General features: G+C 37.9%; 2 protein-coding genes, 2 long non-coding RNA genes and 1 pseudogene across 10 annotated transcripts; 4 read left to right on the forward strand and 1 right to left on the reverse strand.

Annotated features, from left to right (window-relative positions):
* Positions 1-2,039: 2,039 nt before the first annotated feature.
* On the forward strand, positions 2,040-56,621 carry LOC105482786 (uncharacterized). Of its 2 annotated transcripts, none has more exons than XR_011616898.1 (7): positions 2,040-9,977; positions 12,377-12,619; positions 13,348-13,540; positions 14,344-14,395; positions 29,081-29,139; positions 35,369-38,025; positions 56,387-56,621. It is a non-coding gene; the product is annotated as an uncharacterized lncRNA (long non-coding RNA). The 2 variants fall into 2 exon arrangements; XR_011616894.1 differs by lacking the exon at positions 56,387-56,621 and having other exon boundaries at positions 35,369-35,451; positions 35,776-37,597.
* Positions 18,179-62,644, reverse strand: LOC105482787 (SH3 domain containing GRB2 like, endophilin B1). 4 transcript variants are annotated; one of them, XM_011743126.2, is made up of 11 exons: positions 62,252-62,644; positions 51,261-51,402; positions 47,507-47,635; positions 44,451-44,584; positions 42,704-42,796; positions 38,380-38,418; positions 36,781-36,804; positions 32,199-32,288; positions 31,711-31,811; positions 23,910-24,138; positions 18,179-23,216 (listed from the first exon to the last, which is right to left on the reverse strand). In XM_011743126.2, the coding sequence occupies exons 1-11, from the start codon at positions 62,321-62,323 to the stop codon at positions 23,109-23,111; spliced, it is 1,161 nt and encodes a 386-aa protein (XP_011741428.1). In that variant the 5' UTR covers positions 62,324-62,644; the 3' UTR covers positions 18,179-23,108. The 4 variants fall into 4 exon arrangements, with proteins under 4 accessions (XP_011741428.1, XP_011741427.1, XP_070941141.1 ...); XM_011743125.2 differs by having other exon boundaries at positions 38,332-38,418; positions 62,252-62,608; XM_071085040.1 differs by lacking the exon at positions 36,781-36,804 and having other exon boundaries at positions 38,332-38,418.
* Positions 62,603-63,742, forward strand: LOC105482788 (uncharacterized). The gene has a single exon (XM_011743129.3). The coding sequence runs from the start codon at positions 62,603-62,605 to the stop codon at positions 62,894-62,896; it is 294 nt and encodes a 97-aa protein (XP_011741431.1). The 3' UTR covers positions 62,897-63,742.
* Positions 63,535-64,954, forward strand: LOC105482789 (mitochondrial import inner membrane translocase subunit TIM50 pseudogene; annotated as a pseudogene).
* Positions 64,955-65,507: 553 nt separating this feature from the next.
* Positions 65,508-76,238, forward strand: LOC105482791 (uncharacterized). Of its 3 annotated transcripts, none has more exons than XR_011617010.1 (5): positions 65,508-66,851; positions 71,416-72,024; positions 72,475-72,544; positions 73,882-74,327; positions 75,343-76,238. It is a non-coding gene; the product is annotated as an uncharacterized lncRNA (long non-coding RNA). The 3 variants fall into 3 exon arrangements; XR_011616985.1 differs by having other exon boundaries at positions 73,882-74,006; positions 74,146-76,238; XR_011616969.1 differs by having other exon boundaries at positions 73,882-76,238.
* The last annotated feature ends 29,760 nt before the right edge of the window (positions 76,239-105,998 follow it).

The raw sequence follows: 105,998 nt of genomic DNA on the forward strand, positions 1-105,998 counted from the left end.
AAACTGGACCCTTTCCTTTCACCATATACAAACTAACTCAAGATGGATTAAAGATTTACATATAAGACCTCAATCTATATTTTATGGATTCTATATTCTAGAATTGTAGAAGGAAACCTAGGAAACACCATTCTGGACATCAGCCTTAGGAAAGAATTTCTGACTAAGGTCTCAAAAATAATTGCAACAAAACAAAAAATTGACAAGTGGGACCTAGTTAAACAAAAGAGCTTCTGAACAACAAAAGAAATTATCAACAGAATAAATAGATAACTTATAGAATGGGAGAAAATATTCATAAACTGTGCAGCCAACAAAGGTCCAATATACAGAATCTATAAGGAATTTAAACAATGTAACAGGTGAAAAACAACCCCATTAAAAAGTGGACAAAAGACATGAATATTTCTGTAAAGAAGACATACAAATATGAAAAAACGGTCAACACCACTAATCATTAGAGAAATGCAAATCAAAACCACGATGAGATTTCATCTCACACCTATTAGAATGGCTATTACTAAAAAGTCAAAAAAATAATAGATACTGGTAAGGCTGTGGAGAAAAAGGAATGCTCATACACTGTTGATGGGAATGTAAATTAGTTCAACCACTGGGGAAAGCAGTTTGGAGATTTCTTGAAGAACTTAAAACAGAACCACCATTCAACCCAGGAATCCCATTATTGAGTATATATCCAAAAGAAAACAAATCATTGTACCAAAAGACACGCACACTCGTATGTTCATCACAGCGCTATTCACAACAGCAGGGAACCAACCTAGATGCCCATCAACAGTGGATTGAATAAAGAAAATGTGATATATATACACCATGGAATACTATCTAGCCATAGAAAAGGATGAGATGATGTCCTCTGCAGCAACATGGATGGAGCTGGAGGCCATTATCCTAAGCAAATTAACACCAGAACAGAAAACCAAATGTCACATGTTCTTATTTATTAGTGGGAGCTAAATATTGAGTACATAAAGCTGGCAATAATAGACACTAGAGTCTAATATGGGGGAGGGAGGGAGCAAAGGCTGAAAAACTAACTGTTGCGTATTATGTTCAGTATCTGGGTGACAGGATCATCTGTATCACAAACCTCAGCATCACATGATATACCCATGTAACACACTTGCACATGTGCCCCCATATCTAAATAAAAGTTGAAACTATTTAAAAAAGAAATAACACTGCAGAGGGCACTGAATCTCCTTAGGCTAAATACAATTTTAATGGAAGGGAGGAGATTCTCTTTAAGGCCATGATCATATATTAGGTAAAAGCAGAGTTTTTGTTTTTTCTTTTTTAAGTCAGTGAGGTCAACAGGGATCTTAATTTACTTCTCATGCTTTGCTTAGACAAGATAATGCACTTAGTACTGCTTGGTTGGTCTTAAATGCTTGGCTGCCTTTCAAAGAGCTTTTGATTTGGGGAAGGGATAGGACAGGGCATTCCCAGGCAGTCTTATCAGTACCAGACAGTACTCAGACTGCAGCCTCCATTGTGGGAGTGTTCTTTCGTGAAACCTTTGAAAGGCTGGATCTGCTTACAGAACCATTCACTGTGGGGTCCCAGAAGTCACCGTGCAGGGATGGTTGAGCATCCCTAAGTGCACACTGGTCATTAAGCAGGAGCCTTTTACTCTTAACCATTTCCAATCCAAGACATAGTTAATAGATCCAGGGAGAGTTACAACATCATGTGGATGGGATGATGAGAGGAGGTTACCTGGAGGAAGTAGGTCTTTTTATCCATTAATTTGCTCATGAACTCAGGCTTTCTCAACAATGGTTCCTCACCTGAACCATAGTACACAGAAATTGATTTGAATGACTATCTTCTCAATTCTTCCAAGAATGGTACATAGCTAGTGCCATTCATGAAGCATAGTAGAAAAGTTAATTCACATAGTGAATAAATGGGACATTAAGGCTTAATTCTTTCATGGACTATAGTTCATTTATTCAGTATATTTACTGAGTGCCTACTTTGTAGCAGGCATTCTTTTTTTTTTTTTTTTTTTTTTTTTTTTTTTTTGAGACGGAGTCTCGCTCCGTCGCCCAGGCTGGAGTGCAGTGGCCGGATCTCAGCTCACTGCAAGCTCCGCCTCCTGGGTTCTCACCATTCTCCTGCCTCAGCCTCCCGAGCAGCTGGGACTACAGGCGCCTGCCACCTCGCCCGGCTAGTTTTTTTTTTTTTGTATTTTTTTAGTAGAGACGGGGTTTCACTGGGTTAGCCAGGATGGTCTCGATCTCCTGACCTCATGATCCGCCCGTCTCGGCCTCCCAAAGTGTTGGGATTACAGGCTTGAGCCACGACGCCCGGCCAGCAGGCATTCTTATAGGTACTGGTTATACGGTTGTGAAAAAATGAAGTCCCTGCCTTCATGGAGCTTATATTTTAGTGAAGAATTCAGATTCAGAATAAACATAATATCTATGTTATATACCTGGATCTTAAAGAAAAGATGGGATTTGCATAGTAGAAGAAAAGGGGAGGTCATTTAACATGGTCTGGGAAGGCCAGGCCATATGGAAATGGATCTTGGATCCTGCTGCTTCCTGCTCCTTCCTGCAATAAGAAGGGCTGAAAGGGCAGGCTCTTACCAGCTCTTACCACTGAAGTGCGTAATTCCTAAGCACATGCCTTTTTGTTTATGGGGTCATGGTCAGATTGCACTTTTTGGGACAAATAATCCTGAAGTTAGGTGTCACCTCAGATGGGACTAGGGATTTGGTGACAAGGCTGGGGATCTTGACCCACAGGAAGAGTGACACCTACCTACATGGTGTGAGTTAGGGCTCCTGAAGGGGTTCTTTGGCCCATCGATTATTTTCCCAAGGCCTTTTATGGTGCTCCAAATGCTACCCTTACTTTTTTGGTTTAAGGTAGAAGTTCCCAAACTTGTCCAGGCACAGTGCCTCACACCTGTAATCCAAGCAGTTTGGAATGCTGAGGTGGGAGGATTCTTTGAGCCTAAGAGTTTGAGATTGGCCTGGGGAACAGAGGTGAGACCCCTTCTCTCCAAAAATAAAAATAAAAAATTAGCCAGGCATGGTGGTGCATGTCTGTAGTGCAAGCTACTTGGGAGGCTGAGGTGGGAGGATCACTTAAGTCTGGGAGGTGGAGGCTGCAGTGAGCTATGATTTTGCCACTGCACTCCAGCCTGGGCAGCAGAGCGAGATCCTATCTCATTTAAAGAAAAAAAAAAAAAAGAAAATAAGTTCCCAAACTTTTTTTATTTTATAGCACATTTAGTGTCTCAATACTTCTTTCATGAAACAAGCCAAAATAAACATCTAACTCTTTTGTTTACTAAGTAAGTCCAAATAACTTAATAGTAGTATTTGTTTAGGGTCTGACAGATGTGTCTGGGCTTCCCTTGAAAAAATTTAAAATGTCCTGCAGTGCCCCTGTGAGTTCACTAAGGAACACTTAGCATATGTTTGTCATTATGAACTTAAGGCATAGAATGTCCCTAAGATATAAAGGTTCTTCACAGGGGTAAGTCATTATCAACCTTGAATGCCAGATGCATCCATAAGGTTTGTTATGGAGTGGTCTTAGCCTAAACAGATGGGACACAGAGTGACTGTGTTGATGGAAGAAAAAAGTTTAAAGGCTAGACTCTAAAGTGCTTGTGGTCATCAGATAAACCTGTGAAGGGAAAAGGCTGCAAACCAGAAGGAGAAAGACAAAGGTACTGGGAGCCCTGTGTGGGGAGCCCTTAGAGCCATATGAAGTGAGAAAAAAGGGTAGACGATGAAGTGAATGCGAGTTAGCTACACCCTGTGTGGTCTGTAGCCCCCAGCATGTACCCATTCAAGTCAGAGCCTCTCCCTGGTGTGAGAGGCCATACCGAAGGACTGGCTCACTCTCTTTAGTTGGACCAGCACACTGATATTCCTGGTGTTCCAAAGGTGCCCCCCATTCTTTGCCCTACCTGTTCCACCTCCTAAGTGAGCTTCCGGGATGGGCAGGACAGACCATCTCGGTATCCCACTCACTTTGTTTCTGTACACAAACATTTTCTAGACTCTACCTTGAGCCAGGTGCTCAGGTGCTAAGGATGAACGAAGCACAGTCTCTGTTGATTTGCTTGGAGTGGAATCTCAACGTATACCTGGATGACCTTGAGACTCCCCTAGTCTCTTTTCCTCTTGGCTGGGGGAGTTTCCGGTTTATCATGCTTTAGGGAAATATGGGTCTTTTGACTAGCTCTGTTCCACACAGTGCCTTCGTACTTTGACGATTCATTTCATTTCCCTGATTCACAGTGCAGGAAGAAACTGAGTGAGAACTATAAAATACCTAAGACTCTAAAATGACAATGATTGCAAGATGCATCCAATATTTATATATCCCCAATGAAGAAAAAAATACTGCCAATTATAGTTGTAAGATCTCGCTGATTTTAAGGTATATCTTGTTTTTAGAAATGTTGAAATGTGAAAGACAGGTGCGTCTTAGAATAGATAAACTATGGTAACATTGAGTAAGCATCTATGATGGTTAGGCATTGGGGTTAGGCACTATTTATGTAATCTCAGTCAACCTCTACCTTCTATATCCCTAATGATCAATATCTGCATAACTAAGACATATTCTATTTTTTGCTACATCACCAATAGACTGACCTCTTAGTTTAGGTTTTTCCTAAAGCAGAGCCCAAGTCAAGGACTTACAGAGGAAGGTAGGTATTTGTGAGGAGATCCCAGCAAGCAGGTGTGAGGAGATAGGGAGAATGCACAAGGAAAAGGAAACAGTCAATCAAGTGTGCATTGTCAAGGTCACTGCTTTAGGCTAAAGGGGCTCAACTCTGCAGGGACCATTGAAGCCTCCAGAATTGTCCACCCATAGGAGGGAAGGTTGGGGCATTTGCCTAATGGCTCCTGTTCTTCTTTGGTTGAGAATTGTCCTTGGGGGCTTTGACTACTCTCTCTTTCTGGCTGAACATGAGTGTGGGCTGAGTGGGCTCCTGTGCTTTTCGAGAAAGTCTTGTGGTGGAAGAACAGAGGCAGGGTCCACTCGAAGTGACGCTATTCATCACAGCTGCAGGTGTGGGTGAGGGGATGAGATGCAGGGCAACAAGGGCATCTGCCGCACTCATGAGAAAACACGGGAGGGCTTAAACTTCTCCTTGTGCCTGGGCTAGTTATTGGGATACATTTCTATCACTTGCAACCTCGAGTTTTGATGGACCCAATCGTTTGATGAGTCAGAGGACTTCGGATCCCCAGTTTTAGTCTTGCCTCTGTGTGGTCTTGGGTAGGAATAATCACTTCCCTGGGCCTCAGCTTTCTCCTCTCCTGAATGAGGGAGGTGGACTTCAGGACTTCACGGGTTCTGAGGGGTCCCTTGGTCAATATTCTATCACTTGACCCCAAGTTTCTATTGGCCGTGACTATACTGATGATGAGTTTCAGCATCAGCTACCTTGCTACCCACCCTTTTCTCTTCTTAAATAGCTTCTTGAAGGCTACACAGACAGTAAGGGGTGAGACTAGGAGTTACATGCAGGTTTGTCTGACTACACCAGATGACCCTGGTTCCACTTAGTAACACAGAACTTAAATCAAATTTTCATCGTTCTCGAATCCATTCATTCATTTAATGAAATTTTACCGAGTGCCTACCCTGTGTCAGCTACCATGCTAGACTCTGGTATATGGCAGCAAAAGACAAAGTTCTTGTTCTTTTGGAATTTATATTCTAGTGGAGAGGGACATATAATAAGCAATTGGACAATTAAGTACTGAGGAGAAGGTATCAGAATAAGAATGAAGAATAAGGCAGGGTAAGGAGATAGAAAGTGGTGGAGTGCTATTTTGTATAAGATGCAGCCTGGTGGCCAGCAAGGTCTTTGCCTATGGCCTTCATTTGTATGGCAGATGTCTGAATGCCAACCTCTGAAGGTTGACAACACTTCCCTAATTCCTCCCACTGCTCCCCTCCATTTCTAGCTGGATCTTTGCGTGGAAGGTTGTATTTTCCAAAGATGGCTATAACAGTATCTTCTACTCCACATGCTCCTCTTAGAATGTGGCTTTGATGCACCTCACCTCAAGAGGTGGGACCTCTGCTCCCTCACTTTAAATATGGGTGGGTTTCTGACATTGAAAGAAGTATTATTTTGTGACTTCTGAGGCTAAGTCATAAAAAGTGATGCAACAAGCAGAGAATTGAACAGATATTTGCACACCTGTATTCATAGCAGTATTATTCACAATAGTCAACAGGTGGAAGCACCCCAAATGTCCATCAACAGATGAATAAAGAAAATATGGCATATACACACAATGGAATAATATTCAGCCTTCAAAAGGATATTCTGTCACGTGCTGCAGCATGGGTGAACCTCAGAGGGACCTTGTGCTGGATGAAGTGGACCAGTCACAGAAAGACAGATGCTGCATAATTCCGCTTCTATGAAGTATCTAAAATAGTCAAATACATACAAACAGAAAGTAGAACAGTGGTTTCCAGGGGCTTGGGAGAGAGGAAAATGGGGAGTTGTTGTTTAATGGGCATAGAGTTTCAGTTTTGCAAGATGTAAAATTTCTGGAGATTGGATGCCTAACAATGTCAATGTACATAACACTAGTGAATCATACACTAAAACATGGTTAAGATGGAAGATTTTGTGTTACTTTTTTTTTTTTTTTTTGAGGTGGAGTCTCACTCTGTCACCCAGCCTAGAGTGCAGAGGCATGATCTCAGCTCACTGCAGCTTCTGCCTCCTGGGTTCAAGCAATTCACCTGCATCAGCCTCCTGTGTAGCTGGGATTACAGGCGTCCACCACCATGCCCGGCTAGTTTTTGTATTTTTAGTAGAGATGGGCTTTCACCATGTTGGTCAGGCTGGCCTTGAACTCCTGACCTCAGGTGATCTGCCCACCTCGGCCTCCTAAAGTGCTGGGATTATAGACATGAGCCACCATGCCCAGATAATGTTACATGATTTTAACCACATTAAAAAGAAAAAGGTGATACAACTTCCACTTTGCTTGCTGTAAAACCTGCACTTGAGTCCTGTGCCACCATGAAAGTGGTCCAACCACCCTGAGGCTGCCATGCTAGGAAGAAGCCCAACTCACCTGTGCAGAGAGACCACAGGAAGCAGCCCTGAGATCACAGGAATAAAGAGATGTATGGCCAGCCTTCAGCTTCTCCAGCTACCACCTGACTACAGTCTCATTAGAAACCCTGAACCAGAACGACCCAGCTAAGTTCTTTCCAAATTCCTGATCCACAGAAACCTTGAGAGACAGTAAAAGTAATTGTTCCTTGATGCTACTAAATTTTGTCATAATTTGTTCCATGGCAATAGCTAACTGGACACCTTGTCTCCGTCTCTCAGGTCAATTCTGACCACAGGGAGAAAGGATTTAAGTAGCTCTAGCCTATCACTGTGCAGTGGCTGATGGTCTGGCCCTGTAGATGCAAAGCTCCTTGAAAGAAGAGCTCTATGTCATCACTGTAGTAGTTGTGGCCTCATCCTCCAGGAGTGCTTTCTATATTTCATTCTACAAATATTTACTAAGTGCCTAATAGTCTTCATTGAGCTCTAGCACAGTCCACAGTCTCTAGAATATATTAAGCATATAAGATATGCTCCTTGATTTCAAGGAATGTAATTTAATGGAAGAAACAAACATATAAGCAAATAATTCTTCCTAATTAATTCTTTTCTTTCATTGAAACACAATTAACACCGGGGCATAATTTAGCCTGGAGGAGAGTCAGACAGGGACCTCTGAGACAGTGACATGTAAGTTGCAACTAGAAGGATGAGAAGGCATTAGTAATATGCTTGATAAATGTGTTTACCTTGGCTTGCTCTAAGCTGCGGGTGTGGTCCAGGTCTGCTCCACAGGTCTCTCATCCTGTTTGAACTAGTGCTACCAGGGCAGACATTTCTCATGGTGCTGGCGGAAGCCCAAGAGGGCAAGCCCAACTGCGCAAACATATCACAGGCCTCTGCCTATCATGCCTACTAACATCCCATAGGACCAAGAAAGGCACGTGGCAGAGCTCATCATCAACGGGGTAGCCGAGGACACTCCTCTCATAGAGATCAGAGTAAGGGGTATGTCTACCCACTTTTTGGGGACAATCCTCTACAGCGGTCACATGTCCTATATCCTCAGCTGTTAAGATCTTTGCCTGGGCTCCTGCTTTTTAATCTATGCTATTGCTTTTGTAGGTTGTGCTGACAACCACCAGGCTGTTCTCCCAGGCACTTCTAGCTGGGTCATGCCCCCTTGCCTGCTCCCTGCAGCCCTCCACGTTGGCCCATGCCAATGCCTTGTTTGAGTCTCCATCCTTGTCTGTCTGCTCCATTTCACAACACTTAACTCTCTGTGCCAGCCGTATCCAGCTACGACAAGAAAATCTGATGAAAATGTAAGGTGCTGGCAAAAATCATTTTATGGAAATTCATTAAAAAATCATCTAAGCTATTACAGTATTGAAGAATTGAATTGGAGCAGGATCATAAAACTCACTTATAGGGATGCCATGAAAATTAGCTAGTCAGTGTTCATGGTTTGAACATAAAACGAAAATTGTTATTGATTTACATATAATGTCTTTGTTGGGTTTTCCAAAAGCCTCCTCAGCTAATATATAACAGAAATGGGGAAACCAAATGTTAAGTTTAGGACCCAACCATCTTGCCTTTAGTTTTGTTTGTTTTTGTTTCGCCAGTGGTGGTAAAGATAGCAACCCTCCTCTCAGAAGAGAGCTGGCTCTGGACCTAGACATCATGAAGAACTGCAGTGTGGATTGCAAAACACCATCGCATTCATAAGTCATGGCTCATTAGATTTTTGGTGAAAAACTTCAAGGGGCATCTGTTTTCTCTCCTCCGTTCTTGCCCTACCCCTCATCACCAGGAGAGACTGTTTTATAGTAAATTATGGCCAGTTCTCCAGGCTGACTATTCAGGGCCTGCTTGACTTGGCAACCACTTTCCTCTTGCCAATGGGCATTCCTTCATTTCACAGCTTCTTAGCCCTAGCTGCTGAGAGTAGAGAAGTGGAAATGAAGAGGTGGGACTCAAGCCAGTTCATTATGCATCTTGTTGGTGGTGCTAGTAAGGGCTTGGTGGGGAAAGGAGACTGGAACTTTCCCCAGGCAAGGGAGGAGGGCTCCCGTGGCTGCCGTTCAACCCTGCATCCTAGTGTAGGGGGGAAACCTCCTTCCCCTCAAGCCTGTCTTAGCAAGGCCAATTGTGAAGGGCTTTTTCATGGGCTTTGGCTGTGTTCAGAGTCAGATGACATTGTGGTGTAATGATAATGGTCCTAATCACAAGAGGATGTTCTCAGTGAGTGGGCACCAGGCACCATACAAAGTGAATTATTTCACTCAATCCCCACAAAGACTCTAGAGTTGGGAACTATTATGGCCCTCCCTTTAAGAGGAAGGGGATGAACTTGCCCAAGGTCATGCCTCAGAGCAGCAGTAGAAACTGTGGAGAAGGAGCAAGCTGTTTGTTCTCCTGTCATCTCCCTGGCCCACCCCATGGACACACCTTCCTGTTCACGGACCTCTTCCTCTTCTAGAGGCACTGAAGCATGTGTGGATGTCTCTGTCATACTCTCCTTCACCTTGGTGGAGGGATTCACCAGAGCTCCTGTCCAGCCCACTCCCTACCTGCTTGTGTGTGTGATTTCCATGTGTGCATTGTGGGAGCTGCCTACACAGCAGAGCCTCTGCCCAGCCTCGGGTCCTCTTGCCAGTTTTCAGGCAACTAAAGGTCCACGGGCGGTTGGTCACACTGACTTTGGATCCAGACTGCCTGGGTTCTAATCCTGCTTCTATCACTTATCAACTCTGTGACCTTGGGAAGTCACTTAACTTCTCTACGCCTCAGTTACTTGAGGCTAACAATTGTGCTTACTGCCTAGAGCTGCTGTCGGGGTCCAGTGAGATCATGCGTGTACAGCGCCATCAATCACATGGTAAGTGCTCAGAAAACACGAGCTATTATTGTGTCCTACTACATGTTGGTTACTGCCCTGGAACTAGAGGATCATAGAAAAGCCTGGGCTTGGAGAAATTTAGGGGTCTTCAACAACTCTGCACTGTTCTGGGTTCGGCTGCACCATCAATTTTCCGGCACATTACAGATTAAGTAGGCTTTGGTATTACCATTTGTATTATATAAAATGTACTCTGTGTTCCAATCAGCTGACTTTCCAAAGAACCTTTGGACAAGTTACTGATAGAGCTGGGTAGACTGGAGACAGAACAGAAGACGTGCTCATTTCCTATACCAGGGATGAGGTTAGAAAGAGTCCCTGCTTACACTGAGAAGGGGCTTCTCAGCCCATTGTCAATACCATAATAGTGGGTGCCACATGGGTTTAAGGAACATGAAGGAAGGGATATCAGTTCCTGGAATAGCACCCACTGGGCAGGAACACCAAACTGTGCTTGAGTTGTTTGCTCAGCTGTATTTCAGAGGCTGTACTCTACCTTGGTTACAGAAAGGGTAAGTCTCTGCTCCTATCCATTTTAAACACTGGCCATTGGCCAAGTTAAGTGGTATAATAGTGCATTGTGGAGTCCTCTGTAGATACCGAGAGCAAGTCTTTTGGAATTAGGGAGGCCTGGGTCAAAGCCCAGGCTCTGCCACTCTACCAGGCTATGTGATTTAAGAGCCTTCACTTCCGCTTTTGTAAAACACAGATAAGAGTCGTACCCAACTCTCAGGTTGTTAAAATGAGATAATGAATGTAAATCACTTTAAGCACAGTGTCTGATATGCAGCAAGTATTTAAGTTACTGCGGCTTTTATTCTTTCACTTTTTGCCTCAGGTTGCAAGGTCTCTGCTGATAGGACTTTTGGGAGAGAGGAACTGGGGAACGGACTGGGGAAGACAGGCAAAGGAATCCCTGCTCAGCCACCCTGCCCATTACTGTAGTCCCTGTGATCAGTGATGTGAAGCTACCGCAAATATAGCGAATGACTGAAAATAGAAGGTTATCTTTCAACTGCAGCCAGGTGGTTTTTTATACAGACACATGGCTGATAAGAGCTTAACAAGTTTCTGGGTTTATTACCAAACTCAGATCATTGTTTTTGCATTTTGCATTGGAATGTATGCACCATTGGTGGATATGTGTTATCCAAATTAGGGAAATATAGATATGACCAGTGATCTCTCCAGTTCTGAAGTAGTGAACAGATAGTTTTGCTGTGTGTTCAGTAAACTCTATAGTATAGCATTGTCACAGTAATAAAGAAGTCACTATTCCAGCAAAATAATCCAAACCCAGAAAGTTAATCCAACTCATTTAATAATATGCACCCTAGTTGTTGCGCTGTATGGCAGTGAAACAAAATTGATAAACTATTTACAAATATGACCATATTTTCCTTAGTTCCTCCATTGAACAGTCATATTATCAGCCATTCTCTTTGCTGGTTGTTCAGTGTGTTCATGGTCAGTATCACTGTTGACACAATTCCCCCATCCAAGCCATGCCTTCTGCTACCTACTGCCCTTCTTCTTTTTCCTCCAGGGCATTCTTTTTCCCCAGGACCCATAGATCCTTTAGTCTCAGCAGCCCACCTAGCTCAGCTATCTGGGTGTTGGGGAGCTCAAGTTTGCAGAAAATGGTCTTAAAATTAGCTAGAGTGGGCATCATGCTGGGAGTCAAAGGGAAAGTGGGAATGGGCCATGAAGGGAGGTCTAGAGTGCTGGCTTCCTGTGCCTGACAGTCTTGGGGTAAAGGAATGATGCATTAGTATCAAGAGAAAAAAGAAAAGGGAGATGTAACTCAGGAAATCTATTTTCTCTAGAGACTGAGGAGCCTTGAAATGAGCTCAGCAGATTTACGCTTAATGTCTCTATCTAAACTTTGGTTTTCTCATCTGCAGAGGAAGGACAATCTCTACCTCATAGCATTGTTGCAAGAATGAAATTAGAGAATGTGTAAATCACCCCACACAGTGACTGGCATGTGGTAAATGCCAATGATTGGCATCTATTTTTTAAAATAATGTGCTCTTGTCCTGCCGAATAGGGTATATAAACTCCTCAGTGGAAACTGAGACACTGGCTAGAAAGAAACAATAAAATTATATCACTTTCTTACCTTGATAAAAGAAAGATACGCAGAACATATTCCCTTACAGCTGAATTTCAAAATAAACTTCCAATCCATGGGCTCTTTTCCCTGTTCCTGGAAAAATTATATCCTGAGCATGCTCATGTGCTTACCAAATTACTCATTAATGAATGCTCTATTTATTGCATAGAGTCAGTTAAATGATATTACGTTTTAGTTAAATTTGATAGCTTGGAGTAATTTTGGGGGGGCCTGTCATTACCCTCTTTCATTGTTTTTGCAGGTGAGTCAGCTTTGAGGTGAGAGACAGGTGGCTTCTCTGCTATATGTAAACAAGTGACTCTCAAACATGTGCATCAGAATCACCTGGAGAGCTTATTGAACCACAGGACGGCAGAGTCCACCCCTGACAGATTCTGGGGCCTGCATTTTGAGCAGCTCTGACTTAAACCAACACTGATTTCTCTGCACTTTCAGCTGTGGCAGTGATGGGACTGGCAGCTCCCTGCTTGGCTTGACAACCTTTGTAGGTTTCTTTAGTTGGTTAAGTAGCAGTTTATAGCTACTTTATGTTAAGAGCAATACTTTTTCTGCCCCAAGGAAAGTTACTAACCTGGGAAGAGTGCAGAAAATAATGGGCCATTGACCATATTTAGGCGGCACACTCCAAAAATAGGTGTCTGTGTTCCACACTGATTAAGAGCTTGGGCTTTGGAGTTGGGAAGGCAAGCAATGAGACTTCTTTGCCATTTCTCTAGCTGTGCGGCTCTCTAAATTTTGTTTTCTTGTCTGTAGAATGGGGAAAATATACTTTCTTGACAGGTTTCAAGAAGGTAAAGCACATAAAGTGCTCAATAAGTGTTAGCAACTTTTTCCAAGGGGATGTGAAAGCCCAATGATGCCTAAGACTGTGAGTGCCACTGTTCATATATACTCATTAGAATCCACTAGAACGTCTGAGCACAAAGTTCGTCCTTTTGAGGTCTAAGTCAGCCCAGGTAGAGAGGGATTTCTAAAAAGTTTCTCACAAAGTGTTATTCAGCCTTTTCTAGAAAGTTCAGACTGAAGAGCTTTATACTCTAAAATATAAAGAAAACAACCCCATCAACGAGCTGCCAGTAGAACTGTGCATGCTGTTCAAGTTAATTCACAGTTAATTAAAACATGAACAACTTTGGCTTGTTTAGAACATGGTACAATGCAAGAGCTGGATGGATCTTAGAGATCATCTGGTTCAATCCTTTTATTTTACAGATACAAAAATCTGTGGGGCTGAGAAATTAAGTGAATAATTTGCCTGAAGGTACACAACCACAAATTTAATTTCTACTGGACTTGCTGGGTAAATGCTCTCAGAAAGAATGGCTTATGGACGATTCTAAAACCACAATCATTTCAGTCTTCTGTGACATGTAATTGATTTACATTCAAACAGCCTGGATAGAAGGTAAATTCATTTAGTTTCCTAGGGTTATTATAAAACAAATTTATCTTGAGGCATTCATCAGGAAGTTACATGAAATGAAGCTGGTCATTTTATTGAGTGTATGATAGAAATTGTTTTATAGTCACACAATGCAATTGGAAGCATATGCTTTGAAAAACTTCGGGTAAATATGATCATGGTGATATTCTATGATGTGGCAATAGTTGTGGCAATAATGGGGCTGGCAGCTCCATTATTGAAGCTTCAATTGTCCCATTTTTCTATGTGTAGAAGCAGACCCTGACTGTTTTCTGAGAAAAATCTTGACCCTTTCTCCAAGTACTGTTTTTTTTTTTTTTTTTTCTTTTTGCAGAGGCACAGTGACTTTCTATATAGATTTCAGTTACTTTTTGGTGAAAAGAATTTAAACTCATTTTCTACATGATTGGTTAAAGTATAAGGATTTGTACTCCATATTCTTGAGATCTTAGCCTCCAGCCTTCAGCTGCCAAACGTCTATGAAAAGCTTTGTTATGAGAAATATATATGAAACTTTGCCCGAAAAGTATGTAGTTCATTCATTACTTTAGAAATTCTAATAGTGACAATAATAATAGTTAGAAATTGTTAAGTATTTACTATATGCCAGTTACTGAGTCTAGCACTTATGTGCTTTATTTCTTTTAATCCTCGCAACTGGTGTTTCACCAACTTTGCATGCATCAAATCACAAGAGGGCTTGTTAAAACACAAATTGCTTTGCCCCATCCTTAGGGTTTCTGATTCAGTAGCTGCCTGAGAGTGCATGTCTAATAAATTTCTAGGTGATGCTGATGCTGCTGGTCTGAGAAGTACTGTTTACTACAAACCCAGGAGGTAAGCATTTTAATCTGTATTTTGCAGATGAAGAAACAGGTTAAGGTTGTATCACTTACTGAACACACAGCTAATAAGATGGTAGAGTTGAGATTTGAAAATTTGCTTCTTTGATTCCAAAGTCTATAGTCAATTTCTGTGCTAGGTGGTTTTGCAATAAAACATTCTGGGCAGAATAGTAATAGTAACATTTTATAGCTTAGGAATAGAGTAGGACTCTATTACTCCTAACACTGGGCTCCAAATATATTAAAGCATATAGATGTCATGAGATGGTACCAATCAATGCCAGAGTGTGGGATAAAGTAACACAGCCCTTAAAAGGGACTTTATCATGAAGGTAGAAATAGGCAGGTGAGCAGCTCCCTGACACCAAGGGGAGCTATGGGACAAAGGGGAGCCTTGGTTCCGGGACTGCAAAGTGTCCAGCAGTGGAATTTATCTTCACCACACAATCTGGTGAGGGCTTTCTCCTGGGAGAATTGGCTGTGTGTGTGTAAATTTAAAGAGCCCTTGCCCTTAAGAGAGCTGTGCTTTCTGGGAAGTCTGCAATTGAGCGTTAATAGGGAAGAAATGGCTCTCATGCCACAGAGCTCTGACTTTCTGTTTGAGGCAGCAGCGAGCCAAGCACTGTGGGCTATAGGTAGCATTGAAGAAGGGGGCGGGTTAGAAGTCAGCAAGAAGCACGTCTGGGTAACATACTTGTCATCGCGTGGTTGCCTAGGCAGTGGGCCCCTGTTGTATCAGTGAGGAAAACTCTTGACATGTAACTGAGGTAAGATTTTGAATCTTGATGAGCAACCTTATTGCCTCCAGTTAAACTATATGAATTAAAACAGCATTCCATACCCACTTCTGTAGAATGCTCTATCAGATGCCAGTGGTGACCTTCCAATTTTACCAACTAAACCTGATTCACTGGCAGTGACTGCAGAAAGTTTTTGAGGCAATTAGGTTAGGAGTATGAGCTGGGATAGAAGGCCCCTCTTTACTAGCAGCTAGAAAGAAGAGGATTGACTTGTGGATGTGTCTCTGGAGATTCTAAAACATACGCAGGGGAGGGGAATCCTCCACTTGCTGATGATCTGACAGGCCAAGCCTCAGCGACATTGTGTTTCCGGGCGTCAATGTGAGTAATTTTGTGCCTATTTATACTCTCAGTTTGATGAAAACTTCAATGCAGCAGCCACATAAGATTTAATCCATGAATCAGTGCCAGCACTCTGGCCTCTTAACTCTGCTTTGGTGTTGGTGTCTCAGTGCTCTCTTGATGAGTGCTTCTTTATGAGTAGCTGTCTCCTGAGCAACCAGCGTGTTTCTATATGCGAACAGTCAATCTGAAGCCGGATCATACATCCTTCTTTGGTTCTCAGAAATCTGGGTCAGAGTTGTCATTCACAAATATCAATTGAGCAAGATCTTCTATTATACATTTTCTCATGTAAATTTTTTGAAAGAAGGGAGAGGGAGAATGTATAGAAATGGGAAAAAGGCAAGGTGGAAAAGAGGCAAGAAAAGGAGAAAGGAAGGCAATTTAGTCCATTTTACAGAAGACATCTATATAGAAAAGCTCAACAATGGAAATACCCCAATCCAACCTTGAGGTGACTGACCCTAAATCTGAAGTATAGATGTGGCCAGCAAAAGTCCAAGCTGTAACAAATTATTGTTTTGCAAAGTACGAGTCAGTGATGAGCACTGTAGAATTAACCAGAGCCAATGAGGTAATAACCATGATGATAGATTGTGGGGATTACTCTCCAAGCAAAGTAGATATGTGCTTTCTGTAATACTGATGTCCGAAAGAGCCAATGTTTCTTAGGGCAAATACACATAATAGCACCAAATCTGAATCATTGATTTTTTTGTAAACACAACGCTGTAAGCAAGCTATGGGCTTGCCAAAACTCAGCTTTAGGTGTGCTAGGAGTCAGGGGACACAAAATCCTGTTCTGGAACTAAGTTGGCAAGTAATTGTGATCCAAGGCAATGCATGTCATAGTTGTGTGTGTGTATGCAATTCTGCCTGCAGAATCCAGAATCTCTTCATAGAGGAATGAGTGTTTGAGTTTATTCTTGACAAATGAGGATCTTCAGGTGAAGCTGAACACAATAAACTATATAGAAAAGGCAAGCAGGTGTCAAAATGCCTGGTTGTCGGGAACTGCCTACTACAGGTCAAGCTTCAGAGAACTTTACTAGAACATGAGACTAAGCAGAAACATGTGTCCCAAACCCTGGTGCATCAGACTCTGAAAAGTTGTTTATAATGGTAGTCCATCTCTTCTCACTTCCAATTAGTTGTTCATCTTGTTTCGTAAGCCTGAAGCCTCCTGTATAGCCTTCCTTACTGACAACCCCTTTAAGTTATCTTACTACTAATTCTTTATTGGTTGAGTAGTTTGAGTTATAATCAACAAACAGATGTTAATTTAAATGTATTATGGTTCATCCAAGTATTAAAATGGGTTGGTCCCTGGGGTTTTGCTATGATTACTGCAGTTCAACCCTGGTCCATCTATCTTTTTGAATACTGCTAAGCAACTTTTATAATTCAGATACTTCTTTAAATAAATTTCTCTCACTATAGATGAATCAATTCTGTGATCTCCAGTCCTGGAGATGCGACTGAGACTTAGCTAATTAACAACACCGTTACTGAGCTGAGTCGCCTGTCCTGTGTCAGGCTCCCACGTAGAGGTACAGCCCCCGGAAGCACTAAGATCAGCTGTGGGCCAAGGGTGGGGGAGTATCAGAAGGGGCAGTTTGGCAAGGCTCACCACTTGAAAAGACTGTGATTACCACTTTCGTATACTGTTGTTAAGCATGGTAATGTTGAAATCTTCCACTATACATCTTGTCTGAGAGTTTTATCGGTTAGATTACTTGAATACCTGACTGGAAAAAATGAGCCGGATTCCCTAAGAATGAGGATTGTGTAGGTATAAGGACATACAAGACAATGCCCATTCACTGTGACAGCTTTCAAGGAAGATTTTCTTTGGCAATGGCAGTGATACTCCAGAGGTTGACAATAGCAACTGCTCTAACATACTTATCTATAAATCCTAGTAAGCTATATTATCATCCACTAGGTGCCAGCCACGAGTGGTTAATCCTTTCAATGCTACAAGGTAGGTTTATATTATCCTCATTCTAGAGATGAGTAAGCAGGCTCAAAGTGGGAGAGGTTTAATGACTCACAAAAGGCCAGGCAAACAAGTGGGAGAGCCACTGTTCTGCCTACCTTCCAAAATCCTACTTTCCCCACTAGGGCTACATTCCCTAAATCCATAAACAGTAAACCTGCATTAAAGATACTTCAAGATTCAAGTCTACTTAAGATTATTATTCTACTGTCTCTGCAAGCATCAGAAAGGTAATAATGCTTCCAGGAGACTGAATAAAAGCAAGAGGCAACTAGTACTACAAACATTTCCAAAGCAACACAAAATATATGATAAAGAGAGAAGAACAGTAAATATCATAATTTAAGAAAAATTTAAGACTGGTCTTTTAATTTTGCAGGATCTTTTAATCTCCCTCTTACCCTTTATTTTTAAACCAAAGACTCCAAGAACATTCTAGTTGGAAGCCCTCCAAAAGAAACCGTATTCTCTCATATACTGCTGATAAAAGTATAAATTGCTTAAAGTTTTCTAGGGGGCAACATGGCAGTAACAAAAGCTTTTAAAAACTGGCATACCCTCTTCACTAGCAATTCCACTTCAAAGTATTTATCTTCAGAAAATATGAACACATATGAGATTTATCAAGACAATGTTCTTTAAAGCACTTTATTAATGAAAGTTGGAAACCTAAAAATTCAACAGTAGTTTAATAAAATGTGGCACATATGATAGAATATCATGCAGCCATTAAGAGATGTAGAAATATACTTGATACAGCAAGACAGTCATGGTATTGTTGAGTGAAAAAAAGTTATAAAACAGTATGTACACTTTGATCCCATTAAAAAAATCTATAAATGCACAGAAAAGTCTGGAAGGCCATATACTTAAATAACAGTGGTTCTCCCTGGATGATGGAATTTTCAGTGATTTTTCTTTCTCACCAAATCTTTCTTCTTTTTGCCAACATGGCTATGACTTGTATTATAAAAAAGCATTAACAATTCTTTAAAAAGTGTCCTTTGAAGTAAGAACGAGAGCAGAACTTAGCAATCTAAGAGGCACAGGGATGTACACGTGGTTTCTGATACTGTTTTAACGGTTTGTTAAGATGTTTTGATGTTAGTCACCAATTAAAAGGCACTGTGTTAAGTGAAAACGTGGACGGTGGTAGTGCTTAGATTAAGCAATCCATTCCTAGAAACCTTCTACAGCAAACAAGTACTGGCATTCTAAGCAATACTTCCCACTGTGTATATCCTTATACCTTCATACCCACTTGTAATATAGCCCAGAAGTTTCCCCTACATGGACAGGACAATGTTGTTGGTAACGGTTACAGAAGGCAGAGCGGATTTTTCAAGTGATGTCAGAGAATAGGCCTAAAGGTGAAATGCATGTTCTCTTAGTTCTATTGCAGTGGTTCTCAAGCTTTAGAGTGCAACAGTATTACTCAAATAGCTTTTACAACAGATTGCTGGGCTCCACTCTCAGAGTTTGATTCAGTAGGTCTCTGAAAAGGCTTAAAAATTTGCATTTTTCTTTCATTCAACAAATATTTATTGAGTTCATACTATGTCCTAGGTCTTGTGCTAAGAGTTGGGAATGTAACTGGCATAAAAAGAATTATAGTTTTTATCTCAGGGAACCTACATTCCAGAGTGATATACACTAAAAAATAAATTATAAAAATAACTATAATTACAATGACTACTGCTAGAACACAATTAAGATTAGAAGACTCAGTTTTTGTCTTAAAATATTTAAAAAGCTGTCACATGGAAGACTAATTCTATGAGCCCTTGAAAACAAAAAAGTACAAATGAAGGTAGAAAGTTCTTGAAAATAATAATTAGCATTTTAAACAAGTCTCCAGGAGATGCCAATAGTGCCGGTCCGGGGTCTCGCACTTTGCGAATCACTGCTCTATTGAGTAGACTTTTTTTCTTTTTAGTTTTTCCTTGAGACAGAGTCTTACTCTATCGCCCAGGTTGGAGTACAGTGGCACAATCTTGGCTCACTGCAGCCTCTGCCTCTGGGGTTCGAATGATTCTCCTGCTTCAGCCTCCCGAGTAGCTGGAATTACAGGTGCATGCCACCACGCCTGGCTAATTTTTGTATTTTTAGTAGAGACAGGGTTTCCCCATGTTGGCCAGGCTGGTCTCGAACTCCTGACCTCAGGTGATCCACTCGCCTCAGCCTCCAAAGTGCTGGGATTACAGGCATGAACCACTGCACCCAGCCCTGAGTAGACTTTCTAATGAGCATAATATGGGAGAAAAGGCATGGGTGGTTGTGGAACTCCCTCTCCAGCATTTGAGACTCACATGAGGTGAAAGCCACTTCATCTTATCCAGAGGTCCTGAGGTAAAGTTGGCTATAGGCTAAGCTATGAAGCTATCTCTCCATTACGGCACCTCATCGAGGCTTAAAGTGCTATATAGTAGGGCAATATTTCAAAATTTCAGGTGTTTGGGAAATTCTGTCAGCATGGAGGTGAGTGGGGCCTCTATCGGTAAACAAGTCTGTGGGTTTTTGCCTTGCCCTCCATTGTCTTCTCTACTCCACAATTTACCACAGAAATGTTTTCCCAACACTAGCTTCCCAGTCTCACTTTGTTCTTTGTTCAGGGGGAGGATACCAAGAGACTACGAAGATGGCTCTACCCCACTGGTGATCCTGGCCTCAGGATTTATTTCCCATGTGACGCAGAGTGAGGAGGCACATTCCCATTTTTGAGACCCGATTTCTTGTAACATGAACTTTTCTGATTAGCACCATAAAAAGTTTTAACACCATGACCTTTTAGGTTAGATTACTTTGAGGAAAAAGGTAGACACAATCCAATCTTTTTTTTCCATTTGTAGAAGAGCCTACAATTATTTTAGTTTTTCATTCATATGTGCATGCTTTACATGTCACTATACTTTTAGATTAAGCTCAGTGGCACAGAACTTAAACAATTCTGAATTGCACCATGAATAGGCTTTCCAAGCTTTTTCTTCCACGCCTAAGAAACTTCACAGGCCTTTACTTGAGTAAAAACTAAACTTGACGTTAAGCCAAAACCAAAATAAAACCCAAACAACCAAACCCCATTAAAATAAAAAGCAATAAACCTAAGAACAAGCACATACATTGTGGTAGTTCTGTGGTAGACAAATGTACCAGAAGCCTTTGAAGCTTAACATTATTGAGGGCTTCTGTACATTACTGGGTAATTAAAATCAACTTTCACTTGATGGAAAGCTGCAAGTTCTGAAAAATGATTTATACTGACTGAGGGAAGGTTAAACTTGGGGTCTGATTTAAAGAGGGTGGAGGATAGGACTGAGAGAGAGTAAACAGAGCCCAGATGTAAAAGAGGTATCTCCGGTACACAGCGATATGCAAGACCTATAGACTTGGTAGGTTAGAGTGCCACAGCGGCTAAGAAGGGGAAACTGGTATTTACAGGATGTGTTTACTATGTGCCAAGACTTTCCCTAAAAAGCACCTGAAATACAAGATAACATTTGCTATTTAATCTTCACAACCACTCTAGGGTGTCATAATTATTGTCCTCATTTTACTGGTAAGGAAAAGGCAGTTACACATCTGAGTTGAAGCTTAAAAAGCACAGTATGTGAGGAAGACTGGATTTGAACCCAGGACCATTTCACTCCATTACCGATATTCTTTCCCCTGTATTACTATATTTCCCATAAACCTAATTTACAGTTGCTGTTTAAGTCAACCTGAAGTTTTGGTATGATCTTTCAAAGCCTAAATCTGGACTTATAGAACATAATAGATGGTACTCTAGGCTGCAGAACTTCCTTTCTCAAGGGAGAGAAAATTTCATTTACTTGGTTTTATAGAAAACTGACCAGCTTGAGCAGCTTTTGAGGGTTTAAGAATATGGCAGTTCAGAGTGAGTCAAAACATCTTGTACAACTATAACACTGCTGCAGAAGAATTTGTCTTATGACACAGAAATAAAAGGGTAACAACTACTTTTAAAGTTGAGACTGTGAGTTAAATTGTCAACATGTTTACCAAGCTCTTATTAGGAGCTCTTAACACAAAATTTTAAAATGGTGTTTAAGTGTTCATTTTTTTTAAAGTACCAAAAAGTATCATTTTAATAGCTTAACATTCCCTCAATAAACGAACTATACTTCTGTACTTCATGCTTAAGTTAGAGTAAATTACTTTAGTTGACAGAATGTGCTATGCTGTCTTGGTTACACATCTCTTTATCTGGACCAGTTCTTCCCCAAACCATCTCCCACTCCCAAAATTGGAGTTATGTGACTCCCAAATACAGTACCCTGTATCTTCCCCATCACAACACTAATCCTATTATAGGACAATTGCTTGTTTAAGTTTCTGTATCCTTTAATGGTCTTTAAGCTCTGTGGGGGCAAGAACTGTGTGCATATTGTTCAGGATAATATCCCCAGTTGACCAGCACAGTATCTGGCCCTCAACAAATGTTTGTTGAATGAATGAATGAGAACAGAAATCTTACCATGGAAAAAATCTGCCAATTTGCTGATTTATAGCAATGGCCCAAACAGCAATTTTCTAGCTTCCAATGTGTCACTAATAATTTCATTAGTATGTGTTTCATAACCAGAGATCCTCATCAAGATAGCCTGTGTTCATTAATAAGTTTTCAATGTTTTAATAGTAAGCTCGGAGTGACCCAAAATTTATTTTGTTCGTATACAATTTATAATGTAGTTGCATCATTCCATATTTTTATACAAATTTGTTGTTCAATAAGAACAAATTCTCTTTACTGTACCACAGTATGTTATTAATGGATCCAATCCCAATTATGCATTAAATTGTGCCAATTGAATAATCTTAAAAACTTTATGTTTAATGAAGTAAATTTGTCCTAGACTTTCTAGAACCTTAACAACAAATTTATCTGAGAAATATGGTATTGCTTTTCAAGAACTAGTTGTTCTTAAATTTAAAAGAAACCATTCTGTAGTGTTTAAAAAACCAAACAACTCTCAAAATAACCCATCAAAACATAGTATTGATTATTTGATTTCTGCTGGAAAACCAGGTAAACATAGTATAATTGCGTTTTTGTCTATGAAAGTATTCAGAAAATTCTACTTTTCACAAAAGAGGTTTATATCCTACAGCTCTTTTTAAGACCGAAAGTTTAAAATAAATTCTAATTTTATTCTTTGGCTATTAATTATACCTAATAAATGAGTCACTGATATCAATTCACAATAGATTTATTTTACATAAAAGAAAAAGCTTGCTGTTAATGAAAAATCCAGTAGAAAACAGTTCTGCTTTAAGTTGAGGCTCAAAAGTAGAAGCTGCTTATTAGTGAAACCTCAATAAAAAGAGAATTTTGTAAGAAAACATTCTTGGCATGAAAGCTCTAACATGAATTCTGTAATGAAATATTTACCATGCAACTTTATCGGCAGAAAGGCCGGTTTCTGATGGCTGCTATTTTCAGTCTCTTAACACATTAACATGGAAGATACTTAACCTGCTTTATTTAGAGTTAATTGTATATAAATACAATGTCATGATGGGTAACCTTTCCATAGTCCACCTATTTAATTGAGCAGTTCTAAGTAGGTAATTGGCACCTTGCCCTTCTGGTTTCCCCTTTCCCCCATCAGCCAGTCTGAATCCATTCCAACAACACTGAACACAGTGATCACCTGCAAAATAAAATACTTCCAGTCATTAACTACATTAAAAAATAAACATGTAGAAAAACAATCAGATTTGTATTTAATCTGTTTAAATTATTCACCAAAAGGACTTTAAACATTATCATCAATTGTGCTGAAAAACAAAGGATTTACTTGTTACTATTTTTTTTGAGGCAGGGTCTCATTCTGTTGCCCAGGCTGTAGTGCAGTAGCATGATCATGGCTCACTGCAGCCTTGACCTCCCGTGTTCAAACGATCCTCCCACCTTAGCCTCCTGAGTAGCTGGGACTACAGGCGCACACCACCATGCCCAGCTAATTTTTCATATTTTTTATAGAGATGAGGTGTCGCTATGTTGCCCAGGCTGGTCTCGAACTCCTGGCCTCAAGTGATCACCCTGCCTTGGCCTTCCAAAAGTGCTGAGATTACAGGTGTAAGCCACCATGTCTGGCCTAGATAAAGGATTTTATTGGAGGGAGTTTTATACATCTTCAAGTTATTTGGCAGTTAAAAGTTTTAAATATTTCTATGATATTCTATTACATTAAAGAATATTAATTAAAATTTTATGTTAATATAACTATCTGTAATCTATGAAACTGTTTCCAAATAACTAATGAGGAATTTGCATTTTGTTATAATATTAGAAGGTATGTCAATTCCTGATATATTTTCCTTCTCATACCCACAATACTCACCTCATCTGCCAGAAGTGATAATTCAGTACTGTTTGCTGCATCATAATCATAGAGAACCCTGGCCTTTCTGCTGCCACTACACTCCTTAAGGTCACTGAGGTTGGAAGGAGAGGTGATTACTAGGCCACTTGTTGAAGCCATGGCGGAAGAACCAATCGCATTTGGTAAAACTGATGGTACAGGTGCCACAGAAGTCTGATTGTTGTTACTAAGATAATTGGATGGAAAACTGTTGAAAAGAAAACAGTGAATTATCTATTTCCAAGTGACTAAAGTTCCTTAATACCACCACTTGGTGGCGCTGTTTACTTTCTACCAAACTTCACATTGGAAAAGATTTACAGATACTACTACAATGACAGAGTGTATCTATCTTCCTTTTCCCTCTTGGGCCAATTATACTAGAGACAACTCAGGTGGTATTCAAATATAAATCCTTGAAAGTTTGTTTCAAAACTGTCCTTGTAATATTAACTTAAAATTAATGGCTGTATTTTTTTCCCCAGGAAAAATAGATGGTTTATTATGGTTTATTTTGAAAGCACTGCCCAAAAGCTTCCATTAGAATGTTTTCTTAATTTTTTCTTTATGAATTATTAAATAAAAATATTGATGAAAAACTACTTAAATATTAGATACTACAAGTATGAGGCTTTTTCAACTTAATTCTTTGAGAAATATTTGAATAACTAAACCCTTTTTTCATAAACTGGTCCATTCATATTTTCCTATTCAAATAAAATATTTATTGTCATTTATATGTAAGTATTATTTATTTGTATCTACATGTTCAGCATGACTATGAGAAGCAGAAGACATAACGATGAAATGATACTATTCCCTTAAGGACATACAGTGAGAAGGTAGACATTCAAATAATATGACTGCTAATTATCTCAATGAAATCGAAGACTCAATGGTAGAATAGGACACATTTTACAAGTTCATTTCTATTTTTTAGAAAAATTTTTATTAGAAATCAGTGATTTTTGTGATTAATGTGCTCATAAATAATTTGAAGATAATTAGAATTTTCAGTTTATTTTAAGGCTAGTTTCCCCAATAATACTAAATAGAAAACAGTAGAAAATAGCTGGTCTGACATCATTCTAATTCAACCATTTCTAAGCTAAAAAATTATCTACGAAAATTCGTTGTTAAGTTTTAATCAATTCATTAAACTAGAAAAGTCCCCTTTTTCTCTTCATGACCACTATACCATCTGGAAATCATTTCAGGCATCAGTAAAATTCCCTGTATCCTTAACCTCTTCTCTAAACCTTCCCTTCATCCTCCTGTGCTAGTGTTTATCTCCCATACTCCTCTTTTATCACTGAACCTAGAGGTCAATGGAAGAGTCTTATGTTCTTCATCACTGTTATTTAGACTCTTTTCTGTAAACAATTCTGGCCAATCCTTCAACTTCATGTTATTCGACTATACTACATTATCTTTCCCTCCCACAGTATCGTATTTTATCATATTATCATATTTTAACATATTATCTTTCCTTCCCACATTATATTTTCTCCATCTATTGTATCATTCCCATCACTTAAAGAGATACCCAGTATCTCTTGTTGTAATCACCTAAAGATGCCTCATTCCCCTACTTTCATTTCTAGAAGATTTTAGCACCTGGCTCACTTGACATTGTATCTTAATTCTTGGTGACTTTAGTATCCATATGGACAGTTCTTCCAACACTTTAGCCTCTTAGATCCTCGAACTCTTCTATTGACTTTATACCTGATCCTAGTTCAGCCACCCATTCCCACAGTCACATCTAGATCTTACCAATTCCAGTAACCACAACCCTTCCAATAATAATAGTTTCTACTATCCCATTCTTTGACCATCGCCTTTTTCTTTCAAGTGCTCTCACATCAACAAGCCTACCAGGGTCTATGATCCTACCAACACCTTCATGTCCATATTATAATAACCCCTTACATATGCTCTCATTTCTTATGCCTCTCCCTTCATTGTACTCATTTGGTAAAAACCTATTTACCTGCTCGGTATCCATGCATCTACTTTAACAGGAGAAACACAGAAAAGCTTTGTTTTACATTCAATTTATGATTAGGAACCTCAAGTGCGTCCACATGCCACCAGGCAATGATACAACATTTCTCTAGTCCATTCACTTTCACTTTCCATTCCCCTGATGACTATTTCATACCCTCTTGCCCATCCTCAAAATTTCACCAGTTCTCCCCATAACCATTACACTCAGCTGATGAGTTTGCTTCCTTTTTTTCCCCAGACGGAGTCTCGCTCTGTTGCCCAGGCTGGAGTGCAGTGGCACAATCTCGGCTCACTGCAACCTCTGTCTCCCAGGTTCAAGCGATTCTCCTGCCTCAGCCTCCTGAGTAGCTGGGATTACAGGCGCCCACCACCACGCCCAGCTAATTTTTGTATCTTTAGTAGAGACGGGGTTTTACCATGTTGGTCAGGCTGGTCTTGAACCCCTGACCTCATGATCCACCTGCCTTGGTCACCCAAAGTGTTGGGATTACAGGCATGAGCCACAAAAGAACAATCAGGAACTCTTTTTTTTTTGATACAGGAGTTCACTCCTTTTGCCCAGGTGTAGCACGGTGGTGCAATCTCGGCTCACTGCAACCTCTGCCTCCCGGGCTTAAGCAAAGAATTCTCTCGCCTCAGCTTCTTGAGTAGCTGGGACTACAGGCATGCACCTCCACACCGAGTTAATTTTTGTATTTTTTGTAGAGACAGGGTTTTGCCATATTGCCCAGGCTGATCTCAAACTCCTGAGCTCAAGAGATCCGCCCACCTTGACCTCCCAAAGTGCTGGGATTACAGGCATGAGCCACTGTGCCCGGCCAGGAAACTCTTTAATGAGCTGTCTATGCTCCTGATGTCAATTCCTCCACATGTGCACAAAATCTCATTCCTTTTTGCCTATCTAGGATATCACTCTACCAATTCTTCCCTTTCCCCTCCCACATTATCATATTTTCTCCATCTACTGTATCATTCCCATCAGCTTACAAACATGTCCTTATTTCTCCTATCTTAAAAAACAAGCAAAAAATTGCTAGACACCCCTTTCTCCTCTGGCTACTGCCTCATTCCTCTGTTCCTCTTTACACCAAAACTTCTTGAAAGATCTACCTAAACTTACAGTCACAATTCCTCTCCTCCCAGTCTCTTACATTACAAACATTACTTTGTGCCTACTGTTTCACCAAAACCACTCGTCAAGGTTAGCAATGACGTTAATGTTCCTAAATCCAATGGTCAATTCCCAGTCCTCCTCTCACTTGACCTATGCAGTGACCGTTCTCTCCCACTTTCACACATGTTGTTCACTTGACTTCCAGGCCATACTCTTAGTTTCCATTTTACCTCACTGCCTCACTCCTTATCATCCTCCTTGCCTTGTTCCTCAACTCTCCATGCTAGAGTACTTCAGGGCTCAGTCCCTGATCCTCCTCTTTTCTCTATACTTACTTCTTCGAGGGTTTATCTAGTCTCACAGATTTAAATATCTTTGATATGCTGACAACTCTCTAATTTTTCTAATTCACCCCGCCCCCAATCCAAGTCCGACCTGCATATCCTAAAATTGGATACCTCCACTTAAATGTTTAACAGACATCTCAAACTTAACATATTTAAAACTGGGCTTCTAATGTAACTGACATACTTCCCACACCTCCATCCCTGAAATCTTTGCCGCCTCTGGCAATCCCCATTTTAACTAACCACAACTCCCTATTCCTTCAGGTCAAAAACTTGCAGACTGGCGCGGTGGCTCATGCCTATAATCCCAGCACTTTGGGAGGTTGAGGCGGGTGGATTGCCTGAGGCCAGGAGTTCAAGACCAGCCTGGCTAACATGGTGAAACCCCTTTTCTACTAAAAATGCAAAAAATTAGCTGGGTATGGTGGCCACACCTGTAATCATAGCTACTTGGGAGGCTGAGTTAGGGGAATCCCTTGAACCCAGGAGGCAGAGGTTGCAGTGAGCCGATATTGCGCCACTGCACTCCAGCTTGGGCTGGAAGAGTGAAACTCCATCTTAAAAACAAAATGAAACAAAACAAAACCTTGCAATAATTCTTGACATCTTTGTGTTCAATATACATACATACAGTCTGTCAAGCAAATGCTTCTGACTTTAAAATACACCCATAGTCACACCTGTAATCCCAGCACATTGGGAGACTGAGACGGGTGGATCACGAGGTCAGGAGATCGAGACCATCCTGGCTAACACAGTGAAACCCTGTCTCTACCAAAAATACAAAAAATTAGCCGGGTGTGGTGGCGGGTGCCTGTAGTCCCAGGTACTTGGGAGGCTGAGGCAGGAGAATGGTGTGAACCCAGGAGGAGGAGCTTGTAGTGAGCAGAGATTGTGCCATTGCACTCGAGTCTGGGCAACACAGTGAGACTCCGTCTCAAAAAAAAAAGAAAAAAAAAAAAAAACCACCCACAGGACCTGACCACTTCCATCCTATCTACCACAATTACCCCGATCCAAGCCACTGCCAACTTCTGACTGAATTACTCACTACATTATTGCAGTAAGTTTGAAACAGATCTGTCAGCTTCCACCCAACACCTATCCTCAATGTGGCAGCCAGAATGATTCTGTTAAAGCCTAAAATTATGTCACTCCTCAGCTCAAAATTTCCAAAGGCTCCTCATCTCTGAGTAAAGACCAAAGTCAAAGCCCTATATGTTTTGGCTCCACATTTCCTCTATTCGTCTCTAGCCAAGCCCTCCTTGCCGTTCCTTGACCATACCAGCTATGTCACGCTCTCAGGGTTTTTGTATTCGCTGCACCCTCTTCCTGGAGCATCTCTCAGATGCCTGCATGCGTGCTTTCTCACATCTTTCTCTACTCAGACCAAAGTAGCTTCCTGCTATGTTTTTCGGTACACCATTTTCACCTTCTAATATACTATATAATTTATATACATATTGCTTTTCTGCTCCCTTCTGCCTCCATATAGAATGTAGATTCCAGGAAGGCAGGAATTTTGGTTATTTTATTTATATACTATATTCTCCACATCTGGAACAGTGCATTTTAAAAATGAAAAGCAAATGTTTCTCTGATGGATAAAGGGTTTTAATGATAAGAAGAAATAGTTTTAAATATAGCTTTTCCTCTCTAAAATTAACCATCTCTCCTAGTATCCCTTCCTCAGTGAACTCAGTTCTTCAGCAGAGATTAAATACATACATTTCTGAAGGTAAGAAAAAGCTCTACTTATATGAGTATGTATATACACATAGCTTTTTTAGTTCTCTAACCATATTTTACTTTCAAATCTACTAGTATGATTTTAGCCTTTGATTAGCCACTGAAGTCTACCTATGTCAATTTTGCAGAGTTAAGATTTAAAAAATGAACTGAAAGGCCACTTTTGCCTTCTAAGAACTTTTATTGATACATTAAAAAATCATACCAATTACTCATTCTACAAAAATGTCAATTAAGCCACTGGAGCGTGATATGTAAAAGCCTTCCAATTGTTAAAAAAATTGCTAATCGGCCGGGCGCGGTGGCTCAAGCCTGTAATCCCAGCACTTTGGGAGGCCGAGACGGGCGGATCACGAGGTCAGAAGATCGAGACCATCCTGGCTAACCCGGTGAAACCCCGTCTCTACTAAAAAATACAAAAAACTAGCCGGGCAAGGTGGCGGGCGCCTGTAGTCCCAGCTACTTGGGAGGCTGAGGCAGGAGAATGGCGTAAACCCGGGAGGCGGAGCTTGCAGTGAGCTGAGATCGTGCCATTGCACTCCAGCCTGGGCAACAGAGCCAGACTCCGTCTCAAAAAAAAAAAAAAAAAATTGCTAATCTTGTGACTAGTACTTCTGCTTTCTCATCTTTAAAATATGGATAATAATAGTACCTACCTCATTTGGTGGTGAGGATTATAAAGTTAATAATATACATGAGGTGTCTGGTAGAGCACCTATGCACAACTTAGGCTCAGCCAAAGTGATTGCTGTTATTCAGTTACTTCTACTACCTGTTGGTACTGTTACTGCAACTATTAACGATACAATCTGGTTCTGTTCTTCATAAATAGCTTTTGAATGTGTTAGTGTGGAGCTGGATGATTTGTGAAGTTCTATATTTGAATATTTCCATGTATTATCTTAAAAACTTCCCCCAGTGTCATTGGTCATTAGCAATAATATAATTGAGGGTGGAGAGATAAGCTAGACTTTCTCTTCTAGAATAGTAGCACTGGTTTTACTTTGTATTGCTGGAGTTTATCTCAAAGTGCAGTAATAACGTAATAACTGGATTTTGTTTAAATGGCCGAGTCCTAAGCATAGGGTGGCTTTAAGTAGAATGCAAGTATAAGCAACCCCTATGCTGCACTTCCAGAGTTTCAGGATAAAGTGGAAAAAATTACTAAGGCTTCTTGGGCTTAAAACAGTTATAATGATGTGAAGATACAATGGTGTTCTGCCTTGAGATATTACCACTAAAAAAACCTCAAATATACAGATATGTAAATGCTCCTGTATATCGTATTAAAATAACTAATGACTAGGCTGCAATTCATTTTTGAGGTTCAAAATTGGTTTCATGGATGTGCCCAATTTTGTTATAGGCCAAGTTTTGAAGTGTTAATGTGCAGAAACAAACACCAAAGTAACTTTATTTACCTTATCCCCTGAAACGATTTTTTGATATTCTTCCTTCAAATGCTACATATCGCTCCCCTGTTTTAATGGTTCCTCACTATATAAATTCCAAACTCCTTACAACAACTTACTTTAAAGGCCATTCATGGTATGACCTTGCTTAACTCCTCTAGATTCATCTACCATTCCATTCTTGAACACTATGCTCCAGCCTGAATGGACTACTGTCAGTTCCCTGAACTTGCCCTACTCTCTCTCTCGTGGCTTTTTTATATACATATTCTTCCTTGCTTAGAATATTCATCCCTGTCCCTTTTTTCATCTAGATTATTCCTACCAAGATAACTTCACCTGGGAAACTCTGCTAGATGTACCTCAGTCACAGTTAGATGCCTTCATAGTACCAGGCACCTTCTATTTTTCTGCCAACTACATGGCCTGACTACCAATGGCTTGCTTTGTATTTCTACCTAGGCTAAGTATTGCGAGAGCAGAGACCATGTTTGCCCTAAACATTATTTTATTTTCAGTGTCACCTTATAATGTGAGCTCCATAAAGGCAAGCATCTTTGCTTGTTTTGTTTGCTGATATTACCCCAGAATATGTAACAGTGCTTGGCACATGGCAGACAGTCAATAAATATTTGATGAATGAATGACTGAGCTATGTGTTTTACATACTATCATTTTGCTTTTAAAGTATATTATCATATTCAAAATAATCACATCGGTAGATATGAGGTCTTACGAAATATTCTAAAACTTTTCTTTTTTTCAATATAGTAAACAAATGAGTAATGAGTAAGTATAAATTAGTTTATCTTTAAGGGTAACTGTCAATTGAATTATATCTTCCTCAACCAATAGCAAAAAGTATTAGTAGCAGGAAAAAAGTGAACTTTGAAACACTTTTAACCTTACAGCACTGAAAAGGTATTCACTTTTTTTTTTCTCATCCCTGTTAACATGCCTCTGTGCCAGAAGAGCTCAAAATATTCTGTTACCTCAGAAATCTGATAATGACTTTCCTAAAAAAAAAAAGAAACTATTTCTAAGAATGCTAGTAAGAGCTTTTAATTCCTCTAATCTTGGTCCCTACTATTAGTTCATATGCAAAAATTTGAATTTCTCCTCTTTACATGTGAAAAGTAAATTATCACCTTCCCAGTTGTTTCTGGAGGTCTAACATATACTGGTAACACTGTGCGTAGTAAGTCATCTGGGCTTCTACAAAGTCATTCAGACAGCGAAGGTGATGGGCCTGTGAAGGAAAATTATAGTCAGTTCTTATCTCTATAGTCAACTTAAATGGCAAATGCAAGGGGGAGACAGACCACAATATTGTACTGAGGTAGACTCACCAGTATCTAACATTTTACTACAAGGCTTATTATTAAGATTGGCCTTGGTGAACAGTACACTAGCAAACTCTGCTTAGCCAATAAACACCAACTGTATATTTAATGAGGGTGGGAGAACTAGGTGATAAGATATAAACAAAAATTTTAAATATTTCTTCGGATATATTGGAAAGTAACAATTTAAATTTCCTTGATGAATGACTGAGAAGTTCAGTTTTTCCTCCCAAAATTGCCTTAGGACTACCAAAGTCTTGTTCCAGATGAATTTTCAATGAATGAATACTCACATGTGTACTGCTGATTCCCTCTAGCAGAAGTCTGGTAATCTCTGCTTGACGATCAAATTCACTTTGAGTTATTCTTAATTCCTGTTCAGACTTAAATAAGAATATAGTTTTAGAATCTCTTCAGAAGACTCAGTCCATCTTATACACATTTATTTTAGACAGTTAAAAAAAAAAATGCCCCAAACAAACCTCAAGTTATAATCTGGCAATTCCCCAATTCTGCTTTGTATCTAAAATGGTTCCCTGGTTTCTAGACCTTAGCTTTTCTGTATTACTCCACCTGGACAACTGATTCCAGTACTTGACTCAAAAGAATCTGTTACACTAAAGCTTAATAATACACTCTTAAGAGCCTAGAAAAACTACTAAGAGAAAGTCAAGACATTTTCATAAATTTTCTAGTATCAACTTTGCTAAATTTTAATATTTTACAAAATTTTAAGATGACCACTTTTACAAGTATAAAATAATATTGCTGCAAAAAATTCTCAATTATTACTATAGTTTTTACTTTGAAGTTAAAGAGTCTTCAGTCTCAAATGCAAAAGACTTTAGAGTGACGCCATAGGATTTTCACCTTGCGTTTAGTTGCCAAACACTTGTTGCTAGCACCACAGTTTTTAGGTTCATTCAAAGGATTTTTTGTCCTACATTTTAAATGTCTTCCTTTTACATTTTCTTTTCAAACTATGCATAAAAAATGCCTTAAGCAGAATACTATCTATTAAGATACACTAGGGTTTTAAAAAGCTTTTTAAGTTATGATTGAACTTCAATCAGTGGTATGCTGTTAAATTCTTCTCCAAGAAATAAAAAAAAAGCTCTCATATCCAGATTTTCATGACATAAATACTACCACCACAGCTGATTTCCAGCTACTAAGGTGAAGTCACATACTGTGGAGCTGGGAAGAGATGTAAATAATAGTATGCCACTATTGGTTTCAACCATCTGATAAAAGAGGCTTTACTGCTGTGACAAAACAGTTCACTGAAAAATCAACAAGATCTAAAAATAGCAAATAGTGGCAAAAAACATTTTCTCAAATCTTTAGTCAGAGTTGGTTGTTAATAAGTGGGAAAGAGAAATAAAACCTCACAGCTTACTCAGAATAGTTAGCTTATTTCCCACTGGGCATTATCATTGGTAACATCATCATTATAATGATGTTTGACTACCTCTCCAGCACAAATAGCATTTTCCACCTATGCAAATGCTTTATGACATTTCCAAGACATAATAAAAAGTAAAAAAAAAAACAACAACAAGGTATGAACTTTTTTCTTTCAGGCCTCATCTCCCTCTCCTCACCCTTTCTTAGCAATAGTTAACCTAGTAAGCCAGTCTACAAGGAAGCAGCAGCAAAGTAGATAATCAGTTGCTGTAACAGCCCACTGGCAACAACCCCAGCAGGGGGGACTAAGAATTGACCTCTAGCTTGGACTTATGGCAATAAGCTTGAATTAGTAAGTCAAAAGTCGAAATTGAATTTACTTGACTAAAACCAGAACCCATGGTTTTTTGATAGCAGGGACAAAGTAAGCTTCATTTGGAAGCTAGTATGAAGTAGAAAAAAGTCCCAGAAGAAAAAAAGAAGCAATGTTCTTCCTAAGGAGAGCATTAAGGAAAACCAATCACATCAATGTTACACATGCACTATTTACTGTTCTGCTTGAATACAAAAAGGCTTTGAGTGACAGAAGTAAATACGGCAAATCAAAAATAAATGCACTTCATAAGTAAACTAGGCTAGTCCCATATAGGTCTTTGATTGTGAAAGTATGGTTTGATTTAATGGTCTTTAGTAGAAATGGCAGAAAAATCCTACTAGTTGACATTATTTCTAGGTAAGGTGTAAGCAAAAAAACTAGGTAGCAGATTAAGGTGACCAGGAAGATTGAGACTAAAGTGGAAATAATATTTTAATGCTAAGTACACTGAATAAAAAATATCAAATGATCTCATTAAGGATGAGGGATCAGCTTTCTAGGTTTGAGTAAAATTTAATCATGAAGAAAGGCACCATGTTACAAAGCTTAGGAGGTCCTTCTGTACAATCTAGACTTTATTTAGAGAGGGTAGATGATAGGGAAAAATGCATCTCATTTCTGGAATAAGTTTTAGTGCATGTTGGGTGGCTTCAAATAGTCAAATATCCCAAATCATCTATACTTCTGGCATATATAACTGTTCATAATTGATCTGAGAAGCTAAAAAAATTTAAATTAGGTTTAGCATAATCAATTTACTTTGGAAGAAAATTATCCACATTAGAAAGATAGATAAGAAAGGGCTGATATTCTGTCGTCTAAAAAATCTCAAGGGAAGAGACTTTCTACTGCTAAAAATAACTGCTACTAGACTACATGATAGCATAACATGGGTTAGGTAAGCTAGAAGAGTTTTTTTTAAACGTAACTGGAAGATGGGCAAGAATCTGTTGGCCCATGATATCATGATTGGGTTTTCTGTAAGCCATAAATTTTGGTAATGCTTCTGAGGCATTTGCTGTGACTATCTTGATCAGTGTTGCCTACTATTCATATGGCTTAAAATCTTAAAATACTCCAGGAATATAAAGTTTTAACATTTATACATTTTCATTTATTTATTTATTTTTTGAGACAGAGTTTTGCTCTTGTTGCCTAGGCTGGAGTGCAATGGCCGATCTCGGCTCACTGCAAACTCCACCTCCCAAGTTCGAGGGATTCTCCTGCCTCAGCCTTCCAAGTAGCTGGGACACCACGCCTGGCTAATTTTCTATTTTTAGTAGAGGTGGGGTTTCACCTTGCCGGTCAGGCTGGTCTTGAACTCCTGACCTCAGGTGATCTGCCCCCCTCGGCCTTCCAAAGTGCTGGGATTACAGGTATGAGCCGCTGCGCCCGGTCATTTATACATTTTAATTATAAAAATGTCAGCAGTGACATGTGTAGAAGAAAAAAACCCCTCAAATCCATTTTGATAGGTTTCTTTAGTTTTATATATACGTATATAATATGTTTCATGAGTTTCTTCCCATGTATTGTATCAATTTATTTCCTAAACTTGCTGAGACTGCAAAATCAAGTCAGAAATTTTCTGGCATATCTTTACGCCAAAGAGGAAGACATTCTAGGTTTTTTGTTCAACCTATATTCTCTTCTGTGTTGCTCTGCCCCTTTTCATGCTAGAAGTTCAGGAAGAAATCAGAATCCAGTGTGGAACCATAACTAAATTGATGAACAGACTTCACAAAGGGGGATAAGAGCTTAAGGTAAGAATTTCATACTGGAGATCCAAGTCATAGAATCAATAGCTCTACAACCTATGCATAAAACAGACTGTATAATCAATCCTACAAAGCCAGAAAAGAAAAGTTAAAGTTTATAAAGCTATTACTTGTCAGGGGCCACAATCATCACCTGTCCTCAGCCCCCAGTGTTATCCTCATGTAGATGTCAGAGTTTGGTAGGCCCTAACATAAGAAGGAAATGAAAAATGCTTCTGAAGACTTCAAAAAGCATTTGAAACAAGTCTGCATGTACTACAGTTTCTAATTTTATCCCTTAAACTGTTGTTTAATTACTTGCTTTCCCAGCCCACAGACGATTAGAAATGGTAACACAGACAGAAGAACTGCTAGCAGCAGTCACAGACAACTTCTACAAGAAACAAGTCTGATACTGAGGGAAGAGACAACATAGTTGAAAAACAACAAATTCAATTGTTAACAGTATAATAAATGTTAATAATGACCTTAACTAGAGTAAAATCAAATACTTGCTATCCTATATTTAATGCAGCAGTAAAATACATTTTTACAGATTTTTCAACTAATGTGACTGAGAAAAATTAGCTTTGGTGCTGGAGAGAACAAGCTTCAGTTACCTAAAAAATTCACTTGTGGCTGGGTGAGGTGGCTCATGCCTGTAATCCCAGCACTTTGGGAGGCCAAGGTGGGTGGATCACTTGAATTCAGGAGTTCGAGACCAGCCTGGCCAAAATGGTGAAAAAAACTGTCGCTACTAAAAATACAAAAAATTAGCCAGGCATGGTGGCAGGCACCTGTAATCCCAGCTACTTGGGAGGCTGAGACAGGAGAATTGGTTGAACCCAGGAGGCAGAGGTTGCAGTGAGCTGTGATTGTGCCATTGCACTCCAGACTGGGCGACAAGAGCAAAACTCCATCTCAAAAAAAAAAAAAAAAAAAAAAAATTCATTGTGCGAAATATGATACATTCCATTCTCTGAAGATACAGGACATGGTGTTAACTATATTTTACATTTTAAAAATTGTCATAAAAAAATAATTAACAAGCATTTCGCCTGCCTTCTATAGTAAGGAACTGTAAGATGACCACTTAGTACAGGTATCTAAGATTTATCAGTGTGTGTGCAAACCACATCTCTGCAGCATTGTTCAACTGCTTGGTGGAGCTTCTATTAGTTAAAGAGACCTGCACATACCCATCATTTTCAGATTTTATAAGGTATAGTAACATAGACTGTGACTGGACCCATGGTGGTTGCCCAATAAATATTTACTGAATCAATGTCAACTAAATTCTTGTTTCATAGTTCTGTAGTTTAATAATTTACTTACTTTTGTCACCTCCTCTGCCCAAATCTAGCCAGCATTAAAAATTAGAGAAAAATATAGAGCATGAAAGTTGGAATTTATTTTCTACAACTTAGTATAGATAAATATAAATACTTGTTTAAATGGCATACTCTTTTTCAGAATAATATTAATAGATTAAACACAGTAGTAACTAAATCAGTACAGCTTAACATACTGTGTAAGTATGACTTTTATATGTATCATTACTATCAATTCTAAAATCTTACGCTAAATCTATAAATTAACAGTTTTCCCAAATTGAGAACACCTAATTTTTCTTAGCTCCAGTATTCTCATCTGGAAAATTAGAGATTTGGACTAAATGATTTCGAATTTCTCATTTAAGTATAAATTATAAAATTTTAGGAAATGAAGCAAAGCAAGGATTAATGGCTGCTGATACAGCCTTTTTGGAGAGAAACAATAAGCTGGAGATATAATAAATATAAAATTACCAGCTGTAAATATATTTTACTATAAGTAGGTTACATTAATAGTAAAAACAAATGATTAATGAAACAAAGTCCTGTTAATTGTTTTTAATTATGTTTTTACCTGAGACAAAAAGAAAAGCTATGCTTTATATGTTAAATTAGCAATGACTGAAATATTCTCACCCTTTTCATTTACCTATAGATAGGACAATGGAAACACATTAATGCATTCTCTTGCTATCTAAGGTAAGCCCTAATTCAGCCAGGGCTTCAGTAATTACAGTTTTTAAAAAAACAAAAACAAAAATGCATTTTATATATTCTGTACAATAATCTTTCCTATTACTTTCCTGCTTTTAGTTTAATGCTAGTGAATGAAAGCAGCCAATTAATTGCCAATTTATTAGCTGTACTGCAGATCCGTTGATACTTCTAATGAAGTAATATATCTAGAAATAAAACACACTATATCTATACATTTTTATTGGCTAATGTGCACAACTGTTGGCTATGTTCAGATTTTACAACTTTCTATTTTACTAAAATAAAAAACTTCTAATAGTTCAAACATTTTCTCAAACTAAGCTCAACATATACATTGGATACCATAAAACAATCTGCATTCTCTATTCTTTCCCAAGGCTATCACCACTCCACCAAAACTTTTGTAAGTGAGTTAGCACTGAATGGAGAACAAGCCTGGCCGTTACAGGAGTACCTAATCTAATGGGGTCTGTCTTGGCCTGAAATGGCAGAAGAAATTAATTCTATGTTGAGTTTGGGTGAAAATAAGGTAAATCTTGAAGCTACTGAGCAGCAAAGTCAAAGTGTTTACCTTACACCTTTCTTTAAGTATATTTTGTTAATTTTCTTTGCCAAAAGTGAAAATATAAATGCCAGCTTAAATTAGCATCTTTTACTCAGTGCAAAAAGGCACTATATAAAGTTCCAGTATCACTTCAGCTAGTATTTTTTCCTCATATTTTTGTTGTTAAAGATAATGAATACATGGTTTCAATTATTTCAAAATTTTACATGCAGCTAATAGCAAGAGAAGGCACTTTATTCAAGATGTAGAAAACACAGTAGGCCAACAAACCTTCAGCCATTTTACATGCAGGAAGTTGAGCATGTAAGAGAAATTTACCATAATGTTATCTCCTTCAAGGCGAGCTGAGTTTAGTTGCTTAAGTTCATAGTAAGAGACAAAGAACACATTATACCAATGAACACAGTGAAACAAATTACTTCTGCACAATAAATAACACATTAAACAAGTAAAAGAGCCAATCAAATATTTTTTCTACTTAAAAAAACCCCACTACATTTATTGTTCTATGAAACTGCAGATAGTGGTGCCTATTCATTTTTTTCCCCGATATTCAAATTTTCAAAACAAAAAAATATGTTGATGCTTGACTTTATTTATTTATTTATTTATTTATTTTTTTTTTTTTTGAGACGGAGTCTGGCTCTGTTGCCCAGGCTGGAGTGCAGTGGCGCGATCTCGGCTCACTGCAAGCTCCGCCTCCCGGGTTCACACCATTCTCCTGCCTCAGCCTCCCGAGTAGCTGGGACTACAGGCGCCCACAACCGCGCCCGGCTAATTTTTTGTATTTTTAGTAGAGACGGGGTTTCACCGTGGTCTCGATCTCCTGACCTTGTGATCCGCCCGCCTTGGCCTCCCAAAGTGCTGGGATTACAGGCGTGAGCCACCGGCCCGGCCGATGCTTGACTTTAAATGAGAATCATTTAGGGAAAATGTATCATTTTTAAAACTGTCAGTTACCTACAATTTTTATTAAATTTTCACTAAGAAAGTCCTTCTGCCTACCCCAAATTTTCCTATTCAAAGATCATTTCTATTTTATGAATTTATGATGCCTTCAACCACATTCTCTTTCAATCAGCCTCAGCCAGGTCTTGGCATACTCTGAAGTCTTAAAGGCATGTCAATCCTTGTATTTCTAATAAACCTTAAATTCAAACATGTGCTCTTAAAGGCTGTATGATGGTGCTCTAAATTTATTGAGTTTACAGATTAAAGATTTACACTGCTGTGGAAATGCTTAAGTTTGCTGTATGATGTTAAAGAAATATTTTCCATCAAATTTGGATGTCCCAAAATAACAGAGGCCTAAACCACTAAACACCGAAGAGCTTTGAAACCGGCTGATTTTTATCTTTAACATTACTACAACTGTAAAATAATTTTTAAGTTTAGATTAGATAAAATTGGATTAGTAAATGTAGGTGCCTTATAATTGAAATGCATTACAGTTTTGTACCCCTTAGGTGAAATGCCTGGGACCAGAAGTGTTTCAAATTTCTGGTTTTGGATTTGCATTATACTTACTGGCTGAGCAACCCTAATGTGAAAAGCTCCAATAAGCATTTCTCTTGAGCATCATAAAGGCACTCAAAGAATTTCATATTTTAGAGCATTTCAGATTTCAGGTTTTTGGATTAGGGATACTCAACCTGTAATTATTTTTGTTCTTGCTTCTCTGGTATGTTTTATCATATAAACAATCTATTTTTCAAAACTGTGTTTTTGTTCATTGTGAAACATTAAAGTTGGCTTTCTGCTTAATTGGTATATTTCTGAGAAATGCCTTTGATGTTGCTTTACCATTCTTCAATATGCTAACTGATAAAACAGCAATATTAGATACAAGCAGAAATTCTTTACTGATAGGGCTAAATCATCAAAAAGTTTGATCTGTTATACCATATAGTGAACTGAGAGCAGCAGATATTTTACATCATTTATCTATGAACTCCTCAGTAGAGTACCCTGTACAAAATTAGCATCTAGTAAACATAGAACTCAAAAAAAGTCACAAGAAACTAGTAAGTAAATTATTTAAAAAGTGCCAATATGGAGAGATCCCAAACCTTACTGACAGAGTAACTAGTTACAAAATAATTAATCCATGGAAATTTATAAAGATGAGAAATCAAAGTAAGTTAAGGTTAGATTAACCACTTCAGTTGCCAACTAGGAACCAGGAAATGTATCAAAGAAGGAAAAAAAAGCAAACCCAAACTCCTAGTGATTCTTCAAGTAAATGGAAGAGAAATACAAGGGGGAAAAAAAGGATCACCAAATACAGGCATACCTCCAGGCTTTATGTAATAATAAACTAAGAGAACTTTTTCTTCCCAAAGTATTTCAGACTTACTGCTATAAAGTTTGAAGAAAAACGAGTTGGTTATCTAGAGGAAAAATACAATTAAAATCAGGAAATTGAACTTTGTCTAGACTAAAAAAACAGTATTTGGCTAGAGTTAAATTTTGCTTTATGTAATACATAAGTTCTAGAAGAGCTGTGTATAAATAAAATTGTTGAACTGAATAAAATCATTTGTATCATCTTTTACTTTAAACATAAATTCCCATAGGAAAAAAACCTTTATCCTCAAAAATACACAGCAGAGAAAAATTGCCAAGATCTTTTCCAGATATCTCAAAAGGGAAACATCTCTCAAAATTGGTCTACTATTATATTTAGGTTCTATATATTTTAATAGTGGTAAAATAATTTAGAAATATTAAAGGACTTTGTACACTGTTAAATCTATATGTGCTTTCCGGAACTTTTCCAGGTAGAAAAACAGACTGTCATTCCTATAATAGTGCTTATTAAACAAAGTTTTGTACTGAAACTTGGTAACAGTATTTTTATTCCACAATTATCACTGGGCACATGTAGGCATCTTGAATAAAGACATTCTGTCCCAGTTAAAATATTTATTTCCAAACGATCCTTAAGTTTGTTCCTGATTATGAAATTATTATCTTTAAAAACGAGTTTATAATTTACTTTTCAAATTCATTATTAGCAACTAGAAACTAATAAAAGAATTCAATGTCTCCTGCTATCTATAGTGTTCATTTTCAAAGTTCTGATGCTGCAGATAGTCTGTTTAGGGAAGTTTTGCTGTTTGTGGTGCTGATGTAATGATAAACCGTGAAGTGAAAATGCCAGTAAATTTGGAATTAATGTCTTATCAAAGATAGCTCTTCTTTAGCAGTAACTAATACAGTGTCTCCAAAAAAGAAAAAAAAAACATAGAAAAAATAACTTATTCTGCTCATACAAGGTATTGGGGTAGTCTCATAAGACATTACTATCCAATACCAAGTTAATCAGTTTTAAATTTCACTCTAAACCAATTTTCAACGTTTTTATCCCCCAAACAAGAGAACTATAAGACAGTACCAGCACTGTGGTAGTATGCTCATGAAGGCAGTGATTCTTGATGTTGGCAGTGGTAGTGACTTCAAAACAGAAGGCGGGGTAATATACCAAAGCTCAAATTAAGTATTAATTTATTAGCTTCTTCTAAAAAATTCATACGTGGCTTATTTTGTACTATTTTAAAGTTATTACAATTCAAATCTGATGTTTTCAAATTCTGGAATGACAATATAGACAGTATAACTTGGATTAACTAAAAAGCTTATAAATATTTAAAGAAAAATTTAATTATTATATTTAATGTATACCTACTCAATATTCTGAGATTTTCTGGAATATATACTACAATTTATTTATCCAAATGAGTTTCCTCTCACTCAACATCGTTGCCTGAAAGTCCATACTACCACTGTTCGTTTGAATGGTTTTGGAACTATTCTTGGTAAACATTCTTTTAGTTAGTTTGAGCAGTGTGTGGAAAGGGAAGTGAACTAATGTTTAAGTCAAATACAAGTATTCTCAAACTTGAGTCTCATCTTAATTACTATCTTTTTTGCTATTTCCAATTATAATAAATCTATCTCCAAAAATACTTGTCACCACTGAGGATATTTAAAAAAACATGACACAACATTAAGAGCTACCATAATTTTTGTTTCTTAGCAGCAGCTGTACAGCTAAATATCACGTGTGTGTGTATATACATACATATACATACATATATAAACATATACATATATACACACATACACACACATATATACATATACACATATATATATATATTTTTTTATTTTAAAGACAGGGTCTGGCTCTGTTGCCCAGGCTGGAGTGCAGTGGTGCAAACTTGGCTCACTGCAACCTCCACCTCCCATGCTCAAGAGATTCTCTCATCTCAGCCTCCTGAGTAGCTGGGACTACAGGTGGGTGCCACTATGTCCGTTCATTTTTGTACTTTCTGTAGAGAGACGGGGCTGTGTCATGTTGCCCAGGCTGGTCTCAAACTCCTGGGCTCAAGCCATCGGCCTGCCTCAGCCTCCCAAAATGCTGGGATAACAGGCATGAGCCACTGTGCCTGGCCATGAATATCACCTTTTCGATATGACTACTTTGCACTGATTTGGATGTATTAAGTTCTGATAAATTTGTTTAGAGAGCACAAAAACAAGACCCTAAAGTTAATAGTCTGTATCTTTCATGGTATATTAGCAAAATATTTTACAAATCTTAAAGTTATTAATCAAAAATATTTTTCTATTTACTTACTGAATTTCTAGTTTCTGCAGCTTTTGCCTTTTTTAGTCTCGTTTTTGCAGCATCCAAATCCAGTCTCTTATTTTGCAATAGTTTCCTTTCTTTCTATAAATATAGAAAAGAAAAAATAAAGGCTAAAGATGCTAAAATTTTGTAAGAGCATACACATTTAAAGTATTATTCCCTAGTAAACGTATGTATCATTTGATAAAGATCTATGATTACAAACTTGGCTATAAAGTTACCATTCAGGTATCTGGCCTCCCTTCCATCCCCTTGTTACTTGTTTTAAATTTTAAAATAATTGAAACATCATAAATGTCTGGGAAAGATGGCAGGCAATGATGGAAACAAAGGAATATCAGTTTTAATATTTTGTGATCCTATCCCGCCTCGGGAACATTTGGCAATACCTTTTTGGTTGTCAAAACTGGTGGAGGGATGTTACTGGCTTCTGCTAGCCAGAAGCCAGAAATGTTGCCAAACATTCCACAAGTCTATCTCTACAAGGAATCCTGAAGCCCAAAATGTCATTAGTGGCCAGATTGAAAAACTGTTTCAAATTGTTACAGATTATCCAGAAGGTGCCTAGAAAGAAGGAAGCATAGGCCTGGGGCGAGGTTCCTCGATGCCTGGTGTCCTACACCTCAAGGATTGGGCAGGCTGCACTTAATGTGTCATAGCACCAAATGCAACCCAACCACTCCAAAATGGAATTTCAAATTTACAGAATAATGAATAAACATTAGTATAGTATCTTAGAATTATTCAGGAATTTCTAGCTTCTGTATAATATGTAAGTTTATTATAATTCAGTTTGCTTTAATCTTAAGATTCCATACGTCAAATTTCATTGCACTAAGCTAACTTTTATTTTATTTTATTTTATATTTTATTTTACATTTTTTGAGATGGAGTCTTAGTCTGTCCCCCAGGGTGGAGTGCAGAGGCGCGATCTTGGCTCACTGCAACCTCTGCCTCCAGGGTTCAAGCGATTCTCCTGCCTCAGCCTCTCGAGTAGCTGGAATTACAGGCACCTGCCACCACGTCTGGCTAATTTTTTCGTATTTTTAGTAGAGATGGGGTTTCACCATGTTGGCCAGGCTGGTTTCGAACTCCTGACCTCAAGTGATCCACCCACCTAGGCCTCCCAAAGTACTAGGATTACAAGCGTGAGCCATCGCACCCGGCTGCTAATATCTTTTAAATCATACTTTAACTTCGTAGTTCTTCTGTCTCAGGCCAAATACTTATTTATACAGAAACAAATCCATTGTGAACATATAGAAAGTTTCTATAATATTCAATAATATATTGTAATAAGAAATTTGTAAATTAAAGTTTGAAGTATTTATAATAGCAGCTTTGTAAAAATCTTAGAAAATTTTCATTCTCTATCTCTAAGAAAATAAGTTAAAATCCTAAAAAATGAAGAGCTACATGGTATACTATGGTGATATTTTAGACCGTATTTTCATCATCATTCCAGGAACCTCTCTGTAGATTTTAGTGTTGGTAATGAATGAAAAGGGATAAAGGCATCTCAGTAACATTGTAGGACACACAAATGGAGTAAATGTATCAGTAGTCCTTTATTTTGGTTTAATTTTGTGTTCTGGTGAACATGTACCGACCTGGATTATTTAATTTTGTAATCCACTACATCTACACAGTCATGAAGAGGCCAAATTATTCATTAAAAAGTATAAATATACATCTAAATGCTTTTACTAAATAAAGCGGACACTTTTCAACTCACAGCAATTGTTTTGTAATCTCCTTCTATAAAGTTTCTTAAAGGAGTAAGAAAATTTAAGGCTGACGTTTGAATCAGTTCTCTGTCTGCTGTTCCAATTCTTTTTTGGGTTTCTCCACATTTAATAAGGGCATTACCTGCAAAGGAAAAACATTTTTAAAAAATCGCTGTCTGGTAATATCAGAAAATAAAATCATGTAAGATAAATCAGCAATTTGGTTTGTTTAAAAGTTAGCTGTCACTTGTAAGTAAAATCAAATAGAATTAACTGTAATTAAGGTAGTTTTATTTCAAAAGTAAATTTAAGAGTATAAGTGTCTAAATGAAGGAGACAAAGATAAACTTCCTATTGTAGTATAGGTAATTGTACCAATTCTACCAATGGGACTAAAGAAGGCAGATATACCCCAAAATATTTATGGTCACAGCTCAAATAGTGTAGTCGGCCCTCTATATCTATGGGTTCTGCATCCATGGGTTCAACCAACCACAGATCAAAAATATTCAGGGGGGAAAAAAAAAAAAAGGATGGCTGAGGAGCCAGGCACAGTGGTGGCATGTGCTTGTAGTCCCAGCTACTTCGAAGCTGAGGTAGGAGGATCGTTTGAGCCCAGAAGTTTAAGGCCAGCCTGGCCAACACAGCGGGGCCTGTCACTATTTAAAAATAAATATATAAAAAATAAAAAAAAGATGGTTGCCTCTGTACTGAACATGTACAGACTTTTCTCCCTTGTCATTATTCCCTAAAAAAATACAGCATAACAACTATTTATACAGCATTTACATTCAGATGATTTAAAGTACAAGGGAGGATGTGCATAGGTTATATGCAAACACTATGCCATTTTATATAAGACACCGGAGTATCCATGGATTTTGGTATCCTCAGGGTGGGGGGCCTGGATCCAATCCCCCATGGATACCGAGGGGTGACTATGGTTATACTTATAAAAGAATAATGCTTCCAATAGATCAAGTCACAATTTGTCCTCTGTTTCTACATCCTTGTAGTTATCATCTCAAGTGTCTATAAATAATAGTGCATACTGGTATCTTAAGTTAAAAAAAAATCCATGCTTTTGCAATACATATACTCTGATACTTAAATAGGGTAAGTACAGTAGAAAAGTAGAGGTAGAAAGTAGAGTAGAAAGAAAGGAGACCCCAAGATCAGAGTTCCATTCTTAGTTCTACTTTGAATAAGCTTTAGCTCCGAGGTTCTTAATCCCTTCATTTTAGAATAAGCTTGGATCTGACTGATAAGGAAGGTAATACGGATAGTAGTTAAGAGCTCCCTCACTGGATACAAATAGATCTTCACTTGAATTACTATACTAGCTGTGACTGTGGATTAATTATTAACTTCTCCAAACCTGTTTCCTTGTCTTTAAAATGAAAGTAATCTATCTTAAAAGCAGGATATAAATGAAAATTTACTTAATATGTAAATATATATACTATATAATGCTTAGCCCATGCCTGCGATACTCAATTTTTAGTTATTAATTACTAATAAGGTAATAGGTTCACAAAGTCCAATTCTGATAACCAGAGTACATTCACTAGAATTACTAGAGGTGCAAACAGATTAAGCAGATTTAAAAGGGAAGAAAATCTAGAAGCCTTTACTAATGTTCATGCTCTGCTAAAACCTTCTTCAGTCTGGTGAAGGAAGGGGCTGCTGGGTCTCTTTCACATAACTTTACAATCCCAGCATCTAACTGAGCCTGGCACAAGCAGGCAATAAAACATCTGTTTAATGTGTAACGTATTTCTAAAAATTAACAGTTAAAATTCAGAAATAATTTTATTTTGAAGTTCTAAGCATTTTCAGACTTAAAAATTAGATTTTGAAGAACACAATGTAGAAGTTTCAAAGTTGTGTATCTAAAAAAGCCTGTCAATGGATTAGTGGCATTCAACAATATTTAGGTTACTTCTTTCTGATATAAAGATAACTACTAAAGTTTAAAATTCATTTAATCTTAGAATGTATAAACTATTCTGTAAATCAGAACTATGTGTAGAAATTAATTTAATCTACCTACCATTTCATACCCAAAGACCATTATCTTGCAGATGTATAAAGAGAATTATTATTAGACATAAACAACAGGAAAAGAAGCTACCGAAAATCTCATGTTATGAGAAAATCAGATCAGAGTGACAATAAAGATGTGTAACTTTGAGCTTCAGGGCTATACATTTAAAGTCTGTACAGCAACTAATAGAGCTAGTGTAACTAAACCATGCATGGCTATAGAAAAGTTGAAATACATAAGAGAAAAATAGAAATGAAATGTAATCCAAACATCCAGAGATAACAATAGTTAGTATTTTTTGGTTACTGACATTATTGCAAAATTATAGCAAAAGCACTGATTAATTCAAGCATTATGTGCCAAGTACCTTTAACATAAAATAAGCCCTAAGAAAGTTTTTTCAAAAAATGAAGAGACATATGCAAACAATAAGTGCAATATCATAAGTATTACAACATAGGTATTGTAAGATCACTGGGAGAATAAGTGAAGAATTCATTTAACTTTTTAGAACTAAAAAAGATGTGAATTCTCTGAATAACTAAATATATGCTTAAATATATTAAATAATAAATTTAACTGTATACATTTGCCTATATTTCTCACTTCATCGAAAATTTTTAACAAATTTGAAGTTAAAACCAGTTCTACTGCTTTTTTTTTGAGACGGAGTCTCTCTGTGTCGCCCAGGCTGGAGTGCAGAGGCTCGATCTCGGCTCACTGCAAGCTCCGCCTCCCAGGTTCACGCCATTTTCCTGCCTCAGCCTCCTAAGTAGCTGGGTCTACAGGCGTCTGCCACCACGCCCGGCTAATTTTTTGTTATTTTTAGTAGAGACAGGGTTTCACTGTGTTAGCCAGGATGGTCTCAATCTCCAGACCTCGTGATCTGCCTGCCTTGGCAACCCAAAGTGCTGGGATTACAGGCGTGAGCCACGCACCCGGCCTACTAATATGTTAATGACATCTCTATCTAAACATAAAGATATCCTTTAACAGAACTTTTTGCTTTTTACTTACCATAAGCTGTTCCTGGGCCAAACTCAGTCCCTGCATCAATCATATATTGTCCCAGAAGTTCTGGGTTGTTAATACGACTTGGAGCTTTTCTATCCAGTTTCTCATAAACAAATTCTTCTATCCTGGCATCTAGGAGAAAGGTTAAAATTACCAACGATTTCTAAAAGCAAAACTAATTAGAAGATTGTTTTGTTCCCCTATCAGCAGCCATTTATCATCTCCTAAATATAAAGTTAGCATTCATTCCAGCACATATCTTAATAAATATGTATTTTAAATTTTATGTTAGACTATTATATAACTAATAAATTATATTTTAGAAATTTGATAAAATATCTTGGCACAAAAGCATTTTAAAATAAAATAATTATTTGAGTATTCTACAAGATTTTAAGTTCCAGAAAAGGACTGATTCATTCACTTAATATTTATTGAAGGTGTCTTTGCCCTGTTTGTAGCATTTTAACTCTAATTTTTACTCTGAATGTATGTTCATAATTTCAAAATCAGGATTTCTGGCTAGGAAAATACAGATATAAAGTACCTGGAAGAACCAAAGACTTACATCTGACAGTTTTAGCATGAGCATTTGCTCTCTCTTTTTCTTGCCTAGAGTCTAAATATAGACACAGGTACTTAAGGAATAGAACAATCCAGGCGTGGAATAGTCTACAGACAGATCAGCAATATGATGCCTTGGCTTTAGTTTATGTTTAAAGTACACAAGTCTGAGCATGCATTCACTCAAAATATTTCACCATTAAAAATAAGTTTAAAATACAAAAGGTTAAATGCAATAACAGAACATTAGAACACATGGAAAGGGGGAAAAAATAAAAGCTGAATAAACACTTGGTTAGCAAAATGCTTAAGACCAAAGACATTAACATTTACAATGCTGTCCAACCTAGAGGTATTTCAGGAACAAATGAGAAAATGGCTTAAGTTTCCAGAAACTGATTAAGTATAAATCGAAGCTAAGTCAAATAGGTTCCTTCTAAGTACCTCACATAGATTCCTATGCATGTGGAAGTTTCACACAGTGCACTGAAAATTTCAAAAATGAGCTGAACCAGTAACAGAACACTTCAGGAGTTGGTAAAAGGCTTAGTTATAATACCTAAAATAGAGTATGGCAATAATTCTTGCTTTTGTGGTAGCTTCTAGTACAAAATCAGAAGTTTTAAAGCACAAATATCTCTAAATAGTTAAAACCAAAAAGAGCTTTTTAAAACATAACCATTTAGAAGATACTAGTTAAATTTCAGAACTTCATTTTGGCCCGGTGTGGTGGTTCACACCTGTAATTCTAGCACTTTGGGAGGCTGAGGCAGACGGATTGCCTGAGGTCAGGAGTTTGGGACCAGCGTGGCTGACATGGTGAAACGCTGTCTCTACTAAAAAAAAAAAAAAAATTAGCCAGGCATGGTAGCGCATGCCTGTAATCCCGGCTACTCAGGAAGCTGAGGCAGGACAATCACTTGAACCTAGGAGACGCATCTTGCAGTGAGCAGAGACTGTGCCACTGCACTCCAGCCTGGGTGAGTGAGACTCTGTCTCAAAAAAAAAAAAAAAAAAAAAAAAAAAAAAAGTTTTGTGTTTTGACTCTGATTCTTAATTTTGACTGCTTTTCCACCTATCTGGTCAAAAGTTTAAAACGGAATCTTATGTTGACTTCGTTCAGTTAATAAAATATTTGGTATATTAATAAATATTTAATTTCAATAGGTTACAATAAAATCTTAAAACATGCAGGCAATTGTGCTACAATGTAATATATATTTCTGCATAACATATTTTTGAAAAACCCATTTCCAGATCATCATACATTGAAAACAACACAGGAATTACAAGAAAAGGAGAGCTGGGTTTGGCCACTCAAAACCTGTGTAACTTAATAACCAGAGCATTGGCTGGGCATGGTGGCTCACACCTGTAATCCCAGGCTTTGGGAGGCTGAGGTGGGCAGATCACCTGAGGTCGGAAGTTCGAGACCAGCCTGGCCAACATGGAGAAACCTTGTCTCTACTAAAAATACAAAAATTAGCTGGGTATGGTGGTGGACACCTGTAATCCCAGCGACCCTCAGGAGGCAGAGGCAGGAGAATTGTTTGAACCCAGGAGGCAGAGGTTGCAGTGAGCCAAGATCGCACCACTGCGCTCCAGCCTGGGTGACAAAGCAAGACTCTGTCTCAAACAAAACAAAACAAAACAAAAAACCTAGAGCACAAACAAAAAACAAAAACAATTCTTACTACTACTTCCTGGCACAAAACAGGGGCGGGAGGGAATTGTATTTTATTTCCCTGTTTACCAATTGTGAATGAGCTTATTTGCCAATCAGAAAAATATGTTTAGAACAAGAGGAAAAATGTCCATTACTTTTGATAAAAGTGCCAGAGTATAGAATTTAAATGGCCTTAAATGAATAAAAAATATTACATGGTGTCCAAGGACATTAGGACTCACTCAAAGTGCAAAAAGCTTATTTTGTTTGTTTATTTCCAACTTTTATTTTAGATTCAAGGGGTACACATGCAGGTTTGTTACCTGGGTATATTGAATGATGCGGAAGTTTGGGGTACACATGAACCTGTTACCCAGGTACTGAGCACAGAACTTAACAGTTAAGTTTTTCAACCAAAAGGCATATTTAAAAAGTCACTACCATTTAACTAAAATGATAGAGGACTGCTAGTATTTGTATAGTGCTTGGAGTTTAAGTTAGTATCTAAAAGCAAGCATATGTCATATCACAACATGATCCCAAATATTGGGGAAAAAAAGAAGGAAAGCATACATTGTACCTTTGTTCTTCAGTTTTGATATGCAAAGCTCACAGTGAAAAGACTGGATGTTGATAGGTTCTAGTCCAATTTCCACTTCTAATTAGCTATGCTGCCTTGGACAAGATACTAACTCATGAGTTTCATTCACTAAAAAATTATTGTGCACCTTAACTGCAATGTTATTGAGTTGACTAATCTGAAAATGTAGTAGTAGTTTGAATCAAACGAAGTAATTTACGTGAAAATGTAAAACTTAAACATAGGCTGGGCACAGGGGCTTACGCCTGTCATCCCAGCACTTTGGGAGGCAGGTGGATCACGAGGTCAGGAGTTCAAGACTAGCCTGGCCAACATGGTGAAATCCCATTTCTACTAAAGATACAAAAAAAAAAAAAAATTAGCTGGGCGCGGTGGCATATGCCTGTAATCCCAGCTACTTGGGACTCTGAGGCAGGAGAATTGCTTGAACCTGGGAGGTGGAGGTTGCACTGAGCCAAGATCGTGTCATTGCACTCTAACATGGGCGACAGGGCGAGACTCTGTCTCAAAAAAAAAAAAAAAAACAAAAAACCACACACGAAAACTTAAACAGAAAAAATGGTACCTAGTTAAGCATCTATATAACTTTGTCTTAATTATCTAGGGACAATTCTTCCCTAGATGAAAAAGGAAAACATATTTATATACACACCTCCTCATAAATCTTAAAATTCAAAGTCACTGCCTAAAAGTGAGATTTTTTATAAGGATTCTATAAAAGACTGAAAAAATGTCATTTTAAAATTTGTTAGGTACGTAACTGTTTATATCACTTCCTCTTCACAAAAGCACACACAAAAAACCCCACAGACCCTGAAGCTACAATAAAAAAATCCTATGTTTTCAGATGGCCATTAAAACTTTTTTTTTAACATTAAAAAACCCACTAATAGTACTTAAGGTACACAAGAGGTAGAGTTTCTTACTTGGATTTGGCTGCAATAACACTTCAGTTTGTTTCATTATTTTTTCTGTCCATATTTTGGTACATTCAGCTTTGCTAAGGAGGTTCTCTAAGTGAGCATCCAATTCTGTCTTCTCAGCCTGGCCAAGCTTTTCTTCTGTGAACTGTTATTGGTTGTAAAACAAAAATTAAATATACTGCAAATAAATTTTAGGGAACCATATCAATAAGTAAAAAGCAAATTCAAAGCTAAACAATCCTAAACATACAAATAATCATACTCCAGCTTTGTAAGCCACTGCTTATGAATACTTTTTTTGCTCCTATGTAATTTATCCATACCTCTTTTGTGGATGACCTTACCTTACAGTCATCACATACCCTTAGTTCTGCTAAAATGTATGGTATGAATTCTATAGAAAACCTAAGTGTACTTCTTGGTATATAAAGCGTGTAACTATTTCAACTACCTATTCTAGGTAGACTACGATTAATGGTAAGGAGTAAGAGCTTTGAGTCAGTTGGATCTGAATTCAAATCTTAACATCGTTGCTTGCTGTGTGACCTGAGCAATGTATTGAATATTTTTTCTTTAGTACCCTCTATTACAAAAGAGAGACAATACATATTTTATAGTGTTTGGGGGATTAAGTGTGATTGTGTATGCAAATCACTTTGGTGCCTTGTAATTACTAAGTTTTAAAAGAGCTGTTAATGTTTATTGTAGTTTATGTCTTATTAGCTCTTTAATAACACCTAGTTAGATAGTTTCCCAGAACATACCATAAAACCTGTCATTTATAAAGCTGCTGAGGATATGTTCCAGCAATTTATTTATAGACTAACTTTTGGAACATATCCTATTCATACTATGAAGACATCTTTTAACCATAAAATGTGGTTAAACATACTCAACAATCACTTTTTATTATTGAATATACTGGTATTTGAGAAAAGGTAGCATTGCCTATACAATAATAAAGAAGTAAAAGCATTCTGTGTAGATCTAGAGCCTTCTGGATACTTTTAATTAAACATTAGAGGTGATGACTCAAGCTGTTTATCATGCATTATTTTCCCCTAGAATATGTGGCTTTCTCCCATCTTAACACAGGTATATCACTAGCACTAATTCTGTGCTCAGTAATGACTCACTTATGGCTGACAAAAGTGTTCACCTTGCCTTTTTCTCCTTTTGTTTCTTAAAAATCTCTTTTGCTACTCTATTTTCTGAGTTTTATTGTTTCTTTCAGTATCTTTCTTCTTGGTTTAATACTTTCAGGTTATTATCAGCACCTTGAGCTGAAGGGTCCTCTAGAATTCTATTCTTAGACTTCTGGTTACAATCTCCACTGAGGCTCCCTCTTTAGGGGCTAGAAATAACAGCTTAAATAGCTTTTGTAAAGCCTTGGGTCTTATTGAGAATGGTCTATAGCCAGCCCCTGACCCAGTGGGTGGAACCAAATATAACAGTTCCAAAGCTACTGCCTAAGCCCATAAACTTGCAGTGTAGCTGGAGGATTGGGCACTGAGCAAAAGCAAACCCTGATCCCAAGGTCAGCTGGATAAACTATGCAACCTTATTCTTAGGAGAGAACCCTGTAGTCTTTACAGATCCCTGGAGATTCTAAGCAACAGACCTCCTACTAGACTTTTACGTGTTCAAAGTCTACCACCAATGGCTAGATAAAATAACTCCCAGATACAGCGACCAATAGGAAGGGAAGAAAGGGAATACCTTTCACTCAGGTGAACATCACCTATAAAGAATGATCTAAAAAAAATTATTTAGCACCTTAAAAATTGAAACTGCATGCATAAATTTCCCTTTAATAAGCAAGTTTATCCACTTGTTTGTTCATTTTGTTTATTCCTTCAACAAATACTTCAACTTACTAAGCACCTACATATGTTCTAGGCACTCTTGTAAATACATGGGTTTCAGCAGCCAACAAAACAGACAAGGTTTCTGTTCTTAGGAAGCTTACATTTTAACAGCAAAGGCAGACAATAGATAAATAAGGATATAAAGACACGAAGACAGTAAAGAGGACCAACATGGTTGGTTTTATTGTTTCTGAATGACATAAAAAATCCAAGTACAGAAAAAGAATTCATTCTTCAGGGAGAGCAGGAGAATCATGGAAGGCTTTAGTGGGGGAGGGATGGGCAACTTGGGCCTAGACAGGGGAGCAAGAGTTTGAGAAGTGTGAGATGGGGGTAGTTAGAGAAACAGTATCTCTGAGTAGGTAACAAACGACCTGTGACTGAATGATATGAACCACGTTAAGATCCAAGGAAAGAGTGTATAGTCCTGATGATTTATCTTCCAGTTGCACAACTTCTTTAAGCTCATTTGCATCATCCTCACACATATTAAATATTAATTTATCTGTAGAAATCCTTAACTTACAGTTAATAACCAATAATAAATTAATAGAAAAATCAACACATCAATAATTTAAAAGCAGTACTTATGGTCAGGAGCAGGGGCCCCCGCCTGTAATCCCAGCACTTTGGGAGCCTGAGGCGGGCAGATCACTTGAGCTCAGGAGTTCTAGACCAGCCTAGGCAACATGGCAAAACCATGTCTCTACAAAAAAATACAAAAAATTAGCCAGGCATGGTGGTGCACACCTGTAGTCCCAGCTGCACTCCACTGCACTCCATTCTGGGTGACAGAGCAAGATCCTATCTCTAATTAATAAGTTAATAATAAAATAAATAAATATAAAATAAAATAGTCACTGAATTTATCTGATACAAACTGGGGTTCAGGGCAAGTTTTCTCCTGACAGTATTTCAGAAAAATCAGCAATTAGAAAGTTAATTATTTGGAAAATAAAACATTTCAATCTTCAGATGAAAAGGACTGTTTGCTTAATTATTTAATATTTTCTTTGTGACTCTCATGATACTGCCTCCCAGGTGTCTCATTAAATAAATATTCTTTTAGTGAAAAACAGTATGAAAGTATAACAGAGCAAAGATGGGTATTTGCACGAAGTGATTTATTTGTATGAGTCTGAGGAAGAAAGAAAATATGTAAACTGATAAAGATTCTACAAACATATACAATTAGTAGGTTTTTTCTTCTTCTTTTTTTTAACTATCCTAGTTCAGAAGATATATGGAACCCTTACACATGAGTGAGATAGTCTGATTACAGAAAACCTGTTTGGAAAATAGCAGTACTGTGGGAAGGGTCACATGACAATGTTTCTACGTTTCACATTTCAGCACATTATATATAGTCTTATTTTCTAATATCTTTTTTTAATGTTTTATTTTTTCAACAAGACCATTTACATCTTTCTTATACTTCTGTGTCAAGGCGTAGTGTATGTTCAAAAATTCCATTAACTAAGCTGTGCATTCTACATCAAATACTAGAAAGAATCTTAAAATATAGGTAAGAATAATTGTAGAGATTAATAAATTGAGGCTCAGGGTGATTAAACACTTTGTCCAAGGTGTCAGCGTTGGGATTCAGTGTCACATCTGTTTGAGTCATAGTCTTATCATACTATACTACCCTTCCAGTAAATACTTGCTGATTTCCAAAATTAGTATTTTCTATTCTTATTACTATTATCCAATCATATTCTGTGCTTCCTTTCTCCTATGTCTGTTCACATCACTCTGGACAGCTTTCTCCTCCAGATCAGTTCTGCTTCCTACAAGATATTCAATAATTACTCACCAAAATTAAAAGTAAATTAAATCCTATCATGAATGAATAAAGCGGAGGAAGACACAAAATAAGGACATTGCTAATTCTATCACATTTTAAAATTGAAATTATAAATTTAAATCTTATTACTTAAATATATAATTGTAAAATACATGATATTCCCCACAATTTTATCATTGTGGAAGCAAAAGGATTTTTCCATAATTAGAAGTACACTGTATTAAGATAACAAATACAATATTTAATACATTTTCTCTAAAGCATTGTAAATAATGCATCTACTACAGACATTATGAGTTATCTCAACTAAATTAATATTTAAACTACTAATCAAAAATATTTATGGCTTATATATATTTTCTTCTACTGCAAGATGATCAGCATATGATGTGCTTCTTGCCCTCAAGGATTTTATGATCTACTAGAATACTGCCTTGACACAAAACAAAATTACAGTAATGGTACTCTTTTCAGAAGGGCAAAAGACCTATTATTTCTTTTAAAAAAAGATCCTAAGTTACTAAAAAATTGTAAATTAACCCATAAAAATTTTAGTTTGCAACATCTCAAGTTCAAAATCATTACTAATTTTGTAATCTCTTGATAATAGGTATTAATCAGAAACTAGTTGATTTTAAGCATATCTTTTAATGAATAGATGGCAGTATAGTTTAATAATTAAGAACTTTTGTGTAAACAACCTAAAATAAAAGGCAAACTGTAAACAAGTCATCTTCTTAATAAGTTATTAAACTCAATGTTTTCTAAAATATAATTTGATACATAATTTTTTCATATTTCATTTGTAATACAGCAAAGTGACATAAGAACAGAAAGTTTAATCACCTCTCTTTTATATATTTTCTCTAAATATTGCTTTGCAGAAAGAATTGTCTTTGAGTTGGCTACATTATACCAGGCACTGTAATCCTTCTTTTACTACAGGATAGGCACATATACCCACATTATTAAATAAGGAGCCTGGATTCCAAACTCTACTTTTAGGGGAAAAAAAAAAAAACAACACTGCAAGTAAAATAGGTGTGATCAAAGACATCTATTTAACGCAAACTCTAATCACCAGTATTACTAAAGAGTAATATTCTAAAAGAAATTTAAATTTCTTGGAAAATATGTAACTCAGACTCTGAATAATGTATTAGTAAACTGCAAAGTGGATCTTTCTCCATTGGTTCTCAATTTTGGCTGTTCTTTAGAATTACTTGAGACAGCCTTAGAAAACACTGATGTCTGGTCTGATCCAACCCCTAAGATTCTAATTTAATTGGACTGGGGTGCAGCTCATATATTGGCATTTACAAAGATTCCCCAAGTATTTTAAGTGCAGCCAAGACTGAGAACCGCTGTTCTAAACTCATTCATAATTATTTAAATATGTATCACTTGATTTAGTGCATGTTGCATTACTTTACTTTCTTCTTTTGCCCATTTAGGAATGTCAGCTGTTATTACTGCTACTTCACTGTGCTGGAGTTTTGCTTCAAATACATTATCTGTGTCGAGGTTCTTTCAGTAAGTTGGTCTCCAAAGAACATTAAAGAAATTGACTTAGGTGTTTGAACATTTTAAATATAGTAGCAAAGCAACTAGGAGTACATCAATTGGGTGCGGTTAAGACTTTAGGATTAATTTGTAGCTCTGTCATTACTTTAAAAACACTTTCAAGAAAGGCCGGGTGTGGTGGCTCATGCCTGTAATCCCTGCACTTTGGGAGGCCAAGGCAGGTGGATCACCTGAGGTCAGGAGTTCGAGACCAGCCTGGCCAACATGGTGAAACCCCGTCTCTACTAAAAATACAAAATTGAGCTGGGCATGGTGGCATATGCCTGTAATCCCAGCTACTAGGGGGGCTGAGGCAGGAGGATCACTTGAACCTGGTAAGTGGAGGTTGCAGTGAGCCAAGATCATGCCACTGCACTCCAGCCTGGGCAGTAAGGTGAGACTGTCGCAAAAAAAAAAAAAAAAAAAAAAAAAGTATTTATAGATTTTCTAATTACCTTACTCATGTAGTACATAAGTGTGAATTTTAACATCAGGTTAACAAACTATCTTCTATCTACTTAACTAAAATAATGCAAATAGCACCAAAGGATATGAAAACAGTTTTAAGTAACACTAAACATGCAAAGTTTTTATGTAACAAGAAAATGTATGGATTTCGAATGTGACATATTTTATTTATTAGAATTTAAGAAACATGGTGAAGTTGTCACAGTGTGAATTCTATAAAAGAAATAGGATTTCAGAAGCGCTTGACAGAGTTATTTGGCCAAGCTGGAACTCCAGCGATGGTCTGACAGGAGCTAGTTAATGGCAACATCATATTCATCTTTACATCCTTAGCTTAGACACACCATGACACTTGCCGAAATAAATGGGAGATCAAGGCCAAGGTTAAAACTATATTTTAAAAACTATATTCCTTAGAAAATAGGTGGTGTTCATGAAATTCACAGCATGACTTTAATAATCAGTTTAGAGGAAGTGTTAGAAAATTTAAAATGAACTCCCTAAGTAATTTGATTTGAAAAATTCTTTTTAGAAAGTCTATGCCCTTATTTTAATGATGGTGAGCAAAGTTTTGCTTCAGTAAGAATTCTGAATTAAAAACACATCTCTTGTTCCTTTATCCACTTGAAAGATTTATCAAATAAAGAGTTATTCACAAAATGGCTATTTACTACAAAGAATATTTATGACAAATTTGAGATTATTACTATGAAGTCTTTGAGGGCAGGAACAGGGTCTCATTCAGCTTTGTATCTTTCAACACCAAGCACCTAGGAGGTACTCAATTTAAATACAGGTTGAATGGTTTATTATTTTATACTGGTATTAGTTAATTTCAAGGTCAGCAAACACAATGTTAGAAAATTCTAATAAAGATACTGTTATTTAACATGCTTATTGTTGCCCTTCAAAGATTAAACTTCACATATGGATAGTAATTTGCCTGGCTAAAATGACATAAAAGTTAAAATGAACCATGTTAGATGTTGTGAGAGGGGAATAAGAAACAGAGTTGATGCCTTAGCACATACAAACTTATTAATGATGTGAAAGAGTAACAGAATTTTAGAGTTCCAAGAGATCTAACACAATAGTTCATTAGAAGAAAAGTGCCACCTATTCATTCGGAATTGAAAATGATTCAGGATTTCACAGCAAGCTCTTGTGGTCTAAGAAGCCTTATTAGCTGAGATGGATTTAAAGCTATATCTTCAAAAAAGTTTCTGTATTTTACTTTTATTTTTTAATTTTTTTTTTACTCTCTCCATTTTGGAGATGAATAAAGTTGTATCTTAAGGAAAGGAAAGAATAAGCAGACAGGACACTTAAGAGGAGTTTAACTATATGAACAAAAGCCTAAAATAAGTACAAGATATTTTGGAAATTAAAAAATAATTTGGAATGCAGTGTTTATATAAGTGAGAGAAAGAACCAGATTGTAAGGGAGTATTTAATGCTCGACTAAGAAGTTTGGACTAAAAAGATGGATTCTAAGAACAAATGGCATTTAAAACTCTAGTAAAATAACAATTAAGCAAGGGTGAATTACCTGATACTTTTGTATTTTACCATCTTGAGGTACTTAAAAAGAAGCACCCAAATGGGCTAGTTAAGAATAAACATTCCTACTCATTTATACATTCTAGTTTAACATTCTTTTTAAAGTACCAAGGCTTAAAAACAAATTTTAAAAGGAGGGAAGTGGAACGGTGATGGGACTCATCTATGTGCTTTACTAGTTTGATCTGACCTTTTTTTAAAACAAGAAACATGTTTAATTTTTAACTTAGGAATTTTTAAGTAAAATGGAAAACAATGTATGGCATTGGCCAACCAAAGATTGGCATATTCCTTAGGGTACAATTTGATTTGAATGAAAATTATTATTTATAAACATGAACGTTTAATTCTCTACTATTCTTACTGCTTATAAAGAGATACTGGCATAGCTCTTAAGCTATTCTTAGCATGCAACTTGGTACTTTGGCATTATACTGATGTCAATCCAATTTAATATAGAAACTCAGGGATGAAATAAATACTGAGATGAGAAAGCAGTGTTTTGTTGAAAACCACCACATAGCATTCGAAATTTCACACGTTCTGTTTTAGAAGCATCCTTTTTTTTCTTACAAATTTTATCTTTAAAAAAGTATTGTGGAAAATGTCAAACATACAAAAGTGTAACAGTACAATGAAACCTCATGAACCCATAACCAACCTTCCACAACTATCAACATTCTGTTAATGTTGTTTCAGTGACCTCTGTTTTTTTTTTTCTTCTGAAATATTCAAAAGCTAATCTCAACTGGTGTGGTGACTCACGCCTGTAATCCCAGCACTTTGGGAGGCTGAAGGAGGTGGATCACCTGAGGTCAGGAGTTCAAGACCAGCCTGACCAACATGGTGAAAATCCATCTCTATTAAAAATGCAAAATTAGCTTGGCGTGGTGGTGCATGCCTGTAATTCCAGCTACTTGAAAGACGAGATACGAGATTCGCTTGAACTGGGGAGGTAAAGGTTGCAATAAGCCGAGATTGCGCCGTTGCACTCCAGCCTGGGCAACAAGAGCGAAACTCCGTCTCAAAATAAATAAAAAATAAAACACAAAAAAAACCTACAAAAACCAAATCTCGGATATGGTATAAGTTTATCCATAAATATTTCAGTATGTATCTCTAACAGCTGCGGACACATTAAAGGATCCTGTTTCTCCAAAAATTTTTCCCTTAATGAATGGCTCAAGCCAAAACCTTGGAGTCATCCTTGACTCATCTTTCTCTCAGCCAATCCAACAGCCAATACTGGATAATTTGGAACCTTCACTGGATAATTTGGAATCTTCACTGCTACCACTGTAATCTAAGTTACAATCGCCTTTTACCTGTATTATGTCCACAGTTCCTTCACTGGTCTCTTTAATGCCCCTGTAACTTCAGTCTTTGTACTACTTCCTGCTGCCTGAAATACTTTTATTCCAAAAAAATTAGGTCTGTCTCTTCCTTGAGGTCTCCTGAATTTCATCCTATTAGAAAGACTTGCCCTGACCATCCTATCTATACCACAATACTAATGTTAGAAAATACTAATAAAGATGTTAACAACCACCATCCCTGCCGTTATTCTATTCTTCTGGCCATGATTTTTATCACCACCTGATGTATTTACAAGCTTATCTTCTGCTACAATGTAAGCTTCAGGAGGGCAGACACTTTGCTGATTTTATTCACTGCTGTATCACCAGTGCCCATAGTAGCCGCAAGCAGACATGCAGTAGACACTTAAATATTTAAGACTGAAAAGAAAATTATTTGATGGCTAACAGATTAGCAAAAATTTTAAAACTTTTTCCTAAGGAATTTGAAACAAGGAATTAAAATTCTTTGGGAAGTACACATTTTGAGAGCTTTGCTAGATTTAATTTTTTAAATCGAGTCTATCCACAATTTAAATCAGACTAAATTCTAGTAAATGTGTCCTCTTTAAGGGGTGTGAATTATATGTCTGAAACATATTTAACTGTATTTAAAAGAGTAGTATTATATAGTGTCAAATCCTCATAAGCATCTAGAATTACAGGTAATAAGCACTAGGACAAAAAAAAAAACCACAGGCTCTAGTCCTCTATTGCAGTCAATGTTAAAAGTGTACAAGTGTCTCACACATCAGAATTCATTTCAGACCCTCAATCACTCATTTTTCTTGCACCTTGTCTTTGAACTATTAGAAGCTAGTGAATTTAAATCAAAACATTATTTTAACTATAAAGGTTCAATGTCTTTACAATATATCATATTTTAGGGAAGGAAGGGAAGAAAAGGATTAAGGCAGCTAGCTTATTACTCACCATGCAGATTTTAGAACTTAGAAATCAAAAGCTAGAAGGAATTTCCCATCTCTAAAGTGTTACTTGCTTGTTGATATGGAAATGCTCAGATTGTACCAGATGATTTTTAAGGTCTCTCTAGGCCACAACATTCTATTATTCTAGCTATCTTAAATCTGGAATGCTTATCCCGGAAGAAAAAGCAGCTTGGAGTACTAGGTCAGACAGCACCTGGTTATTTACTAGCTGTGTAAGTTTCTTAACCTCAGTAAGGGTGCTTCCTCACATATAAAAAAGGGGTTAATAACATCTATCTGGCAAAGTTATGGAAAAGACTGGAGATATGTCAAATGCATTGCGAAGTGCTTGACAGGTTTTTCATAATACAGGCAGCTATCACCTTGCTCTAGCTCTACTATTCTTTTGCCAGGGATAGTGCAATGTAGGATCAACTGTGCCAACAAAATTGGGGCAAAGGCAAGGAAAGTAGTAAAGCCACAGAACAGATTTACATTTCAGCACCAATTTGGTATGCATATTAGAAAATTATTTTTGTTTTCTTTTTACAAAAGCGAAAGTTGTTGCTACCGTGACTATGCCATTAACTTAAACAACAGATTGTTTACAATTCATGTTGTGAAATTTACATCTGTTCACAGATTTACTGAGTTGGCATAATGTGGGTGATGACTGTGGGAAACGGCCCAAGTTCCTTAGTACTGACACTTCCTTGATTGCAGAATATCGAGAGGTGGTCAACTTCTTCCCTTAAAGTGTATTTGAAACATACTAGTGTGACTATAGCCATAAAAATTTCCCCGCATCTCTCCTTGATCTACAGCCGGTGCTTCCCATTTTGAAAAAGAGTGAGAACCCCCCAACCCTAGGTTTCTCGTGGTCTTGGCAAAGCCTCAACGCCAACTGGTGATCTCCATTTCCCCCGCGGGCTGCCAAGCCCAGGACAGTCCTTTCAGGGAGAAAGAGGGCCGGAGGAAACTGTGTTGGCAGCTCTCTGGGTTGAAGGACAGGAAAAGGAAACTCCCTTCTTGGACTCGGAGGGGAGAGTGAGAGACGAAAGGAAAGGGTGGGGGGTTGTGCAGCAATGGCCAGTGTCTCGATTACCCCAACGGACTCGTAAGCCTCCGCCAGCCCCGGGGTGGAGCACTGGCGTCGTGGGATTAAAGGCGGACAGTGCAGCCTTAGTGTGGTGCTGGGGTGGGAGGAAGCTCCCGGCCGGCCCCACCCCGCCTCGCTTCCCGTGGAGCGGCGGTTGGGCAGGAGCGGGACAGAAAACCGCCGCCGGGCCCGGGGAGGGGACCAGGCCGCGCCCATCTCCTAGGCCTCTGGCTGCAGCAGGCCCGCTGGGTGGTCGGCGAGGCCAGGGGCGCTGCGTCGGGCTGGGGTCCCCTCCCTCAACCTTCCCTGGCGCCGCCACCCCTTTTCCCCCCAGCACGAGGGTACCTGCACGGCGCGACTGAGGAAGGTGCCTGCGTCGGCCGCCAGCTTCTTCACGTTGAAGTCCATGATGTTCATCCTGGGCGGCAGCCCGGCGGAGCCGGCTGACCTAGCGGCGGCGAGGCGGAGGCGCCGCGGCCGGGCTGGGACGCAGGGCTACAGCGGCGAGGGCAGACGTGGTAGGTGGAGGGAGGCGGCGCCAGCCCCGCCGCCGCAGCTGTCGTTTCCGTGAAAGGGGTGGATGAAGGCGGGGCGAGGGAGGAGAACGAGCGCCCGCGGCGGCGGCTCCAAGGATGGGTCAGTCGGTCCGGAGAGCGGCCGCTAACGTCGACGATGGGCCCCGTGGGCTAGCCGGAGATGGACCGGCAACCCGGCAGTGTAGAGCCGGGCCCCAAGGGGGAAGCGAGCGCGGGCCGCGGGGTGGAGCCTTTCTCGAGGTTATCGCGGGAACAGCGACCCCTTGAGGATTGCGGCGGCGCAGCCCCGGGACGCGCTGGGAGCTCCGCCCGGCTCCTGTGGAGGAAGCGGCGAGGGAGAGCCGCAGGGTCTCGGCGCCTCTGCGTGCTTGCACTTAACCTCCGAGAACCCAGAGCGAACGCGACGCACATTTCTCTTTTTGTTTTAAGAGTAAATATAGGAATTACAGCATAGAATTACAATATCTGGAAATTTGAACTGACAGGTCCGTCACAGTATGGCACCGCGCGACACACTTGGTCCCTGAGGCCTGGATGCCGCACAGCGAACGTTTGCGGAATAGGGTTGGATTTACTGTCCTCCACCGAGCCGGTTGCTCATTCATTTAGCATAACTGAATACCTCCTGTGTGCCAGGCACTGAATCGAGTGTCGGAGATACCACGCTGAACAAGACAGTGTCCTGCCCTCAAGCTCCCGGTCGGTTACTTGACAACCTTCCAGGACCTCAACACTACGTGCCTACTGTGTGAAAGCAAAGTGCCAGGTGGAGGACACAAAGATGGCGAGCGACACAGCATAGCCCTTAACAATTAAGCGTGACTAATTTTAATAACAAATGAGAATATGATGTGACATCCGTTCCAAATCCTGTCATTCCAATTAACTTCTTAAGCATGCTTCACGATACAGCCTCTGCTTGAAAGGAATTAAAACAGGTACAAGCATGGAAGGAGACGTTGCTATCATATTTCAAGAATAAGAAAATGCTCTCTCTGTTTTGTGTGGTTGTGCAGCAGGCAATGAAATGAGCTCACATTCAGGCTTCCGTGTTTCACTGAAACCACAGTCACAGATGCAATAGATGTGAAAAGACGAGTGCAGTAAAAGCATTATGAGGACAAGAAGAAAACGTAAATATTTGTGTTGTTTCATTCTTTGTTGTGGTGGCAGAAACAGCCCCCTCTCTAAGGTAACTCCAATATAATGGAATCTCCCAGCTTTGAAATACTCCATGTCTCTAATTTTCCAGAAATATGGAAAAATAAGTTTATAATAAAAAAATCCTATTTCTCATTTATTGTCTATTTTAGGTCTTTATGTGGAAAAGCACTTACCCTCTTCCCAGAGCGCTGTTTTTAAAGTAGGTATATTTGCCGTAACCTATGCTCGTCTCTATAAAAGGATCACACCGCCGTGACCCCCATTGAAGAATTTCCCCTTGGCAAGATGGCTGCCTCAGCAGCGCTGTTCTGGCGCTTGCGGAGCGGGCTCCGACTCGGCTCGCTGGGACTGTGCACGAGGTTGGCGACGCCGCCCCTCCGGGCCCCAGATCAGGCCGCAGAGATCGGGAGACGCGGGGGCACTAAGGCACAAGGGCCACAGCAGCAGCCAGGCTCAGAGGGTCCCAGCTATGCCAAAAAAGTTGCGCTCTGGCTTGCTGGGCTGCTTGGAGCTGGTAGGACCGTGAGCGTCGTCTGTATCTTTGGAAACAACCCAGTGGACGAAAATGGTGCCAAGATTCCTCATGAGTTCCACAATGATCCAATTCTGGTACAGTAGTTGCGCCGGACATACAAATATTTCAAAGATTATAGACAGATGATCATCAAGCCCACCGGCCCTTGCCTTCTCCCAGACCCACTGCAGGAGCCGTACTACCAGCCACCCTACACGCTCGTTTTGGAGCTCACCGGCGTCCTCTTGCATCCTGAGTGGTCGCTGGCCACTGGCTGGAGGTTTAAGAAGCGCCCAGGCATCGAGACCTTGTTCCAGCAGCTCACCCCTTTATATGAAATTGTCATCTTTACGTCAGAGACTGGCATGACTACGTTTCCACTCATTGATAGCGTGGACCCCCACGGCTTCATCTCCTACCGCCTATTCCGGGAAGCCACAAGATACATGAATGGACACCATGTTAAGGACATTTCATGTCTGAATCGGGACCCAGCTCGAGTAGTAGTTGTGAACTGCAAGAAGGAAGCCTTCCGCCTGCAGCCCTATAATGGCGTCGTCCTGCAGCCCTGGGACGGCAACCCTGATGACCGGGTCTTGTTGGACCTGTCTGCCTTCCTCAAGACTATTGCACTGAACTGTGTGGAGGACGTTCGAAACATACTGGAGCACTACGCCCTGGAGGATGATCCGCTGGCAGCTTTCAAACAGCCCGCAAAGCCGGCTAGAGCAGGAGGAGCAGCGGCGCCTGGCCGAGCTCTCCAAGTCCAAGAAGCAGAACCTCTTCCTCGGCTCCCTCACCAGCCGCTTGTGGTCTCGCTCCAAACAGCCCTGAACTCCGGGCCTCCTCAAACTCAGTGCCGGAGTCCAGAGCCCCAGTGCTTCCAGACCAAAACTTGGGCCACCACTGTCCAATAAAGTACATCCCAGACGCCACACCTGCTGTGTCCCGAGAGTCTCCAGATGGGGGCATCAGGATGAGGTCCGGGACTCTCAGGTCACCATCCCACAGTGGCTGATTGGCTGCCAAGCACAGAGTAGGGGCTTTGTTGGATCACAGCGGATTTTTCACCCTGGTCTGGGAATGTAAAAACCCTCGCTGTGTCAAAAATAATAATAATAATAATAATAATAATAATAATAATAATAATAATAAATTTCCCCTTTAATGGTGGACACGGTGGTGTACCTGAATCCTCATCCTCAAGTGTTTCCATCTTCCCAGGCTTGGAAAAACAACAATGTTACTTCTTTCTTTTGCACGCTCTGTAGCTGTAATCCTGTTTCCCCATTCTCCATAAAACACTTACCTTATTTTCATATATCCTTATTCTTAGCCTTTGATACCTTTTTTTTTTTTTTTTTTTTTTTTTTTTGAGACAGTTTTGCTCTGCCACCCAGGCTGGAGTGCAATGGTGTGATCTCAGCTCACTGCAACCTCTGCCTCCTGGGTTCAAAGATTCTCCTGCCTCAGCCTCCCAAGTAGCTGGGATTACAAGCATGCATCACTACGCCCGGCTAGTTTTTTATATCTTTAGTAGAGACAAGAGTTTCACCATGTGGGCCAGGCTGGTCTCGAACTGCTGGCCTCAAGTGATCCGCCTGCCTCAGCCTCCCAAAGTGCTGGGATTACAGGTGTGAGCCTCCGCGCCCAGCTGATTCGCTTTCTTTACAGAGAAAGTATAAATCATCACTCTGTTTGGTAGAAGCCTCTTGAATCAAATTTCCTTATTTCCACCTCCTGTTCTCTCCACACTCTTTCCTCCATCATTGCCAAATGTTTCAAAGGAATAGTTGCCTCAGGTGTTCTGAGTAGAGCCACTGATCCCTTAATCTTGGCTGCACATTGGCATCACCTGGAGAGTTTAAGCAACCACTGATGCCTGGATCCAGTCCTAGAGTGCAGACTGGGCATTGGGATGTTTTAGGAGTTCCTCTTGGTGTTTTTAATGAGTGACCAAGGTTGAGAACTAACTTGTCACCCTCTAGAACTTGCTCCATCACTCTCTACCCTTTGCCTACAGATTGATTCTATTTCTCTTACCAGATATGAGTCCCTTAAGGGCAGTGTCCATTTCCTATTTATTTTTATATATTTTATGGTTTGCACTGGAAACATAGTGAATTCCCAAATGATTTAGTAAGTGAAGAAAGTAATCAAATCAAGATGTTTACAGTGCTAAGCTCTTTTGTGACACCATCACCCCCAACCTCCATTTCCAACTACCTATTTATCCATAGATTCAATATTTCCAGTGGCAAGTCTGTTGTAGTTTGCTTTTCCTGAAAATTCTTTTCTTGGGTTTCCTATATTGATAAATTGAATCATACACACCAAATCACCTAAGCCAGAAATCAGAGTCCCCTTTGATTATTTCCTCTTATTTCCCACCACCAATTGATCTATTCTGGCAATTTCTTCTCTGAAACTGTTTCCTATTTCTCATTTTTATCCTCTTTTTAAAAACAATTTTTTTTAACTTGAAACAATTTACAAACTAAGAAAACTGTTGCAAGAATAGTACAAAAACTTCTGTGTACCCTTTGCCTAGAAACCCCACTCAAACTTTGCCAATTATTCCAATGTCTTTACAGCAAAAACATCCCAGCCAAGAAAGATCATGTGCTGCATCCAGTTGGCATGTTGCTCAGTTCTCCTTCAGTCTGGATCAATTCTTCAGGCTTTTCTTGACACTATTCCTTGCCCAGAGTTAGCCACTATTTTTAAATTGGTATGATTAATATCTATTGTTTTTGTACTTTCACTGAATTTGTATGTTATCTATAAAGGGTACTACTATGTTATATTTTTAAACTGCATAAATGGTATCATATAGATAAATCCTTTTGCATTTAGGGGTCTAACACTTATATTTGTATATTTGATGACTTTTATTCTTTGTGGATTGATTCCTTTTGCTTTGTACATTGATTCCTTTTCATGTTTTTTTTTTTTTTTTTATGGCTCATTTTTAGTGATGTAGAAAAAAAATGTTTCTTCTGTCAGAGACCCGTAAGGTTATCACTGGCTAGTGAGCAATTTTTATATGAATTTCTTTCTTGGCTTGGAAGTTCTAAGATCATTCAGATATTATAAATTTGAACCCAGATCAGTGGGAGTACAAACTATGATTCAAATTCTCAAGGGAGATAGATCTGCCTTGGTTTTTTTTTTTTTTTTTTTTTCTCTTTCAGAGCTTGTGCCATGACAGAAAAGCTTCTTGCTATGCCAGGGAGTGAGTTTTATCTAGTCTACCATTTCATTGAGGGTACAGAATTTCATGGGTTTTAACGTGTGTGTGTGTGTGAGGTTATGAAGTTGGGGGACAGGGTGTGCTCACACTTAACTGATTTCTGATTGCACCAAGGGCCCATGGTCTTATCACAAGTTACCATGTATTTTTAAAAATTATAAAGGCCGGGCGCAGTGGCTCACACCTGTAATCCTAGCACTTTGGGAGGCTGAGGTGGGTGGATAACTTGAGGTCAGGAGTTCGAGACCAGCCTGGCCAACATGGTGAAATCCTGTCTCTAATAAAAATACAAAAATTAGCCGGGTGTGGTGGTGGGTGCCTGTAATCCCAGCTACTTGGGAGGCTGAGGCAGGAGAATCACTTGAACCCAGGAGGCGGAGGTTGCAGTAAGCCGAGATCACGCCATTGCATTCCAGCCTGGGCAACAAGAGCGAAACTCCATCTTAAAAAATAATAATAATTAATGAAAATTGACAAATGAAAATTGTATATACTGTATTGTATACAACCTGATTTGTAATATGTATACATCTTGGAATGGCTAAATTGAGTGACTTAACATATACATTACCTCGCATACTTATTTTTATGGTGAGAACACTTAAAGTCAGTTCTTAGTGATTGTGAAGAATACAACATGTTGTTAACTACAGTCACTATGTTGTACAATAGATCTCTTGAACTTATTCCTCCTATGTAACTGAAATTGTATATCCTTTGACCAACGTCATCCAGCTCCCTCACTCTCTCCCAGCGCTTGCTAACCACCATTCCACTCTTTGCTTCTATTGAGTTCAACTTTTTTAGATTCCACATTTAAGTGAGATCATGCAATATTCATCTTTCTGTGCCTGGCTTATTTCATTTAGCATAATGTCTTTAAGATTCATCTGTGTTGACACAAATGACAGGATTTCCTTCTTTTTAGAGGCCGAATAGTTTTCCATTGTATACATATATCACATTTTAAAAATCCATTTATCCCCACATGGATTTAAACATTCAAGCACCATCCTCATTCAATCCTTTCCCCACTCCAGACGAGGTCATATTGTGTGTTCAAGACCCTGGTGTCTAGTTTATTTTTTTATTTCTGCCACCTGAATATTTCCCTGTCTTTTTTTTTTGTAAGCTCAAGTATGCATTATTATTAATTTATTTATTTATTTTGCTGCTCTTTACCCAGCATTTCTAAGTATTTGTAGTAGAAGAGTTTTCATGTTATCTAGTCTGTATTGGTTAAGGATTGGTTGTGTTCAGCTCAGGTAACAGAAACCTAACTGTAGTGACTTACCCAAATCCTGATTTATTTTCTCACCCTCTAAGAAGTTCAGAGGTAGGCAGTCCTCTGTGTTTTTGTTTTTCTATTCTTATCAGGTAGCTTTCATCCTCATGTCTCAAGATGGCCTGTAATTCTAGGCATTAAATATGTTTTTAAGGCAGAAAAAGGATGAAAAGTAAACGCAAAGGTACATGTCAACTGAGTCTGCTTCTTACTCCTTAAATCAAGAAAACAGGTTTTTCATAAACCCCACGCAGTAAACTTTGGTTTACATCTCATTAGCTAGAATTGGGTCGTTTAGTTCTCCATAAATGCATTAGAGACTGATTAAGGAAATGTGCTCTGTTAAAAAATAAAGTATTTTAATTTTTTATATCTTTAAAAAAATCCATGTCAAAAATGCATATCTATCTATCTATCTATATGTATCGATACATATAAATTCAGTTGAAAGTACACAATCATAATAGAAATTAGTATTTTATTTTTAAATCTTTCTTTATTTTTTAGACAGCACTTATTGTCATCCTGAACAAAATGGGGTTTCTGTTAGCAAGGCAGAAAGAGAATAGTTATAGGGTAAGCAACTGTCAATGTCTGCCATGCTGCTGTAAGGCAAGAATTGAAAGTCTCCCATGCTCACTGAAACTTCCTTTCAGTTTTTAGATTGATGAATGGGGCCACTTATGTAATTTGCAGGGACCAATGCAAAACAGAAGTATGGAGCCCTTTGTTCAAGAGCAAAAGGAAAGTGCTGTTAAAAGTATGAAAATAAAACTTTTTCCTTTATTTTGTGATTCTCTTTTGACTTGTCATATTATTTTTTGTTTGCTGTTTAATGTCATTCTAAACAAAGAAAAGATTATAATTTAAGTTATTAGAATGAATTTTACCATATATCTTCATGTTGTACAATAACAGTTTTATTTTATTTTATTTTATTTTATTTTATTTTGTTTTGTTTTATTTTTTGAGATGGAGTCTCACTCTGTTGCCCAGGCTGGAGTGCAGTGGCACAATCTCGGTTCACTGCAACCTCTGCCTCCCGAGTTCAAGTGATTCTCCTGCCTCAGCCTCCCAAGTAGCTGGGATTACAGGTGCTTGCTACCATGCCCAGCTAATTTTTGTATTTTTGGTAGAGACAGGTTTTCACCATGTTGCCCAGGGTGGTCTCGAACTCTGTGATCTGCCTGCCTCAGCCTCGCAAAGTCCTGTGATTACAGGCATGAGCCACCGTGCCCAGCCCTACAATGCCAGTTTTAAAGCAAATATAAGGACATTTCTGGACATCACTAATTATCAGGGAAATGCAAATCAAAACCACAATGCAATACCACCTTACTCCTGCAAGAATGGCCATAATTAAAAAAAAAAAAGTAGATGTTGGCATGGATGTGGTGAAAAGGGAACACTTTTACACTGCTGGTGGGAATGCAAACTAGTACAACCACTATGGAAAACAGTGTGGAGATTCCTTAAAGAACTAAAAGTAGGTGTACCATTTGATCCAGCAATCCCACTACTGGGTATCTACCCAGAGGAAAAAAGGTCATTATACAAAAAAGATGCTTGCAGATGCATGTTTATAGCAGCACAATTCGCACTTGCAAAAATATGTAACCAGCTCAAATGCCCATCAGTCAATAAGTGGATAAAGAAAATGTGGTATATATACCATGGAATACTACTCAGCCATAAAAAGGAATGAAATAATGGCATTCATAGCAACCTGGATGGAATTAGAGACTGTTATTCTGAGTGAAGTAACTCAGGAATGGAAAACCAAGCATGGTACGTTCTCACTCATAAGTGGGAGCTAATCTATGAGGACATAAAGGCATAAAAATGTTTCAGTGGATTTTGGGGGCTTGGGGGAAAGGGTTGGTGTGGGGGTGGGGCATAAAAGACTACACATTGGATACAGTGTACATTGCTCGGGTAACAGGTGCACCAAAATCTCAGAAATCACCATTATAGAACTTATTCATGTAGCCAAACCCCACCTATTACCCCAAAACCTATTGAAATTAAAAAAAGATAAAAAACAAATGTAACAGCATTTAAGATGTATCATCATTGAAATTGTATTTCATAGTACATGCATGCATATATATTTTGTTCTTACTAAAAGAGTGGAAATGCAGCACGAAACTAACTCAAATTTTAAAATTTTTATTTCTTGATATGTGCATATGCCGCCAATACTCTACCTTCGGCATGCTGATGATGAGTAAGGAAGGACTGAAAGGAGGAGAAACTATGGGTTGCCTTTTCCTTCTGTCATTTGTTCAGCATAAGTGGTTGGCAGTTTTAAAAAACCATTTACCTTGTACTCTCATTGGTCTTCTGGAATTCACGACTCATAGATGTACTGAAAATACTATATATGAATGGGGCCTCAAAGAACAGCAGCAGACATGTGTGTCTGTAAGTGCTGATGTATAAAGATTTCCAAGATACCATATTAATAAAAAAGTGTATGGAACAGTGTATGGGTGATTTAGTGTAAATAAAAAGGAATATGTGTTCTATGTGTATGTAAGTACTTTGTATATGCATAACTTGTTAAAAGTAATTTTAAGACACTACATATAGTAGTTATCTTTGGGGAGAAGATATGAGGTAAGGAGTGGGAAGGATAGGAAGCTTTCACATTTTATTTTGTATCTTTCTGTACTTCTTGGATTTTCAACATGTGGATGTATGTGTATATACACACACGTATAACATTTCTTTCATGTTTTTATTTTTGGATTTCAGAGTAAAACCTTTATTGATTTAATAAACATGATGGATACTCATTAAAATATTCAAACAGCATAGAAAGGGACAAAGAAGAAAGCAGCCAGCAATCCAAGTACCACTATCCAGAAATAGCCAGTGATATCTGTTTATGTGTGTAAATACAATGAAAATTGAGTGAGAGAGAGACATACACAGAGGAAGAAGAAAAAGAGAAAGTTATAAAAGGTATTAAATTCAATTAATTTAAATTTAGCAGAAATAAAAGACAAGTAAAAAATGAATAAACCTCATGTTATGTCTTTCCCACAGAGGTATTAGATCCTACAAGACCCTTCTTGGAGTCATTTTATGTGAGGTTTTCTCCCTTTTTCTTTTTTCTAAACCACCTGTTTTAATCTTGGACATCATCTATTAACTTACCATGTTAAAGATGAGGTAATTAGAACTTATTTTTTTCCTTCATCTTGTCTTTGTCTCTCTACCAACTTACATGGCTTTTATTATTTTTACTTTCAGTTAAGCAGTGAGTCGCCAGTAATGTCCAGTGTTATTGGAGTATGTAGGAAAACAAGCATTCCCAAACACTATTTGAGGAAGTGCACATCGATAAGGATATTTTGAAGGGTAATTTGGCATATTAATTAAAATTAAAATTTGACCCAGCAATTCTGCTTATAGGAATCTATCTAAAGCATATTTGTACAAAGATAAGTATACAAGCCTTTTGTGCAATACTGTTTTTATACCAAAGAGTTGGAAATGTTAATCAGTAAGAAAATGGTTTTACGAAGTATAGTGCATTCACAACGTGAAAGAATTATGGAGACAAATCTGTACTGAAATGGAAAAAATTCTAAATTATATTGTTAAGAGAAAAAAGAAAGTCATACAATATACCTACAGTGTGATTCCATTTTATTATGAAATGATATAAATATATATCCACACTTTCACACTGATACAGAATTGTACATATAGAGAAAGACTGGGGAGAGGAAAAGGACTGGGAAGGTAAAGAGGAAAGTTCATATTTAATCCCGTATACTGAAAATCTGCCTTTGTGTTTTACAACAGGAATGTATACATTGTATAAAAGGCAGAGAAAAGGAGAAAAACAAAACAGTCTCTTCTCCCCCCAATATGTGTAAGGAATCTAATTAATTTTATGTAGTATTTCATGTTTAACGATTGATATAATGGGTAAATCTCTTTCCATTTCGGATGAAAAATAGAGCAAAACAAAACAACCGAGCCTTTGACACAATCTGCCTGCCTTGCCATAGATGTTAGCCAACAAACCAAACTTCTCCTCATCTCAGAATGACACAATTTCTTTCCTATTACACTTAAGATCCTGGAATCATTTAGTTCACCACACTCTTTAGTCCTGAATAAAAGTGCTAGGCTACTGGCAATGCTATTCTCTTTCAAAGAGCTTCTTGCCCATTATGCCCATGTTTTTACTTTGAGGACTGAATATTCATTCCACTTGAAAATAAAGCTTGACTATAATTTTATTTTATGCTTTAGTTACTGATACTACCTTGTGACTTGAGATGAAGACTAAAACGAAAAGTAAAATAACAGGTTGGCCCATGTTGTTAGAATTTAGGTTAATATGACTCATACTAGCAATTAGCTTCTTGTCCTGAAAGATAAATACCTGTTTATTTACTGACGCTTTGAGGTATGGGAGTAAGGAGACAACGTCACCAAATTATGTGGTATAAGTTTAAGCTCTTAAGTTACCAAGGAAAAACTTAAAAGGATCCACTTGCCGGTTACTTACCAATCTGATCGTCTAACAAAAACCTACTATGAGCAACTCCTATGCTAAATTCCATGAAGGACAGCAATGTAAGTTATAATCTTTTTCGTTAAATGATGAGCATATGTGAGATGACATGGAAAGTTGAATCTAAGAAAGACTGGCTTGGGAAGTATTCAAGTGGTCGTGGTAGGGTTAAAGATATCCAGAAGTCTTCTAAGAAGCACAAAACATGATTCCTGTACTCAGAGACATGCAGTCTTATTCACATGCAAAGAGAACCTACACCGGCTATTGCCAAGTATCAAGTGAGGTGAGTGTCATCATAAGTCACAGAATGGATACATTATTTGAGTAGTCAGATAAACTTCACAGCATGAGTTATAAGACATCTAATAACGTCTAGAAAGCAACTGGAAATATGTGATTAAAGCTTGGGAGAGAACACTGGGTTAAAGATAGAGACTTTGGAGTCATTTGCATAGCTGTGATAAATAAGATTTCAAATAGAAGATACATAGAATGAAAAGTGAAGGAAGATTAAAACCTGAGGAAAGTAGCAAGACACTGTAAAAATAAAGACAGTTACAGAACTGACATGTTCACAACTCTTAAGCAAAACAAGAGTTAACTAAGTGGACTGCATTCAAAACGTTTAAGCAACCTTTTCAACTTTTGCTTGGAATATTGCTGATCCTTGTTTTGTTTTTCAGAGTCAAGGAAACTAGTTTAAACTAGTTATGGCCGTTAATAATTGAATAAGGTATACTACTGTAAACAAAATTTGGAGCATGTTCATTTTTCTTCACCTGGTTCCTCTAAAATTTGGAGACTACCTGTAAGTATTCTTAACTTGTGGCAATATAGTTGTTTGCATCGGTGCAATAAGAATCCATTTTTCTTTGTCAGCAGGACACAATTGGATAAACTGGTTATTTTACCAAGGCTTTGGCTGAAACGGTGTGTTTCCCTTTTAGGAATCAAGCTTGATGTGCAGAGTCAATAAGAGCCCCTTGAAGAACTGGCCTCATACCTTGTCTATACAGTCCCTGCACAGGGTTTCTAACCTGTGGTCAATAAAGAATGTCACTTTCTAACAGGTCTGGAAGCTCCGAGTTTATCTTGGGACCTCACGAAGAGAGGGTCACCCAACTCACAGGTATTTGAGGACACAAATCCATGTCTGGGCTCGACTTTAAAGGTCTTATCTAAGATTCCTTGTGGAACAGAGTTTCATCAAAGCCAATCCAAAAGACCTATGTAGAAATAACCATTCTTACTGCACTTCATGCAAATAATCAAGCCAAGTATAAGACTAAAGTTTATTCATAATTAGTTTTTACTAAAAATGAGAACTGGAGAGAAAAATTTTGCTCCAAAGCTTATCATACATTTGTCATTAAATCCTAGTCTCAATTGTTTTTAAGATTTTTGCCTACATTTTAAACTAATCCTTCTTATTCCTGTGAATAAAGTAGTAATCTTCTGTAGCTTGGAAGAAATAAAAAGGGATGGGTAATGTAAAAATCTGAATCAATATACTAGTTTTGGGCAATTATACTGCAAATTCTGCCAGGTAATGAAAGTAAGTAGGGTACCCATAACCTGGAGGTTTCTTTGTTTGGGAAAATAAAACCAAAGCTTCACAGACCGCCAAAGGGAAATTCTATCTCTTGGCAAGTAAAATTGTATGTGGAAATTATCTACTACACCACACTTGTGGGAACTGCTATACTCACTCTATTATTTGCAATAGGGTTATACATGGTAGCACCATCTAACTGAAATATTGAACAGAGTTTCCGTTGCTGTTGTATTTTGCTTAATTATTATCCTTATAGCAGGAATAATAGTTACTGACAAAAAGGAAGCATAAAATTTTTACTATTACTGAATTTGCTAGGACTTTTTATTGGGTTTAGTGATGATTAACACCTCTAGTAAAGTAGAGAAAAATCTACAGTTACTTAAAGATCAAATCAAAATTATTGACAGGCTCAGGGAAAATGCCAGCTTCAGCCCTGGATTACTACAATCCCTCTTTAATAAATTCCCATCTTCTTTATGGAATTGGTTAAGCCCTTTATTAAGCCCTCTCTTGCTTATATGTCTTGTTTTGATATTTGGACCCTGTATACTCAATACTATAACTCGAATTGTTTCTTCTCACCTAGAAGCAATCAAACTCCAAATGGTGCTGCAAACTGAACCCCACATGGACATGCTATTCTTCTGAGGACCCTTAGATCCACCCCAGGAGGAGCCCTAGCTGCTCTTCCCCATTCGATGCCCCTTTTCAGCAAGTAGCCAGAAGAAGTCGTTGCTCCAAACCCCCTAACAGCAATTACTGTGACCTCTCCCTGGTGGGGAGGAATGTTGTAGGAGTTATTAAGAAATTATTTTAGGCAAATAGAGAGGAAAAGGGTTCCTTGGGAAGTTTTCATTTTTTAAAGTATCTCTGGAAATGTTTCTTGTAAAGCCCCTCCTCTTAGAGCAAGGCAGGCAACCTTTGATATGCAAATGCAGGCTATTAGAAATGGTCCACCCAAACATGGTAATTCCTGTGGCCTTCTTGCCCTTGCCCCACTTGTTCCTGGCAACATGGCTGCCCCCATGTATCCCCACTTGTGTAGAACATCATGGTGCCGTACATTTGCATATTAAAAGCCTAGGATGGGAGGACCAGCTTTTTAGTGGGCTATGTGAATGACATGCCTAGTCAAACCAATCTCCTGAGCCCTATGCAAATCAGATACCAGCTCCTCCAGCCTCTGCATATATACCTGACTGGTGTCCATTGTACTTGGGGTTTCCTCTCTTGGCTTTGGAGCCTCCCCACCCTTGGTCTCTGTACAGGGGAGATTCTTTCTTCTGCCTTCTCCCTTCTTCCTGGCCTATTAAACTCTCCACTCCTTAAAACCAAAAAACAAAACAAAACAAAATGAAAAAACTATACTACAAGGCTACAGCAACCAAAACAGCATGGTACTGGTACTAAAACAGAGATATAGACCAATGGAACAGAACAGAGTCCTCAGAAATAATACCACACATCTACAGCCATCTGATCTTCGACAAACCTGACAAAAACAAGAAATGGGGAAAGGATTCCCTATTTAATAAATAGTGCTGGGAAAATTGGCTAGCCATAATTAGAAAGCTGAAACTGGATCCTTTCCTTACTCCTTATATGAAAATTAATTCAAGATGGATTAGAGACTTAAATGTTAGACCTAAAACCATAAAAACCCTAGAAGAAAACCTAGGCAATACCATTCAGGACATAGGCATGGGCAAGGACTTCATGTCTAAAACACAAAAAGCAACAGCAACAAAAGCCAAAATCGACAAATGGGATCTAATTAAACTAAAGAGCTTCTGCACAGCAAAAGAAACTACCACCAGCATGAACAGGCAACCTACAGAATGGGAGAAAATTTTTGCAATGTATTCATCTGACAAAGGGCTAATATCCAGAACCTATAAAGAACTCAATCAAATTTACAAGAAAAAAACAACCCCATCAAAAAGTGGGCAAAGGATATGAATAGACACTTCTCAAAAGAAGACATTCATATAGCCAACAGACACATGAAAAAATGCTCATCATCACTTGCCATCAGAGAAATGCAAATCAAAACCACAATGAGATACCATCTCACACCAGTTAGAATGGCCATCATTAAAAAATCAGGAAACAACAGGTGCTGGAGAGGATGTGGAGAAATAGGTAGGAACACTTTTACACTGTTGGTGGGACTGTAAACTAGTTCAACCATTGTGGAAAACAGTGTGGCGATTCTTCAAGGATCTAGAACTAGAAATACCATTTGACCCAGCCATCCCATTACTGGGGATATACCCAAAGGGTTATAAGTCATGCTGCTATAAAGACACATGCACACGTATGTTTATTATGGCACTATTCACAATAGCAAAGACTTGGAATCAACCCAAATGTCCATCAGTGACAGACTGGATTAAGAAAATGTGGCACATATACACCATTGAATACTATACAGCCATAAAAAAGGATGAGTTCGTGTCCTTTGTAGGGACATGGATGCAGCTGGAAACCATCATTCTCAGCAAACTATCACAAGAACAGAAAACCAAATACCGCATGTTCTCACTCATAGGTGGGAATTGAACAATGGGATCACTTGGACACAGGAAGGGGAACATCACACACTGGGTCCTATTGTGGGGAAGGGGTGGGGGGAAGGATAGCATTAGGAGATATACCTAATGTAAATGATGAGTTAATGGGTGCAGCGCACCAACATGGCACATGTATATATATGTAACAAACCTGCACATTGTGCACATGTACCCTAGAACTTAAAGTATTAAAAAAAAATTCAATTTAAAGAAAAAATTGAACATCTATACATTTAAAATAAAGTCATTAAAATGAAAACTTAATGGACTAACTAACAGCATATTAGATACTGATGAAGGGAGATTAGTAAATGCAAGATAGTTCTGAGGAAATTATATAGAAGACAGTATGGAGAAATAGGGAATGAAAAATAGAGATTAAGAAAAATGAGGATAGAATGAGAACCTTCAATACATTATCTAACAAGATTTTCAGAAAGCAAGATAAGAAAGGAGAATGAGAGAGAGACAAGTTTGATGAGATAACGGTTAATAATTTCCCCAAATTGATGAAAGACTGTCTCACAAAGAATCTGAAGCAGAATAAATAAAAAGAAGTACATCTGAGGCACACTGAAATTGTGAAAGCAGTGAATTGTAGTGCTGTAATGACGAAGATAAAATCTAGAAAGAAATCAGATATAAAAGATAGATTACCTACAAAGAAATAATTAGGTCAGCAATAGAGCAATAATAGATTTCTCAAGAATAATACTAAGAGCCAGAAGTTAAGGAAATAGTATCCTCATAGAGCTAAGGAAAAACTAATAAACTTATAAACCTAGAATTTGATGCCCACTAAACTATCAATTAAGAGTACCAAATTATGGCACTTTTCAGACTGAAAAGATTTACCTCTTATAGACTGACTGACATTGAAAACTAAAATAGTTCAGCCAATATTCTACATTGCTTAAAGATATATTTATATTTATTATATCTGTAGTCATGTATATTATATACTATTGATACAGATATGATACATGTAATTAATAAAAGTATAAAAACAAGTGTGGGAATGATAAACACCTAATTCAACATAATTATTTATGAGAGAAAGAGAAAGGAATTGACACTTCTTTTGTATCTTTTAAGCTAGTATACGTGGGCATTTATTATATTATTTTTAGACTGTTTTGTCTGCTTGAAATATATTTTTAAAAGGAGCGAGTTTTTTAAAAGTAATGATCTATAATATAAAATATTGCACAAGACAATAAGAACAGGAAATTCCACAGATTTGGACACTAAAAGGGCTCTGAGAAATACTCCAAAGAAATTTCTTCCCAGGTAAGGGAGAATGAAAACAGAACCTTTTCAACCTTCTTACATTTGCTCGTATCATTTCTCCTTCTCTCCTGTTACAATAAAACAGATGTCTTTCTGTCCATCAAAGAACAGTCCTTTCCTTCTGTGTTCTGGATCCTATGTCTCCCACCTTCTTAAAACACATATGTTTATCCCTTTTCCCTTTTATATTTTCATATTCTCCCTTTCTACAGAATTTTTACTGGCATTTCAGTCTCTCCTTCTCTTTCTTTTTTTTTTTTTGAGACTGAGTCTCGCTCTGTCGCCCAGGCTGGAGTGCAGTGGTGTGATCTCGGCTCACTGCAAGCTCTGCCTCCTGGGATCACGCTGTTCTCCTGCCTCAGCTTCCTGAGTAGCTGAAACTATAGGCATCCGCCACCATGCCCAGCTAATTTTTTGTGTTTTTAGTAGAGACAGCGCTTCACCATGTTAGCCAGGATGGTCTCAATCTTCTGACCTCGTGATCCACCTGCCTTGGTCTCCCAAAGTGCTGGGATTACAGGCGTGAGCCACCGCGCCTGGCCAGTCTCTCCTATTTTTAAACTTCTCCTCCCCAAAATTGTGACAAACACAAATACTGCTTCTACTTACTATCACAACCCTATTTTAGCCACTTTCTTGTTTATCTCCTTCCCACATCTGTGAAACATCTTGAAAAAATTATCTCCAATTATTGTCTCAATATCTGGACCTCCCATTTACCCTTGAAACATTCCAATGTAGTTTCTGCTCCTATCCTACCACTCCATAGAAATTACTCTCTTTAAGATACCGGTGATTACCATCTTGACCTTTTACCTTCACTTGATATTCTGTACCACTTGCTTCTCAATCATCCTCATAATAAACACAGTATTTGTTGAATGTTTGCCATATTCCAGGTGCTGTGTTAATGCGTTAACTTTGTATGCATTATTTCTTTCTTGAAACCTCTCTTTCTTTGGTTTCCATGACAACACTTCTCTGATTTTCCTTCTACCTTTCAATAGATAGTCTGGTTTCTTTGCTCATCCTCATCTTTCTGGCCTTTAATTGACGAAGTTCCTCAAGATACATTTCATAACTCTTCTCACTCTAAAACAGAAAATTGTCTCTATTTACATGTATCTATTTATACACAGATGACTTCCAGTTTTCATTTCATCTATTAACATTTCTCCATGTACATCTTTAAAAGATAAGAACTCTTTTGTTTGGTTAAACGTAACCACAAAACCGTTATCACACATAAAATTAACAACAGTTCCTTAATGTTAGAAAATATCCAGAGAGCAATTTTCCAATTGTCTAATAAATACCATAAAAACTTTTAGAAAATTTAAAATAAAGATTCTCATCAAGTTACTCTATTGATTTCAATCCTTTAGTGATGTCTCATTAGTCTTAGGATAAAGAACAAAATCTGTAACCTGGCCTGTAGACCCTGTATGGTTTGTCCTGGCTTCTCTAGTCACCTAGAACAATGAATGGAATCTAAAGATTTCACATTGATTATTTTAGGTTGATATCAGGTGGATAATATTAAGTCAAAAGGTACTGAACCTTTCATTGTAAAATTTGCATCTTTTGGAGTTTGTTTTGACCAAAAGGAGGGAGTTGAGAAATACTGATGAGTGAAATGATGCAGGCCTGGCTCAACGAAGGTGGAGAATGGAAGGGTCTTGATAGACATAATCCTAGGACAGTCTATTCCACTATGCTCCTCAGTAAACTTGCAGGTTTTGGGAATAATCCAATACACTTGAAATTGTCTTCTTTGTTATGCCTGGACAACCTTCACAAGGACAGACTGCCTAGACTGACCTCTTTGCTGCCAGCTAATCAGTTTACCTTGAAAAATGTGCAAACAAGACTCAGTCTTTCCAGACTGCAGTTTTTTTCTTCAGAAGTGAAGCATTTGCCCTTGTTCCTTGACAACAGTATAATGAATGTTTCCCTATATGTGAAAAAAATTTGCATATAAATAACCAAATGTCTCAGTTATTCTTTGATAATAAAAGCTTGGGCCAAGCATGGCGGCTCATGCTAGTACTTTGGGAGGCTGAGGCAGGTGGAGGCTGCTTGAATGCAGGAGTTTGAGACCAGCCTGGGCAACATGATGTGTACAAGAAATACAAAACTTAGCCAGGCCCAGGCGGCGGAGGTTGCAGTGAGCTGAGATTGCACCACTGCACTGCAGCCTGGGCAACAGAGCAAGATGTTGTGTTAAAAAATAATAAATAAAATTTTAAAAATAAAAAAGCTTAATCTTATCCTTAAAGATATTATTTCTCCCCTCTTACTCATCTTAATACCTCCATCGACTCAGTTGTTCAAGATCAAAATCTGGGACTATTTTCAATGCTCTCTGGCTCCTCATCCCTACCTCCCTCCCAACATTCAATTCATCACTAAGATCTGAATCTACGGACAGCAACCATGATAGTCTGAGCCAAAACCATCTGTTGTTGGGACTATTGAAATACTCTCCTAAATGGTCCTAATTTTTCTCCCTACATTCATGTTCATCCTCTTACATTTCATTTCTGCATAGGAGCCAGAGTGTTTTAAAAAACGATATACCTCATTATCTCTCCTTGTTTAACCACAATTGGTCCTTCATATCCATGGGCTCTGAAAGCACAGATTCAACCAACCAGGTATAGAAAATATTTGGAACAAAGGAATAATTAAAGACAACAACATAACAATAAAAACAATACAAATGAAAACCAACACAGTATACTAACTATACAGCATTTACATTGTATTAGGTATTATAAGTAATCTAGCAATGATTTAACGTATCATCTCTTTAAAGGATATGTATAGGTATGGCACATGTAAATACTATGCCATTTTATATAAGGGGTTTGAGCATTCAAGGGGGAAAAGTGGCGTCCTAGAACCAATCCGCTGTGGATACTAAGGGATGACTGTACTTCAAATGATTTCTATTATACCTATCATAAAGTGATAAAATCATGAATCCCCAAAATGGCCAACACTTTCACAAGGCCCTGTTTAACCTACTGCCACCTACCTTCCTCACCTCATCTAGTACAGCTGTCTCCCTTATTCACAACTGTAACCACACTGCCCTTATTTAAATTCCTTTAGGTAACAAATCTTTTCCCACCTCAGGACCTTCACCTATGCTATTCCTGCTGCCTTAAATCTCTCTTGCTGCTTATTATTTAGGAGTTGGCTCATCACTTTCTTAGAGAGGCCCTTCCTAAACTCCGTACTAAATTAGTGATTCCCTTGTAAGTCCTTCATGTCTCTAAACACAATTTATATTCATTTATATAATAATTTGTGTAATTTAATCCCTACTAATCTATAAGCTCAAAAAGGTCAGAAATCATATTTGCTTTAAAAAATGTTTTATGTAATACAAGCCTAGCACATAGCAGGCACTAAATACTTACTCTGAACAAATGAATGAGATAAGGTTCATGGAAGTACCTGACACATAGGCACTACTCAAATTTCTTTTCCTTTTTTATTTTAAAGATTACATTAGATATTGATCTTTTACTTAATAGAATATTGTTAGTTTTTTTAAAGTATGTATTTTAAATCTTTTGAATGACTATGATAATTCCACTAGATGTCAGACTAACCTAAAAAATTAATTGTTATAAAATTAAAGTACTGTGTATGATTCCAGTGTTTAGTTGACTGGTTAGATGATTCTCATGTTGTTAATTTGATGAAGAGAGGTAATGTTTTTGTAGATACATTTGAAATTAAGATTATGGATGCTCCATGATTGTATATTGAGTACCAAGGATATAATCCTCTTGTGCTGTAGAAGGTTATAGATATTTTGGGTTTCTTATCAAAGACTTGCACTGTCCCAATAATAAAATACTTATAAAATATAATAAAAAATAATAACTGCTAATATTTATTGAACACCAACTATATATCAGACACTTTGCTAAACACTTTATATGTTTTATCTCATTTAATCTCCATTAGTAAGTTATGACAGTAATTAAAAGTGTCTTCATTAATAAAACAGTCTTGTGAGATAAATAGTATTGTTAACCTCCTTTTGAGAACTAGGGTTTAAAAAACTTAAATAGCTGTTCTTAAAGGCTCTAAAACAGATAGTATAACCTATCAAAATTATTTATAAAAACATTTTAAATAAAAATAACTCCCTATTTTGAAAGAATAAAGATGTTTTAATAACAATAGTCTTGTCAACATTCACACCACTTGGAACTTGGGATTTCATTTATGAGATAAATAAATGATGTTGGCCAGCGGAAGAGATTAGGATGGTAGTGGAAAGAGCATACAATTTGGAATTAGGTCTGGGTTTGCATATCAGCATCACCACTTACTAGCTTCAGTCTGAACTTGGGCAAGGTATTTCACATCTCCGAGCCTCAGGTCCCAGTTGATTGGGGATATAATATAATGTCTACCTTGCTATGCTGAAGTAAAGATTAAATAGAAAAATATACAGAAAATGCTACTACAGTGACTGGCATGTGATAAGTTATAGTTCAATATATCTTGTTTTAAAAAGTTTTTTGTTATAAATGTCTAAATCTAAGAGCAGTAGATGTTAATTTTGTAAATACTATGGGTTACAAACCTCTCATATTTTGGTCATGGTAGATTAATATACAAAATAGCAATGTCAAATTCATACTTGAATGGCTTAAAATTTATCTATGGACAGTTTACAAAAACTAATTGTTTAATTCTCAAAATTAATGAGAACATTTCCATTGAAGAGTTAAGAATTGACATAATGTATCTTGCACTTAATCAACATTTTTAAAGTAGCGTTAGTGCTTTGATACGATAGTAAAGGAGGCTGAGAGAGAAAACAGATTTACTCTTTTCCTTCCATGTTTATTACTTGTTATCATTTATTAATACTAACACTACTTCTGGCCTAGACTCCTTTAATAGAATCCAAAATTATTTCTCCATTTCACTTTCCTTTACACAAGTTTTCAAGATGAATACTTCTAAAAATACAGCTCAAATCATATTACAATTTGCTCAAGCATCTGCCTACTAAGGAAAGTATATATACTACTCTTGTTAGAGTCATGTCATAGACTATTTTCCTCATTTTTACTATACAGTATACCCTGTAAATATTCAGAACTGCATTGAGATATGCAGACACAATAGCTAACGTCCTTAATTCAAGTTTATATTTTGAAAATATTTGTAAATTTATTTAATGGGGCTGGAGTGAAAAATATTTTTCTTTTAATTTTAAGACATTTTAAAAACCCAGAAAAATATTAAGAATAGTGTAACAAAAACTTTCATTCTTCTCATATAGAAATAACAAATTTTAAAATCATAACTTAGTTTTTTTTAAGGGCTAAAACATTATTGTTTAAGCTTAAGATCTAGGTAACTAATCCAACACTCAGTCTCATTCACCTTTCTGCCCTTCACTCAAAGCTTCCCCTAGGAAGAGTTTAGTGTATTTCCTGTCCAGTTTTTAAAATACTTTTACTTATTTATATTTACAGACAAATATAGTATATCTTATGCTGTAATTTATGTACGTGATAGCATATTGTACCTATCATTTTGTAATTTTTTAATACAGTATTATACATTTGAAATTTGTTTAATATAGATTAGATGGAATCCTTTTTTTTTTTTTTTTTTGAGACAGAGTTTCACTCTTGTTGCCCAGGCTAGAGTACAATGGCGCAATCTCGGCTCACTGCAACCTCTGCCTTCTGGGTTCAAGCGATTCTCTCGCCTCAGCCTGCCAAGGAGCTGGGATTACAGGCGTGTGCCACCATGCCTGGCTAATTTTGTATTTTTAATAGAGACAGGGTTTCTCCATGTTGGTCAGGCTGGTCTCGAACCCCTGACCTCAGGTGATCTTCCCAAAAGTGCTGGGATTACAGGCTTGAGCCACCGTGCCCAGGTAGAGTTCATTTCTTTTAGTTGTTTTATAGAAACTCATAACATGAATATACCACATTTTATTTGTCAATTTCCTTATTGCTGGATGCTTAGATTGTTCCAGTCTTCACTCTTAAAAATACGCTATAGTTAATGTCTTTCTTCACATATCCTGGAACACAAATAAATAGGGATATAGTTGTACGTAGCACACATATTTTTAATTTTATCAAATACAACAAAATTATCTCCAGGAGAAAGTCCTCCCATTTTCACAAAAGTTTGATTGATATTACAATTGGGTGGAAATAGTATCTACTTATACTTTTAAAAGAAAACTTACATTTCTAATTATCTTCAAGATTAAGACTCATTTCTTTAGGTAATTGGCTTTTTAATTTCCCTTCTCTCTGAAATTGACTGTCTGCTTTGCCCATTTTTTTGTTGTTGTTGAGTTGCTAATATTTTTCTTTCATTTTTTTTGGTTCCATATGAATTTTAGAATAGTTTTTTTCACTTCTGTGAAAGATGATGTTGGTAATTTGGTAGGAATAGCATTCAATCTGTAGGTTGTTTTGGGAAGTATGGCCATTTTAACAATGTTGATTCTTCCAACCCATGAGCATGAAATTCTTTTCCATTTGTTTGTGTCATTTATGATTTCTTTCAGCAGTGTGTTGTAGTTCCATTTGCAGAGATCTTTCACTTTTATGCTTAGATGTATTCCTAGGTATTTTTTGTGTGTGTGTGTGGCTATTGTAAATGGGATTGCATTCTTGACTTGGCTGTCAGCTTAAATGTTATTGGTATATAGAAATGTTACTGATTTTTGTATGTTGATTTTGTATCCTGAGACTTTGCTGAAGTTGTTTATCAGGTCTAGGAGTCCTTTGGCAGAATCTCTAGAGTTTTCTAGGTATACAATTATATTGTCAGTGAAGAGAGAAAATTTAACTTCCTCTTTTCCTATTTGGATACCTTTTATTTCTTTCTCTTACCTGATTGCTCTAGCTAGGACTTTCAGCATTATGTTGAATAGGAGTGGTGAGAGTGGATAGAATGGATATCCTTGTCTTTTTCCAGTTCTTTTTTTTTTCTTTTTTTGAGATGGAGTTTTGCTCTTTGTTGCCCAGGCTGGAGTGCAGTGGTACAATCTCAGCTCACTGTAACCTGCGTGATCTCCGCTCACTGCAACCTCTGCCTCCAGGTTCAAGAGATTCTCCTGTCTTAGCCCTCTGAGTAGCTGGGATTACAGGCACCTGCCACCATGTCCAGCTAATTTTTGTATTTTTAGTAGAGATGGGGTTTCACCATGTTGGCCTGGCTGGTCTTGAACTCCTGACCTCAGGTAATCTGCCCACCTCAGCCTCCCAAAGTGCTGGGATTACAGGCGTGAGTCACTGCACCAGGCCATCTTTTTCCTTAAGGGGAAAGACTTCCAATTTTTGCCCATGTTTTTGGCTGTGGTTTTGTTGTAGACAGCTCTTACTATTTTGAGGTATGTTTCTTATTATGCTGAGGGTTTTTTATCATGAAGGGATGTCGGATTTTATTGAATGCATTTATTTCATCTATTAAGATGATCATATGGGTTTTGTTTTTAATTCTGTTTATGCGGTGAATCACATTTATTGATTTGCATAAATTAAACCATCCTTGCATTCCAGGAATAAAGCCCACTTGATCACAGTGAATTAACTTTTTGACATGCTGCTGTATTTGGTTTGCTAGAATTTTGTTGAGGATTTTTGCATCTATGCTAATCAGGGTTATTGGCCTGTAGTTTTCTTTTTCTGTTGTGTCTGTGCCAGATTTTGGTATCAGGATGATATCAGTTTCATGGAATGAGTTGAGGAATTTCTCCTCCTTAATTTTTTTGAGTAGTGTCAGTAGGATTGGTACCAGCCCTTCTTTGCATATCTGGTAGAATTTGGCTGTGAATCCACCTGGTCTAGGACTTTTTTTTGTTTGGTAAGGTTTTTTTTTTATTCCTGATTCAATTTCACTACTCCTTATTGGTCTGTTCAGGATTACTGTTTCTTCCTGGTTCAAACTTGGGAGGCAGTGTCTTTCCAGGAATTTATCCATTTCCTCTGGATTTTCAAGTTTATGTGCATCTGATGGATATTAAATCATATCTCAATGTTGTTGCAATTGTCATCTCTCTGATTACTAGCACATTTCTTGGATTTTAATACTTACTTGCCATTAGGCTTCCCTTTAAAGGATTTGCCTACGTATATCCTCTATCCATTTTTCCATTGAGGTTTCCTGCTTTTTCCTTGTTAATTTGCAGGTGTTCCTTATACCTGCTAAATATTAATTCCTTAGTAGGCTTTAAATATAGCAAATATCTTCTCTAGTCTGTCATTAATTTTGCTTATGGTATCCTTTGCAAGCAGAAATTCTTAATTTTGAGTAATTAAACCCATCATTTTGGGGGACTTAGTATTTTGTGCTTTGAGGTCCTTCTTAAGAAGTCTTTCTAGCCCTAAGCTCACTCATATGTTTCCTTCATTTTCCATTATTAGTTTTTAAAAATTGCCTTTTAAGTTGAACATTTTATTCCAAATGGAATTCATGTGTGTATATCACATGACTTATTTTACTCTTCTCTATATGTTGAGCTAGTTTTCCTAATGCTCTCTGGAAATTAGTTTCTTTTCTCTATTGATTTATAGTGCTACCTTTACTAGACATTATTTTTACTTTCTGAATTTTTATTCTATTCCATTATGTTGTTGTTTCTGTATAATTACATGCTGTATTTATTACCATTGCTTTCTAGATTGTATTAGTACTTGGGAAAGAAATTTCTCTATTTTACTAATCTTTTTCAAAGTCAAATTAGATTTTCATGTACCTTTATTTTGTATAATTTGGACGATGTGGTTGCTAAATGTCCTAGAATTTTTATTGAAATCTGAATTCATTACCTATTGCTGCATAACTAATTACCCCATGGTTTAGTAGTTTAAAACAACAACAAATATTTATTGTCTCTCAGCTTCAGTGAATCAGGGATTCAGAAGCACCGTATCTGGGTAGTTCTGAGTTGGGATCTCTCATGAGGTTGGCAGTCAAGATATTTCCTGGGTCTATAGTCTTCTGATGGCTTGATGTTGGGGGTAGAATATTCTTCTCCAAGATGGTTCACTCACATGGATGGCAAGCTGATACTGGCAATTGGCAGCATTAGCTCCTTGCCATATAAACCTCTTGGTAGAGCTTCTTGAATATCCTCACAACATGGAAGCTTATGTCCACTACAGCAAGTGATCTAGGAGACAGCAAGGTGGAGGCTGCAATGTCATTTGTCATTTATGACCTAGCATTGGAAGTTACCCTCCAACATTCCTGAACTATCTTATTGATTGCATGGGTCAGTTCTCCTCAGTGTGGAGAGGACAACATAAGGGAGCTAGTATCATTGAGGATCATCTTGGAACCTGGCTACCTCAGTCCATCCTCCGGCTGCCAATAATTAATGTCCCTCCCACATGCAAAATTTACTCATTCTCCTAACAAGTCTCCCCAAAGTCTCATTCTATAATGGCATTAGCTTGAAGTCCAAAATCTCATCTAAATTAGGCCTGGGGGCAGGTGAAGTTCCTTCTGTATAGTTCCTCAAGTACAGTTTCTCTCGGTCTGAAGACCTATGCACTTAAGAAAAGAGACTACACAATGGCATATGTACCAGGAGGCAAGAATCATTGGAGGCCATCTTGAAGGATGGGCACCACAAAATTCCATTTAACATTTCTTGCAAGACAAATGCCTCAGTTTTGCTTGAGAAAACCTTTATTTCTCTTTCACTTTTGAAGAATAATTTCGCTAGGTACAGAATTCTATGTTGGTGGGTGCTGGGCGTAGTGGCTCATGCCTGTAATCTCAGCACTTTGGGAGGCCACGGTGAGAGGATCACCTGAGGTCAGGAGTTCAAGACCAGCCTGGTCAACAGGGTGAAACCTCGCCTCTACTAAAAATACAAAAATTAGCCAGGTGTGGTGGCGGATGTCTGTAATCCCAGCTACTTGGGAGGCTGAGGCAGGAGAATAGCTCAAACCCGGGAGGCAGAGGTTGCAGTGAGCTGAGACTGAGAGTGAGACTCCATCTCCAAAAAATAAAAAGAATTTATTTTTGGTTCTTTCAGAACTTTAAATGTGCACTCCACTTTCTTCTTGCATGCATGATTGCTGAAGAGAAGCATGATGTAATTCTTAATCATTGTTTATTTATAGGTAAGGTCTTTTTTATTTCTGTTTTATTTCTCCAAGATTTTGAGTTCGTCTTTGTTTTCTGAAGTTTGCTTATGATATTCCTATATGTGGATGTGTTGATATTTATTGTAGTGGGTGGTCTTTGAGTTTTGTGGACCTGTGTTTTATAATTGTTCCACAGTTTTTGAGTATTCTATTTCATCTTTTCATCTTGTTTCTTTCTCTTTCTTACTTTTGGAAGGTTTTTTTTTTTCTTCTATTTTTGGAAGTTTCTATTGACATATCTTCAAGCATACTGATTCTTTTCTCAGCTTCTCAGCTGTGTCCTGTCTGCTGATGAGCCTGTCAAAGACATTTTTCATGTCTGTTACAGTATTTTTTATTTTTAGCATTTCATTTTGATTCTTTCTTAGGATTTCCATGTTTCTGCTTGTATTATCCCTGCCTCTGTTCTTGCATATGTTCCCTTTTCCATTAAAGCTCTTACTTATCATATTAATAGTTTTATTTTACTAATTTTTTTTTGTAGAGATAAAGTCTTGCTATGTTGCCCAGGGCAGTCTCTAATTACTGTTCTCAAACAATCCTCCTGCCTTGACCTCCTAAAGCACTGGGATTACAGGCATGAGCCACTGTACCTGGCCTAATCATACCTATTTAACTTTTTTTTCAGAGAAATCGTGTTGATTACCCCAAATATTACCATTTAAAACTTATTATTATATTTTTTCATTTTTAATTTTTGTGGGTACATAGTAGGTATATATATTTATGGGGTACATGGGATATTGTGACACAGGCTTCAATGTGTAATAATCACATCAGGGTAAATGGGGTATTCATCACCTCAAGCATTTTTCTTTGGTGTTAAAAACAATCCAATTATACTCTGTTAGTTATTTTTAAATGTACAATAAGGTATTGTTGACTATAGTCACCCTGTTGTGATACCAAACACTAGTTCTTATTCATTTTAGCTATATTTTTGTACACACTAACCACCCCCACTCCCCAACCCTGCAAACTACCCTTCCCAGATACTGGTAACCATCATTCTACTCTATATCTCTATGAGTTTAATTGCTTTAAATTTTTTTTTAGCTCCCACAAATAAGTGATAACATGCAAAATATGTCTTTCTGTGCTATTTCACATAACATAATGACCTCCAGTTTCATCTATGTTGTTCCAAATGACAGGATCTCCTTCTTGTTTTGGCTGAGATTGTGTATAGTTACCATATTTTCTTTGTTCATTCATTTGTTAATGGACACTTAGGTTGCTTCCAAATATTGGTTATTGTGAATAATGCTGCAGTAAAAATGGAAGTGCAGATATCTCTTCAATATACTGATTTCCTTTCTTTTGGGTTTATACCTAGCAGTAGGATACTGGATCATATGGTAGTTCTATTTTTAGTTTTTTGAGGAATCTGTAAACTTTTTCCCATAGCGGTTGTACTAATTTACATTCCCACCAACAGTGTATGGAAGTTCTCTTTTCTCCACATCATTGTCAGTATTTGTTATTGCCTATGTTTTGGGTAAAAGCCACTTTAGCTGGGGTAAGATGCTATCTCATTGTAGTTTTGATTTGCATTTCTCTGATGATCAGTGATGTTGAGCACCTTTTCATATACCTGCTTGCCATTTGTATGTCTTCTTTTGAGAAATGTCTATTCAGATCTTTTGCACAGTTTTTAGGTTGGATTATTATATATATTTTCCTGTTGAGTTGTTTGAGCTCCTGATGCATTATGGTTATTAATTTCTTGTCAGATAGATAATTTGCAAACGATTTTTCCTATTCAGTGGGTTGTCCTTCACTTTGTTGATTGTTTCCTTTGCTGTGCAGAAGCTTTTAAACTTGGTTTGATACCATTTGTCCATGTTTGCTTTGGTTGCCTGAGCTTGTGGGGTATTACTCAAGAAATCTTTGCTCAGTCTAACGTCATAGAGAGTTTGCATAATGTTTTCTTTCACTAGTTTCATAGTTTGAGGTATTAGATATAAGCCTTAAATACATTTTGATTTGATTTCATCTATGGTAAGAGATAGGGGTCTAGTTTTATTCTTCTGCATATAGATATCCAGTTTTCCCAGCACCATTTATTGAAGACTGTCCTTTCCTAAAGGTATGTTCGTGACATTTTTGTCAAAAAATAGTTCATTGAAGATGCATGGATTTGCTTGTGGATTCACTGTTCCATTTTGTTGGTCTACATGTCTGTTTTTATGCCAGTACCATGCTATTTTGGGTACTGTAGCTCTGTAGTACATTTGAAGTCAGGTAATGTGATTCTTCCAATTTTGTACTTTTTCCTTAGGATTGCTGTGAGTATTCTGGGTCTTTTCTGGTTACATATAAATGTTAGGATTTTTTTTTTCTATTTCTGTGAAGAGTGTCATTGGTATTTTGATAGTGATTGCACTGAATTTGTAGATTGTTTTTGGTAGTATGGACAGTTCAAGAATACTGATTCTTCCAATTCTTGAACATGGAATGTCTTTCCATTTTTTTATTACCTTCAATTTGTTACATCAATGTTTTATAGTTTTCTTTTCTTTTCTTTTTTTGAGACAGAATCTTTCTCTGTCACCAGGCTGGAGTACAGTGGCATGATCTTGGCTCACTGTCACCTCCACCTCCTGGGTTCAAGCCATTCTCTTGGCTCAGCCTCCTGAATCACTGGGATTACAGGTGCCCACCACCACACCCAGCTAATTTTTCTATTTTTAGTAGAGATAGGGTTTCACCATGTTGGCCAGGATGGTCTCGATCTCCTGACCTTGTGATCTGCCCACCTCGGCCTCCCAAAGTGCTGGGATTACAGGCGTAAGGCACCGCAGCCGGTCTATAGTTTTCATTGTAGAAATCTTTCACTTCTTTGGTTAAGTTTATTCCTAGGTGTTTTATTTTATTTGTAGCTATTGTAAATGGAGTTACTTTCATGATTTATCAGATTGTTTGCTGTTGACAGACAGAAATGCTACTAATTTTTGTATGTTGATTTTATATCCTGCAACTTCACTGAATTTGTTTGTCAGTTCTAATAGTTTTCTTGGTGAAGTCTTTAGGTTTTTCCAAGTTTAAGATCATATCATCTGCAAACAAGGATAATTTGACTTCTTCATTTCCAATTTGCATGCTCTTTATTTCTTTCACTCATCTGCTTCAGCTAGGACTTCTAGTGCTACGTTGAATAACAGTGATGAAAATGGGCATCCTTATCTTGTTTCAGCTCTTGTAGGAAAGGCTTTCACTTTTTCATTGTTTAGTATGATACTAGCTGTATAGTCTGTCATATATGGCTTTTATTGTGTTGAGGTATGTCCTTTATACCTAGTTTTTTAAGATTTTTGTTTTTTAACATGAAGGGATGTTGAATTTTATCAAGTGTTTTTTTCAGTGTCAATTGAAATGATCATATGGTTTTAATCCTTCATTCTGTTGATATGATGTATCCCACTGATTGATTTGCATATGTTGAATCATCTTTGCATCCCTGGGATATATCCCACTTTGTCATGATTAATGATCTTATTAATGTGTTGTTTAATTTGGTTTGCTAGTATTTTATTGAAGATATTTGCATCAATGTTCATCAGGGATATTGGCCTGCAGTGTTTTTTTGGTGTGCCTTTGTCTGGTTTTCGTATCAGGGTGATACTGGCCTCATAGAATGAGTTTAGAAGTATTCCTTCCTCTTCTACTTTTTGGAGTAGTTTGAGTTGGATTGGTATTTCTTTAAATGTTAGGTAGAATTCAGCAGTGAAGCTAACAAACCCTGAGCTTTTCTATCCTGGCAGACTTTATTATGGCTTTAATCTCATTACTTGTTATTCATCTAATCTTGTTTGGGATTTCTTCAGGATCAATCTTAGTAGGTTGTATGTGTTTAAGAGTGTATCCATTTCTTCTGGGTTTTTCAATGTATTGTCATATATACTGGCTCATAGTACTCACTAATTATCCTTTGAATTTATGTGGTTTCAAATGTAATGTCTCCTTTTATATCTCTGATTTTTATTTACTTAGGTCTTCTTTCTTTTTTCCTTAGTCAGGCTAAAGATTTGTCACTTTAGCTTTTCGTAAGATCAACTTTGCTTTGATCTTTTGTATTTTTTATTTCAATTTTATTTATTTCTTCTCTGATATTATTTCTTTTCTTCTACTAATTTTGGGTTTGATTTACTCTTGTTTACCTAATTATTTAATCTACATGATTAGGTTGCTTATTTGCAGTTTTTCTGCTTTTCCAATGTAGGTGCTTATTGCTGTAAACTTTCTTCTTAATACTGCTTTTGCTATATCCCATAGGACTTTGTATGTTATATTTCCATTTTCCTTTGTTTCAACAAATTTTTAAATTTTCTTCTTAATGTCTTTATTGACCCAGTGGACATTCAGGAACATATTATCTAATTTCCATGTATTTGTATAGTTTCCAAAGTCCCTTCTGTTATTGATTTCTAGTTTTTTTCCATTGTGGTCAGAAAAGATATTTGATATGATTTCATTTCTTTTGAATTTTTAAAGACTTGTTTTTGGCCTAACATATGGTCTATTCTTAAGGATTATCCATGTGCTGAGAAGAATGTGTATTTTGCAGCTGTTGGATGAAATGTTTTGTAAATATCTATTAGGTACATTTGGTCTATAGTGCAGATTTAATCCAATGTTTATTTGTTGATTTTCTGTCTGGAAGATCTGTCCAATGCTGAAAGTGAGGTGTTGAAGTCTCCAGCTATTATTGTATTGGGGTCCATTTCTGTCTTTAGCTCTAATAATATTTGCTTTATATATCTGGGTGTTCCAGTGTCAGGTGCATATATATTTATGATTGTTATATCCTCTTGCTGAAATGACCCCTTTGTCATTATATAATGACTTTGTCTTATTTCATAACTTTTGTCTTGAAATTTATTTTATTTAAGTATAGCTGCTCTGCTCTGTTTTTGTTTTCAATTGCATGGAAAATCTTTTCCCATCCCTTTATTTTTCAGTCTATATGTGTCTTTACAGGGGGACTGTGTTTCTTGTAGGCAACAAGTCATTGGTTTTTTTTGGTTGTTGTTTTGTTTTGTTTTCATTCAGTCACTCAGTCATTTGATTGGAGATTTTCAATATTATTATTGATAATATGACTCCTGTCATTTTGGTATTAGTTTTCTGGGTGTCTTTTGGTCCTCTCTTCCTTCTTTCCTTTCTTCTTGTCTTCCTTTCAGTGAAGATCATTTTCTCAGGTGGCATGTTTTAATTTCTTGCTTTTTATTTTTTTGTGTATTTGTTGTATATGTTTTGATTTGAGATTACCATGAGACTTGCAAAGAATATCTTATAAACTCCATTATTTTAAACTGATGGCAACTTAACACTGATTGTATAAACAGAGAAAAAACAAATGCACAAAGAGAAAACTAAAAAATTCTACACTTTAACTTTATTCTCCCACTTTTAAACTTTGTGTTCTTTCTATTTATACTGTATTATACTGTCTATTCTTGAAAAGTAGTTGTAGTTTTTATTTTTGATAGGTTCGTCTTTTAGTCATTCTACTCAACACATGAATAGTTTATACACCACAATTACAGTGTTATAATATTCTGTGTCTATCTATGTACCTACTATTACCAGTGTGTTTTGTACCTTCAAGTGATTTCTTATTGCTCATTACAGTTCTTTTCTTTCAGATTGAAGAACTCCCCTTAACATTTATTGTAGGATAGGCCTGGTGTTGATGAAATCCCTCAGCTTTTGTTTATCTGGGAAAGTATTTCTTTTTCACTGTTGAAGTATATTTTCACTGGATTTATTCTAGGATAAAGGATTTTTTCTTTCAGTACTTTAAATATGTCATGCCACTTCTCCTGGTATGTAAAATGTCAACTGAAAAATCGGTTGCCAGACATATTGGAGCTCCTTTGTATATTATTTGTTTCTTTTCTCTTACTGTTTTTAGGATCCTTTCTTTATCCTTGACCTTCGAGGGTTTGATTATTAAATGTGTTGAGGTAGTCTTCTTTGTCTTGAAATTTATTTTATCTAATATAAGCATAGCTATAGTTTTCACTTGCATGGAGTATCTTTTATCATCCCTTTATTTTTAGTCTATGTGTGTCTTTATAGGAGTATGTTTCTGATTCCTTCTCTGTGTTATCTTGAATTTTGTTGAACTTCCTCAAAACAGCTATTTTGAATTCTCTGTCTGAAAGGTCACAGATCTCTATCTCTCTGGGATTAGTCCCTGGTGCTTCATTTAGTTTATCTGGTGAGGTCATGTTTTCCTGCATGGTCCTGATGTCTGTGGATGGTCTTTGATGTCTGGGCATTAAAGAGTTCAGTATTTATTATAGTCTTTGCAGTCTGGGAGCTTGTTTGTACCTATCTTTCTTGGGAAGGCTTTCCAGGTATTCAAAAGGACCTGGGTGTTGTGATGTAAGTCTTTGGTCACAGAAGCTATATCTGCTTTAAGGGGCATCCCAAGCTCAGTAATGCTGCGGCTCTTGCAGGCTTGTAGAGGTACTGCCTTGGTGGTCTTGGATAAGATCTAGAAGAATTCTCTGGATTACCAGGCAGAGACTCTTGTTCTCTTCCCTTACTCTCCCAAAAACAAATGGAGTCTCTCTCTCTCTCTCTGTGCTGGGGGAGGGGTGATACAAGCAGCCCTGTGGCCACCACCACTGGGACTGTGCCGGGTTAGACTCAAAGCCAGCACAGCACTGAGTATAGCTCAAGGCCCACAGTGGCCACTGCCTGGTTACTGCCTACATTCACTCAAGGCCCAAGGGCTCTACAATCAGAAGGGGGTGCATCCAGCCAGGTCTGTGTCCTTCCCTTCAGGGTGGTGAGTTCCCCCAGCCCCAGGCAGGTCTGGAGATGCCACCCAGGAGTCAGAGTCTGGAGTAGAGAACCTTAGGAATCTACCTGGTGCCCTATTTTACTGCAGCTGAGCTGGCACTGAAGCCATAAGACAAGTCCCTCCCACTCTTTCCTTCCCTTTCCTTAAGCAGAGGGGCCTATTCCTATGGCCACCATTGCCCCTGGCCTGTGGTGAGTACTGCCTGGCTACCACTGATATTTATCAAAGGCCCAAGGCCTCTTTAGTCAACTTGCAGTGAATTCTGCCAGTCCTGAGTCTCTGCTTTCAGGCCAGTGGGTTCCCCTCTGTCCCAGGACAGGTCTAGAAATGTCATCCTGGACCCAAAGTCTGTAACCAGAAACCCCCAAGAGCCCACCTGGTGCTCTGCCCCACTGTGGCCAACCTAGTATGCAAGTTGCAAGAAAAAGTCCCCTTTACTCTTCCGTCTCCTTTCCTCAAGCAGAAGGAGGTTTTTTTTCCCCCATAGCTACCACGTGAAGCCAGTACAGGCTTGAGTCTCACCCAAGGCCTGTAACGAGTACTGCCGGGCCACCACTGCTGAATATTCAGGGCCCAAAGACTCTTTAGTCAACAGGTGATAAATTCTGCCAGGACTGGTTCTTTGTGTTCAAGACAGCAAGTTCCCTTCTGGCCCATGTTACCTGAACATGTTTCCATGACCTAGGGCCTGGAATAGGGGCCTCCTCTGCCTCATTTCTTATCCTACTATGGCTGAATTGGTATCCAAGTTGTAAGACAAAGTCCTCTTTACTCTCTGCTCTTCTCTCCTCAAGCAGAGCGAAGGAGTCTCTCCCAGGGCTGTGAGCTGCACTGCCTGGGGTTGGGGAAGGAGTAACACAAGCCCTCCCTTGGCTGCCCCAGCTGGTGTCTCAGTAGGTCACATATTCCCCAAGTCCATTGGCTTTGAGCCCAGCATGGCACCAGTACTTGCCCAGGAATTCCAGTCTTTTGTTGCCTAGACTGCCTTGCAAATTTGTTTAGAAACCCAGAGCCCTTTAGCCAATGGTGGTGGGCCTTGGTACTCAGGTCCCAACTACTGAGATGGAAGATTTACCAATGACTAAGGCTGGTATAAATACTTCCTCCATGGGCTCTGGCAGAGTTCTGCCCCATGGTGCTTTCCACTGTGACAGGGCAGCACTGAGTTCCAAAGCAAAGTCCTATAATCACTGTGCTCTGCCTCCCTTAAGCACACAGATTCTCTCTCTGTGCCATGAAGCTGCTGCCAGGGAATTGGGGAGGGGAGGGGTAGGCGATTCAAGAATGTCTTTCCTACCTCCTTCAGTGCCCCTTTCCTTAATATGATGTTAAAACCAGGTGCTATTATAGCTCATCTGAGTTTTTTGTTCTTGTAAAGGGCCTTTTTTGTGGATAGTTGTTCAATTTGGTCTTCCTCTGAGAGAGATGATTGCTGGAGGCTTCTATTTGGCTATCTTGCTCTGCCTCCTCCCTAATCATAACTATTTTAAATTCTTCATCTGTTAATTCTAAAATTTCTGACATATCTGAATCTGGTCCTGATTTTTTTTTTCTTCAAGATGCTCTTCAAGTAGAACAGACTGTTTTATGACTTTAACATGCTTTGTAATTTTTTGTTTAAAGCCTAATATAATATATTGGCTAAAAAAATTGTCATAAATAGTCCATTAGTGTGAAGTTTTATGTTATTTGGCTAGAAGTTAGACCATGTTCACTGTTTGCTGTAGCTGTGTCAGAGGCAAAAATTTTCCTTAACGTTTTGTTTTTGACTCCCTCGTCTTTGGGTTTCCCTAGAGACTCTGTCTCAAACTGGGTCTGAGGCTTCTAGTTCTTTCATCTATAATCTCCTGTTCATACACAGTAGCCTAAAAATGTGTTGGCAAGGTGTGAGGGAAGGAGAAGCATTGTGTAGTCATATGATTAGGTCTCAGTCTTTTTTTTTTTTAATTATACTTTAAATTCTAGGGTACATGTGCACAATGTGCAGGTTTATTACATAGGTATATATGTGCCATGTTGGTTTGCTGCACACAGTAACTCGTCATTTACATTAGGTATTTCTCCTAATGCTATCCCTTCCCCTGTCCCCCACCCCATGATAGGCCCCTGTGTGTGATGTTCCCTGCCCTGTGTCCAGGTGTTCTCATTGTTCAGTTCCCACCTACGAGTGAGATCATGTGGTGTTTGGTTTTCTGTCCTTGTGATAGTTTGCTCAGAATGATGGTTTCCAGCTTCATCCATGTCCCTGCAAAGGACATGAACTCATCCTTTTTTATGGCTGCATAGTATTCCATGGTGTATGTGTGCCACATTTTCCTAATCCAGTCTATCATTGATGGACATTTGGGTTGGTTCCAAGTTTTTGCTATTGTGAATAATACCACAACAAACATACATGTGCATGTGTCTTTATAGTGGCATGATTTATAATCCTTTGGGTATATATCCAGTAACGGGATTGCTGGGTCAAATGGTATTTCTAGTTCTGGATCCTTAAGAAATTGCCACACTATCTTCCACAATGGTTGAACTAGTTTACAGTCCCACCAACAGTGTAAAAGTGTTCCTATTTCTCCACATCCTCTCCAGCATCTGTTGTTTCCTGATTTTTTAATGATCACCATTCTAACTAGTGTGAGATGGCATCTCATTGTGGTTTTGATTTGCGTTTCTCTGATGATCAGTGATGATGAGCATTTTTTCATGTGTCTGTTAGCTGCATAAATGTCTTCTTTTGAGAAGTGTCTATTCGTATCCTTTGCCCACTTTTTGATGGGGTTGTTTGTTTTTCTCTTGCAAATTTGTTTAAGTTCTTTGTAGATTCTGGATATTAGCCCTTTGTCAGATGGGTAGATTGCAAAAATTTTCTCCCATTCTGTAGGTTGCCTGTTCGCTCTGAGGGTAGTTTCTTTTGCTGTGCAGAAGCTCTTTAGTTAATTAGATCCCATTTCTCGATTTTGGCTTTTGTTGCCATTGCTTTTGGTGTTTTAGACATGAAGTCCTTGCCCATGCCTATGTCCTGAATGGTATTGCCTAGGTTTTCTTCTAGGGTTTTTATGGTTTTAGGTCTAACATTTAAGTCTTTAATCCATCTTGAATTAATTTTTGTATAAGGTGTAAGGAAGGGATCCAGTTTCAGCTTTCTACATATGGCTAGCCGGTTTTCCCAGTACCATTTGTTAAATAGGGAATCCTTTCCCCATTTCTTGTTTTTGTCAGGCTTGTTAAAGATCAGATGGTTGTAGATGTGTGGTGTTATTTCTGAGGCCTCTGTTCTGTTCCATTGGTCTATATCTCTGTTTTGGTACCAGTATCATGCTGTTTTGGTTACTGTAGCCCTGTAGTATAATTTGAAGTCAGGTAGTGTGATGCCTCCAGCATTGTTCTTTTTGCTTAGGATTGTCTTGGTAATGAGGGCTCTTTTTTGGTTCCACATGAACTTTAAAGTAGTTTTTTTCCAATTCTGTGAAGAAAGTCATTGGTAGCTTGAAGAGGATGGCATTGAATCTATCAATTACCTTGTGCAGTATGGCCATTTTCACGATACTGATTCTTCCTATCCACGAGCATGGAATGTTCTTCTATTCGTTTGTATCCTCTTTTATTTCGTTGAGCAGTGGTTTGTAGTTCTCCTTGGAGAGGTCCTTCACATCCCTTGTAAGTTGGATTCCTAGGTATTTTATTCTCTTTGCAGCAATTGTGAATGGGAGTTCACTCATGATTTGGCTCTCTGTTTGTGTGTTAATGGTGTATAGGAATGCTTGTGATTTTTGCAGATTGATTTTGTATCCTGAGACTGCTGAAGTTGCTTATCAGCTTAAGGAGATTTTGAGCTGAGATGATGGAGTTTTCTAAATATACAATCATGTCATCTGCAAACAGGGACAATTTGACTTCCTCTTTTCCTAATTGAATACCTTTTATTTCTTTCTTTTGCCTGATTGCCCTGGCCAGAACTTCCAATGCTATATTGAATAGCAGTGGTGAGAGAGGTCATCCCTGTCTTGTGCCAGTTTTCAAAGGGAATGCTTCCAGTTTTTGTCCATTCAGTATGATATTGGCTGTGGGTTTGTCATAAATAGCTCTTATTATTTTGAGATACATTCCATCAATACCTAGTTTATTGAGAGTTTTTAGCATGAAGTGCTGTTGAATTTTGTCAAAGGTCTTTGCTGCATCTATTGAGATAATCATGAGGTTGTTGTCGTTGGTTCTGTTTATGTGATGGATTACGTTTTTTGATTTGCGTATGTTGAGCCAGCCTTGCATCCCAGGGATGAAACAGACTTGATAGTGGTATATAAACTTTTTGATGTGTTGCTGGATTCGGTTTGCCAGTATTTTATCGAGGATTTTTGTATCGATTTCATCAGGGATATTGGTCTCAAATTCTCTTTTTTTGTTGTGTCTCTGCCAGGCTTTGGTATCAGGATGATGCTGGCCTCATAAAATGAGTTAGGGAGGATTCCCTCTTTTTCTATGGATTGGAATAGTTTCAGAAGGAATGGTATCAGCTCCTCTTTGTACTTCTGGTGGAATTCAGCTATGAGTCCATCTGGTCCTGGACTTTTTTTTGGTTGGTAGGCTATTAAATATTGCCTCAATTTCAGAGCCTGTTATTGGTTTATTCAGGGATTCAACTTCTTCCTGGTTTAGTCTTGGGAGGGTGTATGTATCTAGGAATTTATCCATTTCTTCTAGATTTTCTAGTTCATTTGTATAGAGGTGTTAATAGTATTCTCTGATGGTAGTTTGCATTTCTGTGGGATCGATGGTGATAGCTCCTTTATCATTTTTTTTTATTGCATCTGTTTGATTCTTCTCTCTTTTCTTCTTTATTAATCTTGCTAGTGGTCTATCAATTTTGTTGATCTTAAAAAAAAAAAAAAAAAACCAGCTCCTGGATTCATTGATTTTTGAAGGGTTTTTTTGTGTCTCTATCTCCTTCAGTTCTGCTCTGATCTTAGTTATTTCTTACCTTCTGTTAGCTTTTGAATTTGTTTGCTCTTGCTTCTCTACTTCTTTTAATTGTGATGTTAGGGTGTCAATTTTAGATCTTTCCTGCTTTCTCTTGTGAGCATTTAGTGCTATAAATTTCCCTCTACACACTGCTTTACATGTGTCCCAGAGATTCTGGTACATTGTGTCTTTGTTCTCATTGGTTTCAAAGAACATCCGTATTTCTGCCTTCATTTAGTTATTTACCCAATAGTCATTCAGAAGCATGTTGTTCAGTTTCTATGTAGTTGTGTAGTTTTGAGTGAGTTTCTTAATCCTGAGCTCTAATTTGATTGCACTGTGGTCTGAGAGAGAGTTTGTTGTGATTTCTGTTCTTTTACCTTTTCTGAGGAGTACTTTACTTCCAACTATGTGGTCAATTTTGGAGTAAGTGCGATGTGGTGCTGAGAAGAATGTATATTCTATTGATTTGGGGTGGAGAGTTCTGTAGATGTCTATTAGGTCTGCTTGGTGCAGAGGTGAGTTCAATTCCTGGATATCCTTGTTAACCTTCTGTTTCATTGATCTGTCTAATATTGACAGTGGGGTGTTAATGTCTCCCATTATTATTGTGTGAGAGTCTAAGTCTCTTTGTAGGTCTCTAAGGACTTGCTTTATGAATCTCGGTGCTCCTGTATTGGATGCATATATATTTAGGATAGTTAGCTCTTCTTCTTGAATTGATCACTTTACCATTATGTAGTGATCTTCTTTGTTTCTTTTGATCTTTGTTGGTTTAAAGTCTGTTTTATCAGAGACTAGGATTGCAACCCCTGCTTTTTTTTTTTTTTTTTTTTTTTGCTTTCCATTAGCTTGGTAGATCTCCCTCCATCCCTTTATTTTGAGCCTATGTGTGTCTCTGCACATGAGATGGGTCTCCTGAATACAGCACACTGATGGGTCTTGACTCCTTATCCAATTTGCCAGTCTGTGTCTTTTAATTGGGGCATTTAGCCCATTTACATTTAAGATTAATATTATGTGTGAATTTGATCCTGTCATTATGATGTTAGCTGTTTATTTTGCCCATTAGTTGAGGCAGTTTCTTCCTAGCACCAATGGTCTTTACAATTTGGCATGTTTTTGCATGGCCGGTACTGGTTGTACCTTTCCATGTTTAGTGCTTCCTTCAGGAGCTCTTGTAAGGCAGGCCTGGTGGTGACAAAATCTCTCAGCATTTGCTTGTTTGTAAAGGATTTTATTTCTTCTTCACTTGTGAAGCTTAGTTTGACCGAATATGAAATTCTGGGTTGAAAATTCTTTTCTTTAAGAATGTTGAATATTGGCCCCCACTCTCTTCTGGCTTGTAGAGTTTCTGCCAAGAGATCCACTGTTAGTCTGATGGACTTCCCTTTGTGGGTAACCCAACCTTTCTCTCTGGCTGCCCTTAACATCTTTTCCTTCATTTCAACTTTGGTGAATCTGACAATTATGTGTCTTGGGGTTGCTTTTCTCGAGGAGTGTCTTTGTGGTGTTCTCTGTATTTCCTGAATTTGAATGTTGGCCTGCCTTGCTATGTTGGGGAAGTTCTCCTGGATAATATCCTGAGCAGTATTTTCCCACTTGGTTCCATTCTCCCTGTCACTTTCAGGTACACCAATCAAATGTAGATTTGGTCTTTTCACATAGTCCCATATTTCTTGGGGGCTTTATTCGTTTCTTTTTACTTTTTTCTCTAAACTTCTTTTTTCACTTTATTTCATTAATTTGGTCTTCAATCACTGATAATCTTTCTTATACTTGATTGAATCAGTTAATGAAGCTTGTGCATGCATCACGTAGTTCTCGTGCTATGGTTTTCAGCTCCATCAGGTCATTTAAGGTCTTCTCTACACTGTTTATTCTAGTTAGTCATTCATCTAACCTTTTTTCAAGGTTTTTAGCTTTCTTGTGATGTGTTCGGACATCCTCCTTTAGCTCGGAGAAGTTTGTTATTACTGACCTTCTGAAGCCTGCTTTTGTCAGCTTGTCAAAGTCATTCTCCATCCAGCTTTGTTCCATTGTTGGCGAGGAGCTGCGATCCTTTGGAGGAGAAGAGGTCCTCTGGGTTTTAGAATTTTCAGCCTTTCTGCTCTGTTTTCTCCCCTCTTTGTGGTTTTTATCTACTTTTGGTCTTTGATGCTGTTGACCTACCGATGGAGTTTTGGTGTGATGTCCTTTTTGTTGATGTTGATGCTATTCCTTTCTGTTTGTTAGTTTTCCTTCTAAGAGTTAGGTCCCTCAGCTGCAGGTCTGCTGGAGTTTGCTAGAGGTCCACTCCAGACCCTGTTTGCCTGGGTATCACCAGCGGAGGCTGTAGAACAGCAAATATTGCAGAACAGCAAATATTGCTGCCTGATCCTTCCTCTGGAAGCTTCATCCCAGAGGCTCACCTGCCTGTTTGAGGTGTCAGTCATCCCCTACTGGTAGATGTCTCCCAGTTAGGCTACATGGGGGTCAGTGACCTACTTGAGAAGGCAGTCTGTTCTCAGAGCTCAAACACCATGGTGGGAGAACCACTGCTCTCTTCAGAGCTGTCAGACAGGGACATTTAAATCTGCAGAAGTTTCTGCTGCCTTTTGTACAGCTATGCCCTGCCTGTGAGAGGTAGTATCTACAGAGGCAGCAGGACTTGCAGAGCTGTGGGCTCTGCCCAGTTTGAGCTTCCCCAGCTGCTTTGTTTACCTACTCAAGCCTCACCAATGGTGGACACTCCTCTCCCTGCCAGGCTGCTGCCTCACAGGTCGATTTCAGACCTCTGTGCTAGCAGTGAGCAAGGCTCCATGGGCATGGGACCCGCTGAGCCAGGTGTGGGATATAATCTCCTGGTGTGCCATTTGCTAAGACCATTGGTTAAGTGCAGTATGTGGGGGGATGGTTGTCCCGATTTTCCAAGTACAGTCTGTCACTGCTTCCCTTGGCTAGGAAAGGGAAATCCCACAACCCCTTGCACTTCCCGGGTGAGGCGATGCCCACCCTGCTTTGGCTCGCCCTTCGTGGGCTGCACCCACTGTCCAACCAGTCCCAGTGAGATGAACCAGGTACCTCAGCTAGAAATGCAGAAGTCACTGCCTTCTGTGTTGATCACACTGGAAGCTGCAGACCGGAGCTCTTCCTATTCGGTCATCTTGGAACGGAATAGGTCTCGGTCTTTTATTGTGCTTGTCTCCCTGGGCCGTGGCCTTCACAAATGCTTTTCTGCCTTTTTTTTTTTTTTTTTTTTTAACTTTTAGGTTCAGGGATACATGTGCAGGTTTGTTATATAGGTAAATTGTGTGCCACAGGGTCTTGGTGTACAGATTATTTCATTGCCCAGGTAGTAAATCTAGTACCATAGTACTTGTTAGGTAGTTTTCTGATCCTCACCATCCTCCCTCCCTCAAACCTTAAGTAGGCCCCAGTGTCTGTTGTTTCCTTCTTAGTGTCCAGTTTTTTCCCCCTCTTTGATCAGATAGGAATGTTAGAGGGCTTCGGAGTTGAGTATCTTCCTCTGCCACAAGGAAGGCTAGGGGAGATTGGAGTTGGGTATTTTTCTTCTCCCAAGCTAGTTAGGCTCTTGTGAAACCTAAGTTAGTCAGACTCTGGTAAAACAGTTTCCCTTGAGGACAGGCTTTTGCTAAGAACAGGACACTTTGTGTGTATTTCAAAATCGTTACTCTCTCATGTTGAAAGTCTGAGGGATTTTTCTCTAATCCTCATTCTGAAAACTTCATGGAGTTCTTGGAAGAAAAACTCAGGGAAGTGTGGAGGTCTCTCTAAGGCCTCTGAGAGTTTTTAACTCTCAGCCTCATTCACGCTTAGCCTCTGGCACATCTTCGTTTACAGTTTGTGTTCCTACTGGTATTAGCTTCACTGACAGGTTTCTGCTACTGGGTTTCTGCTCCTCGTAAGCTGTGATTCTGTATTTTTCTGTCTCTCCAATATTTTGTAGCAGGTTGCAGTGTGACTTCAACTTTCTGATGAATCTAAGAAGAATTCTTATTTTTCAGTTCAGCTTTTTTTTTCTTGTTGTGAGGATGGGAGTGACAACTTCAAAGCTCTGTAAATATCAGACTAGTGCTATTGATTTTTAGTAAATTGATCTTGTATCTGGGAATTTTTCATAATTCTCTCATTTTAGTTATCTGTTGATTTTATTGGATTTCAATCTCATCTGTAAGTAATTACAATTTTATATCTTTCTTTTGAATTATTGTATCTTCTATTTTTTAATTGCATAGGAATCTTCCCTTATTAACTTCTAAAGCTCTATAAATTATTCAGTATAGTGACCATGTATTAAGAATAAGTTAACTATCTCCTGACTCTTTGAGGTTTTCATAATCAATAATTTTTTTTTATTATTTACTGATGCTTAAGTGATTTATTTTCTTAGGACTTTAGAAGTCTCACCCTCTGATGTATAATTTTTCATCTCTACTTGAAAATTTAATGCCGTTTTTATTTGTTTTTAAAAGGTGAGGTTTTGACTTTAAGATTAAAATATCAGGTTAATAATTTTCATACGTTTCATTTTGACTGAAGAATGATGGTTGAATTATACTTTCCTGCATGTATTGAGATAATCATATAACTAAACAAAAACTGTTAATGTAGTAAGTTACTTTAATTTTCTAGTATTAAATCACATTTGGATTCTTGAGATAGATTCAACTTGGTCATGATATATTATTATTTTTCATTTTTTTTCTGGATTTGGTTTGCTAATGATTTATAATTTTTTTCTTGACTCTTCCAGATATATACAGTGTCTTCGTTTCAGATATTTAAAGAGTTTCAATAATCTTCTTGTCTATAAACAAAGGATTTTCTACCAATGTGGTGTTCTCTCTCTTTCTCTCCAAGAAAACTCACCCCATTGCTATATTAATAGCTCAATTTACCTTTTATTAGATAGTTTATACATTCTATTAATAGTTAACTTTCTGAAACTTTATGTGTTGATTCTCAAGAATGTTATTAAGGGGTTAGTTTTCATTATATGAAGTCCTCATAATACCATGTGCACATGATACTTTGTGGTTTTTTTTAATGTAATGAAGTCAAATTTGGAATTTTTTTGAGGTTATGAAAATATTCATTAAGTTATTTAAACATATTTATTGAATATCTACTATGTGTCAATTATTATTCTAAATGTTGAGGACACAGTAATAGGAAAAAGAAAAAATCCTTGTCTCAATCAAGCTTCTTGGTAATAGTCTTAGGACCTAATGATGGCATCAGCATAGAAATAACTTTATTGTGATGTTCCACAATTCATATAGAAAACCATTTTTGCTAGTCATTTCAGGCCTATGGCTAAAATTACTTTTAATCAATGACAAAAAACAAATATATCACTTATAATCAATGACAAAAAATCAAATTTGACTTCCTTACTACTTACTACTAGTCCTTTTCAATTATAGCTTAT

Source organism: Macaca nemestrina, chromosome 1 (assembly GCF_043159975.1).
Source record: "Macaca nemestrina isolate mMacNem1 chromosome 1, mMacNem.hap1, whole genome shotgun sequence".
Classification (NCBI taxonomy): Eukaryota; Metazoa; Chordata; class Mammalia; order Primates; family Cercopithecidae; genus Macaca; species Macaca nemestrina.

Bases quoted from the DNA above. Each gene is read 5' to 3' on its own strand.
- LOC105482788 (XM_011743129.3), top strand. From the start codon at position 62,603: ATGGACCGGCAACCCGGCAGTGTAGAGCCGGGCCCCAAGGGGGAAGCG.
- LOC105482787 (XM_011743125.2), bottom strand. From the start codon at position 62,323: ATGAACATCATGGACTTCAACGTGAAGAAGCTGGCGGCCGACGCAGGC. The intron at 24,139-31,710 runs GTGATAATTTAC...TCTTTTCAACAG, and splicing joins CTCCAGAAACAACTGGGAAG to TTTTCCATCCAATTATCTTA. The intron at 23,217-23,909 runs GTGAGTATTGTG...TTTATTTTGCAG, and splicing joins TATCACTTCTGGCAGATGAG to GTGATCACTGTGTTCAGTGT.